Source organism: Embiotoca jacksoni, unplaced genomic scaffold (genome assembly GCF_022577435.1).
Source record: "Embiotoca jacksoni isolate LCO1_2020_lvr unplaced genomic scaffold, fEmbJac1.0.p SCAF_11, whole genome shotgun sequence".
NCBI classification, from domain to species: Eukaryota; Metazoa; Chordata; class Actinopteri; family Embiotocidae; genus Embiotoca; species Embiotoca jacksoni.
This window is the reverse complement of record NW_027185241.1, coordinates 14,790,002-14,931,659: the sequence shown is the minus strand read 5'-3', so window position 1 is coordinate 14,931,659 and position 141,658 is coordinate 14,790,002. Positions and strand designations below refer to the sequence as shown.

General features: G+C 40.9%; 9 protein-coding genes, 1 long non-coding RNA gene and 2 other non-coding genes across 18 annotated transcripts in view; 5 read left to right on the top strand and 7 right to left on the bottom strand.

Annotated features, from left to right (window-relative positions):
• sdha (succinate dehydrogenase complex, subunit A, flavoprotein (Fp)) overlaps positions 1-3,397 on the top strand; it is a 7,149-nt gene extending 3,752 nt beyond the window's left edge. The window contains exons 8-15 of the mRNA XM_069143310.1: positions 33-201; positions 350-545; positions 658-829; positions 1,136-1,254; positions 1,361-1,472; positions 1,616-1,746; positions 1,970-2,083; positions 2,279-3,397. Of these exons, the coding sequence (XP_068999411.1) occupies positions 33-201; positions 350-545; positions 658-829; positions 1,136-1,254; positions 1,361-1,472; positions 1,616-1,746; positions 1,970-2,083; positions 2,279-2,365 (1,100 nt within the window). The 3' untranslated portion in view covers positions 2,366-3,397. The remainder of the gene's footprint in view (positions 1-32; positions 202-349; positions 546-657; positions 830-1,135; positions 1,255-1,360; positions 1,473-1,615; positions 1,747-1,969; positions 2,084-2,278) is intronic.
• Positions 3,398-6,338: 2,941 nt separating this feature from the next.
• On the bottom strand, positions 6,339-20,500 carry LOC138194514 (proline-rich transmembrane protein 1). The gene is made up of 3 exons (XM_069143309.1): positions 20,186-20,500; positions 18,964-19,191; positions 6,339-7,432 (listed from the first exon to the last, which is right to left on the bottom strand). The coding sequence occupies exons 1-3, from the start codon at positions 20,330-20,332 to the stop codon at positions 7,283-7,285; spliced, it is 525 nt and encodes a 174-aa protein (XP_068999410.1). The 5' UTR covers positions 20,333-20,500; the 3' UTR covers positions 6,339-7,282.
• Positions 20,501-23,168: 2,668 nt separating this feature from the next.
• Positions 23,169-35,843, bottom strand: LOC138194513 (phospholemman-like). 2 transcript variants are annotated; one of them, XM_069143308.1, is made up of 8 exons: positions 35,753-35,843; positions 27,638-27,694; positions 26,678-26,710; positions 26,434-26,457; positions 25,703-25,777; positions 25,532-25,568; positions 25,327-25,370; positions 23,169-23,889 (listed from the first exon to the last, which is right to left on the bottom strand). In XM_069143308.1, the coding sequence occupies exons 2-8, from the start codon at positions 27,669-27,671 to the stop codon at positions 23,870-23,872; spliced, it is 267 nt and encodes an 88-aa protein (XP_068999409.1). In that variant the 5' UTR covers positions 27,672-27,694; positions 35,753-35,843; the 3' UTR covers positions 23,169-23,869. The 2 variants fall into 2 exon arrangements, with proteins under 2 accessions (XP_068999409.1, XP_068999408.1); XM_069143307.1 differs by having other exon boundaries at positions 35,757-35,842.
• A 9,352-nt stretch (positions 35,844-45,195) lies between these two features.
• Positions 45,196-46,134, bottom strand: LOC138192640 (uncharacterized). Its single transcript, XR_011177819.1, has 2 exons — positions 45,994-46,134; positions 45,196-45,899 (listed from the first exon to the last, which is right to left on the bottom strand). It is a non-coding gene; the product is annotated as an uncharacterized lncRNA (long non-coding RNA).
• A 5,635-nt stretch (positions 46,135-51,769) lies between these two features.
• Positions 51,770-55,949, top strand: cd22 (cd22 molecule). Its single transcript, XM_069140162.1, has 7 exons — positions 51,770-51,852; positions 53,239-53,583; positions 53,682-53,906; positions 54,212-54,499; positions 54,873-54,954; positions 55,070-55,103; positions 55,189-55,949. The coding sequence occupies exons 1-7, from the start codon at positions 51,816-51,818 to the stop codon at positions 55,222-55,224; spliced, it is 1,047 nt and encodes a 348-aa protein (XP_068996263.1). The 5' UTR covers positions 51,770-51,815; the 3' UTR covers positions 55,225-55,949.
• Positions 55,950-56,780: 831 nt separating this feature from the next.
• LOC138194512 (opioid-binding protein/cell adhesion molecule homolog) lies at positions 56,781-61,543 on the bottom strand. Of its 2 annotated transcripts, none has more exons than XM_069143305.1 (8): positions 61,297-61,543; positions 61,046-61,188; positions 60,768-60,850; positions 60,470-60,675; positions 58,885-59,148; positions 58,284-58,595; positions 57,876-57,978; positions 56,781-57,476 (listed from the first exon to the last, which is right to left on the bottom strand). In XM_069143305.1, exons 1-8 carry the CDS (start codon positions 61,349-61,351, stop codon positions 57,413-57,415), a joined length of 1,230 nt encoding a protein of 409 aa, XP_068999406.1. In that variant the 5' UTR covers positions 61,352-61,543; the 3' UTR covers positions 56,781-57,412. The 2 variants fall into 2 exon arrangements, with proteins under 2 accessions (XP_068999406.1, XP_068999407.1); XM_069143306.1 differs by having other exon boundaries at positions 57,876-57,975.
• Positions 61,544-62,084: 541 nt separating this feature from the next.
• hpn (hepsin) lies at positions 62,085-77,125 on the top strand. Of its 3 annotated transcripts, none has more exons than XM_069143303.1 (13): positions 62,085-62,440; positions 63,509-63,661; positions 70,126-70,233; positions 70,385-70,426; positions 70,653-70,782; positions 70,866-70,985; positions 71,155-71,195; positions 71,551-71,716; positions 72,097-72,287; positions 73,541-73,636; positions 73,738-73,880; positions 74,572-74,736; positions 75,257-77,125. In XM_069143303.1, exons 2-13 carry the CDS (start codon positions 63,625-63,627, stop codon positions 75,299-75,301), a joined length of 1,284 nt encoding a protein of 427 aa, XP_068999404.1. In that variant the 5' UTR covers positions 62,085-62,440; positions 63,509-63,624; the 3' UTR covers positions 75,302-77,125. The 3 variants fall into 3 exon arrangements, with proteins under 3 accessions (XP_068999404.1, XP_068999405.1, XP_068999403.1); XM_069143304.1 differs by having other exon boundaries at positions 63,505-63,661; positions 70,133-70,233; XM_069143302.1 differs by having other exon boundaries at positions 63,505-63,661.
• On the bottom strand, positions 77,022-83,977 carry LOC138194510 (B-cell receptor CD22-like). The gene is made up of 9 exons (XM_069143300.1): positions 83,695-83,977; positions 83,390-83,614; positions 81,668-81,946; positions 79,908-80,201; positions 79,642-79,723; positions 79,014-79,041; positions 78,615-78,740; positions 78,425-78,525; positions 77,022-77,593 (listed from the first exon to the last, which is right to left on the bottom strand). Exons 1-9 carry the CDS (start codon positions 83,966-83,968, stop codon positions 77,536-77,538), a joined length of 1,467 nt encoding a protein of 488 aa, XP_068999401.1. The 5' UTR covers positions 83,969-83,977; the 3' UTR covers positions 77,022-77,535.
• A 2,381-nt stretch (positions 83,978-86,358) lies between these two features.
• LOC138194509 (B-cell receptor CD22) lies at positions 86,359-97,211 on the bottom strand. 3 transcript variants are annotated; one of them, XM_069143297.1, is made up of 19 exons: positions 97,055-97,211; positions 96,885-96,950; positions 96,090-96,191; positions 95,532-95,643; positions 95,290-95,435; positions 95,060-95,180; positions 94,838-94,974; positions 93,976-94,098; positions 93,603-93,749; positions 92,738-92,843; positions 92,247-92,410; positions 91,966-92,115; positions 91,667-91,798; positions 89,681-89,762; positions 89,401-89,449; positions 89,133-89,219; positions 88,884-89,017; positions 88,484-88,602; positions 86,359-87,032 (listed from the first exon to the last, which is right to left on the bottom strand). In XM_069143297.1, the coding sequence occupies exons 2-18, from the start codon at positions 96,931-96,933 to the stop codon at positions 88,500-88,502; spliced, it is 1,944 nt and encodes a 647-aa protein (XP_068999398.1). In that variant the 5' UTR covers positions 96,934-96,950; positions 97,055-97,211; the 3' UTR covers positions 86,359-87,032; positions 88,484-88,499. The 3 variants fall into 3 exon arrangements, with proteins under 3 accessions (XP_068999398.1, XP_068999400.1, XP_068999399.1); XM_069143299.1 differs by having other exon boundaries at positions 91,978-92,115; XM_069143298.1 differs by having other exon boundaries at positions 96,090-96,188.
• A 16,034-nt stretch (positions 97,212-113,245) lies between these two features.
• trnas-gcu (transfer RNA serine (anticodon GCU)) lies at positions 113,246-113,327 on the top strand. The gene has a single exon. It is a non-coding gene; the product is annotated as a tRNA-Ser (tRNA).
• A 545-nt stretch (positions 113,328-113,872) lies between these two features.
• trnaa-agc (transfer RNA alanine (anticodon AGC)) lies at positions 113,873-113,945 on the bottom strand. The gene has a single exon. It is a non-coding gene; the product is annotated as a tRNA-Ala (tRNA).
• Positions 113,946-119,242: 5,297 nt separating this feature from the next.
• On the top strand, positions 119,243-132,623 carry LOC138192626 (basic helix-loop-helix transcription factor scleraxis-like). Its single transcript, XM_069140151.1, has 3 exons — positions 119,243-120,316; positions 120,685-120,901; positions 131,873-132,623. Exons 1-3 carry the CDS (start codon positions 119,868-119,870, stop codon positions 131,909-131,911), a joined length of 705 nt encoding a protein of 234 aa, XP_068996252.1. The 5' UTR covers positions 119,243-119,867; the 3' UTR covers positions 131,912-132,623.
• Positions 132,624-141,658: the final 9,035 nt, after the last annotated feature.

The following is a 141,658-nucleotide window of genomic DNA, read 5'->3' as shown; positions in this document are numbered from 1 at the left end:
CAAAAGTCCAATAAAGTTGTGAATCGTTCCAGGGATCTACGGAGCCGGTTGCCTGATCACAGAGGGTTGCCGTGGTGAAGGAGGGATCCTGATCAACAGTGAGGGAGAGCGCTTCATGGAGCGCTACGCCCCCAATGCCAAAGACCTGGCCTCTAGGGACGTGGTGTCACGTTCCATGACCATAGAGATCAGAGAAGGCAGGTATGGACAAAGCCTGTGTGTATGTGTACGTGTACGTGTATGTATATGTGTATATGTGTATATGTGTGATGCAACTGTTTGAGTTTCTTAAGAATGAAACGACCGAAGCAGCAGCTGCTGTTGTTATTATCCATCTTTACTCCTTCAGGGGTGTCGGCCCAGAGAAGGACCACGTTTACCTGCAGCTTCACCACCTGCCTCCTCAGCAGCTGGCCATGAGGCTGCCTGGCATCTCGGAGACGGCCATGATCTTTGCTGGGGTTGATGTCACCAAAGAGCCAATCCCTGTCCTGCCCACCGTCCACTACAACATGGGGGGAGTACCCACAAACTACAAGGGACAGGTACAGAATCAGTGCAACCGGACACATTGCTCACTCAGGCACGACTAACTTCTTCACTGTGAGCAATCCTACCGACAGAGTGGACACAATCTTGATGTTTTTCTCTCATCAGGCGATCATTCATACCAACGGCGCGGACAAGGTTGTGCCCGGACTGTATGCCTGTGGCGAGGCGGCCTGCGCCAGCGTCCACGGTGCGAACAGGCTGGGTGCCAACTCCCTGCTGGACCTGGTGGTGTTTGGAAGAGCCTGCGCGCTCACAATCGCCGAGGAGCACAAACCAGGTGAGCTCCTCTCTAACGAGTTTTACTAGACTTAAGATCGGTTAAGGTCTACGTACATTTCTTTTCTTTTTTTTTCTCAATGCAAAAACGTTTATCAATGAAAACAGATTCATTTCACGTTAATCGATTAAGAGAGATTTAGTTTATATTTGTAAAAATTGAAAAAAATCAGGCGGCGACATTTGAAATTGACACCTCTACTTTGTCGCCATTATCATGCTCGACCGACAGGATCATATGTGACGCCGGTGTTTTGGTTGATGTTGACTTCACTGCTGACACTGGTGATGTTGTTTTTCTCTCCAGGAGAGAAACTGTCTGCTCTGAAGCCGAGTGCAGGAGAGGAATCTGTGGCGAACCTGGATAAGCTGAGGTTTGCCAACGGAAACCTGAGAACCTCTGAAATCAGGCTCAACATGCAGAAGGTACAAACACATTGATGTTCAGATTATACCTGATTTTACAGTTTGCAAAAGGTTTTATGTTCCCAAACAAACTGATATTAACACATCTCCGTGTCTTTGCTTTCAGACAATGCAGGCTCATGCAGCAGTGTTTCGCACCGGCTCTGTTCTGAAAGAAGGATGTGACAAGATGGACGCCATCTACCAGACCCTGGATGACATCAAGACCTTTGACAGAGGTGCTTCATCACTTCTCTTGCCTTTTCTGTGTTCACTTACTTGTGTCTTTGTGCAAAAAGCTGCAATCGTATTACACTGTGACATAGAATACAGTTTATCCATTAAGAATATAAAGGGGATTTTTTTCCCTCCTCTTCTCCAGGTATTGTGTGGAACACCGACTTGGTGGAAACGCTGGAGCTGCAGAATCTGATGCTGAATGCCGTCCAGACCATTAACTCTGCTGAGCAGAGGAAGGAGAGCAGGGGAGCCCATGCCAGAGAAGACTTCAAGGTCAGTTTTATCATGGTTCATCCATTGTTGCTTTTCTTTTTCTTTCAGTCTTTTTCTTCCTGTTTTTCTCTGCTTACACGAACATTCTCGGTCAGTCTCACACTGGTCATTTGTTGTTTTCTGACTTGGTATTACGTGTTTGGTCTGCAGATAATTGCACACACAAGCAAATCTTAACTGCTCACTCTCCAGTCTGACGGTATTTCTCTCAATTATGTTCCAGGATCGTGTCGACGAGTACGACTACTCGAAGCCCCTGCAGGGTCAGGAGAAGACTCCCTACGATCAGCACTGGAGGAAACATACTCTGTCCTACGTCGACCCCAAGACTGGAAAGGTGTGTGTGTGTGTGTGTGTGTGTGTGTGTGTGTGTGTGTGTGTGTGTGTGTGTGTGTGTGTGTGTGTGTGTGTGTGTGTGCGCGTGCGGTGCTCACACCACGACTTTACACTGCTCTACGAACCATTATCAACTTTAAATGTCAGTATCATCACTGATGTCTGGTGCAACCTTTTTGTTTTTGACCAATCACAGGTGACCCTGGAGTACCGTCCTGTTATTGACAGCTCTCTGGATGAACAGGACTGCGCCCACGTTCCTCCTGCCATCCGCTCCTACTAAGAAGACCTCGTCCTGCCTCCCCCCACCCCCCTTCTCCCCTCCCCTCCTCTCACATTTACTGCACCCAATTACCCAATGTTCAGTTCACTAATACATTCAACTATTTAAGAAGATATGTTTTCTGTATTAGCGATGACATTTTGGGACAAATTTTGCTCTTTGTTGCACATTTGTATCCATTTCGAACTGTTAAATCCAATACTGTCTTGTCCACTTCACGTTTCGGTTCCTCTCCTTTGTGTGTGTTTTGCCCTGATTTAATGTCTTTGCAGTAGATGGAGTCCAACATGGTTCCTGTGGCCTCTCCGTGAATGAGCAGGTCTTGTGTGTGTATATATATCATAAGAAACTCAAGACAAGTGGGAGTCTGCCTCCAGCTGTTGAACAAAAGAAGGAAACAAGAGAATAGTTAAGGTATATTGCACCAGTTAAGCTTTGCTTTTTGTGATGACATCATACTCTTATTTCCTCGTCTTGAATTGTACTAAATGACTATTATTTTAACTTCTCTCCTATTGGCTGAGTGAGGAGATGATGGAAATTATTGTAGCTTGTCATGTTGTCGCCAGGCCACAGAGGGAAGTTTTTGGGTATGTAAATAGTACATAAATGAATATGGCGAGTTATACTGCATGTTAAAGTACGAGTTTGTCTTCTCACTCACTGTGGCCTTCAGTCTTACATAGTATTTACTGCTTATTACACTTCATGCGTGTGGTCTACCACATGGCTTGTGTTCAATGGACAATCGGCTGCTTGAGGTTTAGGTATCTGGAGTATCTCATGAAAAATGTTAACCAAATTAAGCAGCACGAATCTCTTCTCTGGTGTCTCAGCTGTGGCAACAAATGGCTTCTTGATACATTTTGGAGGACAAATTCACATGCTGTGCTTCTTGTACTGAATCGATGGAAGGGTGACTTAATTTATTTTCCTTTTTGCAACAAAAAAAAAGATAATTTTCTTCTGGTTTTGCCATTTGTACTTGTTTTCATACGTTCAATAAAATGTAGCCTACGCATGGAAACAAAAGCTCTTTGTTTGTCTTTGTGTAATGGTGGTTTAATAATTTTATGCAGTTCCAGTAAATCCTAAACTGGTGAAATGTAACAATGTTATGCATTCTTTGAACTTTCTCAGAGGTTTGTGCCCACGGCTACATACCGTAGATAGGCCGTATACACGAGACGCCACATTGGTTTCTGGAATGTACATCAACGCCGCAGCCATATTGGTCCGGGCAACTTACCCTACAATTTGTTTTACAAATTAAATTTTTCCTTAAGGTAAAACCTGTTCATAGTTTTATAAGTTGTTTTTTTCCCCCCCTTTGAATTTACAAATTCTAACATTTTTTTTATGTTCATTTATGTGTTTCATGTGAAGCACTGCATGTAATTTCTTGCTGTAAAGCACCTTGAGCTCGATTTGTTTTGTATAAAAGGTGCTACACAAAAAGGCAGTGCGTAGAGGGTTCAACTCTCACCTACTTCTCAGCTGCAGTGGCGGTGGCTAGACTGACAAACTGAGACAGAACAGAGGAGGTGTGATCACAAGGGTGTGAGTGACTCGATGTGGTCTTGATTCTTGCTCAGAGGTTCCGCATTTGTTGTTGCATCATGCTCGGTGCAGGCAGCAGAAACGTGTATGTCAGGAGTCTTGCAGTCAAAATGAACCTTTGCCACATTAATAGGAAACGCGTCAGAGAGCTTTTTCCCTCATTGTAACTCTCTGACAGGACTGTTTATTATCCACTAAAGGGCAGCAGAAGCACAGCCAGAAGTTCTGCTGCAGATTTACAATGTTTTAAATGGCTGCTCTCTTGTAATGGCTGCTCCTTATATTACTTCAGCATTGTTATGTGTTTTACACAATAACGAGCAGGCAGATGGTGGATGAGGTATTTCCTCTGTAGCTTCTGTTTCACCTTACTGGAAACTTTGCAGGGCAGGTCAATAATCATTAAACACAGACACAGCTCATTTTATAACCCTGCCAGCTATTAGAGGTTAGAACTGAAAAGGATAGAGTTAGCTGGCTCTCACAACTGCTCACAATTCAGTTAAAACAAATGAAAGGACTGGTCCGTGGGAAATAAAGGGAAAACAACACTTGGTTTACCTTTGCTGTGCTGAATCAGATGTTGGTTACTTTCTGCACCTGTAAGAGTTGGCACAAAGAACTGAAGTGGTGTCCAAATTAACAGCAGCAGATGGAAATGAGCACGGATGAAGAACATTTAGAACAAAATAAAGAACTTTGTTTCATTACTTGGAAAGTGAGCCTTTGATGAGTGGCTAACTACTGACTGCCACATGCCATTTATCATGAGATGTAACACACTATGACCTGAAAGAGTCTTTTTACAAGAGTACATTTTGTAAAAGTTATTTTCTCCTTTCAGTTATTTGTAATCGTCTCCCTTTTACTAGATTGATTTTCAACACAGCTCAGTGTATTGAGATTAAATATTTCTCAAACACAGAGGAAAGTATTATTTCCACACTTTGGTTCTTAACATACTCACACTTATCTCAAAACATGTGTGATGAAACAACTGCAAGCCTAGAGAGCGCTGCAGTTATGAGAGGGCTACAGGCAGCTTAATAAAAGTCAATGGTTCTTTTCCTGATGGCTTATGTTTAATTTCAACAACTATCAGTGTATCGGGTCTGTGCGGTCATAGCGTCTTGTTCCTTTGGTAAAGCAGTTTATTTAATCATCAGCAGGCTGTTTGTCATGTTTAGACAGCCCTTCCTGGACCATTTAGGGTTAAATAACAGATGCGGCTGTTATTAATGGCTTCCAGGGAGCTGATCCAGACCTGCACAGATTTTTTTACTCACAAAACAACTGCACTTTCACTAAAGCACTGACCTGGAGAGGGAAGGGGAAAATCATGTCCATCCTGTTGCATATTGTAGCATATAGCTCATTTGCGGCGCTTGTATTTAAATGAGCTTTAAACTAGATATGTGAAGTGCATCTAATTGTGTCCCATGAAACAAGAAAATAACTGTGTGCCAGTGGTCCAATCCCATGTCGGGTTTTGCAAAGGGAAATCCTAAGGGACAATAAGATGTTTTAGGGCAGAAGAAGGAGCAGATACAAAATGTTAGGGGATGAAAAGGAGTGAGAATGGAGTGAGAGAATTTCAACTGCAAAGGGCGAGGCAGAAGTATAAAGGAATCTGAGTGAGGTTATGGATATCTGGGATGGAAGCAGGAGAACAAGTAAAAAGAGGAAGTAGGTGGAGCTGAGGAAGCTGAGACAAAGCATTTACTGTAACAGCCTCGGAGTATGTACGGTAACTCAGAACCACTTACAAACATTCAGCCCTTGCACACCGTTCTCGACTCTTGGTGCTGCTGACATCTTAAAGTTTTTTCACGTGTCATGAAGTAAGAAACAGATTCTGTATTAAAACAAAAATTACTGAACTAGTTAAAATATGTTTATTCTGGAAATGCAAAGGGTTCTTGCAGCCTAAAACTAGTATGTCTGACTCCTGATCGGAAAAAAAAAAAAGAATAAATCTAGTTCTAAACAAAAGTATTTTTTAAATGTCAAGATCACTCGTCATCTGACGTGTGACTAAAATAACTACAAATACAAAATTATGAGGTTCTTGGAAAATTCTGTCGTAACTCAATGTAAGGCTAAATGTACTCACGCTAGCAGGAAGTACATGCATAAACACTGGCTGAAAAAAATTACATGTAATTACAGCTTGAGGAGTCCTATCGAAATATTTGGTTGATGACAGAAAGTGTTATACTTGTACCCTTTGGTTCACTGCTTGAGATTAACATATTGCGGCCATGACATTTTTGACAGATTCCAGTTCAGTTGCAAAATGATTTGTTTGCTTTGCAGCGGCAGGAGAAATGTTCTTGTGCACTGCAACAAACCTCATTAGGCGCTGGCTCTGGTCTGATAAAAATCCTCCAAATAAAGTAGACAGCACAGATAGTTTTTCTCTCAATAAACTTTATTTATAAAGAAATTTGGTATAGAGTAAAAGCTTTTGTCTTCAGCACTGGTTATGAAAAGAACATACAGACAATGCATGACAAAGAACAGGCAGAACATACAAGTATACAGGTTCAGCCACAGGTACAATACAGGTTCAGCCACAGCCACTGATTGGTTTTGTCAACAATAACGGCTCCATTGTTTCTACCTGACTGACAAAGAGGACTAGATCCCTATTCAGCGAGCACTTTCATATCAGAAACAATGGTGACTCACCTAATTTAATTTTTTACTTGTTAAGCTTGAGCTTAACAAAAGCCAAATCTCTACTGAGTATTTTTGAAGTATCCTTGGTTACGTTTTGAAGTGATAATTTATTTATGGTGTTAGTGCATAATTACAGCCAACAGTTATGTTGAGCAGGCAACAATATTTCACCTTTTGTATAGTCAGACAAATCTCGACTCTCAGGACTGAACAAAAGTTCACAATGAAGTCAGAATGACACCTGACATTTTAAAAAGTATTGATAATCATTTACTGTTTGAACATGAACAATAAATCTCTCTTTGTATAACATTTGATGCCTGCAATACCAAACTGAGGCTAAACTCTTCAGGCATCATGGATGAAAAAATATTTTACATGTCAAAAACGTACTAATGTATGATAACAGAAAGCGATAAAATGATGAAACATGAATCTTTGGTACGTTGTAATGGTTCCTCTCTACAAGAGCAACAGATTAAGAAGGCATTGTACATTCTCTTTACAATAGAGTCATCGACTGTTGATCATAAATTGAATAACTTTTCGAGGAATCAGGCGACTTCAGAGTTGCTAGTTTTCAATAGAAACTCACTCTAATGATCAGTAATGGTCCTGATATGGTCAGATTACCTGATGCAGAATGAGCATGGGGACAAAAATGTTGAAACGGATTTAGAACAGAGATGATACAACCGCTATGTAGACGATGGTGAGGATTACCCCCCCGATACCGAGTCCAAGAGCCACGTGGTTCAGCGTCCTGGCTGTCCTGCTGCTCCGCTCTGCTGTCATCTGGTCACCGACGTGGTTGGCTTCACGGGCCTGAAAGTTAAAAAAACAAAGTAAAAAAACATTGAAAGTCTTGGTTTGCTCTAAAGTACGTTTTAGTAGTTGTTACCTCTGTTGAATGTTTGGTTTGACCTTTGCTGTTGTACAGAGTTTGAAAGCAGAAATCTGTATTTAACTTTATCTGGAAAGTTTCCCTGTGCTAACCTAAAAAATAGTTGAAGGTTTTTTTTCCCCTTTATTGAACTTTATGAACATACACACATTCAGCTGGAGGCCATAAAATGGACATTGTTCAGATTCAAATGTAGAATAAGTAATTGTATATCCATTTAATTACATTAGATATACAAGAGTAAACAAATTAAATTATATTACATATATTTGTCATAATGTTTTTTTGTTTGTCATAAGGGTTTAAGAATAGTAAATTAATAGTAATACTATTTAATAGTAAATAGTAGAAATAGTGGAAATTCCGCCAGAAAAATCTCAAATACTTGAAAAGAACTTTGCATTTTGTATGTAAAAGTTAACAACTGCATGTATGAGTTGTAACTTCAGGGTTTGTTATTACACGTGAATGTAGTCACCTCATCTTTTGGCATATTTGTCATAGAATTTTCAGGCTTGTGTTAAATAAACCTTTCGGAGTCCTTCCAAAATGCAGATGAAGAAGGGCAATTACAAAATAAGAGCCACCAAAAGAGCATTTAATCAATTGATTTGGAAATTCCCAATCCCTAATCTTGTTCAAAACACAGAATTGGAAGGGCCATAACCACGCTTTGGGACAGATCACATCATCTGATTGTGAAGTCAAAAAGGTTTCTCTTTAGGTGAAATAATACAATAGTTTTGAAGTTCTTTGTAAAGAATGCACTTGAACATTAACATTTTGGGAGCCTAAACCTGTGGGTCTCAACCTGGGAGAAAAGCAACCAACCTGATTATCCTTAGAACCAAGTGACATTTCACTAATTTAAGTATAAGTGTGGGAATAGCTCTTATTACAGAAAACATATTCTTTGTGTTTAACAGGAACATGTTTATGTCCCTAAAGATGACCTTTAAATTGATCCTTTTAGTCAAGTTTTCCTTTTATATACTCTTCTTGTTGACGGCAATATTCCTGCTCCAAATTATTAGGGCTGCCCCTGACTAGAGATTCTCTTAGTTGACTTGCGGTCGTTAGTCCAAGACATTAGTCAACTAACATTAAGTCTACAACAATAAGTAAGAAGTAAATCCCTTATTTTCTCTCCTTTTATATCTGTTTTTGGTCTCCACCAACTCCTGATATGTCTGACTAAGGCTCTCCAGTAGTTCACTAACTGTGCCTGATTGTGGTTTGATGCTGCTATGGTAGCATTCAGTTGTTTTTTTCTCAGAAAAAATAAGTATTTTGTCCAGAATGTTTGTTGATCAGAGTGCTGACACTAAAATCTATCTGGGTTTAATATCTGGGATGAATAATTTTCACTGACATGTAAATGCTTGTTTATTTGACAAAGATTTTTGTGGGAGTGTCCTTCACTAGTGGACAATAAATATAAATAATAATAAATTTTGATTTTTTTTTTTTGATTTTATACACTTTATTAATCCCCGAGGGGAAATTTCTTCACTACAGCAGGGAGGAGCTGCTGCAGCAGGCTGCCACTAGCGCGGCGCCAGGTAACCTGACCTGAGGTGCATGTTTTTGGATGATGGGAGGAAGTCGGAGAAAATATGTTAAATATCTTACATAATATATATCAGGGGGAAACTTGGCTGGCTTGGAGGAATACCATGACTGAAAACCTCCACAATGAGGACATTAATACTGTTATGATTCCGTCCTTCAGTCATTCTTTTCAGTTTGGACAGTTTGTCTCTGTGTACAGTATACAGTATAACTCCCAGTCTCCCGGTACTCAGTGTCACATTGTAGTTTGTATCCCTCTTTGCTTGGGCCTCAGTTTTCCTACTTATGCAGTTTCTCCACCCTCCTCTTGTGTTGTGTTTGCCTGTTTTGGGCTTTGCTTGTTTTTTGGACTCTGCCTTTGCATACCCTGCATGCCTGTCTGGTATTTGTAATTTGACAAGCTCACTGAGTTTTTTGGCTTCTACCTTCTGACACTACTGTCATGCGTTTTGAGTTCTTTTTTGTGAGCAGGCAACAAATGCACTTAAAAATGCATTTTTTTTGTTGTAGAGTGGATGGAAAGGTTTTCAAAAACACACACGTGGCTGTCTTACTTCACAAACATAATAATGACAGTAGGCCTGGGAACTGAACTTTGATACTTTTATGTATGTATGTATGTATTTACTTTATTAATCCCCGAGGGGACATTTTATGGCAGTGATCGAATTGTATTGTATTGACAAATACCATTTGCTATAAAATTTCAATATGTAAACAATATTTCACACGCACAGGCTCTACTTGGGCGGCCCGCCCAGGCAGATGTAGTCACGTGGTGTCAACTTCAGTAAATCTTACATTTAAAAGTTTTATTTCACTCTTGTCCAACTAACTAATCTTTGGCCACACACCTGTAATGTTGTTGTGTTCTGCAGGGACTTAAGGCTTCTGCGTAGCTGCCTAGCTAGCGTCAACTGATAACTTGCATGTGAGGTGTTTAGGGGACATCTCTACATTGAAGCTACAGAAAATAACCTGGGTTACACTCTCCCCCACTAAACTGAATGAGTCCCTGCATGCATGTTGGTCACAGGCAGCGCCGCTCACCACCACAAGTACATTTTTCTCCTGTGAGAAACACTGCAATAAGTGCAGGATGTTTGTACCAAGATTTAATTATACTGATGATTGGCTGTTTAATGTTACACGTCATAGAGGCATAGAGGAAAAAAAGACTACCAAGGAACTAAAAGAGTAAAGATTTGTGTGTGTTTATCTCAATGTCGTGAGAAGGCAGCCTGCTAAATTAAAGCTGATCATGATTACCAACAGCTGTCTGGCTCGCATATCCTGTTCGGGAAACTGTGGCTCCATCCTCATGGCCATGCATCACTCACACAGGATAATGTCACAGAACAAATTTTTGAATGTGTTGGATTGTTATATTAGATAGTTACAGGAGAGAGAGACAGACGATGTGAGGGAGAAGGACCGAGGAGTTGAACCGGGGTCTCGGCTGCTGAGGACATGTTTGCCTTTCTATTAAGTACCCTAACACCTCAGGCTTCGGGTCGCCCCTCAAATTTAAATATAAGTCATTTAGACTAGTCGATGCTTTGGCTCAGTTTAACTGTACTCATTTAGCTTTGACCTTTGACCTAATCAGGGTTTTCAGTTTATTTCAGGAGGTGTGGTTGTGGTGATGGGTGAGAGATGGCAAGGGCAGTTATTTAACAAAAAAAACCCTATGCATTTTCACATAATTTTGGACTATTATCATGACAAAAAATTATAAAATGTCATGTGGGTCAACATGAAACTAGCCAGAAATGTTTCAGCACATAATGTCACCATAAAACAACTATTTTCACTCTTAGGTATTTTTCTATGAATTAAACTTTATGAATTATGAAGAAATTTCCCCTCGGGGATTAATAAAGTGTATAAAATAAAAAAAATAAACAAACAAATCAACTTGAAAGATTTTGCCAGATTTTGTGATCTTTGGACAGAGCCAGGGTAGCTGTCTACCCCACGTTTCATTTGGGTTTATTCCTTTGAGACTCTTTCTTCTCTCCCTCTTCCCCTTTTCTTTATTTATTAAATAAGGAAAGAGTACAAGGTTTCTCAACTTTTCCAATCATATTGAGTTACTGTCTCTGTCTATTACTCTGTTGCTCACTTGAGAAACGTTAAAAGCTCCTGATCACTAGAAAAAGAGCAGAGCTGATGACTTGGACGTGGCAAGCAATGACTTATAACATCAATAGTAGGAAGTTGACATAACCAGTTCTTCCATAACACCCAACTGCTGTGAATAAATGGAATGTTGAAACATCATTTGTGATGTTTAAACAGGATTAGACTGCCGAGTCAATACGGGCCAGCAATACGGATGAATCAGGTAAACATCCTGTTCATCAGCTGTAACGGATAAAAACCAGAGCCCTCAAAGTAAAACGATAGACAGAATTTCCAGTGAGCTTCAATCTAGATTTTTGATTTACTTGTACTTTCTTTTGGTTTCATCCCAGTTGTAACTTGAATTATACTGTAAAGGATTAAACTTGACTGTTTCCATGGGATCTGTTTCAATTTTATGCAGAAAACATACCCACACTTCTTTAGCACGTCCCACAGAGAAATTCATCACCCTGACACCCCCGCCCCCTCACTGTAGCTGGTATTTAGGGTGTTAATAGCCTAATAATAATAATTTAGAGTCTTTTTAATTAGCAGGGCAAGACGTTATAATTGATGTCACCCAAATCATCATATGTCTTGTAGACCGTTGCTATGTTCAGGTTGTGGAAATCCCCCAAAATCTCCTGATAAATAAGTCAGAAAATCTACACTCATAACTCCCTTAGTTTCACATTCCTCCATTAATATCACAAGGGAAGGACTTATGAAAGACTCCTTTCACGGCACAATAGTTTGCAGGAAAATTTCAGATGGAAAATCCCAGTTTTACATTTTTAGAAACGTGTCTACTCTACAAGGTGTGATTTTTGACACTTTTCTAACAACTACTGCGTAACTGTGCATTTTAAATATCAGCAGTTATTATCTTTATTAAGTTCAGGCACATGGCACAACTAGTGATTGTGTTAAGTGAACTTTTTTTTAAAATTTTATATAAATATAGGAATATAAAACTTAAATTAATGCTGCAACTCTTGAGACATTATTTCTTTTAAGTGACTACATCAAAACAAGCCACAATGAAGGTACAAATCACAGCATGTTATTTAAACTACTTCCATCACAGTTATAATGCAGATGAATCCAAAATATAAGATCGCCTGAAAACAGACAACTGCTGCAGGGACAGCGGAGCACTTTCTCCAAAAGACTCCTTCAGCTCCGCTGTCACAAGGACAGATACAGGAGATCATTCCTGCGGACCGCAATAAGACTGTACAATAACTCACCTCTGGCAAAATCCATCACACAACAATAACACTGTTGTCTGTGTTTCTTGGTTGTTTGTATATAATATATATAGATATATACTGTATATACTGTGCATTTTAGATTTAATATTTTTTTTACTGCTATTTTATTGCTTTTTATTATTCTATTATTATCTTATTGCTTCCTGTATGCTGCTGTAGTGAAAAAAAATTTGCCCTTGAGGATTAATAAAGTAACTACCTAACCTAACTTAACCTAACCCTAAGGTTGTAAGCAGTAATCACTTTCACTCAGTTCCAGGAAGTAAGAGTGAATTTAAAACTGTCGACTTCTCCCTTAACATCCATCATCACAACTGCACGAGTGTGTGTGGTCTTTTATTTCCGCTTTACATTAAATTAGCTGATATCTGATTACAGTCAGAGATACTCTATGCATATGTAAGTCAACTCTATACAGCCCCAAATCAGAAATTCAACACCTCTGTGGTTAGAGAATTGACTCCACAATTACAACAACAACCAGAGATAATGCTCTATATTATGCATCCATAATTATCTAATATTTTCTTTTGAGGCTTCCTGGGAAGTGTTGTGGATTTTCTTTCATAACTTAACAAAGACACACTGTTTTTACTCCTTGGAGAGAGTAGGGAGTTCGAGGCACAGCCTTAACATATCTGAAGGCCGTGGTTTCAGAGTGCAGGACAAAGCTTCTCTTTCTCAGACTATGCTTTTGAAACACACACACACACACACACACACACACACACACACACACACACACACACACACACACACACACACACACACACACACACACACACACACACACACACACACACTCTCTGCCGCTCCAACACAGGGCTATCTGATTGGTCTGATTCTAAGACACAGCTCGCAGGACATAATTACCGTTGCCAGGAAAACAGAGAAGCTTCCTCCTGTATTCCTGTACTATAGTGCAACTGCCGCCTCCCGGACAGTGTGAAAAGATAACAGTTTACATTACTCACGCTTTGAAGGTCAAAATGATCTTCTTATGTCTACCAATGTGTGTAACATATTACATAACCTGACAGAATCTGAGGTGCTTTCTTCCAAATGAATAATTCCAGTTTATTCAATTTACTATACTAATATAAAAATGTTATTTTTGACTTGGATTTTTAATGAATAATTTCTAAAATGCAAAAACAATTTTTTTTTTATAATGTAATTAGATCATTAGATCATTGAGAACTTCTAGAAAATTACAAAAATTAAGTGTTACCAAAAACATTGTCTTCAAGTTTATGGACTACAAATAGAAAGATTTGGTTCGGTGGGTGGTTTGGGGGTACTCACCTAAGCAAATTTTTACTTTTTTCTATTAGAAATATGCAATCTTACCTGATTTTTAAGCATTATTATTACCATATCTGTGTATAATTTGGAAAAACTAGAGCAAGCAATAACAATATCCCCCCCAACATAACTTTATATATATTTTTTTTATTCCTTCAGTTTAGATGGTGCCCAAAACAGTTTGGGTGCTGCAGCTGAGCCTTAAAATGGGATGAAAAAACCCTAAAAAAAAAGTTCTTTAACAGGAATTTCCAGAGTAGAAAACTAAACAAAAACAAAAATACTACTGAAGCCTCACAAAGGCATATCAAATTTACTAAAATGAAATGTAAAAAAAAAGTTTATACTGTAGTGTTTGTAAAGTCTGATCAGGTGAATCCACTGGTTGCAGAATTGTTCCTCGAATGTATCTTCACATCCTGCAGGCCAATATCATTTCTATTTCTCAGACCGATATTCTGGTACTTAAATTTGATTAAGCGCTGTTTAAAGACAGGCTCGGCTCTCCTGCTGCTGCCTGGTTGGCTGCCCTTCTGGTTTGTCCTCCAGTATCATGTCCTGCATGCTTTCTCTCTGTCATTGTGTCTATCTTGGCTTTGCTGATCTTCCTCCTCTTTCTGCATGAAATCAGACCTCGTGAAGAACAAAGGGTACGACAGAGCAGTGGACTGATACTTGTGAGAAAATCGCACAGAGCAAAACTGAATACAGCTGATGAAAGAAAGGATGGGAGAGATATCAAAAGTGAATGACTGAGTCTTCCTCGCTCACTCACAATCTCACCTCCTCACACCCTAGACAAACAGAAAGTCTCCCTAATCACTTCCTGGAACATTTCACGACACGTCACCAAATACCACAACCACTCACTTCACATTCACTTTCGCTTTCACTGTGTGGTTGGGTGTTTTTTTTAGGTCACCCACCAGCTTGAGCCTGGAACTTTCCACCGAGACAGCTCATTGTCAGCACAGGTGAGACACCAAATGTTAATTTGGAAATTAACATTTTCCGGGACGTTTTAGCCAAGTGAGGGAGCTGTAGGGGGGTTCTTACGGTTTGGTAAAATTTAAACCTCCAACACATAATGGAGATAAAAACATGGCATCTTGTTGCAGTTCGGCAGTTAGTCATATTGAGTGGGGGAAAATCCTGTTGAACAAATATTTACATTTCATGCAGTCACAACTTGGTGTTTATCCAAGTTTCTGCTGTGTCTTGAACTGTAATAAAGAATACGTGCATTACATTAGAAGAACATATGAGAGTCCTAAATAAAGTGTCTATCAAGACTTCCATTCAGCTAATATTTTATCTTTAGTGTGACAGACTGGCGGTTTGGTGTATAATATGGTAATCTAGGCTGATTACAACACCCCCATGCTGCAGAGTACTCCCTGACCAGTTCATATTTAACCAGTGAGCAACAGGTGTTTGTCTTCACGTTGCTCTCCAGGCTCAGGAGTTTAGCACATGGCTGTCTCCACTGGGACTTGGATCCCTAAAAATGGGATTCATGTAATAGTGACAAGCAATGCCGGGAAGTTTTAGAAGGCTGTTTTCAATCTGTCATCCAGCGCACACTTGCCAAATGGATTTATGTAATCAGCATGGAAATGATTAATTAATCATGTAAGAAGAAGAGGAAGAGGAGGAAATGATCTCATGTTGAAAATACGATGCCCGATAAAATACAACTCCAGCCTCCCAGTTAGAGTGTGGATGTTCATTCACTGTTAACAAGAGCTAAGCTGTGAGGGAATGTTTTGGGAAACAAAGGACTGTTTGATGATGCTGTCACAGAAGCAAGGAGTGTCTTGGAGCTAGAGAAACTGCGTCTGATTGCGACAAAAGCACTGCTTGTCTGGACACTCCTTACAAATGGCTCTTCAAGTCTCATCCTCGGTCCCACGGAAACGTACTCACATTTTCTCTCCATTAAAATCGACATCAGTCCCACAGAGACAGAGCTGACACACCTGGTGCAAAACATTCCAGTTCCATTGTCCAAGAATTGTTTTTTCTCTGCAGAAACATTTTAAAGGAAAGAACTTGAAATTGACATTTAGTCCGTTTGCTACAATGGGGTCGTTCAACGGATGCTTTCTCTTTATTTTACATCCTGCCTGAAATGACACACTGAGAATGTGAGACAGATTCCAGCAGCCAGCTCCAAATCTATCAACCTCTTCCTGTCGGTTATTTTTGCTCTATTCTGATAAAGAACACTCTGTTTGACATTTTCCAAAACCAAAAAACAATCCAAAAACGCTCAACTGTCTCCTTTTATCCTCTTTTTGTCTTTTGTCTCTTTCTTCTTCACTCCTAGTCTCCTAATCTTTTGTGTATCTTTTCTCTGCGTCAACACCAGTCCAGCTGTGGCTCCCAGGAAGCCCTGCTTATACACTTCAGACATCATTAACGCTGCCACACAACTGTTGTGCTGACTGCTTCCTGTATTTGGATTACTGCAGTCACACAAAATGGATTCTCTTAATGACTTTTTAGGCTAAAATGGCAGCTCACAATTCAGCTGTGTGGCTGAAAAAAAAAAAATCATGAAAAAAGTCTCCTGAATAAAGCTGCAGAAAAATCTGTGTTTAAGTGTTGCAGAGGTTCAGGAACAGTTCTACTGTTCGTCAAACCTCCTGAGCAACAAACTAAAGTGTCTAACTTTGATTTTTCCTTTCCGTGCTCTCCACACAATGATAACCTCGGGTCAGCGCTGTGACGCTGGTCAGATCAATGTTAGAGGCGTTGCTGTAAGAGATAAAACACATTTGCTTAATGTTTTTAGCCAAGCTAGGTAGTGTGTCTCGAGGCTGTCGGGCTTTGAACCACATCAGACTGAATTGAAATGTATGAACAACCTTAAGACAAATTGTAAAAACATTTTGGCACCACAGGATGAATCCTATTGACCTTGTGCACCTCCTCACTTTTCTTTAAGCGCCACCAGGACGTTCACAGTTTTGGCTTTGAATCGAATATCTAGATCACAACTGAATGGGTTACTAAAAAATATACTATATTGATATATTTAAGCGCAGCAGAATAAAACATATTCCACTTTTACTCTGGACTCCTATCAGGATCTTGTAGCCTCATTTACACCATCACAGGGTAACTTCATTAAAGCTCAGCCTTACTCTATTGTTTTCAAAATGTGATACACATAATGAAACAATTACCCAACACCCAACACACATCCTGCTAAAAAAATGTCCCCTTGGGGATTAATAAAGTAACTACCTACCTACCTAAAATCACAGGGGTTTTCCGGTGACTTTGGTATCTCTTCGAAGATAAATATCCATGGATATGTTCAGACGTCAAAGAAATAAAGCAGATCTTGGCCTCACAATTACGCGATTCTGACTTTTCCCCCCAGAATCCAGAGTAAACCAACGATTGTTCTCTTTCCATTCATGGTAACATTCAGAAACTGCTAGCAACTACGAATGCTAATAAAATGTAAGCAACAATTGGTCTCTGATTCGGCATATAACAGATACAACAGTGTTTGGGTGTACGTGCTGAACAGTAAGAAATGCAAAACGTCCCCCCTTAAAAGGAAGCTGGGCCGATCAACAGTGAAACGTGTCCACAAAGGGTTAATGTAAACCTAGAGTCGAGTTTGTTGGCATGATCTTACGTAACTTTCTAGATGCTGAACAATCAGGCTCTATTAAACAGTTAGCTATTGCTGCCCTTTGGAGCCTAAACGCTGTTACTGGAGAGCGCTTTCTCACCGGATGTACAGTATATAAAATGTTTGCATACTTTTGAACCCTCATGAATATTTATAATTTATTGTTGCAGAAACAAACAAAACCACATAAAGAAAATGAGCAAATCAAAAAAAGGTTCTCCTTTTAAGCTTTAAAAAAAACCAAAAAAACAATCCCCTTTTTTACGTGCAACTAAGACTCTTCTAGAATCACAGTCAGTTTTATGGACAAATAAATTTTATATTTACACTTTAATTAGTCTGAGCAGCAAGAAGGACGTCACACGAGGGTTTTTCCATTCTGAGGATTAAACACTAATCACATGGAAACAATCAACCAACAGCTTAACACTGGACCTTTTCCCTACAGCATACCACTCCAATGATTCAGTGGGAAAACAAACTCGTGAAATTTTTGATTTACCTCACAGAATAAAAATACAGGACTACTGATGAACTGAAGAATAAATCATGAAATGAGGTGATATTTAGCTTTCTCACACTTTAAAGGTTAAATGGCTCATTCAGATTCACAGTATTTCATTATGCTTCTTTTGTACCACTTGATACTGATGATTGGCAGATGAAATATTGTTTCGACCAACGGCAGTAAACGTGCTGTATTACTACTACTACCACTAATATACGTTACGAAAAGATTGACAGAAAATAAACTCTTAACCAACAGCATAAATAAATAAAGTCCCACGATCTCTTCAGTCAATTGAAAGCCTCCGTTACCAACGTGTCTGAGTTCAGACGACAGAGAGACAAAAGGGTTCAGGATAAACCTCTAAGCTAACATGACGTTCAAGACCACCTAACGTCTTCTTCATCTGTTTGCTGATGTCTTTATCCATCTTCCAAGACCTTTCATTCACTTCCTCAAACCTGCCACGCTGGCATTCAAATAACTTTGGCTGACCTTCTGCCATTATCTACAGGGGCTGGGAATGAAACTGAAGATCATGTTTTTACTGGCAGGCCTCATTGTTGGAGCCAAACTACTGATGTAGATATTCAGGTTTGACTGGATGCTGCCTGTTAGGATTTTCTGATTGTTTTGTCGTTGAGTCTGCAGCCTCTGATAAGAGGACAATCCCCAATCCCCCGTTCTACTACTGCAGTCTCTGTACTGTAGTTATTCATTCAGTGGCAGTAGCAGAGCTTTACTCCTTTTATTTTGAAATGACTTGGGTCATTGTGACTCTTCGGTCAGTGCATGTTTTTAGTTTTCAAAAGCTTATTGTGTTTTTCTTACAATAGTTTACAGATGTGTGGTGCCGGCTGCTTTTCTTCTCTTATTGGACATACTTTTGAAATGGGCTCTGAGCAGCTGCAGGATGGACTTAAATGACTTTGATCGGTGTTTGAGGGGGAAACTTGGCAAAGCTGCATCCATGGCAGTGCAAGGAGAATACGAAGAGTAGTTTATGAAACTCACTGAGATGGAGTAGATGAGGGCAGCGATTCCAAGCGGCAGGCAGCAGCACATCATGGTGAAGATGGAGTAGCCCAGGTAGTCGTTGACGGGGTTGGCCAGAGGGCCTCGGGTCACATACACTGTGGGCTGGACAGTGATGGGGCCCAGATGTGTTGGGTACTGCTGGCCCGTGGAATAAGACTGCTGTTCATATCCAGCAGCTGGATACTGGGGTGGATATCCAAAGCCCTGCAGGCAACACGTAGGAAGCACAATTCAAAAACATATTCAGCTTAAATGATACCAAATCTGGAGCAGGAGGGAGTTACTGTAAACTCGGAGGCGCAGAAATTAAACTTAAAATTTTCCATGAGTCCTCATTATGCAATAATACGATTTGGCAAAAGCAGGTCTGGACTTTGGACTGAGGAAGTGAAATTGAATTGAGCAATTCAGAGTGTGTTTACCTTCAAACTGTCATCCATCAAGTTTCCTGGTTTGATTTTTTTTCAACACAATTAGATCAGATACAATTACTGCTAATTTCATAGGTAAGTGGTGCAAAAAAAACCATTGAGACTTCATGTTAGTTTAAAGTTGGATATTTAGATACAAAAGTCTTATACAAATGCAGAAACTGTATTAATATGTATAAAACTGTATAATATATGCCGCGCTTGATCAAATATCATTAATTAAATTAATATGTCCAACTGATATTTTCCCCCCCCCATAATTGGCGAGGCAAGTTTATTTATATAGCACAATTTATACACTTTTAGAAATCCTTTAAGTTTACATTGTGAGCACAAGATCAGAGACCCAACAATTCCCCTCTTAGCAGCGCTTGGTGATAGAGAGGAAAAGCTGCCTTTCGACAGAAAGAAGCCTTGGACAGAACCAGACTCACTAACAGCGCAGTACTTACATTTTCCCTTCAACCCTTCCAGGACAAACAAGGCTAATCAGCTCAGTAAATGCAATACTAACATACAACAGGGCAGAAAATAGAAGTATTTTTTTTTTAAAAAAAGGGAATTTGCTCCTACATTATTGATACAAATAAAGAAATCTTTCTTTTGGAGGAAAGAGCATTCAAATGCGTCGACCTTATCTCGCTATGATATTTAGGAGGGGACAACAATTGAAAGCTGAACTGTGTCACATTTTATGCCATGAAATTATTATTATTATTATTATTTTTTTTCATTTAATTACATTTAGCTTTATTTGTGCTGTTTACCTGCTGCTGTGGCGGGTACGCCAAGCCGGGCTGCGGTAACCCCGGGCAGGGGTTGTCCTGGTAGGGCGGAGGGGGCGCCTGTCCCGCGGAGGACTTCTGATCAGCCCATCCCAGTGGAGGAGCGCTCGCGGACTTGTTGGGATCCATAAAGTATCAGATTTGTCTGTGCTGGGTTTTCACCTGAAAAATAAAATCTCCTTCGCCGACCTCTTCGCGTATTTTCCTCCGAAGTCTTCAATGAAAAGTTTTATCCCACCGACTCCGTCCCTGCTGAGAGATGAGGATCTGCACCAGCGCTGAAGCTCGAGATTGTTTTCATCAGTGTCAAGCGACGCAGGATCAAAAACAAACTTCCGGTCCGGGCTTTCAAATTAAAAGCACGGGAAACATGAACGGAGTTTTCTGGTCTACCTGAGGAGAAAAATATCAAGAATATAATGTACTTAACAACACCTTCCAGACTAAACAATGTTTCATATCTTCTCGCGTTCCCCCCTATATAAACCTTTATTTGTGCCTTGCTCTCATTTTACTCTGTGAACACAATGAGGAGCAAACCAGGCAAGTATGGAATCAAGATCTGGGCAGCATGTGATGCCAGGAGCAGCTATTCCTGTAATATGCAGGTCTACACGGGAAAACCTATTGATGAAAGGCCAGGAAAAACAACAACCGGGGCACGCGTGTTGTACAGGACATGACAAGGGGCATAATATCACATGTGATAACTTTTTTTTACGTCATATGCGCGGTCAGCAGCTGCTGAAACGAAAGCTCACCATGGTGGGGACTTAAATGCTACAAATGTGATGCCTATGTTTGCAAGGCACGCTCCGACCTAATTGCACAATGCCACTCTTGTGCATGAACACACACGCACACACAAACACACACACACACACACGCACACACACGCACACACACTGGTTTGACATCACCAGTATCATCTACTACAAGAGCCTGTGTTAGATGACTATTCATGTTGATGTTCTGTGAATTTGGTCTCTGTTTTGATTTTGATTGTTGTTGTTTTTTTTTTACAATAAATGTTAATTTAGCGATACATTTTCAGTGTCTATTCTTTGTATATTCACAGCAGTTATTCGTGTAAACCACGAGTCTGAGACATTGTTTACAGCTTAAAAAAAGGTGTTAAATAAAATGTGGTGATGATGAATGGTTTTTGTGTTAACATAAGAGCAGTTAAAACAGACCGGTCAAACTTGACCGGGAACACTAAAGTAAGGGGGGGAGAAACTAACACGACAGGAGGGTTAAAGGAAATTAATAAACGTACAACTCCAAAATAGCTTAACCACATTTTGAACATGTTATATCATATTATAGGTCCTAAATATTTCGGGCTTTTATATTTGACCGCCGAAACGTTGGATTTCCGGTTTTCTTCTGGCTATGAATAGCTGCCTTGATGCTGTCTCTAATTTGTCGTTACTATGAGCCAATAATAGAAAGAGGAGAGGCTTGACTTCTCACAATATCCAGACAGACGTCAAATGGAGAACAAAACCCATCATAAAAAAAACAAACACTGGAACTATTGTGGTCACTCTGGACAGGAGAGGGCTCTCACGTCAGCAATGAAACAGCACAGGTACTTTAAAAGGTAATACTCAGTGGTGGACAGTAACTACGGTAAGTATCATGCAGCTGCCGTGATTCTTCTCTTTGTGTATCTATACATCTCAATGGAGAAACAGCCTGCAGATGGCTTGAAGGCTGACTGGGTGGTTTGATGAGAGGGGAAATAGAAAAGGAAATACCTGAAATAAAAAATAAAAACATAACCCGAGAAAAGGAGACGCATACATTGAACAGTGTCCGCTAGATGGAGCCAAAGTCTTTTTGAAAGAGGAGAGGGCTCTCACGTCAGCAGGCAATGAAACAGCACAGGTACCTTAAATGGTAATACTCAGTGGTGGACAGTAACTACGGTAAGTACATTTACTTATTTACTAAATATGTACAATTTTGGAGATGCTTGCAAAGGACTTAAATATTTCCATTTAATGCGACTTTGTTTTTCCACTTTACTGCATTTCAGAAGGAACTATTGTACTTTCCACTTCAATACATTTATTTGACAGATTTAGTTACATTTCAGAGGAATATTTGACCCAATAGGAGCTTTTAAAATACATCGCACTGTTGGAGATGAAACCAGTAGTTTTCCAACCTGTTTGTCGTCTGACGTTTTACAAACAGCAGTGTGGCGTCGCGGTCACATTTCAGATGTCTCTCAGTTGTTAACAGCTTCACCAAATAGTGATTTTTCCCTCTAAACTTCTCACATGGTTTCATGTCAATAGTTGTTCAAATAATCCAACATCCCCCCAAAGATCTAAGATTAGAGAAAAAGTCCAGAAACTGCTAACATTTTGCTGCTGATACTTCTGTACTTTTGCTTAAATAGGATTTTTCATGCAGGACTTAATTGTAATGGATTATCTTTACATTGTTGTATTGGTAGTTAATTAAAGAATCCAAATACTTCCAGGACTGACACGATTTTTGTTTTAAACTCCTGCTATGTATGCTGCTCACTCTACTGCTACATTTTTAGTGCACTCAGGATTTAATAAAATATGCTTTATATTAATGTTGTTGTTTTAAAGCATTTTATTACAATTGAAACTGTGAAAGTCCCAAAACATGAATTGATTTATTGTGCCAGATTAGATCTCTCAGTTCCTTTCTCTGCTGAAACCCTAAAATTGGAGATTATAGGTTGCATACATTGTTAATCATTTTACACTCAGTCATGTTTACCAGTTTCCATCTTGGAAACAACATGAATCATCAACTATAATACTACAGAATTAGCTGACTATCCTCAGCACACTATTGTCGAGTAATCAAAACCCACTTCAAACCCTTGACCCCCCCCTCCAACACACACACACACACACACACACACACTAACATATGCACTCCAATGCTCAAAAGTAAAGTCCACAGGCCGTAGTTGTTTCAACAGTTATTTTATAGAAACATGACTCTGGGCAGTGCAACACTCCTCCATAAAGCCAAACATGGAAACAAGCAGATTCTCCTGAATCAACCAACACTATTTACTCATGACTATGTGGATTTCATACATTTGACATGAAAGCATAGAGTGTTAGGTTGGTCACAGTAAGCGACTAATATCTACATCAATGTTTACCTTACACAGCACAGACAACAGGACTAGTGAGACACAACCTACAGTATGTGGGCGGTTTTTTTGGGAACAGGTTTGTGTTACTATTGTATGAAGTCACTTTTAATTCAATCAGTGAAAACTATTAACACAAATACAATATACCAGCGAATGACCAGGCATTTCATTTCACTCAGATGGCTGATTTATATCAAGATGTATTATTCACTTCTCAGGACCAAAAAACGGATTGAAATGAAAGTAACAAAAGTGTACATGTGTCCAAGTGTGGAAGTGGAAGTGTGTGTGTGTGTGTGTGTGTGTGTGTGTGTGTGTGTGTGTGTCAAAGTGCAGGCTGCAGATCAGTCAGGAAGCTTCACGCCTCCCATCAGGCGCATGCGGACTACTTTCTGTCGATCTCTCTAAATTAACAACAAAAGCGTCTTGTCAGATGTCAGGAATCCCGCTGATGCTCCTCTGTGTCATCTGTTGGCTGCAGGTTTTTGGCGCCTCGTGGTCGACATCTAGCAGTTGCAGGCACGACCTGCACGCACACACGTACACACTTTTACTTCACGATATTTCTACATGACTTTTCTCCTAAATTTGTCAGTTGTGCAATGAGAATCAAACTGCACTTTTATTGTACATGCATAACATCCATAACAACATTTTTTTCCTTATATCAATATTTTTAATGCAATTTTTTTTTTTTTTTTTTTTTTTTTTTTTTACTTTTGCAAGTACCACGACTCACACTGTTAACTTTATTCCATTGTAGAAATAACTTGGATCTCGTGACAGTCATGAGAATATTTGGGGAAGTGGCTACTGAAGTGCGTAAGTCTTTAGTCTGAGTCTTTTACAAACGCTGAAATACCAACAGAATCATCACCGGAAATGAGGCACCATAGCAAAACTTCCACAAGCTGTCATGTAAGATTCATATTTCCTTTCAATATCTCATTCTCTGTATGTGGATAATGAGAAGAGAATGAAACACTGCTGCTCATTAAGTGAGAGAGAGAGAGCGAGAGAGAGAGAGAGTGTGTGTGTGTGTGTGCGCCCATGCAAGTGGAAACAGCCAATCAGTGCAGTGTGTCCTTGTGGGCTTCTGCTGAGTTGCTTACATGCCCCCCCCCCTCACTCTCACACACACACACACACACACACACACACACACACACACACACACACACCACCAGTATCATCTACTTCGAGAGCCTGTATTACAAACTGCATGTGAATGACGTGGGTGTCGTGTTTGAACCCAGCAGGGGATCTTTTGTAGCTACACCAATACATAAAGCAGCAAGATGGCCTCCCTCCTCTCCCCCGTCTCCCTCTCCTCTCCCTCGTCTCCCCCTCCTGGACACCCAGAGTCCCACCACCTGTTGAACAGCGAGGTTCATGGCGTCCGAGTGCAGCACTGCTCCATTCTGTGTCAGTATGCGTGTGTGACATGAGGCTGTTTACAGTGAAGCAGATGGACAGAGTAAATATAACTTTAGACCTCGGCAGGGTACCAAGTCGGTGATGAAATGTTGAATTATTTGAAAGGGGAGGAAGCCGTGTATCTCGCTGCACTCATGTCAGCATGCACAGACAGGATTGTCTTTTTTTTTTTTTTTTTCTTTGAAGAAATTATAAATCCCCGTGGAAAGACAGCTTTAGTTGTTTAAATAACAGTTGACCTCTAAAGTAGAAATTTTTGCTCTGGCTTTATCTGTGCTGATCTTTTCTGTTGACATTGAATTAAGCCAGTTTCCTTTATAGCTTAGAGGATGTTAGTCAAACTGAGTTACAGTCAAATGACCTTAAACCGGTGAATTCACTTTGTCTGAGGTTTCATGTCTTGAACTCGTCATAAACAAACTGTAGTCTTGGCAGCTGGGAGGTGGACTTGAGCTACTGGACCGGGATCATCTTTAGAGTCAGTTAATAAGGCAGAAAGGGTTTGTTTTGGTTGAATATACATTACCTTGGTCGTTGAGCATCTGCTGAGCATTGCTTCCTGTCCTCCTTCTGCAAAGAGAAGAGTGGAGGGAGTGAGAGAATAGAAAAGAAACGTCTTGCATATTGCGTCAATAATAAAATATTAAGTGTAAAATGTTAGTTTGTAGTTTCTGTTGCAGTTAGACAAACATCTTTTTAATGTTTTACTGATTAACGGATCACAAGATCACCTCTTGTCCTGGTTGAACTTGCACCTGCAGTGGCCACCTAGAAGAAGAGAAGAGGAGCTTAGTCTTTATGATGTTCAGTGTCTCTGGGCTCTGTTCAAGTCTGTTTATGACTACACACATGATGTGTGTGTGTGTGTGTGTGTGTGTGTGTGTGTGTGATTTGCATCTTACTGAAAAGGATGGTGATGCCGATGAGACAGAGGACAGCAGCTAGAATGAGGCCTCCAACACGCAGTCTGTGGTAGTCTGGACAAACAGTTCATGTTTACCATCAAGCAGCAGACACAAATACGTTTTCAGCTACAGCCTCAAAGATCTCTGTTGAATTCTTGTTCACGTCACCGGTGGCGATAAGCGGAAATGACTGCTGTGTTTTTGGACTTTCCTTTTCAGAGATGTAAACAGTGTCGCCTCTCTGACATCAGTCAGTTTGGAGTTAAAGCGCGAGTTGAGCAGCGAGACTGCTGTGTTGATGATGAACATCGCACCACTAACTTTGCTCCGCTTGTGATTTTTCACCAGAGTGATGCTTCAGTTCACTCCGCAAATGTAAAGGCTTTCATCAGTGGACCGCAGGCTCGGTCACCCACCGTGTTACCTCAGTCTGAGATAGATAGCGACTTAACAGATGTATTTTAATAAAATCTTCCAGATAATACATGCAGTCACTAAACATAAAGGCAAACTACCCGGTAATACAAAACAAAGAGGCGAGATGAAAAGCAATCAAACATCGAGTATTAAAAAGCGATCGACAACAAAAAAAAACGTTGACTATTTTGGCCAACAATATTCACAGTATATGTCAATTCTATTCTTCTTGTATATTTCACAGATAAAACAATAACTTCCGATGACTCAAATCATCTTAAATAGCAATAATAACAAATAAAGTGTATTACCAAAAGTAAAGGGGTCCTCCTCCGCTGTGGGAACAGAAATGAACAGTCAGTTTACTGATCGAACACACAAAGAAACAGCCACATGTACACCAGTGACATCACAAAGTAAACAGTACAAAGTGTGATGAGCACAAACAATGAACTAGTTACTGAGTATCGACATGCCGCACAATCACGTCAATACAATTTAAACATTACACTCAATCTAACTTCATGTAGAAACATATTACAGTGCTCCACTCACGCTTCTGTTCTTCTGCAAACACCAGGGACACAACTGCAAGAGGTCAGACACACAAACACACGTTACCACGGCGACCCAGAGCCTGAGGCGTCTCATGAGGGTCGGACAGAAAATAAAAACATCCTATTGCTGTTATTTCAGCTACTACACAGACATGCAACATCTAAACACGGTCAAACATTTCCTTGTATTGTTTTCACTGTTGGAGCTGAACTTTCTCTCCATCGTTTCACTGGTACTGTTGAAGAAAGAAAGGTAAAGAATTTTCTGGTGTGTGAAATCGGTGAAAACGGGAACTATCAGAGTCAGTGGATTAAACACCTTTTAAATCTCTTAGATCTTTGCCGTTTCTTTTTTTCCTTCACCTGAAGGAGCTCTGGAGGTTCTGAGCTTCACCTTTTGAGCGCCGCAATCGTCGGGCACTTCATTTACCGTCTCACTAACAGTGTCAGGAAATTTGATGTTTTACAGTATTTTTTGCTGCTTTTGTCTCAGACCTGCTGTCCGAAGCTTCAGACCAAACACAGGTGAGAGTTTTAGTTACGTACGTAACATTCATCATACCGTAACAGTAACGGTGTGACATCATTATGTCAACGAGTCAGAATACGGCCTTTGTCACGATATGTGACATTGGCAGTAATATGGGACATATCATCACAAAGAATAATAATAATAAAAAAAATCATATTAAACATTATTCAGATATACAACATAATATGTCACACCCCTAATCTTAAATCCTTAAGGTATACAAATTTGTGCAATGTGCTGATGGAAGAAGCCTTCAGCAGTTTCCTGAAGAGGAAGTAAAGCTAACAGGTCATGAGTGCTCAGTGATGCAACATTAATATAGAGACAAATTTCAAGACAAAATCTATTCAGTCAATGACGTCGCTCGTGTTGATTTTCTTTCTTTTGCTATGAACTGTGATTAAATGAAAAGACTTTAGGACTCACGTGTCATCAACACCAGAGCACAGATCTTTGACATCTTCAAGCTGGAGGCTGTTTTCACTGGAAGAAGAGTGGAAGCTTTAGAAACAACATTCAGTAAATAAGACATCAAAACTTCTATCAGCTGGCTGTGTGCTCCTTCATGTACACAGTTCATTCATTAACGAAGGGGAAATCAAACACATTTTACATGTGCATGCGTGTATGTATGTATGTGTGTGTGTGTGTGTGTGTATGCATGCATGCATGCATGCATGTATGTATGCGTGTGTGTGTGTATGTATGCGTGTGTATGTGTGTATGTATGTGTGTGTGTTAGTCACAGTGCTCTAAACTGGCTCATACCAGCCAATAAAGTCAACAGAGACGTGATGCAACGTTTCTGTGTTTTCTGAGAGGCACTAAAAGGACTTAAACACACAAACAAGCACTCCTCACTCTGAAGCACAGAAGAAATCTGATCAAACTCAAAGACACAAAGTGGTTTCTATCGCTCTTTTCTCTCACTCTCTCTTTTACACACACACTCTCACACACACACACACACACACACACACACACACACACACACACACACAGAGAAACTTGATCTAATGTTGATGTGCACAAAGTGCTCTGATGGAGCCTCAACAGAAGAATTAAATCTCTCCTGGTAACTGCATTACACCGCTGCCGGGTTACCCGATGTCACAACAGTCTAATTCCACCGTGCAGGATTTACCGTATGCACACATTTATGTACATGTAGTCACCCGCTGGGACTGTCCTCATTTGTGCGGCAAAGCTATTCCTGTCTAAAAAGGTTAATTTAATCGTACTTCCTCGAGTACATCCGTACATAGATAGAGAGCTTTGTGTTTCTTTTTAAAGTGCCATCACTCAGTGGAGATATTTTTATTTTCTAATACACAATTATTATTAAAAAACACAATAATTCCACAAATACCATGGTTAAGGAACAGATACATTTCCTGGTGTGTGCTGCCATGTTGAAGCAGCAGCAGCAGAGGCACCATGTCCACCGGGAGGGGACACCTTCAGTAACACGGCAGTCATTTTCCACTTACTGCACTTTTCCATTTTGGGTGCACCGTAGTGAGGAGCAAACACACCCGTGGCACTTTCAAATAGGCATTTACACAGAGTCACGTGTGAGAGGCATGTTTAAAAGTGCAACAATCATGGATGACTTTAAATTAAAGTTGGATTGACTGGCTGTTTTTCTAAGAGCTGATCTGAACACACCCTGAACTGTCACCTGCAGTGTGGGAGGAGACAGTCAAATGAGTTGAAGTGCACTCGCCGGAGACCGCAGATACAGCTCACACTTTACTGCTGCGTCTGTCTGACCTCACTGCTTTTTAGAAATGGAAAACATTTTCTCATCTTTATCTCCAGAATTTCTTCTTTGAAGGCGGCAGGAGCAACTGAAGGCCACACAAGTGAAAATAGTGACGTAGATTAAACTCTGTGACCGTGTATGTGTGATGATGAAAGACAGATTACGATATCCTTTTTTCGATACCAAAGAAAAAGAAAGTCCAATCACATTTCAGTCAGTTTAAAGGCAGAGAGCGTAACTCCGGTTGTTTCCTGCAGCTAGAGTTAACAGATATCCCCAAAACCCCTCATATGCAAGTTAGACACGACAATTTACCGATGTTCCCTGAACACCTCACATGTTATCAGTTGATGCTAACTAGCCGGCTGGGAAATTGTAATGAGCATTTTTAATATCGCTTTATTTATATTAAACAATCTAATCTACTAGTTTCAGTATCGTCAAGGATTTTTATGTGCGAGAGGAACCCAGAGTGACCTGATAAACTAGGAGATCACAATACAGGATGTCAGAAAACAACGTGCCTCGGCTGCTGGTATTTAGAGTTTGGCAGCAGGGGAGAAAGAGAAGAGCATTACGAGTGCTTCTCTCCAGGTTCCCCACGGCAACCAGAGGAGACGAGGGGGGAATGTGGAGCACGGGAAACAGGCCAACAACCACAAGAGAATGGGTTACCTCATAATAAAGACAGAGAGGAGAGAAGGAGGAGAAACAGAGGACAGAGACAGAAAACAGGAGAGAGACAGAAGGTGAGACGGTTGAAAGGTCAAGCAGAGGAGAGAGAGAGTAAGATGGGGACATGAGCGAGTGAGATGGGGACATGAGACATGAGAGAGTGAGATGGACATGAGGAAAGAGGGGCAGGTTTAGAGGGTAAAGAGACGGCTCCTTCCTGCTCCTATTTGTAGATCATATTGAAAAGCAAATGTTAGTGTAAGGTGGAGGCAGCAGGGGAGTACATGAAGGTACGTGTAGAGAAGACAGGAGTACATGAAGGTACGTGTAGAGAAGACACGAGTACATGAAGGTACGTGTAGAGAAGACAGGAGTACATGAAGGTACGTGTAGAGAAGACAGGAGTACATGAAGGTACGTGTAGAGAAGACACGAGTACATGAAGGTACGTGTAGAGAAGACACGAGTACATGAAGGTACGTGTAGAGAAGACATAAGTACATGAAGGTACATGCTTGTCATTATTACAGGAGAGAGAAAATCTGCTTTGACTCGGGAGCAAAAAACGATTTTATCAGCTGTTCAAGAGAAAGAAAAGCCAAACATCTGCTGACTCGGCACCTCACGTTCAATAATTAGGGATTTGTTTGCCGTTTCAGTTCATTATAAACATCAGTTTGAAGATGTCAGCTTTGGCTCTGAAACTGTGGCAACTACAGTTCACTCCTTTCTCACATTCAACAATAATAAAGGCATTAATCAATCACGTAAATAACGATCACATGCAGCTGTCACACAACGCTCACTATCTTTCACCGTTATGTAGTTTAGGGCTGAAATGAGCATTTATCACTATTGCTGATTAAATTATTGATTATTTTTGAACGTAATTGACATTCACATGTTGGTTTTGTCCTTTTAACAGTCCAACAACTCTGATGTTTTTATACAAAACCCAGAAAAGCAAGAAATCATCACGAGAAAAATAGATAGTTTGGTATTTTTTCTTAAAAACCATCAACAGTTACGGCTCAGTTATCGAACCGTTTCAGTTGCGATATAGTTTTATGCTACACACAACTTTATGACGAATATGTTCAACCAGCTGCTGATGATCCGTATTTAAAGGGCCGTTTGGTTTGTTTTGGCTCAAACTCCCCGCGGAGCTCCTTCTCCGCTCGGCCTGGTCCGGCATAAAGACGTTTCTGTTCTGGCTCCGTCACGCTCCTCCGCCTGTCTCCGACTATCCCTCGCTCTTTGTTTTCAGCTCTCGCAGCATCTCTCTTTTCCTTCCTGTCTCTGGGACTGTCTCTCGTTCGTTTGTCTCTCTCACTGTCTCTTCACACCCTTTGCCGTTTGTTTGAAACCACTGTTTCACAAAGCTCCCGTCTCCTCTCCGGCCTCTTTCGGCCTCTCCTCGACCGCTTCCCTTTCCCCGACACACTTCTGCACGTCCATGCTCTTCCACCCCTCTCCTCTCTATTGGTGAAGTCTTTTCCACTCATTTATTCCTTCCCATACAAACTCCCAAAGGCTCTCGAGGCCCGGAGTCACCTTCCCCTTTCAATCCCACTCTTCTTCTCCTTTCTTATCCGTCAGCCAGTCACTTGGTCAGAAACCCAACACTTATATCCTCAGTGGGCCTCAACAGCATTTTACCAGCAAGTTTAAACAAATCTAAATATTTAAACCTGAACTAACAAGTTTAAATTCGTGGAGAGTTTGTGACCCAAATTGTCCAGCAGATGAAGATGGAGGTTTTTATTTTATTTTATATGTGTTGAATAGACATGGGATTTGTTTCCTGACTGGTATCATTGGAGGAAAAATCACGAGGTGCTAAAAAAGCTCAGGGTTGGTCGTCTGTTGAATTTCAACACGGCATGTTTTTTTGGCACTCTGTATAGTTGTTGAGAAATTGATGAGTCAGTTAATTGTGAAAAATATGGACCGGTGTTTCCCAAAGCCTGCAACACAGCATAAAATGTCTCGTTTTGACCCCAACTAACAGTCCACAACCAAAAGGTATTCAGTTCATCATCATGGAGGACCGAAAGAACCAGAAAACATTCACATTTAAGAGGCTGGAATCAGACAATTTAAGCATACTTTCATTAAAAAATGATTCAAAACAATTTGTTGATTTATTGTTGCAGCTCTAACACACACACACACACACACACACACACACACACACACACACACACACACACACTTATGGTGGTATTTCAGGGTGTTTGTCCATAAACAGTCAAACTAAAGGTCCAAGAACAGGTTAGCTCACAGCAGTGAGTGTTTGCACTTACAGAAAAAAGACTGTTTCCTTGTTGTCCCTGCTTGTAGGTGACGACACTCACAGTGCAGACAATCCTGAGTAAACACAACCACACACATCCGAGCCCTTTGAATCTCTCTCAGTCTCTTTACACTATTTTCTACGAGCAAAGTTTGGTTTTCCAGTCTAACAACGCATTCAATCATTCTTAAAGCCGCGTATCGCCTTTAGAGTCACCGGGGGAACCGTCATCATATCGGTCTGTAGGATGACTTGTGTGTGCATGAAAAACAAACACAACACGTATGTATTCTACGCGGTGTGTTTGTATACGTACAAGTCTGCATATCAGAGGCTAGATTTCTGCTTCCAGTACTCTGTGTGTTGTTAAATGTGGTGTGTGCAGCATGTACGCATGTTTGACTGTTTCTATTTAGCCGACTCTCCCCCACCCACCTGTTTGAACGCTGGACATGGGTGTGTTTGTGTTCCTGTGCTGCACTACAAAGACAGCTGCCTATTCTCAGAGGCATTTTTTATTCCTAAATTAGAAGCCATGCATTCCAGCATGTACACACACACACAGAGAAAAGTCTCAGATGAAACAAAGTGAACAGTGTTGATCTGTGTCGTGCTCTGTGACAAGGAATTTGTTTTCACTCAGCTGAGACAGAGATGAACCTCCTTCTCTTTCACTCAGGAATTTGTAATTTTACAACCACAGTACAAGAAGTTTCTCTTGAACTGAATGCCCGGAAATGTAACCTCAAATGTATTCCTGAAATATGCAACAGCAGCCAGCTAAGTGATACTAAACAAAGATGATGTAAAGAGAAACAATTAAGCAACAGAGATAAAGGAAGTGACACGGGAGGGTGGGTCAATGGTGAATAAAGAGAAAGAGGGGTGAAAAAGGAGAGGAAAGTCAATAAAGTTTGTAAAAAAACAGAGAGTACAAGAGAGGGCGTGTATGAGGAAGAGGGGTGGCAGCCTCAGGGAACGAGGGAGGAAGGCAGGGAGAGGAGGGAGAGTGTGGTTGGGAAAGAGGAGGGACACGGAGACAGACAGAGGCCAAGAGGGAGGGGGACATACTGGAGCCGTGACTCACACATGGTAACCACAAGTCCAACAGGGAGAGACGAGCAACACAAGACATGCTCCTCTGAAGTTACAGGACCAAAAGGACAACAGCACATTTACATCATTCTTCTCAGCTTCCATCCAGAAATGATTAATAATTCAAGTGTTTACCAACAACTGCTCTGGCACACTTTGTATTAAACCTGAATATGTTCAGATTTTAATAATGAATTAAAAATGATTCGCCTTGCCTCTGCCGAGCCGAGTCAAAGCTTTGTGGTTGCATATGGAGAGCGCTGAAGGTCACGTCTGATATCAATTCATTGCCTCCTCGTTGAGGTTTCTAAATTTGTGAGTCACCAAAGCGATGTGAGGAAAGGTGAGAAGAAACAGCGCTTTGCGTTCCCCTCCTCCATCCTTTCAGACCGTTTCCAGAGTCGCTCCTCTTTTCTTTTTTTTTGTTAAAAGATCTGTGATCCTGTGAGGAGGTGACGACAAACAGCTAAGTCTGTCTCACACCCGATACAGACTCCATCTTTCACCTTCTCTATCTCTGACACTTCAACCTCCCTGTCCTCGCTTTTCTTTTCTTTCATGAAGTCTTGTGACTACATGAGTGGCGTTAACAGCCATTTTAAGAGCACGTTGTGTCCTCTCTCCTCATTGTCTCTGGACTGTTACATCAGGTCCTTCACTTTAACTATATTTCTCTTCCTCTTGTATTTGTCTGGTGAACCCACATGAGCCCTGATTCAGACTTTTTACAAACCACAACAGAGGAGTTTATCTGTTTGGAGAAAGTTGCAGAAAGCTTTCCGCAGCGCATGTTGGCTTTGGATCCAACAAATAAATTATAGTTGATCGAGAGGAATTTTGTCTGTAAAAAAGTTCTCTGATTCCAGCTTCTTAAATGTGAATATTTTCTGGTTTCTTTAGTCCTCCATGATAATAAACTATTGATAAAAACCTGTATCTTCTGGTTCTTTATCTGGACTAAACAAAACATTTTAGATGGCACATTCAGCTTTGGGAAACAGCTGTCGACATTTTTCACCATTTCCAAACATTAATCAAATAAGTGATGAATAAAAAAATAACCAACAGATGAATGGACAATGTCAATAATTGTTAATTGCAGCCCTTATTTGGAGCACGATTATAACAGGAGAGCCCTCTGTTCAAATCACAACATCTGGACTGTCAAATGATTTTAACTGTGTAAGGTTTGAATTCTTGTGCTTTATGACTGAAATCTTCCTCTTTAACCAGAACAGTGTGTATCTGCAACCATAGCTCGCAGATACACACTCCTCATGTAAAACAAAGATTGTTTAACTATGCGTGTGCCATATCGAATTGTTCACAATAAAAATTGTATACTTTTTTTTCAAAAAAATTCATATTGTGATAATGGAAATATTCTGACTTGCTCACGTCATACTGTGCAACTTACACACAGCAACAACAAGCATGGCTGAAAGAAACAACATTTATAGAGTCTGAATCTCTCTTTCTCTCTGCAACGCTGAAACGAATAATCAACAATTTGCAGTAGTTTGTCATATCCTCAAGAATATTTGTCATCAAAGAAATACTGTGGTATTATTTTAGAGCCATATCGTCGCCCGCTCCTAGTTTCAACCGTTTATGAGTCTCTATCCTCTGATATCAGTTATCTGTCCGTGGCCTTTTTCCGAACACCTTAGTATATATATAGGCTCCATTAATTACAGTTAAAAGTTTTAGTCAATTAGTTGATGAGCAATTTATTAATTAAATCACTTGACAAGATGCCTAATTCAACCACTGCAAATGCACTATTTTCCACATACTTTCATAAACATACTGTTAGTAGCTAATAAGCAGCTGATTGAGCCAACAATCCTCCTTGTCCTCCTTTCCTGTAGGCTGCAGAGCTAAATTTGACAACTCCTGTCCTTGTCCCGGTCTGTCCCGGTGGCACATAGCAGAGTGTTGCCACTACTGCTCTTATCAGGTGGCCTGTTCTCACACGCGCGCACGCGCACACACGCACGCGCGCGCGCAGCGTGCAGTAGTTTGACCGCATCAAAGATTCCCCAGTGGGATGTCTTCATTGACAGGATGTTGGGTCTTGAGGGTTAAAATGTCTCCCAACTGTTGATACATGGGACTGAATAAATTCGTATTCCTATTATTTTAATGCCAGGTCTATTTATTTATTTATTTTTGATCTAGGATAGTTCTAGGTTTTCCTCTCATATGGTGGGTTTAAACAAGGACCAAAAGGTGGAAACACAAAATAGCAGCCATTACGCACATCTGCGCCGTTGGGCGCGTCCCGTTCAGTTGGGAAGACATGAGCTAGATATTATACATGCGTATGTTTTTATTGTACTTTAAAAAAAAACAACAACAAACAAACCAAAAAAAACCAACCATGATGCACTTTTCTGTGGAAATATATCCCTTACTGATTATATTCGAGTCTTGAATAGTTTTAAATAACTGAACGAGCCAGTAACACAATAAGAAACACAGTGATTTTGCACGAGTTTTTCTTCGCAAACAAACTTGTTTAGAAAGTAAAAAGCCAGTTTAAAACGTGACAGTATGTTTGAAATTAGCCAAAGAAGAGCTTAAAACTATTTGACGTGACTGAGAAGTCACACTTCAGGCTTCATTAACAAATTTCCGCCGCGGAAGGAAACATTTTGAGGGACAAAGCTGTTTGAAACGTGAGCTAATTTCTTTGTTCAACACTCACCCACCTCTGGCACGTTGTTTCTCAGCAGCGACAAACACGAGGAAATGTCTCACGAGCGAGCGGACGGACACGCGAGTCAAGGAGCAGCAGCTTGTCTCAGCTCTGTGCGCCAACACCCCGCCTGCACCGCCGTGACACTCAACAGGTTGGCTCGGTTTTAGGGGAAAAAAATAGAAAGAAAAAAAAAAAAAAAGGGGGGGGGAGGCAGAGTTTTGAAAACGCTACAGCTTTGTTGCTGTGTCCTGATCCCGGGTCGGTTTCTGGCTGAGAGGATTGGAGGCGGATGGCGAGGAGCGGGGCGTGGAAGGCTGATCCAGAGTCAGCTCAAACGGAGAGGAGGAGAGGAGGATTAATTAATGTTTGCTTGTCGGGAACGAAGACGTCGAAGTTTGTCGGGATGGGCTGCGACACCTCGACTCTCTCATGGAAGTTACCGGACATGAGCAGTTAGAGGAACAACAAAACGACAACATCGCTGTCATAAAGATGGAGTGTAGTCACTTTATAGAAGCTATAATAAAGGAGCTTAAGGTAAACTGTTGGAGATCAATAGCTGCCCTTTTCAGTTACGGAGATCAACTAATTTATATAAAAATGATTCGATCTGCTGTATATAACTATGAAAAACAACGCTTAAATCTGAATTCTTCTTGTTTGGGATAATGACTTTTATTTTAAATTAGGATGTGCAACAGTTTGCAACAGGTTGTTATGTTTTCTCTAATTCTTTCAATAGTTTGAGCACATGGATGATTAAACTCTGCAGTTAAATCAGACAGCAAATCCTACAATATACAGGAGGAAATGAAGCTAACAAGGACATTGCAATCCCTATAATGCACCATCTCAGAAGCTATATGCGACATTATAGCAACAACTAAACTAAGCAGCAGATTTCAGACACGCTGTATATGTTGCACAGCTCCATGTGTACAGGCATACACATATTTGTCGAAATAGTTGACTTACATATCAGGACAGATCTGGACACACTGAATGCATTTTGAAAACACGAGGGCGGGGCTTCATTTATTTTTATCTCACTGCATCACAAGTCAATCTATGAGGCCATGCTGCTTCAAGTTGATGTCCAATTTCAACAGCACTTCATTTGAAAATAAAATCTTTGCACAGGTCTGTACACGAATAACCATCTGACCCGATGTGTTCGCTCTCAACCCCTCTCCACGCACCCGATCTCTCCTCCCCTCGCCTGTCAGCTCTTCCTCCTGGACGAAACCGGTTTGTCAGGAACGATATCAGATTTCACTGTTGTCATCTTCGCCTTTTCTAAAAGGTGAGAGAGGAGGGAGGAACGGCAGGTAACATGGCAGTGTGGGAAGAAAGAGATAAAGAGAGAATAAGAGGGAGTCACATGTTTAAATTTAGAAACACACAGCAATTATCAGGAGTTCAAAATGAATAAAAAAGCCTTACTTGTTGTTCCCGGAGCACCTGTTATCTGTGGAGACAAACGAGGAGGTGTTCAATCTCAGCTCAGCTACAGTAAACCACTTTTTCTCAGGTACACAGGCGTATTTTTCTGTGACTGCAACACTTACAAAGTACAACGCTGATACCTCCTGCCACCAACAAGCAGGCACAGATCAGGCCTCCGATTCGTAGCCTGTCATAGTCTGTTAGATAGTAATGGTGGAGGTCAATTCAAAAGAAAACATATCCAAAAATTAATAGGAGAATTATATATGATCTTGAAAGACAGATGCCTTAATTTTCAACAAATCACATTGGCATATTGGTAATCTGTTTTGTATATGTTTCAATAATCTGAGTGAATAAATACTGCACTATAATCGTGTTTGTTCTTGTGGGATAATAGACTGCAAATTGTAGATTGTAGGAAATAAGAGCACTTACTGTAAATAAATGGATCTGCAGACCCAACAACACGAGGAGACATAAGAAAAGAGACAAGCAAAATTAGTGACAAACTTTAAACAATCACATCACAAAGTGGCAGAGACTCACTTCAGTAAATTCAGCCCTAACGACTGGTGGCATGGCAACTAAAAACCTGGCTTTGTGATATATTATAACCAGTTGTTAATGTAAAAAGTGAACAAACTGAGGTTTTAAGGTTCTGTCTCATCTTTAATGATCTTCTGCAAACAGTTTCACACTCAAAAGTTTTGCCCAATGCTGCAGAAAATAAGCGTTTGTTGTGGAGAAGAAGAAGGTTTATTCACAAACCAGTTCCACATCAAACCAGTCTCATGACAAGATTAAGAGGAGGAAGAGTTTTGGCCTCACTTGCTTCAGTTTCCATGAAAAGGGTGAACAGCACTGCAAAAAAGTAAAACAGATAACATTTTAGAAAGTGGGATTTGTCCTGAAACAGCCAGTGGTCTCCTACTGTGCATAGTCGGCATTTTTAAAGAAATGAGAAATGATGGGATTTTTTCTCCTAAAACATGTTTTTATATTTGTACAGTGTCTGTTGTTACTTTTATTTACCTGCCATTACAGTCACAAGAGTGAGATGTCCCATCTTCAACACAGCTGAGCCAGATAGATAAACACAGAGAGATGATTGTGAGACATTTTTCCCATCACTTTTCCCCCATTTCTCACAAACATGCGCACACCCAGCGCACACTTCGCCCTCTCTCCTCAGGAGGAACGTCCTTGTGGTGCGAGAGGTCAGTGTTTCGCCGGCAGGGATGCATTCTGGGTGTTTGGAGAGTAAACAGTGGATCATTTTTTGTTATGGGGCGAAACCCAGCAGGTCTCCTGACAACTTTCCTTCAGCCCGCACTCAGCTACAGAAATCTTCGTTGCACCCGGTCAAACACTGTCATGTCAAAACCTGTGATGCTCTTTGTGACTTTATAAAGTTACGTCTCATGTAGTATTCACATGGAAGAAAAAAGCTTTTCAGAGATATAAACAAGATTTACAGTTTTAGTGAAATGCATTTCAGAGTAAATATATGTGCATCATCATAGTATAAGTGTTATTGTTAAAATGGCCATGCACCAATGTCAATTTGACCTTTGTATATTATTACAAAACAATTTTTGGAGGTCATTGCAGATAAACAAAAGCCAACAGTTTGTCCTTTAATCTTTTAAAAACACTCACTGTAGCTCATTATTTAGCACGTCATTCTCCTTTTGGCAAGTAAAATGACTTTTTAGCAACCTCCCTGTCACCTTGAACTGACATTGGACGCCCTGAGTTGGGAAACATTCGCAGCATTTGGGAAGTTTTGCATTTTTCCTCCCCTGTTTGCTCTGCTCCTCCTCGGCTTGACGTAGTTTGACTGCAAGTCAGCGGTTGGATTTTTAACAACCCTTTCTGCTATTGAAACCATGCATAGCAAATCATGGTGGACTTAGAAAAAGGCAAAAGACACCTTGTGCTTTTAAAGAATGTTTGTTATGTCTGGGAGGAAGATCAAATACCGGCTTTTAGATTTCAAAATGTTCAACATGCAAATTCTGGCAGAGAGTCACAGAGTGCACAAGTTTTTCAAGAAATGTTCATTAAATGCAAACAAAGATAATTCAGAAAGCTATGATCGTCATCACTTCTGTTACTTCCAGCGTGACTTGTTCTTAAACTACACTATCAGTTAGCATGACATCAGTCAAGGCCAACCAGGCCTTTGTCTTTCAAATGTCTGAGACGCCACTTCTCAGACAACACAACAGCAACACACAGAATGGAGCCGAGTTTTACGGAATCATTAGATTTCATTCCTTTTAGTTGTTGTTATTACAACTTTTACATTTCAGAGCCCTTAACATCTCACTGAGGTTCATTCATCATCCGCTCTATTCTTAACTGTGTTAACAAAGTCCCTGCTCCTGGACAGCTGTCTTCCAAACAGATAAATCAAAAGACAGGAATGCCAGACATAAGACCACTGTGGGTCATGTTGCTCATGTCATAAATATGCAAGTAAAGGAATAATTCAAAAATTGTGAAATATCAGCTATCATTGCAAAATTATTTGCTATTTGATTGTCTTTCATCAAAATCTCCTGTGATTTCAAAGCATTTGTTTTAGAAAAAAAATTTCATATGCCGCACACATTTCTGTCTGTCCTCGGTAGCCCAAACTGTGAATAACTAATAAATGAACCAAGTGACCTTGACCCCGACATCCTGACTCCCAACCTGCCTCGCTCCACCCTACTTGTGCTTACCTGAGCCGTCGGTTTAAGAGCAGAGTGTGAATGTTCCAGGACACTGCCAGGTTAAAAGCGTGTCTTTTCTATTTTACCTGAGTAAGTACGACCTGCTCCTCCTCTTTATTTGGGATATAAACATTTGTGTGTGCACGTGTCCAATGTGAATGTGAGATGGCTGCTGGGTATCGGAGGCCAGTGGTGATGTTATACCATAAACATCAACGTACGTGTGTGTGTGTGCATAGCAGTCAAAGCCCTTTGTAAATTGTCAGGCTGCAGTGTTGAAGTGTATGTGTAGAGTTGTATACACACTTCTTACAGTTTTAATCTAACACTAATTATCTTCACATTAATCTTTTGACATTAAATCGGCTTCCTGTGATTTACCACGAAGTCTGTTTTGATACAACAGTAAGCCTTTGCACCATGTTTAAACAACATATCAAAGTAGTAAAATCAGATTCATGTACTGCCTCTCTGCAAGACCAGAGGAGATAACAGTCAAGGAAATATCAAGAGTAAAAAACAGAGAATGATAAAATTAAATTTTGTCTCAATTCGGAGTGTGTTGTACAGTGGATTATTTCTCTCCTTTTTTCTTTTTATTTCTGCTCACATGCCATCCGCTCACTTTGTTGTTCTTCTGAGGCTCTGTCAGGTGTCCAGGTATCCCCCAGAGCTCCTCACCCTGCTGAGCACTGGGTTGGTCTGACGGTTGACAGGCGTTTTCCTTTGACTACACCTGGACAGGACGTAGAGATTTTTATTGTTTCCTCAGGACTCCTAACTTTTGATTTCATTTTAACTGATTTAATGCCCACACAGATAAACAGGTGAACATTACATCTGGTAATTGCCATTATGTTTCTGAACATCCCATAATATAGGCTACTGTATGTTGGTGTATATCTGTGTAGATTTGTTGGTGTGACCCCTACATTCAATACATGTGTGCAGATATATGCGCGTGCGTTGGGTCACAGTGGTGATGTGACTATTTATACCTTCTTCTTTCACACACTGAAAAAAGCCGAGGCACGTAACAGTCTCTTAACAAATGATAAGCACAGAGAGAGACACTCAAACAGATAGTTCAAAGTGAGTGTGTGATTGTGTGTGTGTGTGTGTGTGTGTGTGTGTGTGTGTGTGTGTGTGTGTGTGTGTGTGTGTGTGTGATAATACAGTAATTTAACAGCAGATAGAAGAACAGTTGGTGACAACAGAGCAGAGAGAATAAGACAACATTTACAGCAGCTTATACACTCACGTTGTATTACTTTACTAATTTCTCCCATAAAGACTGTGATCAGGTAGATTTTTTGTTAAAATTATAAATAAATACCTCAAACAGATTTTTTTAAACTTTATTTATATTAATTCCAAAAGGGGAAAAAGTGAGGAGCTCTAAAACTTCTCTGTTTCTGTGTGTCTGTCTAAAGTACCTGCATCATTGGAAGTGAGTTGAGTAAAGGTCACTTTGTTCCCTGACATGGTCTTTGATAGAATTAGAGGACCTGGAGAGCATAAAGAGGACACACAGCATATGTAGGATATGAGATGTTTCTATGTGCAAACATTGCTTTAGAAAATCACAATATTTAGTTCTGGCAGAGAGTTTTCCTCAGCAACACACCCTCTTGTCCACATTAACGAACTACAATGCAACATTAGTGTTTTACTATAAAGTATGATATAACCTATTGCTTTTCCTGAACCAGTGCGGGCAGGCAAACAAACTCCTGAGTGGAACGAAAGATTCAGCAGTGTTGTTTACTTCAATATAATCTGGCATTTCTGAATTTACCTATTTTTAAGGAAAGCTCATTTAAACTTCAGAACAAGAAACTCAATATCAGTCTCCCTTTTGCTTGGAGGATTTAAAGAGCTGCTCTCCACCATGGATGTGGAAAAGTAGAGGTCACTTGTAGGGCAGTTAAAGTGATTCTAAAAGTTGTAGAACTGATCATCTGTTTCACTACAAGTTTGCCTCAGTAGGATCCTTTTTTTTTTTATCCTTTAACTTAATTTGTAAAAAGTTTAACAGTTGTTTCCTCAGGTAGGTTTGATGTGGCAAGTTAGATTGTTGGATTGACATTGTTAAAGGTCATCTTGAGAACACACACTGAACAATGTAGGTTATCATTGGACACACACACACACACACACACACACACACACACACACACACACACACACACACACACACACACACACACACGCTCTCTGTTATGGTGGTATTTCAGGGTGTTTGTCCATAAACAGTAAAACTAAAGGTCCAAGAACAGGTTAGCTCACACAGCAGTGAGTAGAAGGAACTCAGTCAGTCAGCAGATAAAAATTTCTCCAACGACATCTGGAGAGATGTGACACAAATTAAACTTGCAGTTAAAGCAAATAAAGATAACAATATTCCCTCAAAACTACGTTATAATGTACAACATGATTTGCATGGGGAAACAGTCATTGTTATAATCTAGTCACTTGCCGAGTCATATTTGGAAACTCAAGAATGTAGAGCTGTGCCAGTTTCTGATCACATGACAAGTGTTGTGTATTTAGACAGAGTTACAAGTTTGGTCTTTTCTTCCAGCCAGAGCAAAGACCTGAGTCAGGAGCAAACATGACCTGGCTGACCCTGAAATACATCACATTATTTTCTCATTTCATGTTCTGTCATGGTAACACCAACGACTAACAGTTTTCATTGAGATTTGTAGAATACAAAGAAAAATCATGAAAGAGTGAACCGAGGAGTAGATGAGCAGCTGAATCAACACTTTGCTCCAAACCACCTCTATTGTATCAAATAAAAGACAAGGGAGAAATCTCTCCTGCTGTGTGTGCGTGTGTGTGTGTGTGTGTGTGTGTGTGTGTGTGTGTGTGTGTCTTCTCTCTCTGTCTGGCTGTCCGTGTTGCTCCATCAGGTGTCACAACACATAGTCAAAGAAGTGCAGACCACAGCCATAGTATTATATTGTGTAACGCTCTATTAATTGAATTCTGATATAAAATCCTAAAGATTGTGTGAGCAACTGTGTTTAGTAATATGAGCGGCATAAAAAAAAACATTATTTCTTTGAATTTAGGGAGATGAGTAAGAACATTAAAACGTCTTTAATACTTTAAAGATGCTGTAAAGTAGAAATTAAAATGAGTTTTAAGTTCATCACACCACAGACGTATGGGTTGTTAACTACCCATCCAAATTTGAATGAAAAAAAACACCGACAAGTTTGTTAAATTAGGCTTTGAAATAGTGAGAAAATCATCAGTCATCTCTGCTCTGAGACTGAGGGGGCGTGTCCTGAAGGAGCTGAAGCTCCGCCCACTCACTGGAAGGTGTTCAGTGTCCTGTAGGACAGTCCTGTGGCTGCAGTTCTTTTCCCCACTCAGCGGTCCGCCTGACATCCAACCTCTCGGTGACTTTATGCATGATGTCCCACTGGTCCTCTGTCTCTGGTGGACGGAGCAGCCTGCTTTATGAAAACACAATAGAATCAGAATTTATTTGTCCAATGAGTGAAACATACAGATGCAATCAAATCCAGCTTGTCCCCCTGAGCTGTAACACAGGAGTAAAACTGGACACCAGAGACAGCAGACAGTGAGTCTCCAACTACTTCTAACGTACCTGCATTACAATAGTGGAGATAATAAGAGCGGAGGAGTTGATTTAGTTCTGTAACGGCTGCAACATGAACAACGCTGCATCACATCACATCTATTCATTACGTCACATCAATTCAAACTTTGAACCTGCTCAGGTCGAGCCAACAGTCTTTCTCTTCCACTGATGTCCCTCCACCTCCTCCTCCTCCTCCTCCTCCTGCTCTCTGCAGCCTCCTCCACATGTATTTGGGCTCGTTTATCCGGACCGGTACCGGTACATGTAACCGAGAGGGTCGCACACCGGAGTACAAAAACAACAACCCTCATTAATCGGGAGGACTAGATCTCCTCTGGTCCATGTTCACCATCACCCCGACATGTAAAATACAGAGTTACATGTATTATAGTTCCTTATCGGAGCTCTATTGAGACGCATAAAACAATCCGCGGTTATCGGAGCATTTTCCTCTGAACTCTGCTACGAGCTCAATAGAAGCTACTTAGCACGTTAGCTCCCATTTCATGAAACTCGGATCGGCTTTGCGCTGCAGGAGAAGCGATGCGTCCGTGAACTCGGTCCGTCTCTGGTCCAAGTTGAAACTATCTGTCGTGAAATGGTCCCTGCAGACGTGGCTGTTGGTGTTAATCCTATGGTCTCCTTTAGCGAGACTCTTCACGAAATCAATCCACCTCTTTTTTCCTTTCTTCATCAGTAGGGAATTTAAACAGCGATGCAGCGCTGCTTTGGAGGTTCTTACTTCCAGGAAAGATTCCCTTGCGGGTGGAGGGAGACGTCCTGTAGCAGCTAGCTGATGTACAATAACAATCTGAGTAGCAGCTGAAGTCGAGTGGGATGACCTCTATGCAAATGAGCTCCAGGCTTTTATAGCATTTCACCGTGTGAGAGGAGGAGCCATGCTGAAGGTTATATAAACCAGCTGTGATCTGACGTAGATAGGTTGTTGTGACGTAGATAGGTTAGGTTTTTAGCCCCGCCTAAAGAAAACCTGAGCTGAAGACGGGTTAGAAACTGTTTAACGGTTTAACTCCACATTTCAGTGCGACAAACTTTAAAAGCTTTCCACATGCTTTCAGCAACTCATTTCACACGTATATAATGTACTGAGAAACAAATCTTGGAATTTGCTTTACAGCATCTTTAAGTAGATGATTTCGTAAACAGCATAAAGGCAGAAGGATAAAGGTCAACACCGTTAAAAGACTGGAGGTTTTGGTCAGGCATAGTACAAGCGGATATGTCATGTTTTCACCACCAGGGGGAAGCATAAGACATGTGGTCACACATGCTACATATTTTTCTTTGGTATCTACTCTCTGTCTTTCAGGTGCTGCTGTATAATACCATTAACACTTACACATATTGCATATTCAGAAAGTGTCTTCTTTCAGCCAGCCAGTTGAAGTAATTAATGTAACTCAAATATATGTGCATATAAACATAGACTGAATAATTGTTATGTCGTTGCAGGTATAATACACTTTTTTGAGTACCTTTTTGTGGACCTGAATACAACAAAAACCTACAAATGATTGAAAGTAGGTACACTATATGATGACCTAATGATACATACTGATTAAATGTATAATTGAGTGACATCAAATAAGATTGCACAGTGATTCAAACAGCATATCTAGAGGAAGGAAAATGACACAGAATTAAAGTTGACTCAGCTTTTGTTTTTACTTACATCACTTTAATTTGGTTGTAGGCTGCACACTTAGAGCAAGTGCCAATTTGCAAATGTATTTCATGCGCATGTGAGCAGACAGCAGGACAATAAGAAATTCTTAATGTAATGATATGAATATATAAACAAAATTTAAGGGAAAAATAGCGTGCATAAACAACAAACAACATAAACCAACAAATGACAACATAAATACATGTTGACATTTGGTGACTGTATAACCAAGAGCTACTTTAGCTTTGGACAATTTACTTAACAATGCAAATATGTACAAACACTTAGCGTGACATCAATGCGGCCTGTAACTCATTTCATTGGCTAAATCCAAAACAAAATTATACAATTGCAACATGTTCTGATGTTATTTTAGACTTTGTTATTTACAGTCGTTCTTTGGAGGTGAAACTAAGCGTCTTGTGGGCGTCACAGTAAGTCCTTCCCTCAAGTGGACAAACTGTGAAAGTGTAGTTACCTAACATTCAAACATTTTAGACATTATCCAGCTATCATGCCAGTCCGATTGGTTTAAAACTTAAAAATAGGAAAAGTTCAATCCTCTTCTGGACATAATTAATGCAGCAATATTATCATCTCTTACATAGTGTTGTCGTCATGTCTTCTTTTAGTCTTTTGTTACTATTGTGGCCATGTCATCTTCTGTTTCCTTCCCCCCTGAAAGCACAGTTATCATGTATTACTGATCAGTTCTCTATATTCAGTGTATTAATTCTGTCTTTTTACACCAGCGAATTGAGACACTACTCACTGAAGCATTTCTGGAGGGTCTCAGATCTTTGCAGCATGGCGAATGATAAACCAAACACCAACAGGATGCCGAAGAAACCCCCGATGACACATCCAATGAGAATGGCACTGCTGATGCCGTTATCTGAAGGACAGAGACGAGGTGAGGGCCTCCTTAAATGAATTAAACTAGCAACTTGTACAGTGAAAAGGCAGTTGTAGTATCATGTTGACAGGTAAGAACCACAAAAGTTGTGATTTTCAATTTCATTTTTGATTTTCGCAGCCAAATCCTAAAAAGACAATGAACTATTTTTGTAGACTTTGCGTGGGATTTTGGACAATCGTGTGATCCTTCTTGCCCTTCTGGCATGCTAACATGATGGCGAACATGGTAAACATTGTACCCCTCCAAGAAAGAGGTTCCCCTGAGGGTCCACACAGCCACCGACTCTCCTCTCTTCATGTCACAGCTTCCATAGAGAGCCTGAGGAGAGAGTCACAGCCAGGAAAAGAGTTCAGCAGTGAAGAAAGGTGAGAAAGAGAGAGCGAGACAAAATAATAGAAGCATAATGTGAGCTGGGACAGGTTCCAGCGCCCTGTGAGTCTGCACATGAATGGTGGTCAATATGTCAGCGAAGGCATTAGCATTTGGCAGAGCAACAAGTGGACATTGGTCATAGATTTAAGATATTAAATATTGTCTTCATACTTTACTGTCTTCATACTTTACTGAGCAAAACTCTAATAAGACTCAGCCCTGGCTGATGTGGAAACATGAGTTTAGTTTAAGAAATGACAAGTTTAGTTTCAATACTGCACGTCTGAGAAATGAAATGGGCAGAACTCCTGATCAAATCTAGTCTTGGATTTCTGGACCATCTTTAGTGATCAGCAAAACATTCAGTCCATACATGTGATACTTCTGTTAATCACCTGTACATTGGTATATGCCCTGTTTCCCCTTTTAGTTTACCGTTTGAGCTACTTTTAATTCCTCCTTTTGTTAATAACTTTGGTTTACCAATTACACCTGGTTTTATGTTGCCTCCTTCTTCCATCGGGTCGTAACACTTGTTCTAAGCCATAAACAAAGCCAGAGCCCGTAACCGTGCTTCAGGTCGCTGCTGGTTTAGCAGAAATATGATGCAAGATGGAAAAACTTCCAAGAGAAAGTAATGAGTAAGAAAACAACTGAATAAAAAGTCAGACGATGATCACCGCCTCACCTGGGGGATATCTTCCACAAAGCCCTGAGGGCAAGTGAGGCTGTAGTTGCCGTGGCTCCCGTAGAGGGTGAAGGTGAGGTTTGGAGATGCTTCAGGCACTCCACAGCGAAACACTGCAGATTCTCCCACTGCCACTGTGACATCAGCTGGACGTGTGCGGTAACTGAGAGCTGCAGGGTTCGAGGCTGAGGTGGTGGTGGTGTTTTGAGCTGGAGAAGGGAAAGGGTGGTGGTTGTATGTGTGAGAGATTGTGATAGGGAAGATGGAGTAAACGAAGGCAGAGAGAATAATTGAATAAAATCAAAACGCACAACATATACAATATACAGAATATATTCATAAATCACATATTCTGGTGAAAGATACTAAATAATTTCTCATTTGGTAGAACTGAAGTGGGATGCGGCTCATTATTAAAGAAAAGAAAAGAAACAAACAAACTGTTTCATGGTCAGATAATTGTTGAGTTGTTGTTATATAAATAGCAAATATCCACCCACCCTTGTCGTATATTGTCAGTTCCAAACTGAATGCTACCTGAGACCTTAAGCAAAGTGACTCACTCTAACATTTGAATAATATAAAGACTGGAAAACAGGCTTCTCCCTGCATGATTTTCTTGCAGGGCTGGAAAGATTGACAACAGATGAATGAGGAAGTTGTGATATAAAAATCCTTCAGTGCTAACATTATACTGAAAGTGTCTTTACAGACCTTTCTGCCTCCTGCAGTGATCCGTTTAACAATAATCATATAGTTCTCTATTCAAGCTAAGACTTCTCTATACACAACAACTTGTGGATGTCTTCAGTTTAGAATGTAATGTTTTCAAAGTAAATAAGTATTGGCTTTTATTTCGAAATCATGGATGTGGTTTGCTACCTGAGGAGGGTGTGCTCATTTGGAGCACAGCCAGAAACAACAAGAAGATATGTGAGTCCTTCCTCTTCTTCCTCATGTCTTCTTTGCTATTCTTCTCCACTCTAGCTCCAAACAGTGACTCTTATTCCATCAGTCAATCTGGAAAATTTGAACAACATAACTTTTTATACAACAATAAAGGAATTTAATAAACACAATAGTACACGAGATCTTGTGGGCAGCTAACCAGTCAAATTGTTATTTGATCTGAAGTGACATTACAGTGTGCAGCTGGTTTGTGTGGTTGAACGGTCAGTGTTATAAGGGAGATAGCAAACTAAGAGAATTGAGAAAGCACTCTTGTAGCAAATAAATCAAAGCAACAACCAACTGGATGAGAGTATTTTGACCAAGCAGTTTAGCAGCTCTAAAATTATATGATTTTACAAATAGTTTAATTGTGAAAATGCTTATTTGGTTATAGAACATTTTACTGATTTAAAGTTTCAGACTTGTACATCAGGAAGCATTGAAATTTACTCATATACAAGTCAAAATGTAACATTTCACATTTCAAGCTGGATACAACAGCAGTGTTATAAAAATAATACAAGTAAAACTGTATTGTATTTTATCCCCTCTATCATTATTTTTATATAAAATTGCCTTTTGTGCAATAAGTATTATGTCACACTGCCATTTAGACCATTCAAATGCCTCTCACGCTTTCATATATAAATATAGCTCACTCAATTTGTTTGCTGAACTTTTTGTCTACTTTCTGTGAAATGCAGATTTTTCAAATGAAATGAGTATTTCAGTTCTTTGTCCACAAATATCAGTTTGTCTTATTTTTAAAATATGAGATTTAGCGTACAATGGAACTGATCTGTCATACAAACCACAAAATGAAGTAGAAATTCCCCAGCAGATCTGCAGGCAGTTCCCTTAATTGTAGACTATGATGGTTCTCCGTAGAAAATAACTCCTATTTATTGTTCAAATTAACTTCTCAGATGTCTCAGCTTATCAGAGCTGAACTGTCCAAGTGTCCCTAAACAATGAGGAGACTTTCTCTGCTCACTGCTCCCTCCCCTTCTGTCTTTCAGCATCCTCCCTCTCTGACCAGACAGGAAGTTCAGACGAAGGCACCTGAAGGAAAATTAACATTCTGTAAAGATTTATAAACAGGTTGAGCAGGTACGGCCTGAGCCCAAAATAGCAGGCTGGAAAAAATGTTGGCTATGTTTATGCTGCCCTATTCACACACACACACGCACGCACGCACGCACACACACACACACACACACACACACACACACACACACACACACACACACATCTGTTCTCTTCCTCATTCATCCTCCTTTTTATTTACTTTCCATCTGTCAATCTTTGAGAATGAGATTTTTATACTTGGGTCAAAAGATTTTACTTTCAAATAAGTTCCTTCTGTCTGAAGGAACAATAGGTCGACCTGCTGCCTTCACAGCAGACTGAAGTTACATCTCTTTTTTCATCAAGTACTTGCCCTTTTTATATGAATGCTCTGTGCTATTTGGTGTTCGTGTTTAGTATTAGAGATTGAGAGTTTGGCTTCTGCTTGATTGTAAGAGTATACTTATGATTGCAGCGCTGTGAGACTCTACTCAGGTGCTAAATGCGAACAACAACATGCTAACATGCTCGCAATAACAATGCTGACACACTGATGTGCAACTTTGCAAAAACTATGTCGGACTCCGTAGTTTTCTCTGGACCCCTTCCTACCCGGACCAGTGATGATACGTTTAGCTGTACGTCTTCACTTCACCGCTGGTTGTCGAGGTGGTGTCCCACTAACAATGTGGGCTTCATTGACGATTGGAATACTTTCTGGGGAAAACCTGGTCTGATCCGGAGAGACGGCATCCATCCTACTTTGGATGGTGCAGCTCTTCTTTCTAGAAACATGGCTATGTCTCTTAACAGCCCTAAAACCTGACATCCCAGGGTTGAGGCCAGGACATCGGTCACTCACCCAAAAGGCTGCAGCAAGAGTACTGACGGGATTTCGCAAGAGAGATCATAGTTCTTCTGTTTTAGCTTCTCTTCACTGGTTTCCTGTTAAATCAAGAATAGAATTTAAAATTCTCTTGAGGACTTACAAAGACCTACATGACCAGGCTCAGTGATATCTTAGAGATCTTATAGAACCATATAATCCTAGCAGAGCACTTCGCTCTCAGTACGCTGGTCTACTTGTGGTTCCTAGAGTTTACAGAAGTAGAATAGGAGGCAGAGCTTCAGTTTTCAGGCTCCTCTCCTGTTGAACCAGCTCCCAGTTTGTTTTCGAGGGGCAGAAACCCTCTCTAGCTTTAAGATTAGACTCAAAACGTTCCTTTTTGATAAAGCCTACAGTTAGGGCTGGCTCAGGTAGACCTGAACCAACCCTTAATCATGCTGTTATAGGCCGAGGCTGCTGGGGGACCTTGTTACACGCTCAGCTTCTTTTCTTTCCTCCTACTCTTTAACTGACTCATACCTCACCATCTTTTTCTCTCCCATAGTTTCTTCTTATTATCTGTTGTCCCTCCATTCAGTTCCCTCACTTGCATAGTTTCTGTTCTTTCTTTTGCAGATGTCCCGTCGTGGAGCTGCATGTCTCTACCCTGCACTTGTCGTCTCCACCAACAGTTCTTCTCTTCTATCTCTATGCTGTCCTTTTCTCTCTCTGCTCTCCTCTCACCCCAACCGGTCGAGGCAGATGGCCGCCCACCTCTGAGCCTGGTTCTGTTGGAGGTTTTGTCCTGTTAAAGGGAGTTTTTCTTCCCTCTGTTGGAGGTTTTTCTCTCTTAAAGAGGAGTTTTTCCCTCCTAGCTTATGTGGGAATTGTTGAATTGTTGGGTTTCTCTGTTTAATGTTGTAAAGTTCCACTGTAAGGACTTTAATGTGTTAAGTGCAATTAAATAACCTGTGTTGTGATTTGGCGCTACATAAGTAAAATTGAATTGAATTGAATTGAATGTTTAGTAGTATTCGGCACATTGGCATGCTAACATTTGTAAAGTGCACTGGATGTCACAGTTAAACTTGGGAGTGATGGCAATGTAATAATCTTATTTAGTCTTGCAGGTCTGCAGGTCTACTTATGGAGATATTTAATACAAATGTCTACCTCATGTTGGCGTTGCCTGTGTTTATTAGCTATCTCTTAAATGGTGCATAATAAACATGATGATAATATTATTGTGTGCAGCAGAAATGATCTCGTTAGATCGTTAGTTTCAAGAATGCTTGGTATTATTGAGAAATGTGTCTTTTGCTTTGATTGAGAAAATTAATGCACATTTGAGTTTCCATAGAAGCAGGCCAGCAAAGATGATCATGATGAAACGCCAACCACAAGTTCCCCATTAACTATGCATGTTTTTCCTGCTAGTTTAACAAACTACTCAGTTGCCAAATATTTGCTTATTTTTTTTTATCTTTAAATTTTCGGCTCTTGTAAAACATCAGGTTATTGTGCTGACTCATCATGGGCCCCTGATCCCTCCCATCAACACACAGATGTAAATATTGGTATGCTTGTGTCAGAGCTTTAGTTTTCACTCGTCCTGAACATTTTTCAGAAGTGTGCACCGGTGGTGTGGTTTGTGAATTCCCCCCACTGAGCCATACTGTCCGCTCTCACATCCACTTTTGAACTATTAAGTCTGATCCAGAGTTCACAAAGCTTCCTTGAAAGTTTGAGTTTTGTGTTGATGTGGAGAAGATGATCGCAGTGCTGCTGCTCCTGATGATGAAGCAAGGTAAGGAGAAATTATTTTCTAATTTATGTTTTGAGATAAAATGCAAGATTGTGTTCGAACATTCTTTCTCTTAAATAAATTAAATTAACTCATCTGGGATAGTTTTATAGATGTCTAGTCATTATCAGTTTTATTCATATTGCAGAGTGAAATACTGTCCAAAATTAAACGAGATAAATGAGTTGGAGTATAATTTTATTTTGACGAGGTACTTTCCAGAAATTCAAATTTTTGCTACACAGACAACTTTTTTTTCAAAGTTTCAGTTTTGTAAGTTGGACCTCTGAGTTGCAAGAAAACAAAATGGTTGACATGCTCATCGGGGCTGAGCCATCCTCAGTCACTGCATCTGCATTTTTGCGATTTGCAAATCAACACTGAGTGGTTGTTGGTTGTTGGGAATTTCTGCCCTGAGTTATGATTCAAAGGCTGCATATAGTACCAGTATTTGGTGAGTGGAGCTTGTTCGGGCGAATAAAGTGTTATGAAAAAATATTGATTATATTATTGGATTGCCAATCAAGAAGCAAGGGTTTGAAACTAGGTCTTCCCAAGATAGTGTACAGGCTAACCATAACCCAGGCAATGTAAGGTAATTCTGTGAAATAGTAGACATTTATTTAAAATTTAAAGTCACACATCCAGAATGTTTTTATCAACACATTGCGTACATGGAGCTGCATCTGCTGCTGTAGGCCCTGCTCACTTTTTTACTCAAGAATGACAAAACTGTTGACTAAAGGTTCGCTGAACCATGTCTGTAAATTACGAATGAGAAAGGTTTTTAATTTCAATTGAATTTGCCCACAAAATTATGTAAAAATATAACCAGGAGTGACATTTTTGGATAGAACACTATAGCAATACCAGACAATCCCAAAATTGTGTCAAGAATGAGTTTCAGAGTCAATATGTCAATATAAAATTTTGGTATGTATACACATCCAGGGAGTTGCCCTAAAGGCTTTGGTTCCACGTTTAGCTCACAGTGACAAGTCTTGTGTTGCTACACATATGACAATTTTATATCTAGATCTTCTGAAGACAAAAGAGGGAAACGTGAAAAGGAGGCATTCACTTTCTTGTTAGATGCAGCCAATCATGTCACATTACATTATTTGACTGGTTCAAATTCAACTGGAAGATAGTCTTTTGTCTGTGTTTGGTGAAGTGAACCGGGGTGCTTCCCTCAGGTGGGTGTAACTTCAGGTCTGACTTGTGTGATGATGATTGGATTGGGTCGACGTGGCTTCGGGTCTGAGTTGTGCGGGCGTGCTTGGACGCCTTTATAATTGCTTGCAATTCTAGTTCTTCTTTGAATTCTGCTTATAAATCAATAAATCTAATGAAATGCATTACATGATATGTTTCATGTTCTGTTAACAGGAGCTGTAAGTACTGTTTGGTACGTGACTTTTGAAAACCCAAATCCTTGTGCTGTGAAGGGATCCTCGGTGGAGTTCAGGTGCTCATACAACTACCCGGATGAGGAAACTGTTCAACAAACCTCGTGGTCCAAGGGAGATTTAAAAGATGGCAACTGGATACGTGATAAGCTTTCGGTCCTCCCCTCATATAAAAATCGCACTAGATATCTCGGTGACCAGCAACACAACTGCAGCCTGGCACTTCATGACCTGCAGTACAATGACTCTGGATATTACTACTTCAGTTTCGACACGGACAGGTACGGACGGCGTAGTAAAAGATCCGTGTATCTGTCAGTCACAGGTAAAGTGATTCTATATTGAATGTTACTCTTTAGGTTTAATGTTTGCAGCTTTCTTAACATTACAGTCTTTGTGTATCTTTAACTGACTGATGTACAGAGCTGAGAGTCAGAGTGAACCCACGGAGAGTGAGAGCCGGAGACACTGTGACTCTTGAATGTAGGACTTCCTGTGAACTTTCCAGCACAGTTTGGCTCAAAGATGGACGTCATCCAGTGACAAAACCAGCGTTCCAGGCTCAGGAAGAGGATGCTGGGAACTATTCATGCGCTGTTAAAGGACAGGAGTCAGTGCAATCAGAGCCTGTGGCTCTGGATGTTTGGTGTAAGTACGCTGATGATGATGAATGATAGTAGATGCAGCTTTACAGGCTGCAGCGTTACTGATAAAGAGTTTGACTGGAACGAGTCTTTCTTAAGGTAAGTCTCACTTCTTACTGAAGTGTTTTGTTCTCTTCAAAGTAGCTCTTCAGCACTGTGTATGCTAAGCTAAGATAGCCTGCTGCTACTAGTAGCTTTGTATGAATCATATTTCCTGAAATGTTATATATATATTTTTTTTTTTTAAATGGTCAGAAATGCAGTCAATAATGTAATGTATACTTCAGTGACTGTTTTTTTTTAATACAGATTTTCCATTGAATGTGTCTGTCGAAGTGAGTCCTGTCGGCCTCCTGACGGTGGGCAGCAGTGTGACTCTGACCTGCAACAGCACCGTCGACCTTGCAGCCGACGACTACACCTGGTACAGGGAGGCTGTCTCCAGCTCCAGCTCCCTGCTCCAGGTGGGCTCAGGACGGGTGCTGTCTCTTCCCTCTGTAGAGGTGTCCCACACTGGACTCTACTTCTGCAAGGCCAGGAACCGTCTGAGAGGAAACAGCTCAGCTAAGGTGCTGCTGACTGTGGAAAAAGCAGACAGTAAGTATGCCAAAAAGAAGCTACAGCGTACATATAATAACCTGGATGATTTATAACTCACACAACTAGAATTATTGTTTTACTGTTGCAAATAGTCTGATTAAAAAGGATTTAAGAGGTGACTTTCACAACAACTAGAATTTTATTCATTAAGTGGGCAAATAAAAATCTGTATTTTAGTCCAAAACTTATTTTTAATATTGTTTAGAAAATACAAGAACTATTAACATTAAACAGCAACTGAATTTGAATATAAAAAAATTCTACAGTGTAACAGCAGAACATTTCTAACTACAGTTGTACAAGTATATTTGTGCATTAGAGGAACGTCTGAGATCCTGTTGGGTTTATTTCTCACACTGTTTTCTGCTAGTGAACCGTTTCATCCTCTTGGTTGGTATGGGAGTCAAAGGGATTATTTTGCTGTTGCTTCCAGTGGTTATTTTCTGCGCTTGGTAAGTTAAGTTATACAAAGCACTCTTAATTTTGCAGTAGTTGGCTCAGATTCATTTTATACCATGAAATGTTGCAGAGCTCGGTATGCAAACTTCTCTTATTTCATTGTTAAAGGAGGCGGTGGCGTAATTCTGCTGCAGACAGAGAGGTGAGGAGGATGACCCATTTCTGTACTTTGAAAAAAATAACAATAGTCTCTCACAAATGTCTAATGTTAGTCTGTTATGTTTCAGAAGCACAGCCATGTTTATGAAAACATCAGACGCTGAACCACCAATGAGTTAAAACAACTGCAAAAAAGGCAGGGTTATGAAGAAGGAGCGAAGCGAGAGGAGCCGGATGACCTTTTATTACAATAGACAGATGACTTGGCGCGTGGGTGCCAAGAATGTGTGTGGCGTGGCCTGTGTGCTGCCTGGAGCTCCACTGAGCTCAATGAAAACCAGCTGGAGTTGAGCCACATGTTTGCCAGTGTTAAAGCTCATTCCTTCTCATGGCTCTCTGTTACACTGGAGACAGAGTGGTCGGGGGCGGTAAGAAAACACGACTGATGTTTATTGCTTTGATTAAATATCTATAGCCTGGAGGGATGCTGGTCTGAAACCAGTTATTTCCAGTGGTGTGAATGCTTCTCTGCTGGCGGATCAACTGTCTTCAGGATCATTGCTGTTGAAGTGGGACATGCTGCCCCCTGGAGTTTAAGCTACACATGTACGCCCTGCTCTGGTAAACTTGTAAAGCCTTTGTCCACCAATTTATTAGAATTACTTACATTATTAATCTTCAAGTGTGGCCTTTTCTATGGCTGTTTAAGATTTATTTTATGCTATTCAGTGTTGTTATGGTAACAGAAACAGCACTGAAAGCTTGAATAAATGCAGGCTGCTGTAAGTGATGTATATATATATATATTTTTTTTGTAAGGGATATTGCCAAGATTTTTTAGCAAACTACTACCCTGATAATTGTTTCTATTGTTTCTATGTTATACATATTTTGGTATGCAATAAACTCAATCTTTCTAAATGAAGCTTATTTTGAACAGTTGTTGCAAAAAGATTTTCATTGCATCTTCACCCCTTCTTTCCTTTGCTAAAACCTCTCATAGAATAAATGTCAAATTATGAGTTTTAATGAAATTATTAGTTTAGTGAGCAGGGTGGCATCTCTAGCATTAGGATATGTGCATCAATAATTATCCAGAGAAACGCTAAAATTATACAGGAAATGCAACTTGAACTGATCTGCACATGTGCAAAACCCTCTCTTTAAATATAAAATTAATGAAGCACTACATTTAATCAGTGTTTAAAAATAGTGGATGTGTGCACCTCTTTAATCGCACTTTAATATGGAAAATCAGACAAAAGATAAGTCGTAAAAATAGACTAACAACATGAAGAGTTGATATCCAGTAAACAAGTGATCCTGGTGTCACTGTCCTCCTGGTTTTCATCCTTCCCAACTCCTCCTCCTGTTCTGGTCAGTGTCAGTTTCGAGCCTTATCGCTCCGAAGAGTTTACTCAAAAACACACAAACAGGATTCAAACAGCACTTAATTAGATCATTATGACATTATTTTGTCATCGTCATAATTCTCATCATCATCACTTACAGGCTTTATACAGTGCTTGGTGAACTTGAAGCTGTGTTGTTCAGGTCTAGTAAGAGTATCAGTGCTACTGGAACAACTCCGGATGTCGTCTGTGGTCTTCACATGCGATGAACCGTGGAAGATGTATTCAAATTCACATCTGTTGCTGCAACACTTCAACCAATTATAGCATAAAAAACTGAAATTTTTCTGTATTTAAACGGGATGACACAATTTTTATGTTCTTTTATTGTTGTAAGAAATAGTTTTTATTTTTCTTGTTCGATTCCCAACAGCAGTATTTAGCTTTTCCCACAGAGCAAATGTACCGAAACAAAAGGAACAAGTTATCAGCCACATGCCAACAGAACGAAAAAAAAAGTCTGTTTTTGTTTCACTTCTATGTATTTTAAAACTAAACTGTAACTCTGTCAATACCTGAGTTCATCTTGGCTCAGCTCAGTGCTTTGAAATCTGGAAAGTTGGGATTCAGTGTTGCATCCTGCTTTCTTGAATGTAAACTGATGTTTGATCTTCAATTTTTCACAACTGGCGTGAATTGGTTCAACAGTCTTGAAGATTCCTTCTTTTCTGTGCATTTCAGTCACTGTTTAAAGCAGGCATGATGGCAGGATGAAGAGCTCAGTAATTTCAAGACTTGTGTGATGCGGGCTTACTGGACAACAACATGTGTTAACGTAGCCACACAAAAATGATAGAAGACTGAGGAAAAAAATAGGGTGGCCAAGTCGTCCAATCATGAGTTATTAAATACATGTCATTTGAAAAATGATGTTTTTGGTGGGTGTAAAGTGTTATGGATGTGACTTTATACAGAGTTAAGACAGAGTCTCTCAGAGCCTTTAAGGTTCTCTAGCAGTTGTCTCAGTGAGAGCATACGACCGGTTGCTGGATGAATTCCGGTTCCTGAAAGCACACAAAAAAAAACAACGTAAATCCTTGAAAGTTAATTTAATTCAATTCTCTTATTACTTTTCTTGAAATATAATCACATATATATTAATGCATGAAACCAGACACTGTGGACATTACCCCAACCTTTTAAGACCAAATTATACTCCTTGGATGATTTAAATAGTCAGAGCAGCATCCAATGAATCCACCATACATTGTCTGTGATATTTTATTATTTGCAATGCTTGTTAAAAGCACTGAAGCAATGACTTTTTTTTTTATGAGTATTTTAATTTACACTGTGCACCAGTATGACTTTAGCAACTTTGATGATACATGAAGCAGAAACGCTGACAGCAGAAAAAGAAATGTGATAGTAGTGACTGATTGTGAGAGAAACAAAGACCTCACCTTGTCATGAGACAGGCTATTATGGCTATAATAGCCAATATGATTCCAATGGTGACTCCGATGAGCACCGCTCTGCTTCCTGTGGAGTCCGACGGGGTCTCTGCTGACAAATAGTGAGGTAGTGTTAATATGTGCAAAATAGATTATTGAACCTTTTTTGGTTTTACTTGATACTTGACAGTGGGGAGACAGACAGTGAATGTAAGGAGAAGAAAATATGACATGCAGCGAAAGGTCTCACGCAAGGACTAAACCCACAGTGCTGCAGTTACGTTTGTCTTGAATACACCATAAATTGTTCTTTTGTGATTTGGTTGCAAAGGATACTCAGATTTGTAACAGAAGATAAAGTCAAAGTCAACGTTTACACAATGTCCAATATGAATGCCAGACTATTTATGTACCCACCTCCGGAGCCTCTGAGGGTAACACTGTAAATCTGGGATCCATGTCTGTTGTGTGCCACACAGCAGTGCTGCCCGTATTCCTCAGCGGTGATGTTGGCACCGCTGAACGTCAGGCCTCTTCCTGTCGACGCGGCCACAATTTGTCTTCCTCGATAAAAGCTTCTGTCGGCTGTAGGCAGACATGCTGCATCCTGGTACCACGTGTACGTGTGCACGGGTGGGTTAGCGTCACTGCTGCAGGTCAGGGTCACAGGCAGCTCGTCCTGTAGCTCTGCAGCAGGCCAGACTGAGACAGCTGTGTTTCGAGGAGGGTCTAACCAGGAAGTACAACAAAGATCAGCCTTCAAGCCTTGTGAGTCTGTCAAAACTCTAATTGTAACCCGATTATCAGCTTTTAACCCAGTTAATAAACTGTGAAGGGAAGTTTCTTCATCCAGTGAAGACTCTCTTGAAAAACTCTGTGTTTAAATGCTTTATCAGCTGCACTTTGCTGAACTTATTCTAAAGTTTCCCTCTGCTTTTTGGAGTATACTAGAACAAATGGATTAATAAATGAGTGGATATTAACATATCTTGAAGACTGTAGATTTGTATATGCTTACATTGTACATCAGCGTCCAGCAGTGTTGAGTTCTGCACTTCATCTCCAGTCTGTATCTGACAGTAGTAGCTGCCGGATTCACCAGATGTTACTTCACTGATATTCCACACCTGTCCATGGTGTTTGAGGCTCGGGCTCGTGCTCTTGTACCATCTGAACTGGGCCTGCGGACCGGCTGCAGGACTGCAGCAGGCCAACCGTAGGGCTGCACCCTCAGTGATGTCTCTGGACGGATGACTCAACACGGTGACTGCACTGGAGGAGTCTGAAGAACACAAGAGTTTGGAAAGAGGAGAATTACATGTTAAATTTCTACTTTAGATATTCATTTTGACAAAATGCACCATTTGAAGTAAATATTTGTCTATATGACAGCAGGGAAAAATCATATACTAAGGACTTGGCTACAAATACTGAGATCATTTTAAGTTCAGGAATTTGTAGGTTAAGCTTCCGATTGCATAAAACTCTCTTTTTGAGGCCAAGGCTCCCAAACCCTCTCCACATTTCTAATATGTTATCCACATTTATTTTACCTGTTGCATTTTGTACTGTATCTAAATATAGATTGTGTTTCTCTGTGATGGTCTAAATTAAGCTATTTATTTTTCATCTACCCAACAAGAAATAAATTCTGGTAGGAAAATTGTTAAATGGTTATATTTAGTAATTTCTTTATCTTTGACTAAGAAATAATAACATTTAAGGATTCTGGACCTAAAAATTACATTTTAAAAATAGTACCGTCCCACCAGCAGTAATAACAAGGTGACTAGTTGACCACAAAATAGTAAATTCTGGCAAATTCTTTCACTGGTCTAACAGTAGAGTTAGTCTTATTATTTATTTTTTGCGAGTAACAGCTTCAAATTGTGTTCTGATTTGCTCGGCCTATGTCTCACCGTTTACTGTTCAGCTTTTTTGTGCTAATTTATTTGTTTTATCAGCCCTACTGGTTACCAGGATTTATTGGGGTCTTGTGAATTACGGGATGACACAGTTTAGAAACAGGGGAAAACACAAGAAAACAACAAGAGAATGACTGAACAGATGTTTCTCAATAATTATTGTTATTATTATTTAGGAATATCTTTGTGGTAGAACAATGCCACTTCCCACACTAATAAAAGTCTAGACACACAACATGACTCAACTTTTTAATCCCTTAAAATGGTCTAAATCCCATTTTTAAAGAGCAGTTACAGTTTGTCCTCACGTTAAACTGTGAGAGTAATTTGACTGCAGTTTGATTTAATCTGAAAAAATTTAACTGTAAAGAACAGTTTTATGCAAGGTCATGTATGAGCAGTCTGTGGTCAGTTCCGGTTCTGCTTCTCCTAAATAGCACAAGATGTCAAAGCAAAGGTTACACAAAGGAAGTGGTTACGGGTGCTGAAAGACCAGAAACTTTCTTAGTTTTCAGGTTTTTAGACAATAATACCAATTGCACAATCAGTGTTGTATATTTATAACTGAGAATTTACATCCACAAAAATATCTCCATTCATGCAAGAAGAAAACAGTCAGAGAGACATTTAAAGAAGAGTCTCATAAGAGACAGGTGGGATTTAGATTTTAATTCTCACCTGCCACCATGAGCTGTATGCCGCTCTGCTCTGGCATCTTGTCTGTCGGATGGCTGGTGATGACGTAGAACACGTAGGTTCCACTGTCCGACCGTCTCAGATCAGAAATCCTCAGAGAACAGTTCTTGGTTCCTGGCTGTCCCAGGTACTGCACCCTGTTCTGGTAGGTTAGATCTCCGAAGATGTGAGCGCTGTGGAACACGTATCTGACGCAGACAGATGGACAAAGACTTAAATACTAAACTCTTCTTGTGTGTGTGTGTGTGTGTGTGTGTGTGTGTGTTTCTGTGTCTTATACCTTGGTGTAATACACCGGCTGTCTTCGAGACACCACATCTCAGACAAAACTTTGAACTCCTGTCCTTCTTCACTTCTTCCACCCTAACAGAAGACAACAAAGAAAGTTGGCAGCTTGACTCTAGATGTTCAAACCACAACAAAAACATTGCATGCAAGCTTGGATTAATAGTTTTGATTGTGATTGCAGATTTTTGCAGGGGCAGAGAGAGTCTTACGATTAAAGACAAGCTGCAGGATATATTGTAACAGTCAACAATGCCTTCTTTATTAGCCTACCTGAGCAGTGGGTCGCCCCCCTCCCCTGGTTTCATTGGAGCTCTGGGGGTAGTCATAGGAACAGGGGAGAACTACTGAAGAACCAATCACAGCACAGATGGGACTGGAGGGGAGATGGACTGACCAATCACCAGCAAGAATACCTGGTGAGAAAGGATGAGTGCCCTACTGAGAACAGGTTACTACATTAAAACCATTTAAAACTTGATGTTTAATTACCTTGTGTACACCATGAATGCTGCTGTACTCACCGGTCAGAGAGAACATGAGCAGCAGCCAGCAGGTGTGTGCCAGGCCTTCACCCATTTTCTTATAGTCCTGCTGTCTGTTTTTGTTGTAGCCTCCTGACCTTTTAACCTAAATTATCTGCTTCCCTTCCTTTGCTTCACCTGTCCTCCTCCTCTCAGGCTTTGATGCGGTCCTTATTTTGTCTCTCCTGTGATGTTTGTGTGTCTCTTTCTCCTCAGCAAACACTTTTAAGTCAGATTGTTCAGCTTCCCTTTCTGACAACAAGGAACTAGGGCTATGACTGGGTTTTCATATCAGTAAAGGGAACTTATAAATGTGTGTGTGTGTGTGTGTGTGTGTGTGTGAGTGTGTGGTGTGTGAGTGTGTGGTGTGTGTGTATGTGTGAGTGTGTGTGTGTGGTGTGTGTGTATGTGTGCGTGTGTGTGTGTGTGTGTGTGTGTGTGTGTGTGTGTGTGTGTGTGTGTGTGTGTGAGTGTGTTAGGTGGCTGGGGGATCCAGTATTTCTTTGCTGACTCAGTGGTACGTCTACCTTACTGAGACTAATGGCTGGTTGACATCTTACCTAAGTGCCCCCTAAGTGTCTCTATCGGGTTGTGCGTTATTATTTGTGTCCTCTCCTGTAAGACGGTGTGTTCAGGTAGAACAGGCCTGCAGGGTCAGGCAGCTCTAACAGAGCCCTCGTGTCCACTCTGTCCACTGAGAGACGTGCGTTGACGTCACTCGCGCCCCTCTCGTGTGCGCAGCTGGCCGCTCACCCGACGACCACAGCGCAGAGCAGCGACCGACTCCAGAGAAACTTTCACTAACTTTGTCTCGGTCCAGTCCTCCAAATGTCCCTCTGTGTTCACTCAGAAGCGGCCGCTGGTGGTTTTGGTTGATAGAAACGGTCGAAGGAAACTTTGTGATATTTGTTTTTTTTTTTTCTTCTGTTTTTCTTTTGGGGTCAGTAACCTGTGAAGAGACGAGGAAAAAAAAAAAAGGATTTACTAAAAACTGGGATTTATCTATCTGTGGTGGCGTTGAAACAGTATTATCGCCTGTCTTCGTGGTAGAAGTTGTTTACGGGCTTAAAAGTAAGATTTTTGTTGTTGTTGTTGTTGTTTTAAGAGGAAAAGCCAGAGCTTCACCTGCAGCGAAGAAAGACAGGTGAGTCATTTTCTGGGAGGCGACTTAAAGAGTCCGATAAGATAGCAGGCTAATATTGGTCTCATTCAGGGATTATAACCATGCAAATGGTATTTGTGAAGCAGCCATCAGAAGTAAAATAGTCCAACTGTATCATTTGAATTATTTAAACATCATTTATCGTGGTGAACTTTTTTAATGCCCTTTGGTCTGTTGAACCCATTTAACCAGCTCTCTCCCACATCCTTCGTAGTCTAATTTAGTGAACATGCAAAAGTGATGCAAATATTATGAACATTTACTAAATTTATAGGCTTTTTAAATATCACAGCATTCACATCATAATATAACATTACATAGCAAACTAGGAAGAAAAATAACTAAAGTGAAGATTCACGTTAGCTTTTTTTTTTGTCACGGGTCTCATTTAACTTCATGTCCTGCTGTTTGCACAGCAGTGAAAACTGTGACAGGTTTTAATGAACCTGGTTATCAGCAGAAAAGCTTGTTTACATGTGATTATGATACAAATATTATGAAAAGCAGCTCAGTTAACATACAAAGTGATTTTTTTTTGATTTGGTGTTTGAGTTTTCAAGGAGACTTTACATTAGAGCTGCAATGAATAGTTGATTAATCAATTAGTTGATCAACAGAAAATTAATTATGAATAATAAATTTGTCATTTTTTAATGTAAAAAAAAAAAGAAGAAAAGGCTCAAATTCTCTGATTCCAGCTTCATAAATGTGAATATTGGCTGCACCTTTGACTTTTGGAAACACCAGTCAACATTTTTCACCATTTTCTGACATTTTAAAGCTCAAACGATCGAGTAATCAAGGAAATATTACCTCCATCCTTTCATTATCTATACCAGCTTTTTCCTGAGCAGGGTCAGGAGGGGCTGGAGTCTATCCCAGCTGAAGAGAAAGTAATAGATAAGGAAAATAATCCCTGTTTGCGTGACAGGATTCAGTCTTAATCATTTTTGTCTGTTTATGATTTAAAAATGTTTATTGTAGAAATATAGTATCAACTATTGTGTGGCATTTTTCTTACATGACCCCCAATATTTTATTGCCAGGCAGAAGGGAGTGTTGAGGGCTCAGACCACCTGCCCCGAGGAGTCAAAGACAGAAGGAAGGAAGGAAGAAAGGTCCCTCATCACTGTCTGCTGTTGCCCTCTGCAACTTATTGTGTACAGATGTACGCGGAGAAAGTCGTGACTGAAGGGAAGATGGGTGAGTGCACATATTACATACACACTTGTTTTTGCTCCCCTTCTCCCAGCTCCTCATTCACACACACACACACACACACACACACACACACACACACACACACATGCACAGACAAAAAAATGCTGTGCTGGTCATGCTTCAGCTCATGCTGCCTGTTTTCTGTATTTGGGAACAGACATCAGCCCATTTGACAGTTAAACATTAACTGATTTGCTCAAAGCTGCCTGGCTGTCTCTGATATTCACTGGATTTATTTTGGAGGTCTGTTCTTTCAACTTGGAAAACATGTACTTGGAATGGTTGTAATATTTTTCTCCTGCAGTAAGATCAAGCCCAAACCCAAAAAAAAATGTGATTGTGATGGTGATAACTGGAACCAGAATTGACCTTTACACTCAAGTACACTGGCTTGTCACACATTATACTGTATTTGTAGATATAACAACATCTGTCTTGGCAATCATAAACAAAAAGATCACTGTAACCACATTACTGTTATTATGAGGTTGTCCTTCCCTATTTCAACACATCCCCATTGGCATCAATGAGACCCAATATTAAAAGGAAACCAGAGAGTCCACATCCATCTTCCTGTTACTCGTTAGCTGAAATGCAGGGTGGTGTGCAAGTGTTTTTAAGTTTTATGGCTCCTAATGAGTTTACTGTGAGTTATATGATGCTGTTAAGGAAGGACAGATAGGATTACTTGCTGTACTTTACTGTTGCTAGAAAGCTCTTCTGTCATAGTGAACTATGATACTCTTCATGATGTTTACAGAAATGTGTTGACTACTCACGAACAAACCAGTCTTTCTTTGGAATTTATATTACAATGTTTTATCCCTGGATACAAATATTTGTGGAGACAGCAACTTTTACTACATAAATCTACAAGATAAAAGTACTATTGCTTACCTTACATCAGGGACAGATTAAGTGCCGGCACAAAGAAGCCAGAAGTCTCTCATCAAGTCTGCAGCTAGGAATCACCTCCACACCTTCTCGGCTGCTTCCATCAACACATCTTCTTCCTCACTGTGCCTTTGTTGTAATTGACTTTCTGTGCGCACAGTGAGCCAGACGTTTTGTTTGTATTTCTGTTGCTTGACAGAAAGGAGTCCACCCAGATGCAGTGGTTCAGGCTAACGCTTTGGTGTGTATAATTACAGGAGAAACACAGTCTTGCTTAGGAGTGGCACATATGGTGTGGCATTTTTGTTGTCTGAGCTAAGATTAGGTGGGATATTATCTACTTTCAGAAACAGCCCGTGCTTACCTGAATAGTGATACGCAACTACACCATCCATGTGTGAACATGTAGAGGCAGGTTTCAATATGCATCTTTCTAATCAGGCTTATCTTTACTGCTCAGTACAATCGTGTTTATTTGAACTTTTCCACCATGTCAACCCCTAAAAGTATGAGTCATGGCTTCTGCTGTGTCTTCATGTGTGTGTGTGTGTGTGTGTGTGTGAGGTCTCCCCTCTGCTTCTGTACTGTTGTCTTTGCTTGAACCCTCTCTGACAACGCCTAGGTTCACTTCGAGATACTCTGGGTATTTTCTTTAGTTTGTATTTTGAAAACCCTTTAAACCGTTTTCCTATTTTAACTGGAGTGGGTGTATGTTGAATCAGGCTCAGCCCTGTTTTTGATGGACCAGATACCCAAAAATCTGATCTTCCTGCTACAGAAAGTAGTTTTGAAATCTGTTTCCCAAAGTCCAAATGTCAGTGCCGCTGAGAGGGCCGAGGTTAATGCAGTGGATGCTGACAATGCAGTGAGGTGTGGAGTTGGTCAGGAGAACTAGAATATTAAAAGGTGGACATTATTGGCCAACTGTAATGATACTGGTGGTTAACTTTAAGCCAACAAAGTACCGTGCAACTGTGCTCACATGTCAACAGATCCATCGCTATGACAACAGGGCAAACTATCTGCTGTGGTCGAGCTTTAGCTGGGATTGTTTTGCTGAATAGCACTAAATGACTTACACTCACATTAAGAAGTGTTCCAGAGAGTTCTTGACAAACAACAATGACTTTTGAGAAGCCTTTTCTGTTTATAAAACCTGGGAAAGGTTTCTCTAAAGACTGTTACAGTGAACCACGAACACACTGAGAAACCCTTGAGAGTTCCTTAGATCAGCAGATAGAAGGTGGAAAGATCCTTCGGACAAAAGGTCACTGCCACTATTTCGTAGAAAATTTGGCTTTGGACAACAAAAAGTATATTTTATTTCATAATACAGGGAGTGGACAGCTGCACATTTCATCTGGTGCACAGCTGCTTCGTCTCAACCAAAACTAAGGTGCTACTGTGGGTAGGACGGAGGCGTAATCTTTGTAAAGTTAAGGGTATCGCTCACAACATCCCACACAGTGAGGAGTATTGTGTGACTCATGGATGGGGACAGAAATAACCCATAAAATGTATGTATTGTAGTGTTGGTCAGTCACATGGAAGAAGTGATGGGTCATTCTTACCTCCAATGTCAGCCCTGCCTACAACAGTGGCGACAAACTGTCCAGTCACACAATGTGGGCGCTCTAAATTTAGACTGCTGTGTGAAATGAAACTGAACACAGATGCATTGTAACACTTGTATTTAGTATTGCACCTTTTCGTTGAGCATAAATTAGGATTAAGTTTGTTTTTCCTATGAACTCACAGAATTAAACTTCATGTATTAGAGGACATTTTGCTTGTAGATCATGTTTCAAGCTGTCAAATTACTATTTATTTTTTTTAATTAACAGGTTGCAGCAGTGTGACCCTTCAGAGAAATATGTCAGAAATTATATAGGATAGTCATACATTACACGTCTAATTGCTAACATCACTTTGATAGAGTTAATGCCACCATGACAGAAAAATGGACATGAGTTTCTCACGTTTTCTACATGGGACACATGCGATCACATGTATAACACACGTTTATCACATGTTGCGACATACGATAACATGGGGAAAATATGTGGAAAAGTTTTCACATGGGAATCTACGTGGGCTTCACACATTACACCATGAAAATAATCCAACACCACTTGTTTGTGCACATAAACATGTATATGAGGACATCACAAGTGGGTGTTTTTTTTTCGCACGTGTGAAATTCACGATATTTTATGTAAGGGCAAAAACATTTAATTGAAACATAACATGAATCAATGTTTACATTGTGTGTGGGTTAGTGCTTAAAAAGCAGGTCTCTGCCAGCTCTCTTTTTTTCAACAAGATAAAATCATACATGTATTATTTTTTTTTAAATAATTACCAGCTTGTACTATTGAAGCGTACTCATCAGCACATAATACCACAGGGATCTAAGAAGAACCCTGACTCATAAAACACACACACACACACACACACACACACACACACACACACACACACACACACACACACACACACACACACACACACACACACACACACACAGAAGTAGGTGGTCTCAGGTAGAAGTAGACACAATAGAGTGTTTGTTCTGTCCGGCTATGTAATTGGGAAGAGAGCAGGAAAGGAAGAAGAAGGAAGGACTTGGGGAATGAGGGGGTTGGACAGCACCGGTGTAGGTGTGTGTCTGCTGGAGCTGAGGTGTGCAGGAAAGGTTGTGGTATTTCCAGAAAGACACTATCTGAAAGAACAAACACAAGCTTGGAATGTCAGTGGATGTCCGACATCAATCAATCATTGTGTTTACTACCTTTTGATTCTCTTTTCACCTGTATTCTGTCTGTATTTTCTCTCTTTCTGTCCTTTGGGTCCTCATTGTTAGTCACAATTTCAAAGAACAATTACACCATTATTATGCTGACTGGCTGTTTGGAGGGAAAGCCTGAGGAAGGGAGGGGAAAGAGAGACCAGGTATGGAAAGGGAGGAGGAGTGGACATGAGACACAAAGAGGAGGACAGAGGACAGAAAGAGATGAGGAGAGAAACAGAAAAGAAAAGGTCGTGAGTTTTCAAGAGAAGTACTGTCAGGTAGAAGCAGAGGGAGCTAGGAGATGTGAGCAGATAGCAGAGAAGGTGGTTAAGGTCAGTGGAGTAGCAGCTCTATACTACTATCATGTTTCTTGATAACAACATGCAGTGTTACTGGTTTTGTACAACACTGATTCCTTGTCATTCCTTGAGTTGTTTTCTTCAGCAGATCATAACACAGGAATTTACATATAAGCTGCAGAAACAGATTTTGACTCAGTAACTGTGCAGAATTATTTCTATTGTATCAACTGGGTCCAATAGTAAAACAATAAAAATGCCCCCTTACAAAGTGATGTTGGTACTATATTGTCACAAAACACCGTACCGATGAAGATTTAGATTTTTTTTTTTGGTCTGATGTCACAATTTCTTCCAAACATTTTAAAGGAATATTCTCTTAATTTGATTAATTTGCTTATTTGTCTTCCTCAACGAACTAGAAAGATATCGGAAAATTGTTGGAGGGAGAGAAAGGCAGGAAGGAAACTAGCCTCGTCGAATGTTTTCTCTGATTGGACAGCGAACGCTGTATGCGTACAGTATCTCCAGCTGTTTCCTGGCACAGAGATGGACAGTATTACTGTTACAGTCCTGACGGTCCACAGTACACAGCAGAGGGTTCATTTTGACCTGTTCAGCATTTTCTTCTTTCAATGATCAGTATTAATAAATATACTGTAAACAGACTAAATGATTTTAAAATGTATTAGCATTAACAGATACTTAAAAAAAACAATCTTCAACAAATGTCCTGAAAACCTGATTTTCTTGATCTTCTTCAGACATTTTAACGAGTCGTAGCTGGAAACTCACAAGTTATATTCATAACATAAAAAACGTAGCAGGTGCTGCGCTTTGGTCACGTCACGGCTCTCTGGCTTAAATGTAACTGTAACTGATAGATATTAGTTAATAGGTATTGGTAACACCTGCTTTTTCTGCTTTGAGAAATTACGTGTCCACCTTTTGAATTACTGTATTTCTTCATAAAAAAAAAAAAAAAAAGTGAAATGATGTTAATCTAATTCACGAGTATACAAACACAAGCTAAAAACACAAAAACAACTATAATCGTGTCTTCATTGAATACACCAACGCTTGTTTCGGTACCTGCAGACCAGAGTTGAACGTTCAGGAGGAAATGAGCCGTATTGTGTGGCTGCCTGGTATGAGTGGCTTTCTTTCGGTCATTTCACGCTCGCCTGCAGGCACCTGAGCAAACAAGTAGCCGCTTTACTCAACGCTAATTAGTCATGCGATATTCCATAATTTCCCACAACGCTCGACCCGACTTTAACCTGAGCAGAGATCATAAAGGTGTGCAGATTCCTTTCGTAATTTCTAGTAATATAGATCATCATGAGCAGCCAGGTTGGCTGATTTTATTCACTGGTGTCAGCGTGGTCGATGAGCACAGTAACTTTTCACTAGATGACGTAGTCAAGATTTACAGATTTAGGATGTGATTTAATGTGTCCGTTCAAAGAAGTGTAACCTTGGCCTCCTGCTTTTGTCTGCACTGTTGCTCTAACCTTGATGATGATGATGATGATGATGATGATGATGAAGATGAAGATGATGACCACGGGTCTGTGTAAACGGTTGATCGTGGAAAGTGCTGCCCTGAGTTTAATGACAGGAGATGTGCATTACAGACTGACCGTTCTCGTTTCTGAATGTTCATGTGAATTACAGCTGTTTTGAATATCTGCAATGAACAAATATGCATCAACTCTAGGGGTTAAGTTGACAAATTCCTCTCAGAGGATATCAGGGGCAGAGAGGGACAGACTGATAATAACATCTGTATGCCGTTGCGCACGCACGCACACACACACACACACACACACACACACACACACACACACACACACACACACACACACACACACACACACACACACACACTGTACATGCTGGACTGACATGGCACTATATCCCAGTTTAAGAGTTTGTTCTTGCCTTGTGGAGAAATGCTCGACTTTAGACTATTGATCTTATCAGTGTCATTTGTACTTTTCAGTTTGTGCCAGATAAATGTGCTGCATGCCTCCTCATATTGGGGCAGTGAGCTAAAACCAGTCGTTTCTCTGATGTTTGCTGTGGGGCGGTTTAAGAGTTCAAAAAAAGAGGCTAAATTAAACACTAGCAGTCTAAATATTTGTCACATTACTAGTAAAATGTCTGCATCCATAAAAATCCTCAACTACTCAGTTAACATTAGTTCACTTTTCAATATTTACTCTTTTGATTTATTTCATCACCTAAGTCTTCTCTTTAGCCAAGTGTGTTAGTTGGTATGTTGTATAAGGCCTGAGTGCTGCTGCACATGTGCACTAGCATGTGTATTTGCGTGTCTGCGTACATACTGTCAGATGAGTCTTATGAAAACGTATGCATGCGTGTGTGTGTGTGTGTGTGTGTGTGTGTGTGTGTGTGTGTGTGTGTGTGTGTGTGTGTGTGTGTGTGTGTGTTTGCAGGGAGCAGGGGCATCTCTCTGACCTGTGTGTTGACCCCCTGCCGGGTGATCGGTGTGTGTGTAACGCTGATGACTTTGGGAGCCATCGGAGCAGCCGTCTGGGCCGTAGGTCAGACTACACTGCTCTCACACAGACACACATTTTGCTCAGATATGTTTTAGGATGTTTATATTTACATACTACCAAAGTCTGTCATTGCTCTATTTGCTATCACAGATTAAATTGACCTGCATTTCTTTGTATTGTTATGCCTCTGTAGTCACATATTGCACAATGGAGGAAGACACGGGACTGTACAATGGTAAGTAAGAGGGGACATGCTGATGGTTTTAACTTCACGGAAGTAATCTTATACCAGATACCAAGTGTCGGTGTAGTAAACATCAGATTTAACTTCAAACTCACTGTAGTGTTTTTGTTTCTGGTGGAGCTGTAAGTTTTGATTATTATATTCAGAAAAAGCCTTACTGTATTTAAATGCCTTTGCAGCAGTGTGTGCTTTAAATGACGTGTAGGCTTCCCTGCAGTCCAGGTAAACTCCGCTGACCAGCGTCTCAGAGTCTTCAACTCCGCTCAGAAAAGGTGGCGTCAGGTGTGTTCCTCCTCAGCCAATGAGCTTCTAGCGAGCATCAGCTGTGAAGAAGTGGGATTTGTCAGGTGAGATGATTATAATTACTTATATTTTGATGTATTTTTGCAGCACGGGATGATGTAGGACTAATGTGTGTGTTTTGTTTCAGTGTGCTGAATTACTCGGTCACATCAGTGCCAGAGGCCAGTGGGGATGGTGGCGAGTTCTTCTGTGTCAGACAGGAAGAGCTCAGCTACGGCAAGAAAATCAAAGACTCGTTGTTCCCATGGTAACAAACACCTGCACCTGTCCACCACACTGTCCTCTCTGTAGCCCCTCCTGCCTCCTCTTTCACTAGTCTACTCGGTTAACACGGAGAAAAGCTGAACACTGACGTCAGTTTGGATGTTTTCTTTTGTCCGTGCGCCTGGTGTTAACTCTGTCTGTCTTTGTTTCAGTGACTGTGAGAGCAGGGAAGTTCTCACACTGTTGTGCCAAGGTAAGATCACCGATCTGCTCTCATTCTGCCTGACACACTGGCACACTTTATACGCTGATACCTTACACCCACCTCTCATCTTTGTCTGCACGCCGGCTTGTAATCCTCCCATACACCTTGTTATCTGTGTCTTATTCTTTCTGTCTAATGTTTTTCTACGGAGCCTGACGTCTTCTTCCCGCTTATCTCACGTTTGCTTATTAAGCTCTTTACTGCTTTGAGTCTTTAACGCACGTATTCTCATTTTTTTTCTTGTCTATAAATGTTTAAATCTTTCACTTCCAGTTTACACGAGTTTTGAACTTATCTTTCTGCCCCTCTTTGTCAATCTTTATCTCCTGTCTCTCCTCGGCAGACTGCGGCCGACGTAGTTTTGCAGCAGACCGTATAGTTGGTGGAGTGGATGCAAGGCAGGGCAGCTGGCCTTGGCAGGTCAGCCTGCAGTACGATGGCGTTCACCAGTGTGGAGGATCCATCATCACAAACCGCTGGATTGTTTCTGCAGCTCACTGCTTTCCAGAGTAAGTCACAGCTCTGGATTTTATAAAGGAAAAACTGACAGAATGGATTATTTTATAGGGAAAATCTGGTGTCATGTAAATTTCTCGCCATGTCTGTCTGTCCAAAATGCTTGCAGGTATATTTGAACGCATGCTTGTATGGATTTACTTCGATTTCGACATATTTCACCACTGTTTGTGTTTGTAGTTTGCACTAGGGAGCCAGAAAGAATCTAAATAACAGACTGTTGTGGTCTGAACACATCTTCTCCATGTGTGTGCAAGATGGTGTATGGGTGTGAATTTCTATGTTTGTGTGTGTGTTTGGAAAACTTAGGAGCCACAGATTGACTCGTCAATGAGTCATCACAGCGTCTTTGTTTTTGCTCCTCCCGTGCCAGGCGGTATCGTTTTGTTAACCGCTGGCGTGTGCTGCTGGGCTCCATCTACAATAAACCGGTCAACGCCAACGTGGCCGAAGTGAAAACCATCGTTTACCACAGCAGCTACCTGCCTTTTGTAGACGCTAACATTGATGACAACAGCAGGGACATCGCTGTTCTGGCCCTGACCCAACCTCTCACTTTCAATGGTAGGCCACATGCGGGCACAAGGACACACATATAAAGATGGTAAGAGAGGAAGAATGGCAAATACATGGTGTGACAGAGTCAGAGTCACTCATCATGGTAATGTGCCCAGTTTAGGTTTCTTGTTTCCTAAATTTCAGCCAGTAGGAAAAAAAACCCTCTTTTATCTAAAATGATTATATCGGGATTGAACAGGATGTAAACACTGACGGTCTCTCCTGGAATCTCAGGACTCCTTATTGAAACATCCACACAAAGCTGAAACACAAGAATTCCAGAAGATTGGGCCACAAATTACACCTTTTACCGAGATAATAAAACTATAAACAAAAAACGGAATGAGTTACAAGCCTTTTTTGGGGGGAGAAATGACAAATGTGTTTGTGCAAATATAAAGTATTTACTCTGATTAAGAAAGTTGGAAGGTGAATATAAAGGAGCAAACAACAGCATCACGTTTCTGAAATGAACATATGATTTACAGCAACCTTTATTATGTGATGATACTGTATAGTCAGGCAGTGAGTGTTGAGGTGATTACGTCAATGATGTCAGTTAATAAAGTTGGCAGATACTTATCAGATACAATGCAATGCATGTAGTCATGGTTCTGTGCTATAATGCAGTAGCGGTAAGACCAAGCATCGTTTCTGCAGGTCATGACTGACATCTAGTGTTTGGCATTTATGTCTACAAAAACAGCATGAAGTTTACTGGAGAAAAACAAATCTGTCCAGTCTGAGGTTGAATGACTGGTTTAGTGTGCTGCTCTTAAAAAACAACAAGAGCTTTTCATGACCTGCATTTGATTTATTTATCTCTGTGCTTTACTTTGTTTTTATTGATGGGGACGATATATCTCAGTCGGACAAACAGACTCAAATGCACAACAAAAGTTAAAACCGTTAACTTTCACTGAAGTTAACGCAGGCTAAAAAAAAACAACAGTCAGCAGGTAAGCTTGGTTCAGCATCAGACTGGCGAAAGTCCAAAAGCAGGAACAAAGGCTGTAAAGCCACAACGGGTCGGCACAATAGAGTATCTGGCTGGGAATGAATGAAAATGTGGTAAATACTGAAGTAGCTAATGAGGGAAGAGGTGAGTAAGAAGGTGTTTGGAATCAGGTGATTGGAGAGGAAAGATGTAAAATGACAGAACTGAATGAACTGTGACAAAATCATCTGTGTATGTACTGGTGGTGGTAGAAAGCATGTGTGTGTTTATAGTCTATTGATCCATATGTGTGTGTGTGTAGAGTACATCCAGCCTATTTGCCTGCCAGCATACGGTCAGAGACTGATCGATGGACAGATGGGAACAGTAACAGGCTGGGGAAACGTAGGCTACTACGGTGAGGCGACATTTTATCACAGTCGCACTGTGAAACCATGCTGAAAGTTATTTTGTTACATTTCTTGACTTTTTTTTTTGTTATTGTCATTGCTATCACAGGTCATCTAGCGGATGTTCTCCAGGAAGCAAATGTCCCCATCATCAGTGACGCTGTCTGCAATGCACCTGATTACTATGACAACCAGATCACCACCAGTATGTTCTGTGCTGGCTACGAGAAAGGAGGCACCGATGCCTGTCAGGTCAGAGAGCGCCTGTGTTTGTGCATTTTGGTGTATAAATACTGGTCCTGGCGTAATGTCCTCTCCATGTTTGTATCTATAATTGAGTCTATTATTTGATACGAATGTGTGTCCAATGCATACCTGCTTGTTCAATTCAATTCAATTCAACTTTATTTATATAGCGCCAAATCACAACATAGGTTATTTCATGGCACTTAACACATTAAAGTCCTTACAGTGGAACTTTACAACATTAAACAGAGAAACCCAACAATTCAACAATTCCCACATAAGCTAGGAGGGAAAAACTCCTCTTTAAGGGAGAAAAACCTCCAACAGAGGGAAGAAAAACTCCCTTTAACAGGAAGAAACCTCCGACAGAACCAGGCTCAGAGGTGGGCGGCCATCTGCCTCGACCGGTTGGGGTGAGAGGAGAGCAGAGAGAGAAAAGGACAGCATAGAGATACAAGAGAAGAACTGTTGGTGGAGACGACAAGCGCAGGGCAGAGACATGCAGCTCCACGACGGGACATCTGCAAAAGAAAGAAGAGAAACTATGCGAGCGAGGGAACTGAATGGAGACAACAGATAATAAGAAGCTTGTGTGATATATTCCTGCATTCCTAAGCACTTGATTTATTCTTTGTGCTGATGTTAAATGGGAAGTTAAATTGTGGGTGTGAGCTGCTATAATCCTCTGTGGTTTCAGGGGGACAGCGGCGGTCCTTTTGTGGGAGAGGACTGCCTGTCTAAGACCAGTCGGCATCGTCTGCTGGGAGTGGTGAGCTGGGGAACTGGCTGCGCTATGCCCAAGAAACCTGGAGTCTACACCAGAGTGTCCCGATTTCTGCCCTGGATATCTACAGCTATGAGGGTGAGAGCTCCGACACTTTGAACTGGATTCCACTCGCTGTATTACTTGTATTTCATTGTGTTGTATTGTATTCGTTGACTGCCAATAGTTTAAAAAAAAAATCAACAAACAAATACAATCAGACTGTATACATAAAATACTTATATTGAGTATTGAAAACAGTAGGGGGCGAGTTATTTTCTGCTCACCAAACATGTAGCTGCCAGGTTATACTTGCTGTAAAACGACGTGTTTGCACGATGACTGCTTCACGTATCCTCACTCTGTTTGGATTGTAATAATAACGTTCACGATGCAAATGGTTGTCAACGCGAACGCTTGGTTCAAAACCAAGTACAGTATGTCTTCGGCCTTATGAGAACTTAACTTCGCAGTTACAAACATCCTAAAGTGCCACAATTAATTGCAGAAGGAGATCAAATATTGTTGCATGTTGCAGGGGGACATTTTAGTCAGTTACATCATTCATTTCTTCTCTGCATCACATACAGTATAAAGTTCTACTTTCATCTCTCCCCAGAACTATCAAAACTCGCCAGGTGTTCACAAAATGGCCCGAACATGAGAACGCTGCTGCCGTGTTTCTACTTTTTCTACTCTTGGATGACAATATGGACAATAAGGTTCTGTAGGTGATACTGTGATCCTGCAGGCTGCTACAACAGGAGGGATGAAAGGCTGTGATCGTCCCCTCTTGTCATGGCCTCAGCATTTCCCGTCACTCTGCAGCATTTCACTGAGGATTTACACACTTCCTGTGCCTTGACCCATTATTAAATGTCTACCAATACTCCTTCATACAGTATACTCCCTGTATGTCTGCAGAGACTCAGACAGAGCACGTAAGAGAGTCAAAGTTTCAACTCAACAGCAAAGAGTTACTGTGAAGTAATGAGTATTGAGATTATTTTTCTCTGATGCCATTTTCCTCATTTATATTATATGATATTATATTATATTTCAACTGCATACAATAGACATTTTTCGCAGCAGACATTTTGACTTGTCATTGTAGGGCAAGCACAGTTGTATTAACGATGACTCACTTTCATTGAGTGTCCCAGTGAGCCATGACAGGGAACAAACGTGCACAAAAACAGGACTTCCACTAAGTGGAATACAGCTGTGATCAATACACCTGTGCTGCAATGTCACCATAATATACATGACAAATAACCAATGTTACTTACAGTCTGAGATAAACAATGATAAACAGCTGAGACTTGTAGCAGCTCAGGTCTATCTGAAGCTTTCTTCATGTAATCTCAACATTTGTATTTCAACTTTCTCCTCTTTATGTGGAGATTTTGTAAACTGTATTTTCTCCATGAGTCACTTTCTTGAGTGTGCCGACTGCACCACTCATTCATAATAATAATCATAATAATAATGGCACAGTCAGACATGCAGACAATTAGGGATCTAACATGGTTGTAATTTGTGAGTAATGCTAATTCATAAGTATAAAGACCAGTTGTGTGATATATGCCATGTCTTTTTATATGCAGTAACCTGACTTTTCTATGGAAATTAATTATTCATACAAGACACTGTATTTCTTTATGACCCAGTGAAAAATGATGCTGATATCCCAATCAGTGTTTTGTTGTTGTCTTGTAAATATTAGTCAATACCTTGTTTATGTAGATGTTTATTCGATACGTGTTGCAGATGTCTGACAGTTCCACAGGTCTACACCTACAATCATGTTGTCATAAGATACAAACCTGACAGACTTCACTGCCTCTACCTGTGATTTCAGATGTTAACAATGTCTCATCACATTAACTGGCACGTGTGTGTATATTGTATATATACTGTAAGTGATATTCCCCATATAGTCATATTTAACAGGAAGCACAACATAACAAAACACATATTTCAGCAATATTTTGAGTTTCAGATTATTATAAAGAGGATGCTGTACTTCTTTATATTTCTGCAAAACATTGAATTTACACATTAAAAGTGCTTTTTATGATGTTCAGAAACAAGGAAAAAATATTACAATGTGAACATCCAAATACATCATGAAAAATATAATGTAGATATCACTGCATCTGTTTAATGGGACCATAACTACTCTCTGCCAAATAAGTATGCAACACTTTCTGGAGCTGATCTTTAGCTCTCCACTAAACAGAGTAACTTAGTTTGAACAAGTGTGTTCAGTCACATGAGACTCACTCAAAAACTGTATGATTTATTTCAATTTGTTCAAAAAGTCCCGTACGACCCGCCACCAGTTCCCCTTTTAAAATAAAATCAACGTATGTATTCCATTTATAGCCATTATGTTGGTACAAGAGAAATGAATCTTGTAAAATGTGAGTTGTTGCATTGAGTATTGTATTGAAATAAAGTCTTAATTAAAAACAACTTGCCCACAGTCATTGTGTAACAATATCACTTTTTTATATTTAATGTAGAAACTGCAGTACAGAGCAATTATACAGTGTCTCAGACAAAACAGAAATAAATACAGACAGAGATGTGCTGTTGTAAAAAAAAATTCCCCATTAAACACTTTTTAAATAATTAGGGTAAAATGAAATACCTGCATTTAGTATCACCTCACTCAGCTGTGTTTCAGAAGGGTTAAACCTTTTAACAGCACAGTATTATCAATAAATATCAATGCACAGTTGAACTAATTGGTGTTTTGAGTCTTTAACACTTGTGAAAGCGAGTATATTTCGAGACTACTGCAAATGCACAAAGATCTCAGTTTAACCGCCCTGATACACTTTGAACTTTTCATAATTATTTTTAGATGAAGACGTGACAGGTTGATGAATCTCAGCTGGATTTAACCACCGTGGCGTAGATGACAGAGGCGTCGCTCTCTGCTTTGGACCTGAGGAGAAAATCAAGTGTGAATCAAACTGCCTGAGGTCTCATTCCTGTGATTACTGTTAATACTGTGACTGAATGTTGAAATATTTAAAAGTTAAATTAATAAATAACTGATAATACTATTACATTTGAATCCTTAGTCAATTGTATAATTTCTCAGTTTTATGAGGTTTTCAAAATGAATGCAAAGAAATACATACAATCAGTGTGATTGCATACAAAGTCAATGTAAATATATGAGTGATGCACATTTGCACTGACCCCAAATGATTTCACTTTATCGATTACTGTGACATTCTGTCTACAGCAATGGATATCAACATTTATTTCACTCTGCGAAAAGTAACTTGGTTACATTATTTTGTAACTTGGTTATTTGAGAGTCAGAGTAACTCGAGGCTAAACATATGAACGTGACTAACAGTGAGTGAATACAGAAGCACTGTGTCACAGTTTTGGTCTGTCTGCTTCACCTCTGTTTTGTTTTAGTATCACTCCCTCTGCCTGCCTGTGATCTGTTGCGTCTCGCTTGTCACTCCCTGAGTTACTCCCTGTGGCCACTAGATGTCCTCAGTCTGTCTATCTGTCTCTGTCCATGCCTTGGTCTCCTGCCTACCTCACCTGTTCCCTGTCTTCCTTTCTGCCCCACCTGGTGCTACTCTGTGATCAGTCACTCTGTGTATATATACACCTGCTGCACTTCTGCAGGATTAGAAAGCCAGATTCCTTGTGTCTAGTCTACTACTTGTTATGTCCTGTTGTGTGTTTGGATCCTTGAACATTTGAAGACTACAGAGATCTGATTAAATCCATGTTTGGACAGTAAACCTACCCGGAGTCTCTGCTGTTGGTTTTGTGATGTGGACCACTGGTGTTTCTGGGTTTGATGGTCACTGTGGAGTAGGTAACCTCATCTTCAGATGATCTGGAGGCCTGAGAGAAAGTAGAGGGGTCAATATCTTTTTTTGTTGTTGTTGAGAGTGGAGCTGTTGTGTTGAACAGTGTTTGAGCACAGTATTTACATGGTGGTGCACAGGTAGAGAAGAGGATGGACACATGTGGATGTTGGTGTAAATAGGGTCAGATGGATCTTCAGTGGCGGCAGAGCTTGATCCTTGTCCACAGGGCCTGAAGTCAAACATGGTGTGCTGGAAAGAGCACAACAAACGTCCTCATGTTTCCTTCCACGGGCCCTTTGGTTAATTGAAATTTCTGCTTTGCCTCAACTAAAATGTCTAATCTGGGGTTTAAATATTGTGGAACATCATGTAAAGTTAAAGTTAGACAGAAAAAAATTAACATCACAGAAGAACTAATGCAAGATATTTTTAAATCACTAACTGTGAACTTGAGTGGGATCTTTCAAATTTCCCCTAAAATCCTTGTCGCAGTTTTAAACAACTTAAGTTTGACATACGCACTTTTTTATCTGCATTGGTCCTCTTCTTCCTGTCAATACAACAAAAACTAGTTCAACAAATAAATATTGCAAAAAAAGATGAACGTTTCTCCACTCAGAACAGAGAACTAAGGGAAGGGTTTTTTTTTTTTTGCTCAATCCCGTTGTGTCACATTTTAGGGGAATTATGTAATAATGGCAACCATAGAAAGCTATGAACTGATTTTCAGTGCATTCATGTTTTCACCTTTTTTCTTTGCTGTGTCAGAGGTGAGCTGTCCAGAATCTATGAAAGTCTGTATGTCTATAAAATTTGTTATAACAATAATTACAATAATATTCATAATTCCCCTCGCTTACAACAGAACACAAAAACCAGTCATCACCATATTCACTATATTAATATACTGGACCCTGTGCTGTGTATAAAAACTGAGTAAGTGGTTTAAAGTGCTGACAGAATGGAAATGAAGATGACACACACAGGTCATGCTATTACTCAAGACAACATGAGATAAAACACATCAAAAATATTGAGCAACAGGAGATGCAGAGATGACGCAAACATGAACATATAAGTCAGCAGCGAACAGTAAAAACGATCTGAGTCATTCAGTCAGACTGACTCTCTCCCTCATTCACTGACTCACCAGAGCAGAAGCAGTGCTGCTATCACCAGAGTCACAAAAAGAAAGACTCCAACTCCAGCTAAGACTGGGAGGGGCTCGATGTCTGAGGAGAAACACATAGTCAGCTCAGAGTGGGAATATGTCACATGCTTTAAATAAGTTCAGTTAACTACAAATAAATAATAAAGGTGACATTTTACATGTCACACTAGATTAAGAAGTACTGAGGATTCGAGAAATATCCAGCAGTCTTTCTATAAAGTAGTAAATAGAAAAGGGGAACAAACCATGCTGCTTTTCCTGTATGGCCAGCAGCACCTCGGCTGATATGTTTTCCCCCATTCTGCTGCTGACGTGGCAGTGGTAGAGTCCAGCGTCGGACGCCTCCACAGAGGGAAGAGACAGCACCTGTCCTGAGCCCACCTGCAGGGAGCTGGAGCTGGAGCTGAGGGAGGCTGTCCTCCAGTACCAGGTGTATTTATCTGCTGCAGGGTTAGCGTCACTGCTGCAAGTCATATTCACCGTGCTGCCCTCAACAACATGTTGAAGATCCATCGAAACAGTAATGTTCATCGGGCTGTCTGAAAAAGTCACAACATTGTTGGTGTTAACAGATTTATTTCAAAATAACATCATTAAAAAAATGCTTGCAGCATAAAACTATTATTGACCGGCGACTCACAGCCTGCTTGTGAGATAAATCTGACGGGTCACAGGACTTCTAAAGATTTCCAACAAATGATTGAAACAATTATTTCCCTGTTTTACAAATTTGTTTTTATTTTATTTTATTTATTTTATTTTTTTTCTCAAATTATTTATACCTCAGTGACAGCGATAGCCACAGCATGAGGCGTTATGTTTTTGGATTGTTCTTCCATCTGTAGATCCTATTATTGTCAACTTGATACACAAAAACAGATTTGTTTAATTTTGGCACAAATGTTCACCTTGTCCTAAAGATGGACTGATTAGATATTGGTGGTCAAAAGTCAAAGGTCAGGGTCGCTGTGACCTCTCATCCATCCCGTCCGTCTCTCCCATTCTTGTGAAGGCATTATCTCTGGAACACTTTAAGGCAGTTTCTTCAAATTTGTCAAAAACGTTCACTTGGACTGAAGAATGAACTGATTTGAATTGGATCTTCAAAGGTCAAAGGTCACTGAGACCTCACAAAACAGATTTGTGGCCATAAGTCCATGATTCATAATTATGACAAAATGTCACATAATTGTCTAATTGGATGAATTGGTGAAGTGATAACATTTTATATCCAAAAGGTCAAAGGTCAACTTCACTCTGAAAACAAAATGTACATTTTATATTTGGTTGATTGCTGAATTGATGACATTAATCTTAGTTATCCACCTTGAAACTTTCCCGATTGTATTGATCTTCTTTGATAGAAATCACAGCGTCTTTGCAGCAAAATCCATATTTGAATCAGTGTCTTCACTACATGAATGTGAACAGCATTCACTCTACTAGTTGGCAGAATCGTGCTAATGTGAGGTGGTAAATCTAGTCTTCTCCCTAACACAGACAGTATTCAACTCTTTAGGCCTCTAAGACTCGTTCAAATGAAAGAATGACGACCGAGGCCACAAACTGGGATGATGGGTCACAGTTGCCTCTTCTGAAGAGGTCCAAGGAACTAGAGGGCCCTCAGACTCTATATACTTTATGCTCTTTTCGTCTCATTTTACTTAAAAATAAACAGTTTCTTCCAGAACTGATGTCCAACTTTTCACAGCATTTCATGAAGGATGTGTCTTTTAAATAATCAGGGATATCTTTTACAGCTCTCTTCTTTCCACTCTTATCAACATGATGAAGCCGCTCAATGCACCACACACGAACAGCTGTTCAACTGTATAAAGGTCAATAGGAGACAGTGAAACTGTGATTATGAATTTCCTATTTTCAATTTCCAGTAAACTGACGTTGTACTTTTCTTACAATCAAGGGTGAACTTTTGACTCCTCTCAGTTTCTGTAACAAATCAAAACACAGACATTTGAAGACAGATTTTTAAACTTATACTCACAATGGACATCGAGGTGGACCTCGGTCGAGTCAACCAAGTCGATGCCCCTCCAGTTGATGTTATTCCTGGCCTGACAGCGGTACCGTCCGCTGTGGCTGGGCTGGACGTCAGAGATGGTGTGGATCCGCCCTGAACTGAGAAACTGTCCGTCCGTATACAGGCTGTATCCACTTTGTGTCACAGGAGGGTTGGCGTCGCTGCTGCAGGTGAAAGTCACGGTGCTGCCTCTGATGATGTCGCCCGATGGACTCACTGACAGCGTCACATTCTTGGGAGCGTCTGTTTGAGATGAAAATAGAAGGTTTAGCCACATAAAGGACGACTACTACTCTGATTTTGCTACATGAAAAAAAAAAAATGCAATGTAGAAATACATTTCTAGTAATTTTTTTCCCTTTATTGGCAGACTTGGAAAAAGAAAAGCAAAAACAGAGAAAAGGAGAGTAAATGATAAAAGTGGGCTCCACTATAGAGTTGATTTTAAATGACAGTAGAGCCGTCGGCTGTTTTATGGAGTAAAACACAAATACTTTCCGCAGTTCTTGGTGTAGCTATCAGTTCTGTGTGTCTTTTAAATGCTGCAATTACAGTTTGTTAAACAATAGTTTCCAGTTCCCTATAAAGACGTGGACACATGTGTTAACTATTAATTGAAACAATGCTTCATTCCTCCTGAAAAGTGGTGAAATTAAAAGCTATTGTGTCATGTATATCTGTGGTCTTTGTTATGTCGCACAGTAAAGCAAAGAAAGAGTGAAGAGAAATGATTGCTTTGATTTCCCACCTTATAGCCCAAACTTGCAACTGTTTTAACTGATTTTATTGGCGCCTTGTCTGTGTATTATTATTTTATTTTGACCAGCTATTAAGCTTATTTAAGTCTTATATTTTATTGTTTTAATTCTGCCTATTTTGTTTTATTATGTTTAGCACATATTTTACTGATGTAATCTTTTTCTTTGTTAAATGTAATCTCATCATTGAAAATGAGGGTTACCCCCAATGTATTCCCGAGAATTAAATAAAGGTCGAATGAATGAATGAATGAATGAAGGTTATGCAACAAAATATTCGGTTTAGGGTTCCATCTTTGCCCGTGCCGTTTTTATTTGTTTTATTATCTAAAATATTCTGTTGAATCAAAACTTAAATTTGAATTGTATGAAATAATGAATAAACAATGATGGAGGAGAATTACTTTCATCAGTTATTTCAGAGACAATTGTGTGCTCTTCTGTTTTAATGGAAGGATACCAACAAATTTATCCACTTCTAAAAGGAATGTGATTCCATGGTTGGATAAAGAGCATCCCTCTCAGCACAGTTGCAGGTAAAATAGCTAAAGCTGCTATAACTGGGAGGAGAGATCTCTCAATATGTCTACTCTACCTGTAGACCTTTTACCAGCTCATTATTTTATTGAACCTGACAACAAAAGACCTTTCTCACTCTAAATTCAAAAGAAAAAAACTTGACACATTTGTCTAATTACAACTGAGTGGATTGGTCAAGTGAATCCAGGTGTTAAAGGTGATGAGTCATGTATTTCGTCAAATGAATCCACTGAGACTTTGAGGCTCTGAGAGAGGAAACACTAGAAAGCTGCATCCATGTAACAGTCAGACTTTATCACAACACAAGTGTAGATATTACAAAGTTAATCATGTCTGCAGTGAACATGCTCTATACAAGTGGAGCTTTGGAATATTCTGTGTTACTCACATTGAACATTCAGCGCCACGGAGGCAGATCTGACGGTCTCTTGTCCGAGGACAGCGCAGTGGTACCTCCCAGCATCCTCTCTCCTGGCCTGGAAGACTGGACGTGATACAGGTCGTCCATCTCTGAACCACACAACGTCTAGTCGATCACGACAACCTGACACACAGGTCAGGCTGACATTATCTCCCTCTGTCACAGTGCTCGGTTGCACAACAGCTGTCAGCTCTGACACAGAAACATAAACAAATTAATCTCCACAAAAAGCATTTTAAGTCATGAGAAATGTTCCAGTATTTTACCTTTACCTTTCACAGACAAATAAGCATATGTTTTGCTTCTCCATCTGTTGAATGTTGTCACAAAACTAAAAAAGTATGCTCCTTCATCAGTGAGTTGTACGTTATTGACCTCCAGATCACATTTCCCCCTTTTGTTGCCCACGTATTCAAAGTGGTCTGGGGCAGAAGAAGGATTACGAAGGGGAACCAGCTGCCAGCTGCCAGATGCATGCTGCTGGGCTTTAGACCAGCTGACTGAAGTGACAACATGACCGAAAGGGTAGTCGTACATGCACTTCATAAGTAATGATGTCCCTTTTAAAGCACACTGATTATTATCAAAAGTCACACCCCAGTCTCCACTCCACACACCTTTGGAGAAAAAAAAAAAAGATACAGTCAGCTAAATGTAGTTGTGTGTCTGTTTCTTAAATTATTTAGTTTCCCCATGGTTTTCCCATTTATTAAAATAAAATGTTTCCTTACCTGGCATTATAACCAGAATAATAAGAATCAAACTTTCCATTATTTAAATCCACCTGCAACATTGTAACGCACGACACAGGTTACTACATGACATGTGGGCAGGAGAAAGGAAGGATCACATCAAAGTAAAAGAAACAAATCGCCAGTGTATGAAAGTCAAAAGTACTCACCAGCTGAATCAAAGTGGCTCAGTGTTTCGTAGATTATGTGGGGATATATTTGTGGTGTGAAAAGCAGAAGTGAAAAGGTGTCCTCTCCTTGTGCTTCCTCTCATTATACCATCGCACATTCAGATTGCTGATTATGCAACGCCAAAAAGTTTCATACTGACAGCAGAATATGAGCAAACGCACATATATAGGATGTGGGGAAATAATATTTGGACAGTACAGGCAAAACAGTACAGGATGTTCAGTGTCCAGCAGCACACAGCTGTTGTCATGGAGCTCGAGCAACAACTGAGGGTGAAGTTTGATGGTAATTTATTTCTATGCAACATCTCTCAGCATCCATGGGAGCTGTTTATCTGCCCTAATGTTTCAGATTTGTGGCTATCAAACATTTACTGCAGTGGATAATAGTTGCATCCTTTACTCTACTGTATCTTTATTGTGGGACATGTAAAAGACCTCCACTGGATTTTTGGTGTTGCAGTTCCAAACAGGCTAAAGCAAACAGTGAGGGAAATAAAGCTGAAGGGTCAGGTTGGTTTTCTGTGGAGATTTTTTAAAATGACTTTAGCCAATAGATAAGGAACTGTAAATGACGGTCGGCCTTCAGTTTGTGGAGGAAGAGAAAGTCGTGGTACAAAACATGTGTGGGGTCAGAAAGAATTTAACCTTCTGAAGAGTGTGGACACTTTTAGGCATCTAAATTAACTGACAACATTGTGGACAGTCCACAGTGGAGTGCGTAGTAAGAGACTGATACCAGCAAATAATTAAAAAGGTAACACTACTCACTGTGAATCAGTAAGGAGCGGTGAGTGCAGTAAAATAGAGCTTTCTTCATGTTTTTTAACTTCAGAAGTATCACAGAAAGATTTTTCGTTACATTCATTAGGCTCACCAACCTGTTGATACTGTTTGTTTTGTGTTTATTTTTTTATTCAGGATCTCAGAAACAGCTGGTTGTCTGGTGACTGCTTGGCCTCTATTTTCGTCCACTGGGTGGAGTTAGTGGACCGTGAAACAGGAACTGCAGCCTGATTTTCAACCTTTTAAAAAGAGGATGGGATTTTATGAGACTGATTACGATGATCTTCAGATACTTCACTTTCATCCAATGTTTGTGTGTGTAGTTTGCATTTTAACACTGTGGTAACTCATTTTGATCTTTGAAGTTAAACGTGCACCAATGTGTCTTGTTTCTCAAAACTCCATTGTACAACGTATATCATGGACAACAGGGTTAATGCTTTAGTCAGGTTACTTGTTCAAACTGTGATATAACAGGCTGACACAGTATTTGGAGCTTTTTGTGCATGAACAAGAAGAACCAATTAACTGTCCCCTTTATCTTACTTCCCCCTTTCTTGTGCTCTGTTCTTAAAACTTAAAAAAAAAAAGATTATGAAAACAGAATGATTTTAACATCATTAAATGTTATAACTATGTTTTTTTTTTTAATTGTCTAATTTTAACTTTAACAGTTGAATTTAAAGCTCTAGTAACTGATTGTGGAGTTAAATGACATGTAATGCAAAAAAAAAAGATGATTATGATTTCAAGATTCAAGAGTTCTGGCAAAGAAATGTAAAATGTGCTGTGTCTTTGAGTGGTTCATTTCTTTTTCAGGTCTAACCAGCAGGTTTATCACTTTAAGGCCCATCAGTGATATTACAAAACTGCTAAAAGATCATGTCTGTGGTGTGAGATGGTATGATGGAGACATCATCAGTGTCACAACACATTCTTGAGCTGAGAGTGTAACTGGAAATTCTCAACTGTGCAGAGAAAACAGCGCAATCCACTGAAAACCTCACTTATAACCACACAGGATTATTAGAAATAATTAACTAATTAATCAATAAATAGATTAGGTCAATTCATGTGAGAGTAACTTCTCACTAATACATTAAAAAAAAATTCCCCTCGGGGATTAATAAAGTAACTACCTAACCTAACCTAACCTAACCTTAATTATAAGCAGGTAAAATAATATTTCACAATCATAGTAAATTAGAAAGAAAATGTGTAAAAGCAGTGGAAGTCACCTGTTTGGTTTTATTTTTCTTCAGTGTAACAAACTCCAACATGTAATCTGCATTACTTCTGATTTAGCTCACTCTACATAAAAATGGAAAGACTGATTTGGTGAAAGCAGGCGATATATAACTGAATAAACATCGCAGCATCAGCTGTCAGAACAAACCTGTTCGTTATTTACTGTAGAAGATTGTTGAATATCCATGTTTCAAACACTCAAACATCTTTTATACATGTCAAACTAATACGTCTTATATCACTTTGTAGTGGAGTCAGATATGTTTTCATACAAAGAGGATGCAAAGGCTAATGTAGCAACTGTGTCATCTGCTTATACACTGTTGGAAAAGTATGAACAACAAAAGCAGCACCAGATATATTGTAACTGCAAGCAAAGTGTCTCTGTGCTGATGTTCATGTTTTCCTCTACAGACTGTTTTAAGCACTGTCACTTCATCACACAGCATTAAAAAGAAAAGGGACGGAGATGCAGGACAGTTCAGGAGCCGGGTTCCCGAACAGGACCGCATGTTGCTTTCAGTGAGAATCCAAGATACCGCAGCCTGTCTGAACCAGAGCGATGTGCAGAGTTCACAGGGACAAGTTTCCTGTCCCACACAGAGATGGAAGCAAAGCGATGGGTCACATGAGGATTGCTGATGTGCTGCTCAGCTGAGGAAGACAGATGGGAAAGACAGAAGAATACATTAAAATATCAAGAACGGAAACATGAGTAACCTATACACCTGGTGTGACTGTTATCATCACACACCTGTCCCACATACAGTACATTGGCTGGTGGGGTGTAATGAGCCCGCTAGTAGGTTCAAGAGCCTGTTATCAATGACATACAGGACTATCAGACACCAGCAACAGGCGTACCGACCTTTATGCCATAGTAGCAATAACAAACATGTGGTTAATGTTTTGACACAGAAGCAGTTTATTAGGTTTACGCACCAAAACTACTTGTTTCGGTTTATTAAGAGATCATGGTTGAGGTTAAACTAGGTAAGATTATAGCTACATAAATTACATACGTACAGGGATGTCACGTGAGTTATACTATTTTCCATGAGTCAACTTATGTATGTAACTAAAAGTGAGTCAGCATTGACTTCTGTTTTCACACAGTACACTAACAGTGGGTCTTCTGGGTGAAAGTCCTGCGTTTGATCATCACACCGCTTCCGATCTCCTCAGTGTGCGTCCTTTGTCTGTGTTTATACTTCCTCACCTGACTTCCCTGTTTTCTCCCGTCAAGATTACTACAGCCACAAGAGGTTGCAATAACCCTCTGGCATACTGCAGTTTGTCTTAACATTGCAACAACCAAACCATGAAAACTCTGGTCATCAGATTCCACTTTGTAAGTCTTATTGTGACTCATTTTTGTCTTTCATTCATCTAAAACTTTTGTGGATTTTTGCAAAAACTCCCCCTTTACTGCTATATATAATACTACCACTACTACTAATAATAATAATAATAACTTTATTTATATAGCACCTTTAAAAACAGAGTTTACAAAGTGCTCTACAGAGAAGCAAAGCATAGTCAAACATAATGTCAATTAAGAAAACAGGAGGCAAAAAAGACCATACCATTAAGGTAATGAATACAACAAAACCAAACAAACAACCAAAACGAGCAAATGGAATAGAAAACAAACAAATAAATAAATGAATAAAATAAACAAACAAAAACAGGGGAACAAAAGAACTGCATAAAAGGACATAAAAGGACGACATCACTTAAAAGCAATTCTATAAAAAAAAATGTGTTTTAAGAAGTGATTTAAAAGAAGTTAATGATTCTGCAAGCCTTATCTCCTCAGGTAGGTCCTTCCAAAGTCGAGGGGCCCTAATGGCAAAAGCACGGTCACCCTTTGATTTAAGCCTCGACTTTGGAAAGGCCAGAAGGGCCCCGCCAGAGGATCTAAGGCTGCGAGTTCTGGGGCTAACATTTCAATAATGTAGCTCGTATGTAGGGGACTGCAGTATTGCATGGTGACAAATTTCTTGGTAATATTTATGAAGGGACCATTTTAAGCAACAAACCAGGATAACACTGTGCTGCTTGGGTTTTCGGATCACAGCACTGAGGGATGTAAGATATCGTACCTGACGGGCTGTTCCCTTAGTGGCGAGGCTGCGGCAGAAGACTGTAAACAACTTTGGAGGAATCCTTTGGTTTTTTATCACCACCCAGTGGCAGGTGGTGTACCTGCACATGATCTGAACTGAACCAACAGCAAACAGGAAACACGAGTTCATCAGCACATCAAAAACAGGTCTTATTTTAAAGTGCTTTTAAAACAGGGATAAAAGATGTGTCGTGTTCTCGTAAGCAGGAGGAGGTGTCAGAGATCAGAGAAGACATAGCAACAGTACAGTGACAGGGTGGTGAACAGCGCTGGACACAATCAATGCTGCCAAAGGAAAAATAGAAGAAAAAGAAAGACGAACAGTGACAAAGACAAAGAAAGGCTAATGAAGTAAGAGTGAGTATGATGAGTTGTACCTGGACAACTTGGAGTAGTGGATAGTGATGTATTTGGAAGCAGGGCTGTGACTTTCCACCCCTGTGATTGGTGGAGCATCCATTAAGGGAACAATGGAAGGATGGGAGCTGTCACTCAGGTCCTCTGGCTCCTCCTGCCCACACACACACACACACACACACACACACACACACAGACAGATACATCAAAAAGTAATATTGCTATTCTTCTCCATAGTTGTATCAACTTCACATTACTGAGCTTCTCACAGGTATGTCAGACATCTTGCCCTTCCTCACTGGGAAGGTCTGCTGGGCTGACTCATAGAACATGGTGTCAGCTGTCACTGATGGACGCTGGGGGTCACACACAAACAGAAACACACACACACACACACACACACACACACACACACACACACACACACACACACACACACAGGACAAAACAGAGAATTACAATCGCACATTGGATCAGTCTTAGAAGTATTAAAAGCCTGTTTTCTAATCAAAAATAATTACAAAAAGATTATTGTACCTTGTTTGCGTCCTCTACTGACTCTATGTCTACTCTGTGCATGTTCTTACTGTGAAGACAAAGACACAGGTTACCAAAACATGACCAAGTGACAACTTCTACCACAAAATAAACCATAAAAATGACTGACTGAAGAGCCACAATTCATAAACACTGACAGACATGAATTATTCTCTATTGCTCCTAAAACAGAAAAAAAACCTTTGTGATATAAAATACTTTTTAATTCTGTGGAGGAGTACAGAAATAGCAGTGGGTATAGCAGTGCACTTCCTGTCACCTGATCATAATGGCCACTGTGAGAGTGATGAGTCCAGCGGACACGCCCACTGCTGAAGCCAAGGCAATGACCTTTAGACGACCTGCCAGTGGAAGCATTACAAGGGTTATGAGCACGACTAGAGACATGAAGAAATAAGACCAGATGATGGAGGCATTTGAAAAAAACACAAGATGAACAAAAACAGAAGTGCAGTGAGCTAAAAAAGAACAGTGGACATAAAAATAGAAACAAAGTGATTAAAGAGGGAAAGAACGGTACGTCGACGAGCAGCCGTCTAGACTTGAGTCTTGTGTTTCCAGTTCTGATTTCCAAACCTAACTCCACTTCTTCATCTGTCTAGACTCAAATAGTAGTTTTCCACAGCACCTCATCACCTCCTGCTCTCCTCATACAGTGAAAGGGCTTTACATGACTCACCGTTACTCATAGAAAAACAGTCTGAAATCATAAGACCATAAACAATGAAGACCAGAGCCTGGACCACTGTGATAGTGACAGGGAGCTTTCATCACTCCGCATTTCAAACACACAGAAACCCATCCAAACATCCCCTGTGGTACAACCACAGATAAATACTCAAAGTTTGTTTTTTATTTAAAATTGTCAGAGATAATCAGAAACATAGATGTAAATGTGGAGCTGGAGGGTTTTAATAAGGAGTGATCCTCATCTCTTCGTCTAAAAGTGACAGTGGTGGCACGCTGACTCAGAAAAAAAGAGGAAAGTAATGGAACAACTCATGACAGCAAAACATGAGATGAACCAACACAGGCCTTCAGACTGAGTGTGACTGTGTGAAAAGTTAAGGGATCACCAAAACTACTGCAGTTCATCCTAAAGACAACATGTTTGTAAAAATCTTCATGACTATCCAATAGCAAACGAGACATTTGAGGTTAACAGAAGTCAATCTCTTTAAAGTGCTAAAGGGAAAGTCAGATTTATGCAGATTTTAATGCCAAATTTATTAAGATGTATCCCCTGAATATCTGGACAATATTTCATAACAACACCAGATATATTTTGAGATGTTGCAGTCTGGACTAAAGCGGTGGGCCGATCAAACAACATCTCCATCTCTGAAGACACACCGCGAGTGAGGATACAAATAAAAGCGGGAGTCTCCACTTTAATGGACAACAAATAGGCTTTCTTTTTATTTTGACGAAAACGAAAACTCAGTTGTGGAAATGAACTCCATCTACTCAAGTACCGATTACCAAGTACCAATTTTGAGATACATGTACTTTAATGATTATTTGTATTGGATGCTGCTTTATAGTTTCACTCCACCACATTTCAGAGAGAAATATTGTACTTTCGACTCTGCTACATTTATTTGACAGATATAGTAACTTTTTTAGATAAATATTTGACCTAATAGATAATATAAAAAGCTTTAAAAATACATCCCATTGTTAGAGAGAAAGCCAGCGGTTTACCACCTGTTTGTCTTCTGACGTCCTATCGTGTCATTTTAGATGTACATAAGTGGTTAACAGCTCCACCAAATAGTGGCTTTTCTCTCTCAACTTCTCACATGGTTTCATTTCAATAAATGTTCAAAGGATCTGATATCTCAGCTAAAAACAAAGACTAGAGGAAAAGTCTAATAACTGAAAACAGATTTGTGGATCAGAACTTAGTTTTTTTTTTTTCTTCAAGCTCTCAGTAATCATCTAACGACCTTGTCAGATTTATCTGCTGTCTCTGGATATAAAACTGAACGTAGAGTAGTTCAAATCAGCTGCTGACACACTGATGCTTCAGTATTAATAATCTAATGATGTTATACATGATGACACAGGAACCAAACCAGTACTTTTTAATAGTAAATTTTGCTTTTAATATTTAAGTACTAGATTTTTTTTTTAATGTCGTACTTGTACCTAAGTAAATGATCTGAGTAATTCTTTAATCACCTCAAGACAAATAAGAAGTCTAAAAAGACACAAAGGTGGCCGTGCATGAGTGCATCTGTACCTCTGACTCTCACGGTGAGGACCGGAGAGCTGTGGGCTCCGATTCGATTCCTGGCCTCACAGTAGTACTGACCGCTCTCACCGGGGCCGACCTCTGAGAAGGTGAAGACTGGACCGGACTTGCTGCCCCACGCTGCATGACAGAGGACAGAAATGAGATCTAGTAACTGTAATAGATACTGCAAGATGAATAGATAAGCAGAGGAAGAGAATGAAGATCCTCAACATTTCCCACAGAGACAGTGATTTGTGATTTCGTAAGGTTAACCTTGAGAGGAACCACATTTTTACGATGCTAACATTGTGCAGAACCTCCGTTCAGAGCTAAACGGTGCCACGTAAAGTTGTCCACTGCCGGGTTGGCCTGACTGCTGCAGGTCAGGGTCAAAGGTCGGCCAGCATCCACCACACTGGAGGGACGAGCCAGAACTGAAGTGTTCTTCGGAGGGTCTGCAGACAGGAAGAGAGATAAGGATGAAGAGAGTCTGACATAACTGTTTTAAAAAGACAAAGCACCATCAGATTCAATCCAGAAAACTCCCAAACATGTCACACACACTTTCATCACATTTCCTACTTACACAGCACCGTGAGTGTAGCAACAGGGGAGGTCTGGTATCCCAATCGGTTCGATGCTGTGCAGTAGTACTGACCAGTGTGGAGAGCACGCACAGATGGGAATGTCAGGTTCTGAAAAGAACCTTTCGCAATCACCTGGTCACCAAGGATACGATACCACGTATACCTGCAGGAGAGAGGGTGGAGATGATGATGATGATGATGATGGTGATGATGGTGATGATGATGAAAATAACTCATGGGACTGAGTAAAAATGCAATGATAGCACTAGGCTGGTTAGGTGAAACAGTTTTGTCAGTTTAAAAAGAAAGTGAAGAACGGTCAATATCTGAATTTAGATCATTTTAATATGATGAAAAATGAAAATGACAAAAGAATCATGTCAATGAAAAAACAGCAAACACACTTATTAATAACATGATCAGAACAAAATATGGGCTCAGTTCAACCTTCATATGTTTGATCTACATCTTCCTTGTTGAGCCATCGTACCTGCTGGCAGGAGGGTAGGCGTGGCTGACACAGCTCAGGTTCACATATGAGCCTTCTCTGATGTCTCCTCGAGGACTCAGCAGAACACGTGTGTTTTTTGGAGAGTCTAAACAGGCAGACCGAGAGAAAAACAGGAGCATCACTACAACAGTGTGTTATTTAACCCATCATGTCACATCTTCAAAACTTTAAAACAAGCTGATAATTTAACTAATTATCAAGCTAAGGCAAGAAATACGAAAAAGACATACCACAGATGGACCTTTTATTTTAAAGTATGGAGGAAAGTAAACATATAAGCAGAGCCATAGTCAAGAAAGTTTACTATTTTGCAACAAAGAATATACAATTTCCTATGCCTTTAATTTTAAGAATTCAGCAATGATTTTCATCACCATTATATTTTTTCAATTCATGTTTTTCAAATTATTTCTGACACTATTATCAAATTTATCACAATCAGCAAAATGTATTTTTTGTGACTGACTAATCAATTCGGCAACTAATCTTTTCAGCTCTGCTGCATTATTAGATTGATTATTAAAAAAGAAAAGCAAAACTATGAAAGAAATTAAACAAACAGAAGTCTGAGTTGAGTTTGCATCACTTCCTTTTGGATCCATAAGACAGAGTATTCCCTTTATAACTAGAGTTGTAAATAACATTGCTGCCTAATTGGTTTAACCCCGACTCCCCTCTGACAGATCTTCACAACTGGACTCAGAGTAAGATAAAGACATGAAACCAGACTAAAGAGCTACAAAGATTTTCTCCCTCAAAATTCAATTGTGATCTACTGTCTAAGTGTTTGACGTGGGGCTGACCCTCTTCCTGGGATACATTTGAAAATATGCATTAAGCTTACAGGTGACGTTGAGTAGAAGTGGTTTGGAGCGATCCGTTCCCAGTGAGTTACGTGCCACACAGAAATACTCTCCTCTGTCAGTGTATTTGAGGTGGGACAGGTGGAGCTGAGGCCTGAAGCTGTCTGGGATGCTGCCACTCTCCATGTCTGGAAAGAAGACAAAGAAATGAGCTGACTGTACACTTTGATTCCCAGAGACATGCATGCAAAGATTTACACACTGCACCCTCGAAAAAGTTCCAAATCCCAGCTAGTTTTTAATATAAATTATTAAAGGACCCTTAGAGGACATCGATCCACATCTCTCACCCAGCTGCTGAATGTGGACACTGAACATTCAGGGTAAAGTCCTTCATAACATACTGTCCTGTACCTTTGAACCATGCAAAGCTCTCGACGGGTGGAGCTGCATCGCTGCTGCAGGTCAGAGTGACGGAGGCGCCCTCTGACACCGGCCCTCCAGGAAACACTGCTATGGAAGAGGAGCGAGGACCGTCTACACACGAGGAGAGAGAGAAAATGGGGACTCAGGGAAGCGGGAGGTAAAGTAACATTTAAATGCAAATATGGGATAGACTTGTGGTCACAGTGACTTTGACCTTTGATCACCAAATCTATTCACTCCTCCTTTCTTGTGTCCAAGTAAACATTGATGACAAATTTGGATGAAAGTCCTGCAAGGAATTCTTGTGATACAGCGTTCACAACACCAGGATAGAGGTAAGAACACAGTGACCTTGACCTTTGACCCAAACACTTAAAAAGGAATTACTTAAATCCAAGTGAATGTTTGTGCCAAATTTCAAGAAATTCCCTCAAGGTAATCCTAAAATGATGCGTTCAGAAGAATGAACGCGAGGGACCAGAGGTCACAGTTATCTTGAGCTTTGACCCCAAAAAACAAATCTATTCATCCTTGAGTCCAAGTGAAGGTTTATAAGTTTGAAGTTCGAAGCATTTCATTACAAGAATGTTGATGTGCTGTGACATAAACATTGTTCACCTTTGGCATACTTAATTTTCTTTTATTATATCTTGAAGACAACTACCTTAAGCCCTTTTTAGAACATGCTTGTTCTCTGTACCACGGTTTTATGGCTCCGGGGTTTTATTTTCTAACAATAAAACACATTTGAGTAATATCTATATCCCACAGCCTAGATGCTAAAAGCATGTGATGGTGTTAAGACATGATAAGGGACTCTTTTATTGGCTGGATGTCTGTGGATACTTACGTCCCAGGGCCAGGGAGAGAGATGGTGACTGCACGTTCTGAGGTGGGATCGGTCGACAGCTGTAAGATCCAGCATGCTGCTGGTCAAAGCCGTTAATAATCATCCACTTCTCAAAGGAGCCGAGATTCAGTCCGTTCCTGTGTGCAGCATCACATCTCATCATTTCCAGTGTAAAAAACAGTAGTCATCATTTCCCTCTGAAAACAGATCAGACGTACACACCTGTAGAGTGCGAGGCTCCTCCCTGGAGCAGCACATCCTCGAGCCTGACAGCCTACAAACACAGTCTCTCCAAACCCAAACATGTTGGAGGGTCTGGCTGGATGCACCTGGACCTGGAGGTCTGACACACACAGACACACACAAAACCCTGGCTGGGTGAGTGGGACCATATCATACAGTCAGTGTCACAGCTGAGACCTCACAGCAGCTTCAGTTAATGTAAGACCGACCTGTTACATCCAGGGTGATGGTATCAGGGGATGTCCATCTCCCCAGTGGTTGGTCTGTCTCAAACCTGAAGTGATACTGGCCCGCATCACTCAGCTTCACGCCCCGAATCTGGACTGAACAGCTGGAGTAGCTGCCCCCGATATAGCTGCAATTTCAATTATTTCACTTCATTTCATATTTATGGAAACTTTCAAAACCATAATTTCAACTCAAGACATCCATCACATGTGGTTCCTCCCACCGTGTGCGTCCGCGGTATGACAGGCTGATCTGGTTGGGGTCGGTGTGGTGGGTGAACTCCCGGCGACCCTCAGCAGACACACGGAACCACATGACCCGTTTCACTGTGTGACCTGTGTGAGCAAAACTGCATGAAAATGCCTGCAAAATTATAATGTAAGGAGAACTGTAATGACTAAGACAGGAAACACATGTTGAGGAAAAATAAATAAAAAGAGGAAACATATGAGGATTTTACATTACATTTCATTTAGCTGACGCTTTTATCCAAAGCGACTTACAATGAGTGCATTTCAATCATGAGGGTACAAACCCAGAACAACAAGAATCAAGAAAATACAATTTCTTCAAGAAAACCAAACTACAAAGTTCTATCAGTAAGTGCCATTTTAAGCGCTACTAAAGTTCAACTATTCAAGGTAAAGTCGGAAGAGGATTTGCCTCTTAGAGCTAAGATCTATTGAGGCTTTATGAAAAAATTAAAACAAGATATACAATACCCAATAGAGGATTTGAAAATAAAATGCCAAAATAAAAGGTCTATATGTTACTTTCATACCTGATGGGTAGTCATACCGGCAGGGCAGAGTGACAGTAGTTCCTGCCCACACACAGATCTCCCTCCTGGAAAATGACACACTCCACCTGCTCTGAGTACCTGCTGGACATACAAACAGGCGTAAAGATGGGACAAAAACACACAAAAGTTTCACACATAAACAAATGTTTACATCTTTCCATGTGTTCTAATGTTTTCCTGTTTAGATTCATTCGCATCTGTTGTCTTTTACGTCCAGAAATTTAATGCCGTATTAAACAGGCTCATGTAGGTTTAGGGGAATATTCTTGGAAACTAAAAGAAATGTAAATTTCAACAACTCACAAGTAAAAAAAAAACCTTCAGTGTGACTCCTGAGAGGAAAACTTGTGAAACCACAGTTCTCCGAGCTCTGATCAGAGAGTGACACATGAAAGTGAAGCACTGTGAATGAGCCTTGATGTGCAGCCGAGGTGTCATCCTGCGCTGCTTATTGCCTGCCTGGCTGACTACCTTGCACAAAAGGCAATCAATACTTATAAATAAACCTGAGTGTAAAGGCAAGGGCACCTGGCTGCAGAACCTTTTGTTCATAATGAAGCCTATAAGTCAGTCATTTATTTTTTTTAAACCTGATTAACATCGTGTTACACCTTTATGATATAAAAATCTGTACAATGATACAAATGTCTAATACAGTATCTGACCTGTCATCCAATCAAATAATTCAAACTACTTTGCTCATTATCAATTCAGATTTGCTGCACATTATGAAAAGAAAAACCTTTCATGTGTATTTTGGCGTGTTTCTCTTACCTGGTAAAGCTGTAAGGATGGTGCCCAGAACTAACGCACCTGCCAACATCTCCGCTGACACGAGCTCTGTAATGTCACCGGAGAAGGAGAAAAGCACAACAAGACGGAGAGCTGAACATCACATTTATCAGGATAAAAACCATTCGCCTGGTTAAATGGGAAGTACTCACCTCTTAGAGTATCCACATTCAACTCAGCCGGTTAAACAGAGAGAGACATGCAGAGTGTGTGCGACCCCGACTGTGATGGAGAAGATCTCTACCGGCATAAGAGATGCATGGTGATCACAATCGGATGGTATGAGATGGGAGGAGGAGTGGAAGGGGCATAAGGAGGAGGATGAGGAGGAGGAAGTGCATCCTCCACCTTTTGAACTGTTTTTATTCTCTCTTTTCTTCCCACTTCTCCCTTTCAAACTGTATTTTAAGGTCACTGCTCTGATGACTGAAAATGTCACAGCCTTGTGATCATTTCACTTCCACACTTGTCTATTTTAACTGAACGAGGCAATTATTCTTACTACAAGTCACATGTCATTAACCTGTGTTAAATATGTAACACACATCATGACATCATGAAGAGTGACACACATGATAAAGAATCAGTCCAACATTTAAGGCAGCTATGTTTAAAAGTGTCTCAAGTATGAGGTCCTCATGGCCGAGGGGTTTAAATTCTGCATGAACTAAATCATCCCACTTCATTTTCCATCTTTCTCCTATCATCTCTTTATTGTTTGATATGTAATAAAGGTCAAAAATGGCCGAAACTGATAAAAAAAAAAAAAAAAAAACACTAAGTGTGAACTTTTCACATGTTGGTCCTTGATTGTGCATCATAGCCTCAGCAGTGTTCAACATGTTGGAAGATATGCTTAGTTCCTTTGTTGTCGAGTTAACTTTCATGTCTGTCCATTAAATATGAAGATGGGACGATGAAAGGCAATTTCACAGCTGCACTTCCTGTTGTTTCTGCTGGCGAGTGTACTTTAAAGCAATGTTCAGAAACAAACAGGCACCAAAGAGTTTTATTTTTGTGTTCACTATTCCATGAGTAGTTTGTCTAAATACTAAATGCTCCATTGTTGATAATTATTTCTATTTCCTGCCAAGTTTATCAGGGTATTTTAGTGAGAAAAAAAAAAGATGAAATGAAACTGATTAGAACATTGAGACTGAATCAAAAAAGTTGTTGGACACAAAACCAAAACAATGAGCTGAAAGGTGCTAAAATGCTCAGTGGAGCTGAGAAGAATGGCAGACTTGGGTGATTAATCTCTGTGTTACATCACACATAGTTATTTGACCCATTGTTCAGCTAAAAATATGGAATAGTGCAGCAGCTTCATCCTGAAGAAGTCCAGAATATTCAGTGAATAGATTTATTACTCGGTAAAGCGAGTAAGTCTTCACCCTACCCTGACATTGTCACAATATTGGTGCAAACTCTGACCATCATGACTGAGCCTTTGGTTCATTTGTGAAATGAAACCGGCCTGTTGGCGTGCATTAACATACATAAGTCAAGCAGCCGTAGACTCCGCAGCCCAGATGTCCTCTCATCCGTTGCTCTAATTGAGAATTGTTGGCACTGAAAGCTACCCACAGCCAGACGTTGGGAGGTTCGAGACCTCTCAGTCAACTGTGTCCACTTAGCCTGATGAGTCTAAATGACTTTAACATCCCTCCCTGCCACAACCTGGCCAATAGATGTCAGTTTAGCGTCATGACGTGGCCAATTGGCTACTTACCCCAGCTTTGACCCAGGAGGTAATGATGATGTACAGTTTAACATTTAAGTCAATCTTTATTCACAGGTCTTCAAGTAAAGAAAAGGAGAGGGAGTTAACTTAAAGATTTGAGAGATGATCTTGATCCACATCTGGAGACAAACGCTGACATTTTGCTTATTAGCCGCCTGATCATGAAGATGACAGGGGGACAACAGAAGGGATCTGTGCTGTCCGATTAGATCCGATTTAAAAGGTTTCAGGATCTGCAGGCCCAGTTCTGGTGGTCTTCACATAAAAACAAGAATATTAGTGGCTTTTTGATACAATATATATTCATGGAGGGTTGGGTTAATACATAGGACTCAATATGTTCCTCATTTGGCTCCTAAAAAATATAATTTTGTTCAAGAGGTCTGCATTGTGTTTAGTGGGAAAACTGAGCTCAACTTTAAACAGAAATCCTAATAGGGAACAGAGAGCTCATGGTTGGGAAAGTTACCTTCAGAATATAATCAAAATCTTCAGGATATGAGGTTAAGTGAACAATATATTCCAGTTCACAGATTGCTAGGTTGGATTATGAGTTGGGACCCAAAATGGGTCACAGGCTCTCCTCTAGTGGGTCTCCACATGACAGGAACTCTCACATGATTTAATGATGCTGGATCCCAGAGAAAAAAAAGTCATTTTGGTCCCTGGCTGAAAAGTTTTAAGAACCTACACAGATTTTTTTTCTCCCTCCTCCAAATACTGTCTGTATTATGTTGAAGATTGGTGGGCTTTGAGTTTAACCTGTAACCACAGAATGACTTCAAAAGGATCACGGCACACTAATAGGTCAAAGCCTGATGTAATCTTAATCGAAAACAGAGCGGACTAAACGAATGAAGAGAAACAGATGGATGGCGCTAGATTAAGTGTGACTGACCACAAACAGAGAGTGAAAGAGGGCGAGAGAGGGAAGAATGAGAAAGTTTGAAGGGAAAGGTAGGAGAGAAGGGAGGGGGGGGACAAACACATAATGAGGTAAGGTTGCTATGGTGGAAAGAAAGAAAGGAGAGACGGGCTGGAGTAAGAGAAGCAGAGAAAGTTGAGAGGAAAAGGAGGAAGAAAAGGAGGGAAAAGTTTCAAAGTAGATAAGTGTTAGGAGAAATGGAAAAAAAGTGTGAGCGGGAGCAATAGACAAAATGTATGACAGCGTATCCTGCCCTGACGGTAGAGAAGATATCCATCCACTGACCGCAGCCTCCAGGCCAGATGAAGTGTGACCGTCTGGTGGTCAAACTGGACCTGAAGATTTTCCGCTGTTGCAAAACACTTCCTGCCTGCTGTTTTCATGTAATGTGACCGCTCACAGTTTGCTCCCCTGCCATACTTTAAGCTGTACAATATGTTATTTCTGTGTTATTCCTTATGCCCACAGATTAGACTCTTGGCTCTCCAGGCCCTCCAAGCCTTGGACGAACTCCACATAAGCAAATAATGATTCGACTGTCCAACATGTGTTAGTCTTCATATTGAGTGGTGCTCTCTGCGGGGGGAAGTCTGGGCAAGAATGACGATGATCAGAGCTCCAATCATATCTGACAAGGTGATATGTTGTTCCTGTGCTGTCTTCTAGGAGCCCTACAAGATGACTTGATGAGCTGGATCTTTGCCAAGAGAATCACTGAACCAACGGGGAATAAAATAAAAGAAACAAAGAGAAACTGTGAGGCAGAGAGACTGAGTTTCCCCTTAGTTAAACTGATACATGTTATCAATAAAACACACGGTATTTAGTCACTTACACACTTGACTTTTACAAATAAGCCAAACCAAACACTTGGTGATTTCTTAAAACTTCTAAATCTTTGGAACTTATTGAAGCTCTATTAAATTTACCCTGGTTTTTGCTCATTCCTGTCCCATTCACAAACTCCACTGTGGGGTCGGATTTCTGCTCCCTCTCTGCCAGAGACCTGTCTGTGGCTGCTGCGGTATTCCACGCTGAATGAGTCATGTCTGGTGGTTATTATGGGCAGGCGTTTGGCTCCCCCCGACTCTCACCCCGTCTAGTGGCAGCAGACAAAATTACATCTTTTTTTGAGCCTCGTCCAGACAAGCTGACTAAGATCATGGTCTCATTTAACCAGGCAATGAGTAAAGTACACATTCTGGTCAGGGCTGTAAGAACACATTGCAGTTGTAACTTTATGTTAAGATGATTACATTCATTGAAGCTGATGAAGATGATGAAGAATGTGATACATCAGTATGAACTGACTTTTTTTTTTTTTAACAAATAGAAGCAGAGTAATTTTAACTCTGAAAATCTAAGTTAAAGCTATTATTGAAGTCTTGGAGCTTTACAAGTATTAATTACAGTAATTAATGGCTAATCAAAAGCAGAAGTCACACCCCATTTACACTTTGGTTAACTATTTACTTCCTGACATTGTTCAGTCTCCCGCCAACCTCTGTAACCACCTGTGCCTTACCTGTCACTCAGGTATATATAACGCTCTGCCGTCACACTTCCCAATAGCCAGATTGTCTTGTTGTTGTTGAAATTTCCAGCAATATCTTGTGTCTAGTTTGCATTTCCTCCTATTTGGTCTGTTTTTCGGATTTTGCCTTTACCTGTTTTTTGCCACCTCAGTTTGCCTCTCTGATTGTCGTTTTATATATTAACCTTGAGCAGAAAGTAAAGACCTGGATTTTAAATACTCTCCTACGTGCCCCCTACTCTCGAGTCCAATAACTGGGTGCCACGGGGTGCCTGTACTCTATGTCACTGAAGCCGTGCTAACATTAAATACGAGTGGAGATATACTGCTCGAGCTCCGAGAGGGATTTGTTCATTTATTGCTGATCAACACCGAAGATTAGACCTTTTTCTTTCCATTCTTACCATCAGCAGGTTTAACTGAGCTGGTTGAATGAAAATGTATTCATAAAAAAAAAAACATCCTCACGACTCTGTGACCTGCTATTTCATGTCAGTTAAGAAAAGATGCATAAAACCATCCATATTTACCCAGACTAACTTATCTTCACTTCTGACACAGAAGAAAAGTGAACAATAAGCATTTTGCTCTCTGAAAAGAAAAGTGATTGACACCACTCTCATGACTGTATGATACCATACATTCAGCCAGTTCACTTACCTTTGCATAAAGATTGAAAACTGGAGAAACAACCAGTTGGGCTCTGTCCAAGTGCAACAAAACACAACCAGCAGCACCTCTGCAGCTCACTAATTACATGTTACATCTTCTTACAGTTCAACTTTCTGGAGTCTCCTGATCCCCATTTTGGTGGCCGGGCAGGTAGTGCCCCACAGGGGGCGCCAGAGAGAGGCTTTCAGCTGCACCCCAGGGCTGTCAGTGACGCTCTGACCCCCCCCTCACCCCTCTCACCCCCCCCTCCCCCCCACAACAAACCACCTCGCTTTTTTTTTTATTTTTATTTTTTTTTATAATTTCGTATTTTTATATGTGGACACTATAATTCGAAGCTGACTAAATACATGATCAAACATATTATTTACACTTAAAAACATCAACAACACAAGAGCCGGGGGCAGCAGCGTTGAACCTTTGACCTCACTTCCACTTCCTGTTAGCTCGAGCGCAATATTTTTTTGCTGACTTTGCGTCAGCAAATTGTGTGTAAGATTAAGGTGTAGTTGCTGACCAGGACCAAGAAAACAACAACAACAACAACAACAACAATAACACGTGAGAGGCGGCAGCGTGTCGCACTGCCGGAAAATATCCGGAAGAAATAGAAGAAGGACCAAGAAAAGCAGGAGGACAAAGAAGGTGTCGCGGAGGATGCTAGCGTTGCTATACAACGTTTAGCACCCGTTGTCAGGAGAGGGCCTCGTCTCCATGGAAACTTATTTTGAACATTTACGTGAGTATTTTGTAAACACGGAGAGGACAGAGGCCTTGAATCCGTAACACGTGATGTTATGAAGACGTCTGATGGTAAGTCCGTGATTACTTTTATAAATTCACTGCGTTTTGGAGGGTTTGAGGTGCAAACTCGGTCTTTTTGCGATGCTGAGGCCGGAGGAGGAGGAAGGTGTGTTGTTGGACGTGAGGCCGGAGGAGGAAGGTGTGTTGTTGGACGTGAGGCCGGAGGAGGAAGGTGTGTTGTTGGACGTGAGGCCGGAGGAGGAAGGTGTGTTGTTGGACGTGAGGCCGGAGGAGGAAGGTGTGTTGTTGGACGTGAGGCCGGAGGAGGAGGAAGGTGTGTTGTTGGACGTGAGGCCGGAGGAGGAGGAAGGTGTGTTGTTGGACGTGAGGCCGGAGGAGGAAGGTGTGTTGTTGGACGTGAGGCCGGAGGAGGAAGGTGTGTTGTTGGACGTGAGGCCGGAGGAGGAAGGTGTGTTGTTGGACGTGAGGCCGGAGGAGGAGGAAGGTGTGTTGTTGGACGTGAGGCCGGAGGAGGAGGAAGGTGTGTTGTTGGACGTGAGGCCGGAGGAGGAGGAAGGTGTGTTGTTGGACGTGAGGCCGGAGGAGGAGGAAGGTGTGTTGTTGGACGAGAGGCCGGAGGAGGAGGAAGGTGTGTTGTTGGACGTGAGGCCGGAGGAGGAAGGTGTGTTGTTGGACGTGAGGCCGGAGGAGGAGGAAGGTGTGTTGTTGGACGAGAGGCCGGAGGAGGAGGAAGGTGTGTTGTTGGACGTGAGGCCGGAGGAGGAAGGTGTGTTGTTGGACGTGAGGCCGGAGGAGGAGGAAGGTGTGTTGTTGGACGTGAGGCCGGAGGAGGAGGAAGGTGTGTTGTTGGACGAGAGGCCGGAGGAGGAGGAAGGTGTGTTGTTGGACGTGAGGCCGGAGGAGGAGGAAGGTGTGTTGTTGGACGTGAGGCCGGAGGAGGAGGAAGGTGTGTTGTTGGACATGAGGCCGGAGGAGGAGGAAGGTGTGTTGTTGATTGATCGGTGCAGGTGTTGCAGTTATGAGTGTGTGATGGCTGAAATGTGCACACACCTGTCGCGTCCTTGCGCATTGTGTTCGGGCCATTTTCTCTGGCATCACTGACATGTTATATTCAGAGGTGTGTTTACGTCGGACGGCTGGTGAACCTCGAGCTGACCATCTATTCCTGTTGTGGTTCACACACATGTTATGTATCACACATATTATAACTAGCACAGTGGTAGGAGAGAGTCTGAAACCACCTAAACACCAGCAAAAGAAACTCTGGTCTAGATATCTAGAGATATCTAGATGTCTAGATATCTCTAGATCTCTAGATATCTAGATATATATGTCTCGGCCAGACACTGCAGTGGCAGCACCAGAGTTTCTTTTTACCAGAGTTTCTAGATCTAGATATCTAGATCTAGATATATAATATCTACACAGTGTCACAATGTGTCGTTTTTGTGTGGAACAAACCGGAAGTAACATGTTAATTAGCACCAGGCTCATAATCGTAGCTTCCTATACACACAGTGATATATTACTCTTCTCATTTAACTCTCAGCAAGAAAGTCAACAAACTGTTAAACCTTTCCTTTAATACTTCACCATAATAAGTGAATTATAACCAAAAACCAGATAGTGTTATATTGGCAGTAAACATTCAGAAATGTTGTAATTATATGATGTAGGTTTTTCTTTGTTTTGTTTGGGGAGTGTGTCGAACTGTTCCAGGCGGCTAAAATGAATTTGTAAACCAGGTGTTATATTGGAAAGTGTTCATACGCCCACACAGTGCAGCTCCGCACATACATTAAACTGTCTGTGGAAGTCCAAGGTTCACAGACAGAAGTTTGTGAACAAACCGTGTTCACTTCTATTGTCCACATTTTACCAGCTGACAATTATGACCTCAGTCTTGTAGTGGCAAAAACGTCCTGCTGAAAACCAAATGTCTCTGTTTGTCTCTCTCTCTCTGTCTCTCTCTCTGTCTCTCTAACTGTCTCTCTCTGTCTCTGTCTCTCTAACTGTCTCTCTCGGTCTCCTTCTCTCGCTGTCTCCCTCTCTGCCTCTGTCTGTCTCTCTTTCTGTCTTTCTCTCTGTCTCTCTCTCTCTCTCTCTCTCTCTCTCTCTTTTTGTGTGTTCAAATATGAGTTAAAGCCGTTTCCTGGTTGAGACTGAGAGAGAACATGTGTCTTCTTGTATGTGTATTTGAGAGAGACTGTGTGTGGGAGTCTGTGTGTGTGTGTGTGTCTCTCTCTGTGTGTGTGTGTGTGTGTGTGTGTGTACACGCGCGCCTGTGATAGTTTTACCATGTGCAGAGTCCCTGTATGGGACTGAATGAAGTCGGATATGAAGGAACCTGTCAGGTCTGGGCTACTGTCGGAAACCCTCCTACTACTATTACCTCCTCCTCTTCCTCTTCATCCATCGCTTTTAAATCTTAAGACTTTACAGGAGAACCAGGTTTTATATATATAAACTGTCACTGAGTTAGTCATTCAACATCAATCTCGTTTCTTTTTTTTTTTTATCTCTGAAAAGACCAGTGACTGTGAGTGTAACAGTAAGACATCAAGTGAATTTCAGATATAAAAATAAAAAGTTAATCCATGTGATGAGATGAGTTTTAGTTTTATAAGCTTTATCATTTTAAAAAGCACATTCTTATTAATATGATCAATAATGAATAATGTATCTAGTTTCAGTAGAAAGTAAGTTTTTTCTTCTGCAGGATCGGGGATGAACATTTTTTGCTTTTGTGAAGTCACAGATTTAAATTAAAATTACACAAAGCAAATGGGTCATACATAAATGTACTGTTGTAAGACATGTTAAAGAAAACAAAGTCTTCCCATTACTGTTCACTTGATCTGTCAGTTTGTTTTGTTGCTAAAACAAACTGTAATGAAAAAGTTTTCAACATTAGCACTTCGTTAAAGAAGGACTGCTTCACAATGAAGCTGGTGAGTACAAGGTTATAATAATGTGGTTGAAAAACAGCAATTTTACTGAACTACTGAATGGCTTTTTAGCAATTAGCATTTTTCATTTGAACCAAATTAGCTTTAAACACCCACTAAAAGCTTTTGCAACTATTCTTTAGGGTTTTATTTGATGTAAAGTTTATTTTCTGGTGAAGGCCGTCCAGGCTGCGCTTTCAGAACATTATCACTACCACAAAATTAACTCTCTGGATAAACAATAATTAAACTGTCCTCACATTAAAAACATATTATGTCGAAGAGAAGTTGATTTAAGTATATAGTAACTTTTGAAGTTGTAGGTCATTGTCATGAGAGCTGTCAAATATTTAATACAAAATCATTTCTCTCCTAAATTGTCAGAAATGTTACTTTAGTGACTTAAAACAGTTTGGAAAGCCAAAATACCTAAAAATAGAGTCCAAACTTTGGGGTGGTAGAGAGGGGGAGCCATCAGATTTGTCTGGTGTCCAGTCCCACCCTGGCAGCCCTTTTGGCTACGCCCCTGGTTTCACGTCTTCCACATGGCTCAGGCTCAGTCCAGGACTTTCCTGCGATCCCAACCCCAATCCTAACCTTAACCCACACCCTATAATTAGTTTTTTTGGAGGGAAAACGGTCCACACAAGTAATTTTCTGGTAATTGACTGCAAGAGTTTAAATGGTCACAGACACGTACACACACATGCAGCCTGCATGCACACGCACACATAAACACAGTTCCTCATATACACAGTGGTTGTGTGCAGCTGCGGCGTGTGTGATAATGAGACAATCCTTGGAGGGACTCATCTGGACGACGTTATATCATCTCCCTGGAAACACTCCACTGCTCTAAAATAGGAGTGTTTGCTCCCAGTCAGCTGCAGCATGATGTCATCCAATATAATTTCTACAATCAGGGGGGAGGGGAGGGGGGAAGATTATTTGGTGACATGTGACTGTGCAAAGAACAGTGGTTTGGAGATTCTTGTGGTGCAGACTAATTTAGAGCTGTGTCTGCAGCTAATGTTTGTTTAAACAGAGACTTGCCATAAACAGAAATACTTGTCTTAACTCAAACACCTGCCTCCTGTTTCTGGAGGGAATTAACAGGTAAAAAAAAACAAACAGAAAAAAAACTTTGTTTTGAACAAGCACATTAATTATCAGACTATTTACTAGCTTCAGTTTCATTATCAAATAAGAAGCATATAAAAGTATTACATACTTTATACAGTACAAGAAGTACCTCAGTCTGGTATTTCACAGGGTCTTCCAGGTGTTCCACGTTTCTAATGAGTTTCACTGAACTACTGACTTCATAGCAGTCACTAGGTGTCCCCCCCTGCTGTGGCTTGTATTACTAACCCCACATCTGGACCGGGGGAGTTTTACAGTACATTTACAGTTTTACAGTAGAACCATATGCAGGCAGAATAGGTATAATTGCACACATCTCTGAGAGCACTTTAATAAAAGATCATCATTTTGACTCACGTCTAGTTTTTATTTTTCCTTTTTTTTCTTTTTTTGTCTGGTCAGTTAAAATGTTGCTTTGCATGTTTAAAGGTCTGTGCTGTATCGAACCAATCGATTGTTTTTGGCTGAGAGGATGTGAATCCATATGAATGTGAGTGTAACCGCGTCACTCTCGCCTCAGAAGAGCCTCAGATTGGTGGAGTCTGGCCTGTTTCCCGAGCAATGGCTTTATTAAAGGGTGTGTGTGTGTGTGTGTGTGTGTGTGTGTGTGTGTGTGTGTGTGTGTGTGTGTGTGCGCGTGTGCGTGTGTGCGTGTGTGTGTGTGTGTGTGTGTGTGGTTTACTAGAGGGTTGTGGTGGTTCTCAGGGGACAGCCCTCTCCAGCTGCCGCTTTACAAGACCGTAACATCAAACACACACACACACACACTTTTAACACAAGGGTTTGACTTCACACATCCCTCGTTTCAACCCTCAGCCTCCCTTAACAAGTTCATCAAATGAACTCTTGTCATTTCTTCCATTCCTGACATGCCACTGATCTTTCCTCTCACACCTCGTCCAACCTGAAGTATAATGAAATGCCGACACAGTAAAAGATTTCTTAATTCAAACGCTCCGTTGCTGTTTTCTCTATTGATTACATGCAGTGCAATACTCCAGTGTTGATGACGAGTCCGACACAAGAGTGTCAACAGGCTGCTGAAGTGCTCTTCAGCAAGACAGAAAAATCCTTCAGTATCAGCTCAACAGGTGTAGCTCTGCTGGTGACCGTGACCTCTGACCTGCCTGGAGCAGGACAAGCAAAAGGTTTCCCTTCAACCCCCTGCTGCCCAATAATTTGAGTGATACTTTTAAAGCAGGATTATTTTTCACTCTTCAAGGTCCTGCTCTGTGAAAGTTGCTCGACTGCTGCTCCACAGTAGAAGCGCCATAAAATTCAGAATGAAGTATGAAATGTTTGTACTTGACCTGACATAAAACTGCTTTTGGACTTTATATTTATTTGCGTTACACGTCCATGTCAACTTTTCCAAAGTAAAACTTCTGAAGGAAATCTGAAAAGAAGTTTAAAAAAAAACAGTGCAGTGGAAAACTGTCAGTGTTGACTGAGAGTAACTTGTTACATCGATAGAGTGCATTTATCTATTCAGAAAATAATGGTACAAGTACACGTCTAGTAAGGTACCATAATAAAAACCCATATTTACCACATTTGAAGTACTTTAGGTAGTTTATATGTTTGAATTTGTACTTGGAAATTACCATTGACTCATACAAAAAAAAAAAAAAGACTTTACTGTGTCGTAATTCTGTAGCTTGTAACACTTCTAAATATGTTTCAGAGCAGATAACGTTGACTTTCGTTTCCCTGATGTTGTATTTTAGTTAGCTGCTGCAACTGAAACCTCACAGTGACAACAGTCTTCTCATCAAACTCCAGAAAAGAGAGCCACGACTATCCCAGACTGTTACTTTATTGACCTTCACTTCATCACCTCTGTGGTCGGAGATGTGACGAGACCACAGGCAAATTAGGTGTAACAATTTTATATTCTTTTGGAGACCTACTGTACTTCGTGATTTCAGCAGGTGTATTCTTACATATAAACCTTGACCATATACGACTATACCCTCCAGCAAGCATGTCCTGTTTCCCATTTAAATAATGCTAAATTAATGACACTGTTTTTCTATGGACTGTGTCTCAGTTTCTCTCCTTTTCAAAGCCCATTGTGGAAACTGCTTGTAGTTTTGTCTCTTGGTGGTAAGTTTCTGCCAGTAGACTCCTAACCACCCCCGTACCCCTGTTTCAGTCTTTTGCACTTGGAGCTCCCCCTGATTTGTTTCCCCCTCACTGTCTTTCAGTGATGTGAGCTGCCTGGCATTTGAGGCAGCCAGTCATTACACTATGGAACGTATCGAGGCCAAGCAGAGCCCGAAGAGTTTGGAAAACTATAGTGTGTAAGGTTTTATTTATTGGTACCTTTTAGTCGATACCCATTTATCATAACCGACCCTCTTAACATAAATGATTTGATTCTTTACAAAGTTTTATCTCGGTGAGCTCAAGCTGCTGCATTGAAGAGTGGTTCTGGAAATGATTGGAGTCACCCGGCAGAGCAGGACAGCCTGGCTCAGCTCATATAACCAGAGGGAAAACACAAAGTCCCGGGAAAAAAAAACATGAGTGGTAGGCAGAGATGGTGGCACATGGGAGGAGAAGAAAAAGTGAGTGAGAAAGCGATTGAGAGACTTTAAGAGGAAGTTAAAAATACAGAGAGAGAGAGGTGAGGTGGTGAGTGAGTCAGGTGGTCAAATCGCTCCTGCCACCTCATTAGTGGTGATGACATCACAGCTGATTTCTCTTTTAGTCCGCTACTACTGCTCCAGCGCTCCTCTGTTAACAGAGAGCTGCTACTGGCCCGAGTCTTTAACGGCAGAGTCTGGGGAGCTGCTTTTATGTCGTCAATAACTCAGAGCGAGTAAAAAGGAGGCTGGACCTGATTGGAGAGGCCTTTTTTGAGCTGAGTAATCACAGCGTCGATTCTTTAATATGAGATTTACTTGCCTTTCATGAATGGACTGCAGAGCTGCTGCAGATGCCGGTCTTCCTCTGATTTAGTTGAAACAAAGCCTTTAACAGTTTCCCTTGAGGATACAGCTCATGTTAATGCCTACAGAGACATTTTAAAGTTGTTTATACAGCAACCAAGCAAATATCTCATAGGTGACCAGTCGTGCTTCCAAACTGGCTCCCACTTAACTCCAGACAATCCTTTTACCTTCGTTAAGTGAGTCTGTTCATTTTCTGTGTGCAGCATTAATTCAACAGGAAACAAAAGCCTAATAGAGTTTAGAGACCTGCTCACGGTCTGATTGACTGCAGAGAAGAACAGTTTTGTATTTTATATCCATGACATGAAGCAGAGCTTTCACCTACACTGAAATTAAACACTGAGGGTAAGAGAGTGTGGAGAGTGGTCCGACTGTAACCAAGCTTAGTTTGCGCATAATTGATGAAATATTTTACTTTGAGATACACATGATTACAACATTAAACTGAAGACAAGAGTATCATCAATTCAGGCTTCAATATCTCGGGAAGGTGAAAATCTCCAGAAAGATTCATGGATTCTGGCTCCATAAACTGCCATCCAACTTCTCTCATGAAATACAAAGTCAATATATTTTTTCCACAAATCTTTATGGTGCTGTTAGCTAAAGTTCCTCCTGATTAGTTTTCTGGCAGTCAATCTGAAAATAATCCCACCATTAATTAGATGTTCGGCCTCAAAAAGTGGTATGCTTGGGGGTGTGTCTGATTGACAGGCCTGTGGTGCTCCTCCCCAGCTTGTACAAATATGGTCATTTCTAGCTCCAAATTGCTCCAAACTAGCAAGATGGCGATGCCCAAAATCCAAACTCAAGGCCTCGTAACAGTGGTTTACAAACCGATGGTGGAAGTCACTGTTGGTTTGCGCTTGGTCTTGCTCCAGAGTGCACAGCCTCCATAGCGATGAGTCGGCTACACCATAGGTAACGTGCACCCAATGTCGGGGCTATAGTGGCTGCAGAGAACCTCATGGAATCACTTTTGATTCCGTATGTTATGTATAATAACCAATTATCATTAAAGGAGTGACACAATGACCACGTAAAAAGTAAAAAGCCCAACTTTCCCCCCAGATCCACACTGTCCCAGGCAAAAGGCTTGACGTGTTGTAGCTCCAGCAAACCAAACCAGAACAGAAAAAAAGGCAATTGATCAAACACGTAAAAGTTGTTTTAGACATTAGTGTGCTTCTGATTTCAATCCCTCAGTAAAAAAGTGACTACTTAATGCTTTCCTGACTCTTGATATGGACTGAAGGTGAGAGGGCCTTAAGCCATGCACTTCGACCTCCATCGTCCCAGTGGTGCAGATCAGTGGCCACAAACTGTTGGTGGACTCAGTGCAGGTGTGAATTTGTGTAATTGTTTTATTCCAAAACGAAGAGCATCTGCAACTAAAACCCTTCGAGGTTAAACGGCTATTTGGACAAAATGCAGAAATGAAGCAAATTCAAAATGAACACCAGATAATGGATTGGAAACAGACGTTCATCCCTCAAAGTGTCTTTTATTGCCCCACTGAGTTCACTAATGCTGCGAGATTCACACAAACTGGACGAGGCGCGCTCGTACTGGAGGCCTCCGAGGTATGACGACAGCCTTCAGATGCACTCAGACAAACGAGATAAAAGCCACTCAGACTTTTAATTTCCCAGCATTTGTTTCATTGTTTTACAGCGTTCTGAGGGATGTCAAATCAAACAATAGCTTTTTACTATGTGCTTGAACCCAGTGCACCGCAAGCGTGTTTGTGAGAAACTCTATCATAAAACGGGATATGAACGGAAAAAACTAAGAGAGCGAGCACGATTCAACTGATGTCTTCCAGTTGTGTGACCTCTCTTTCCTTCTCCCTCTTTTTTCTGTCTCTCTGCCTCTCTCGGTTTAATAAGGCCAGCTGTAGAGTCTGGCTCTCTTGGGAAACACAGTAGAGTGTGGCTGGCGCTGAAGCTGAATGAGGCTGAAATTGGGGCTAGTGGTGGTGGTGGTGGTGGTGTGGGGGCGAGGAGAGGGGGTGCAAGTTGGGGGGCGAGCACTTCCGACCATTTTCCCCGTGCAATACACCATGCAGTCTGGAGCGCTGGCAGGCTGCCACCAACCCTCTCCCCTCCTTCGCTTCCTTCCTCTCTATCCTACTTTTCTTCCTTGTGCTGCTTTCCACCATCCCTTCTTCTTTTCCTCCTTTTCCTATTCTTCTTCCTGCTGTCGTTCTTTCTGTGCTCCCTGCTGTGGAAAGCAGACAATTACTTTTGGTAATGACACACTCCAGACGTCTGCTCAGTGGCACCATAACAAGTCCAGAAACTCTTCCTCTCTCCACTCTTTCTGTCACTTTCGGCGGAGGCCACAAACAATCATCCAAAGGCTGCGATAAATAGCTCATCTCCTTGGAGTGTCTCTCCCCTGCTAGATGGCTGCTCTCTGGTACCACGTCGGGTCCGGACCTGCTTCTGAATTTTGACAGGTCCCTGACCCGCGCCAGAGTGGTTCAGCTGGGTTGGGACTGTGTGTCTGTGTGATTGTAAATGTGTACGTTGTGTGTGTGTGTGTGTGTGTGTGTGTGTGTGTGTGTGTGTGTGTGTGTGTGTGTGAGGTTGGACCCAGCTCAGTTGGTGGGTGTTTTTCATCAGACTAATGAATAATACGTCTGAGCTGAGAGAAGAGTATCAAGCGAGAAGAGAAGAGGAGGAGAAAGGATGGGGGAGAAGAGGGGAGGGGTAATGACTATCAGATGGTGCTCTACTACTGTGCTTGCTGCCACCACTACTGCTGCTGTGTCTTTGAAAGTTCAGTGTGTAGCATTCAGGGGGATCTATTGGCAGAAAATAGAATATCATTTTCATAATTAGATTTTCTTCAGGGTAGAATCAGCTGAAACAAAATGTTGTTGTTTTTGTGTTATTGTTTTTGTAACCTTTAAATGAGCCCTTCATATCTACTGCACATAGGGAGTGAGTCCGCTTCCTCCGAGCGTGCCATGTTGCACCGCCATGATTCTCCAGTAGACCGCAAGACACAAACAAAACACAAATTTTGTGATCACCGTAGATTCTCCCGCATGTTTAGAAAGGTTGTCTAATACAGTTATACAATTTGCAAACTTCCCTTTAGATTCCACTAAATCCTACTCACTGCTCTTATAAAGGAAAATACATGTTATATTGTGGGTATATGTGATTATTATTCTAACTGGTGACGTGTCCAAGTTGTACCCTTCCTTCGCCTAAAAGTCTGGATAGGCTCCAGCCACCTGTGACCCTGTTCCGGATAAAGCCTTATAAATAATGGATGGATGGATTATTATTCTCTTGAGCTGTGAAATCCCCATCCTGAAAAGAAACAGCTCATTCCCAAAGCTAGAAGCGAGAGAGCTAAATGTCTCGTCACATGGTGTCTCACAAGCCCATTATCGCCTGGCACTGCAGTTCCCCTCTTAACAACACTTTAACATCCAGAGCCCAATCTATGTCGCTGCACCAGCAACAGCGTAGCCTGAGGATATGTACATGCGTATGTTTGTGAACTCGATATCTCATCAACGCCTTGAGGGAATTTCTTCAAATTTGGCACAAACAAGGATGAATTGATTAGATTATGGGGTTCAAAGAACAAGGTTAGGGTTAGATCATCAGTCTGCTGTGTATGAGTGTGTTTCCCAGACGAGGTGGCCGAGTGGTTAAGGCGATGGACTGCTAATCCATTGTGCTCTGCACGCGTGGGTTCGAATCCCATCCTCGTCGATTAACTCTTATATTTATTGCTCGTGGTGGAAGCGATGCTCAGAGATCCTTCAGAGATTTAGCTCAATTAAACTGTAAACTGTGTGTTCACTTTGGCCCACTGAAGTCTACCGAACTTATTGACAATTTAATGAAACCAGTTTGAGATGACATTTGCGGTGACATTATTGTGTTGGAAGGAGGAATTAAAAGATGGTACTCAGTGGCCACAGAGGGGTGGAAATGGTCAGCAAATACACTCTGATAGGGGGTGAAATTTAAAACCATCATTGACTGGTGGCCCAAGGTGTAGCAACAAAGCATTATTGGTACAAGGCAGGTTGGTTACAAAGACTCATGGTATTGATGCCAAATACTGACCCACCATCTGCAGCCTCAGACGAAATGGAAATTCATCAGAGCAGATGGGTTAGAAATTTTACTGAATGGCAATTTTTGTATTGGACTGCTGTTTGACAAAGAGTATTTCATTCGGGTCATCGAGCTGGTGCACCAAAGTCGGCCTCAACAATCAACAGACTGAAGTCTCTTGGAGACTAAAGTATTGGAGAATGAGGGCATCGATCCCTCTACCTCTCGCATGCTAAGCGAGCGCTCTACCATTTGAGCTAATTCCCCTGTCTGCAGCTTTGAAGTGTAGCCACATCTCAATCCTCCTCCTCCCATCCCCCCATGTTTCTATTTTAAAACGGGACCTGATATTTCCAGAGACTGTTGTGAGATCACAACCCTTCTGAAGAGCGTTGCAACACAAGGTGGCCGAGTGGTTCAGGTGTTAGACTGGTATTCCATTGTGCTCTGCACACGTGTGGTCGTGATTATTGGTGGTGTCAGCATGCCGACAGTTCTGTCATTGATTCAGCTCAATGGAAGTCTAACTGTGCCTTTAACTTGTTAATAAATTAGTCACAGAGAACTTTAAAAAATCACTCAGGTGGTTCATATTTAAGACGCATTCAATGGAAAAGTAGTTTGTTATTCCATTCCAATATCTTCCGCTTATCTGGAATCGGGTCGCGGCGGCAGCAGACCGAGCAACTTGGCCCAGACTTCTCTCCCTGGCAACATTTTCTAGCTCATCCTGGGGGATCCCGAGGCGTTCCCAGGCCAGCTGGGAGATATAATCCCTCCAGCGTGTCCTGGGTCCTCCCCGGGGTCTCCTGCCAGTTGGGCGTGCCCGGAAAACCCCCAGAGGGAGGCGCCCAGGAGGCATCCTGATCAGATGCCCGAACCACCTCAGCTGACTCCTTTCGACACAAAGGAGTTGCGCCTCAACTCCGAGTTCCTTCCTGATGTCTGAACTCCTTACCCGATCTCTAAGGCTGAGCCCGGCCACCCTACGGAGGAAACTCATTTCAACCGCTTGTAGCCGCAATCTTGTTCTTTCGGTCACGACCCAGAGCTCGTGACCATCGGAACGTAGATCAGCCGATAAATCAAAAGCTTTGCCTTTAGACTCAAAACGGTCCGGTGCAGCGCCTGTTGTACTGCTGCCGCCACCCCGATCCGCCTGTCGATCTCTCGCTCCATCCTCCCCTCACTCGTGAACAAGACGGCGAGGTACGTAAACTCCCTCGCTGGGGGCAGCCACTCTGTCCCCACCTGGAGGGAGCGGTCCACCGGTTTCCGGCAGAGCACCGTGGCCTCAGATTTGAAGGCGCTAACGCTCATCCCCGCCGCTTCACACTCGACTGCAAACTGCCCCAAAGCATAAGCTTTGCCCGGGAGGCTGAGTAGTGTGATACCCCGATAGATGGAGCACTCTCTCCGGTCCCCCTTTAGGAAAATGGCAACCACCACCCCGGTCTGCCAGTTCATGGATACTGTTCCCAACTTCCGTGCTGCATTGAAGAGGCGTGTCAGCCAAGACAGCCCAACAATGTCCAGCATCTCAGGGCGGATCTCATCCACCCCCGGCGCCTTTCCAGCGAGGAGCTTTTTGACTACCTCAGAGACCTCCACTAGAGATATGAGTGAGATGTTACGGCCAACCCGTGACTAACGACGAAACACCATTCGGGTTCAGATCGGGCAGGCCGTTCCTCTCAATCACCCCCCTCCCAGGTTTCTCCGTTGTTGCCCACATGAGCATTGATTTTCAGCTGTGGAGTGGAGACAAGATGAAGTTATGACTGAAAGGATTTGTTCTGTACTATGTTTTGTTCAGATCTAAGTCTAAAGAAGGTTTACTAAGTCGATACCTAGTACATGGCTGGATCGTATATAAAGAGCTTCAGGGCTTTTAATTTGAAACAGACACAGGAAGTCGTGGCATTTGGCCAACCAAACGTGTAAAATGACCACTTAGTCAGTGTTAGGAATTCACATTGATAAGGATAGCGCCACTGTTGTGTTATATACAAATATAACGGATATCATGACATATAGTATGTTCGGGTAAACCTACAATATTAACTCGGCAAAAATTAAACAAGCCACTAGGTCATCACCCACAAACCTCGATTAATTAATTAACCATCGTTAGAGCTGGCGCATACATTGAGTTCAACAAAAGCTGAATAAAAAAGTCTCATGAAAAATCCAACAGTGTCTTCATCATCAGCAAACTTATGTTCATGTCCATTGCAAAAATAATATATCCCGTATTTGTGCAGCTTTGTTATGTTGTTGATTCTTTAAACTTTACATTGTACATTTTGTCCATTTTTGATCTAATTTTTACGTACAACTTGTAAAATAGTTTCTCAAATAACCTGCAATTGACAGCCAGCTCTCAAACAAGGGGCACATTCAACATCATTATGTAAAATCCAGAGTGTGTGTTGTGAACTTAAGTCAACATTTTCATGTAGTTATATGTAAATGTTGCCATTATAGGGCTGTAATGTAGCTCTTTCCTTTTCATTCAACATTCTTCTGTCAAAATCAGACGTGCGATTATAAAAAGACTCATAGTCCACGTTATACCCAGTCAAATGTGTTGTGGCCTGCGGGCAGTGATTCAGAGAAATGGGATACTGTGTTAGACCAGCCACACACTCCTGGGAGATGCAAATCAGAAGAAGATCATGCTAATGCATGTAATGATGGACCACAGCGAGTGGAGCTGGTTTAAAAATACACCTCCACAGACAGTCAAAACTATACAGTTAGTTTAAACATTAATCAAGGTTTGTGGGTGATGACCTAGTGGCTTGTTTAATTTTTGCCGAGTTAATATTGTAGGTTTACCCAAACATACTATATGTCATGATATCCGTTATATTTGTATATAACACAACAGTGGCGCTATCCTTATCAATGTGAATTCCTAACACTGACTAAGTGGTCATTATACACGTTTGGTTGGCCAAATGCCACGACTTCCTGTGTCTGTTTCAAATTAAAAGCCCTGAAGCTCTTTATATACGATCCAGCCATGTACTAGGTATCGACTTAGTAAACCTTCTTTAGACTTAGATCTGAACAAAACATCGTACAGAACAAATCCTTTCAGTCATAACTTCATCTTGACTACAGTCCACAGCTGAAAATCATCATCACATGTTTTTGGTAGATTAGAATAAATTCTAAAACTGCACAGATTTAAACATGCACTGACCTTTAGTTGCATGGCCCACCCCCACATATCCTGTCTGTCTCCACTATCAATTTATAACACATATGCCAAATAAATATTTAGAAACAGATCCAAAATGTACTCGGAACCAAAACCCCACTGTTTACCACATTTTGTCACAGTTTTCTCCTTTGCAAGAGCAACGAGCTGTTGGATTGTGTTGCAGCGTCGGCTTTTGAAAGACAAAGTTTGGTTTCACCGAGTGGTTTTGTTATTTTCCGTCCACTTTCATTTAGGTTTTCATTATTTGCAAATCTTACATAACTATAACAGTATATTCGTGGCAGTTGAATCTGTAGCCCTGAGTGAGGTGAGGCCCCATCCAGTGACCGGATGTGTCCAATGAGACCTGAAGGAGAATGGAAAAAGTGTTGTAGCACAAACTGTAAAATTTAAAGACCTTTTTCTTGCTGGTTTCCACTACAGTCTTCGTCCACACAAGTTATGCAGTTGAAGAATATTCATTTATTTCAGAATTTTGAAGGATATTTATGAGGAATATGTGTTTCCAGTGTCGCAGTTTGAACACTGCAAAGTGGTGCAGTATGAACTATAAATGACCAGAACTGCCTTGTTTGACTGCATTTGTAAGAGAGGCACTGAATGCCAAAGCCTGATGTTTTTCTGTTTTCTTTATCTACATTACATGATGAAGGAAGAGCAGATTTGACCCACATTACAGTGTTTAGACAGAGCCTACCCATCCCTGTGCTTTCTTCATACTTACTGTTTCGAGCACTTCCTGTATGTGCTGTAATCAACCGCTGCAACCAACATTGGCTTCTGTTCGTTCACTTCATACCACAGCATAAACACCACGACTGAGATTGAAGGGTAGGGATAGATACAGAGCAGAGGGAGAGAGAAATATGGATAGAAGAGGAAAAAAGACAGAGAAATCACAAGTGATGAATGCTGACTGTAACATTGTGTAACTCTGACAGATTATTCATTGTGCTATTAGTTTTCAGCAGCAGCTTATCGTTGCCAATCTACACAAAAGAGGCATACCAGCAATGGCAGTTGGGTTTAGGGTTTTCAGTAAGGTACCACTGAGGATTATAGAGCTCATAGTTGAGTTTTACATAGGTTGTCAACCTTAAACCACTGTACATTTAAAGTAGGAAGCACAATTTAAAGGTCACTGAGGAGGTTGAGTTAAGTTGCACAATCATGGCCAATAAAATCCCGAAGACTTTAAGTAGGAAAAGCAGATCAGAGTTTGAAACCATTATGTCTTGCCATACATGCATAGATAGAGCTTTTTTTTTTTTTTTTTTTTTAATTCTGTCTGTCACTAGTTTACTCCCTCTCTTGTCTTTCTTCTCTCCTCTGTCTTTGCTCTTTTTACCGTCTCTTCTAATTTTTTTCTCTTCCTTCAGAAGAAGACAGATTGTTAAAGGGAGTGTAAGTGAGTAAAGTAGCAGCTCCCCTATCCATGAACCTCGCCTTCATCACCAAAACACTCCACCCTAAAAATCCCAATCCCTTGAGGGTAAACTACGTGCAGGCCCTCTAGTGTCACAGCTCGGGCAGATAAAAGGCTTCGGCCATGGCTGAATAAACCCAATTCCCTGCTTCATCCACGAGCTCAGCCTGACCTGTCAGCTTCCAGCTCTGCAGCTGCAGACCGCAGGGAAAGAAAGGGGACGCAAACTCTTACTTCACTTAAGCTTCACAGCTTATTCCTATTAAGGAAGCGGTTGAACAAAACGTTAATTTTTGTCCCAGTTTTACCTCTCGCTGGTAGCCTGTTCTGTCAGGTAAACGGCAGACAATAGGAAAAATCACTGAGCTCTGTAAAACGTAAAAACTTGAAGGAGAAAGCTTTTTTTTGGAAGCACAATTGATCCATGTGAGAACATGAAAACAAAATATCACAGAGGAAATTCCTTTAAATAATTTGATCAAAGTATTTGTTATGCAAAGAACTGGCCTCTGACATAGTTAAACAACTGAGTTCACACAGTTTGGTCAGATTTTTGCAGAAAAACAAGACTAAACCTTGAAATGGATTAATTTTCCAAGATCCTCCTTTGTTATTGCTGTCAGACGACAGAATTTGACCTGTCATTTTGATAGGAATGTGAGTTTCAGAGGGCTCTGCGGGTGATGCAAATTGTATTTTAGGGTGGATTTCCTCTGGAACACATCAGCGTGCAGCCAAAACAAACTCCTGCTGATGGTTAGCCTCTTGCCTCCGGTCTCTCTGGCCTGCTTCTAGACTGCAGCCGAGGGACCCTGAGTGCTCAGAGGGAGGAGCAGGGCAGTCCTTCGGCCCTCCCACTGGCTATAAGACCAGAGACAGACGGAAACACTCAGACTGCAGGCACACGTGGAGCGGAGAGGCAGAGGGAGGGAGAAAGACGGAGACAGAGACCAATAGAGACCAAGAGACACTGAAGCTGCTGGCAGAGTAGTTTTTGGTAGTTTGGCTTTTGGGATTGAAACAGACAAATACAGAAACAAAGAATTAAGTCCAGAGAAGTAAAGAAAAAGAGGGCAACATGTCTTCATAAATTTTCTTTTATTCCAAAGGAATAACTGAAGGAGAAAACAGATCTTTGGGATGTGAAGCGTTTTTGTGAAAACCAGGAGAGAAAAACAAGGACCCCGATCCTGCAGCTACCTGAGACACAGCAGCTCTGAGGTCAAGTTGTTTTCACCATTGCTTTGGGATCAACTTGCTGATGCTTCACTATCAGTAAAGGGAAGTTATAAACCCTGCTTAATTTAGATTTAAAAGGGAAACATCTGATTTACATGGCTGAATAATTTTTGTAAAGAAGAGAAGTTTCGGGTAAACAACACTGGTGGACACCTTCAGTTGGCAACCGCAACAAACTTTGTTCAGCTGCTTCTGATAACAAACATTATCAGCTGAACCTCAGCGTCTAGCACCTGGTCTTAAGGAGGTCTCCACAGGACTGACCAGCAGCTGTCACATTGTCGCCGTGAAGATGACATTTGCCATGCTGCGCACGGCGCCTCCCGCAGGCCGCTTCTTGTACGGCGACATCGCCCTCCTCTCTGAAGACGATGATGAGAACGGCAGCGAGGGGTCGGGCTCCGAGGATCGCTCCGCCAACTCCTCCAACTCTGCTGCCTTCCGCCTGTCCTCCTCGTCCCCATCTGCCTTTCACATCAAGGTGAACAGGAAGAGGAAGCTGTGCGGGGGAGGCGGGGGCGGAGGGATCGGCGTAGGCGTAGGCGTAGGCTTAGGCTTAGGCTTAGGCGTAGGCGTAGATGTAGGAGACATGGCGGGGAGGCTGGGCCCCCCGGGCTCATCTCCCCCCGGGGAGGGTCGCCAGAGGAACGCAGCCAACGCACGGGAGAGAGATCGCACCAATTCTGTCAACACAGCATTCACAGCGCTGCGCACACTCATCCCCACCGAGCCTGCAGACAGGTACAGAGCTGCATTACTCACACTGATGCACACATGACACGCAATGATTTCCATCTGGGAGCTAAGCTCTGGACAACGCACTCAGTTCATCACTATTTTATTCTTTTTGGACCTTCTATCTAAAACTGACTTTTTATTTGTTATTATGAGTTGAGTTCGCACATAATAGTTTTGTTGGATATAAAGTTTGCCTGAAGGAAGTGCTAACTCCAAACTTAAATCGGGCAAAACATTTAACATCCATGTCTATGTGTTCTGTAAGCTGTAATGTTGTACCTTACTGTATTTTTAAATACTGTATAAATTGTAATTCCACTTTTAAAACATTTCGCTCTTAATTAATGCCACAAATGTTTTGATATTTACAGGAAGTTGTCCAAGATCGAGACACTACGCTTGGCCAGCAGCTACATAAGCCACCTGGGGAACGTGTTGCTCCTGGGTGAAGGGCTTCACGACGGACAGCCGTGCCACGCCCCCTCACCTCCGTTCTTCCACGTCAGCTCCTCCCCCAACCGAGGATCGGACCAATCAGCTCAGCCCAAGCACATCTGTACTTTCTGCCTCAGCAACCAGAGGAAAATGGTGAGCAAAAAGTTAAAGTAGCAGTAATTTTGAGAAATCAAACAGTGTATGCAGTAAGTCCTCTCACAAAACAGGCAATCAACACATTCTTTTAAAAGGAAATATGAAAAAAATTTAAAAGAAATGTACACGCAGAGAGTTTTTCCCAGAATAATAAACAGTAAATAACATCGAAAAACAAGCGGTTCATACACAGTGTTTGGTGCTTTAGGTTTAGTTTGGTGTTTAAAGCTGACCTGAGATCAGTGACTGTGCCTGTAAGCCTGATTGGCCCCGAGGGACTTTAAAAGCAGAACCTCTTTTAAAGTCCTCTTCTGGGGTGAAGGACTGCGTATTATTGTACCGTTGGGGGTTAGTTTTACTCGAGCAGGTGGCTTGAAAGTTCACGGTGGTTTCTGAAAATCGTTGAATATTACAGTCCACAGAAGTGATTGTTTTTCTGTCAGAGGAGCTCAGAGAGAGCTGAGCACGGCCGTTGTTTCTAACCCTGTCTATGGAGCTTATTTTTTTCTTTCTCCTTTTTAAAATATGAATTTAAAGTTTACAAGGGTATTTAGGCAGCGAGAGAGATTTATGACCGGGAGCCCATGAAATCCATCCAAAACCATGTGTATAATTTCAAGAATGTATTGACGTCAGTCTGAATATGAGAAGGTTTTAATCATAACTGCTGAAGAAATGACCTGAGATACACATGCTGGTAACTGGCAATTACTCTGTTCATCCGAAACACAGTCATAACACAAAATACCGGTACCGGTTTGAAAAATGCAGCAGTTTGGGAAAACAGATCATATTTAAATATATTTTGTGCCATGACAAAGTCACAACCATCTTAATTCTTATTTCAGTGACACTTTTTTCACCCTTCCTCCACTTGATCTACACCTTAACACAGGTAGAGACGGGGTGAACGCCACCCGGTGGGCGTTCCTGCTCATGTTTGATTGATTCGCCACAGGAAATTGACATAATCAAGAACACTCTCCCATAAAAAAAAAGTCATCGGCCTGATGAGAAATAACAGGGGATGAAGAATTGACATCAGCTGAGTGAAATCAAATATATGTGACCCCGGCTCAGATTTTGACAAACACCACAGGAGATGATAGAGAGGTGACGTCCACTCAACTTTCCCCCTCTAACCTATAGCTGCTGCCCATTTAGCAGGATTTATGGGTAAGGAGCTGACATCTGGCAGACTCCCCCGTTACCCCAGCAGTGTGTGAAAGCTAATACCCTCCTCAGTGTCTAAACCCAGAGACCCTTTAGCTGGGGGATAACCTGAGTCTCAGCAGTGTGAGTCTCCCCCCTCCCGCCTCCCCTCTGAACTTCTGCGAGTGAAAGCCTAGACGTCCTCGGTGTCTCAACCCAGACGCCCTCAGCTGGGAGATAACCAGTCTGAAACCTGTCTGGTTCTGTCCCCTCTGTCTTCGTTTCTCTTTGCTTCTCTCTCTCCTTCTTCATTTTTATTCTCATCCTCCTTCATCCTCACACTCATTTCATTTGGTTTCACTCTGCCCTCCTCAACTCGTGCCCCCCTGCGACCTCTGTTCATATCGATCAGCCTGGTGGAGGTCGGAGCTGTCAGTAGGAGCTGTGTAATACTATCTACTGCTGTCAACTCACCGCTGCACACTCAGGACCGACCTGTAAATGCATGCTGGGCAGAAAACAATGTGGAAACTTTCTCATGTCAAAACACTCAAACACAGACACTTTGACTAAGTCTGTGTTACTTACTGTCAGTCACATTCTGCTGTTTCCCATTAGATCAATGAAGAGTCTCCCTATGCTCTCGTGTGTGTTGTGAATTATACCAAACGTACTCGGCGTGGTGCACTGATGAGGTGAGCACACGTGAAAGTCATTGTCTCTTAATTATCCCTCGGTTGACTTTCCCAAACGTTAAATTTTATTAAGATTTGTGCAAAAGGAGCGAAAAGTCTGTCTCAAAAAAATGCAGGTACATTTAGAGCAACTTTTATGTTTGACAAAAAAAATATAAACTCTTCAAAGGTCCAGTTAAAGGAAAGTTAATTAGCTTTTTGAATTCCTCTTGAACCGCTGACATGGAAAATAAAAGGTTTGTGTTGAGCTTGATATTTACGATGATCTAAACCCATGAACAAGAGCCAAACCAACAATGTGATAGTACTTCACCGTGTCTTTTAAATGCAGCACCAAAACTAGCCATTACTGGCAGTTCAAATTGGATCTCTACTGTTGCAGCTGTAAAACAATCGATTCATTGTGGATAAATTAAATAAAAGTCATCACAATCCCCATGAAATGACTCATCGCACCAGCAGGATTTGATCCACTATAATTTGGGCTAACCTTTGGAAAGTTTTGAAGAGCTGCAGGTTATCCACATTCAAGTTAGGATGAAGCTAAACCAGAAGTTAGCCAGCTCAGCTGGCAGAAGTCTCTGGCCATAGAGCGCAAGTTTCATTAGATAGATGGATAGATACTTTATTGATCCTTACAGGAAATTGTTTTGAAACGGCAGCTACTCACAACACAACCACCAGAGACACCAACATTGAACATACACATCTTAAAACTAAGTACAAAATGCTCAAATAAATCCATAATGATGGAAGCTGCTGCTCAGTGCATCAGGGCGACTCAGTGATATTTTTTTTTTGACAGTGGAATTAAATATTGAACTTTGGATACAAGCACACTACTTGTTAGTGGGATTGATTCATTGTTGGTTTTGGTCTTTAATGGGATTAATTGTTAGGAAAATACAGAAAATCTCCACCACTTACCGTCTCTGTTCCTCCTCCCTCTACATTGAGACATGCAGAGCAGTAGACTTTATAATAAGAAGTGAACATTGATGATAAATGGTGAAAGACGTGTCACAGTTTGAGAGCTCCTGTCTCCTCTTTGAACCTGTTGTAAACTTGCTAAATGAACTGGACGTTCTTACCTTGAAAGTTCCTTTAAGAAACAAAAATTAAGTTTGTGCAGGTTCACCTGGCATAGAAATGGTTAACTGTGATTGGCAGGACCTGAAAACATTTCACTTTCCCTGGAAAAGTGGCTGTAGTGCGTTTAAGTGGGCTAAAGGGCAGAATCAGAGCTGGTGATTACAAAGAGGAAACGATTGTGGAGGTAAAATGAGACTTTGTGTCCTGAGTGTGCTCTTTGTATGTTTTTATGGTCATTGAGGTTCATCACAGCTGTCAGGTCTGCTTAGAGCAGCCGCTTCAGTTACACTCATTTCCAATGGAGGAGAGGGTGAAAGTGAGAAAAGTATACGGTCATTTCCTCTTATTATGTGCGTGTACAATATAACCGTTTCAAAACAAACAGTCTTGTTAGTAATGACTACTGCTCACAGAGTGCTAAACCAGTGCAGGTTACATATTCGGGCGGATAGTGATGTGATTTCATGATCTGTGGCTTCGTGCTCATGTTTTAGAGAGCTTTAAAATGGGTTTCATACAAGTGAAGGATTTATTATTTATTATTTGTTATCTTCTTGTTCTAGGAGGGGGATTTTTCAACTCAAATAGAAAATGATTAAATACATCTTATTGTCGCTGTATTTTGAAAATCTTGTATCGCCAAGCGTCAACTTTTCAAGAGCGCAAAAGAACAGGCCTGTTGTCAAAACATTTTCAGCTCATCCAACAGCTTTTTAAATGTTTCTTCAGCTAAAGAATCATTTTCTTAACCCTCGAATAAACTCTTCATCCTTCATTTATCTGAAAAATTCCAAACTCACTATGAATTTGGAGATAAGCAGTTGCCTTAGGACAGGTATACATTGTTTCTACTGTGGAGAGGTTCAGAGGCTTGTCAGGAAAAAAAATCTCATCTCCGTGTAACCTAAAGCCCTAAACGTAAGGTTTTTTTTTCTCGTGGGGCATTTTGAAGAGCTTTTTATTCTGGTGATCACAAAACAAATTCTATTCCTCTGCACTAAATGCTTTTTACTGAGTGGGACTACGTTTTGTCAGGTACAGCCACGTACTGAGGGACATTCGTACTCGGTATCTTTTGATCAAAGGCCAAGCCATTCTTGAATCATTCAAATATATCATGATAAAATGTGACTTCTCAAAAGCCGTGTGGGGTGGAGCAGCAGCAGCAGTCTGGCGTGGACATACTGGAGCGCAGCCTTTGCATACGGGTGCCTTTGATAGTTGCAGTAAAAAAAAGGGTAACACTCCTGATGTGGCTACATCTGTAAATGAGATGTACAGGGCTGAGGATGGAGGACGGAGGTGAGCTGAGCGCTGTTTAAATCCCTGGGCTGTCTGGTTGATTGATGCAGATATCCTGTGCAAGGCCTCTCTCCCTCTGCTGTCAGTGTAACTGTCAGGTGCCTGCACTCAACATATAACACGAATACTGCACAACTTAGGCTTTTTTTTTAATCATCGGGGCTTTATTATATTCAGTCTGTACCTGGAAGAGGTCACCTGTAATGACCTTGAAATCTGCCGTCTTGATTGCCTACAGTTACATTTAATTATATATTTATTTGTGCTGTCGAAGAAGTACGACTGCAGCGTGACTAAATAATGTTGAGATGGTGTTTATTCAGTAATTTTCTGATACGTCACGTTTTAAATGTGCTAATCTGTCTGCTTCTGTCTGTAGGCCCCAGCGCAATTTTACAGCTTCTTCCGCAACTGTGGCTTATTTCTTTTGGCCCGATGCAGCGAGAGGGTCAATTCATTTCAATGGCAAGCGTAAACAGAGATGGCAGCTCACCTGCCAATAACAGCAATCATGCAGAACTTTTTCCTTTTAAGCTGGATGTGACACATCCAAACATTTTCCAATATTTGAATTTTTAAAGCGTCTCGTTTGATGAATGAAAAGAAGCCTCGTGTTTGGAAACAAAATAAAAAAAATCGGGCCGAAATATAACTACCGTGGTGCTTATGGTGTGGTTGCTGTAAATGGAGCATTGCTTCTTTTGAAATGGTTAAATTTAGATGAGTTTGTGAGCAATTTATGGCACAGCCCAGAGTTAATTTTGACTTGACAGATATATTTGGAATTTTTTTTTTAAATTAAAATGAAATGTATAAATTAACCAAAAACAGCAAACATATCAAAAGCTATATACTGTTGTTAACAGCATAAACAGTTTTAATTTACATCAAGGCTGCTGTAAAACTTTTATGTGATGATTTTAGTGGGTGGATGGAAACAGTGGCAGTGAAACTTCTCTGGAGACAGACTTGTGTTTGTCTGTTTGTGTGTGTGAGAGCAACTTAATGTTACGTGTGTGTATTTGTGTGTAAGAGGGACACAGATAGTGAAGATTTGTATGCGTTTTTGTGTAAGATGGATGTGAGTGTACGTACACGTATACAGTAGACTTTCACAGACACACACACACACACACACACCCACACACTGGCTGGCTCTCTGTGTCTGGAAGTCATTGGCAGTACAGAGCAGAGCAACAAATGAGCTAATTGTTCTGTAAATGATTTATCCTCTGCTGAGGCTGTGCAGCCAGTGTTTAATTCAGCTGCTGCTATTAGAAACACATTGACGTTGGGCTTTGATGGTGATGTTAAAGGAGCCTGGAAACCGCTCTCTGTGAAACGCCCTCCCTGCTTACACTCACACCCACACAAATGACACATAGACACACATGTGGACACGCACTCGCACCACACTCAGAGACTTTTATCAAAAGCATTTCATTTTACCTCTTCGGGTTTTTTCTCGTCGCTGCAACCAGACGGCCGTTCACCGCTTCTTTCTAGACAGCCCTAAAAAAAAATAAAAAAATAAAAAAAAAACCCTCATATGATCACTTAGTTAAGGAGCTCTGGATCACGACTGTGCTTTCAACACTTTCTGAACTAATGGTGTGCAGGAAGTTGTGGAAACAGGGAGAAAGAGAGAGAGAGAAATAGCCAGCGACTCAGCGGGATAATCAACTTAGCTATTTATCCTGCACTTTGGACAGTTGGTTTTCGACCGTGCTGAAACTACACTTTGCTTCTTTATAGAGATCAAATGAACCGTGCACCTAAAGAGAGCTTAAATGCATGCATGGGACATGTGCAGGCCGCACTAATGACTGCGGTTTTTACAGTTATTTGGATATTAGTCTGTTTTCACTGGAAAAAGCATTACGTCACTTTTGTGAACGTTAACGTTTCAAGGTCATAGATGAAGACTAAATTACCCTCAATTGCTGATAATGCCGGTGTTGACTCTGAGTTAATGTTTTGTGTCTCATGAGCAGCAGCTTTGCCTGTTTGCTTCTCATTTCGAGCTATGCTAATGAGGTGCATCGAAGGCAGCTGATATACCGCAGGCAATATTTTAATATATTCTTACCCACGTTCGGGGGTGTGTGTGTGTGTGTGTGTGTGTGTAAGCCTGGCTTTGTGTGGGACTGTGGACCTGTTCAGCCCAGATGGAAGCAGTTAAACCCTAATTTAACACAGACAGAAGAAGTCGGGTCAGATAACTAACAAAATCTATTAGCAAAACTATCATTCTGTTGTCATTTGGCCTCCGGGGAGAGGGCTGCTCACCGAGCAAATTAAAACAAAACTACAGAAAGCTGAGCCGGCCAGAAAGATCTACAACACAGAGAGAGGCAAAGATTGGCAGTTTGAATTGTGTATATCTACAGAAGCTAATGACATATTGGCTGTTTCAGAGTGGACATCTTTGCAGTGATGATAAAGCGATGGTTAGTGCAAAATGTAGTAGGATGAAGTCATGCGAGACCGATGAAAATGAAGTCGGGATTGTTCTGGAGTCATTATAGCAGATTAATAAAACGTGGGAATGATTAAATACATGTGTGGCTGCCTGGTGTGAGATGCATCTGATTAGGCAATCTCACATTGATCAAGTCTCTTTCAGAAGCCGTCAGGATGCTTATTAGGGGCGCACAGTGAACATGACGTTGCGATGTGTCCAAGCCACATAATGGCCGACTGTGGCTCATTCGCTGCGTTCGTTAGCGTAGTTTAAATGTCTTAATGTGTTATTTATTAATCGATGGTCATGTATGAGGGTAATTGCAGCTTCTATAAGCCACTGGAGGCACTGACGCACACTCGCATACTTTCACTCGATAAACTAAAGGAATATTAGCCGTTTTCATTTCATGGTTAAATACCATTCTCCTTATACGATCGCGGGCCGGTACCCAAGTGGAATTATTTTTTCCAACCAGTCATTCCTGTCCTCATGCGGCCAGGACCTAAATTAGATGTTTGTATTTGACAGAACAGCTTAACACAGGAAAAAAAAAAGAGAAAAAAGTGCACGGAAAATCCTCAGTTATAGGTAAAGGAACAGCCGGGTTGATTTTCAGAAAAACAATATTAGAGCTCGAGTTTGAAGACTTGATAAGATGTCGTGAAGAATATGTTTACTGTCTTCATATTACGGTTAAGGGAGTCTATGTTTGCCTTGATAGTGCAATAATATTGTTCCAGTGTGGTAATATCATCATATCGTATCTAAAGTAAACATCGTCAGGTAATCATATTAGTGTCGGACAAATCGCCCCTCTGGGAATTCACTGGTATGTCTGTGTGTGTGTGTGTTTGGAAAGAGAGAAGAGAGAGCAGAGATGTCATCCAGCCATGCCCTATTAGTCTTCAGGAGATTGTTTTGACTACCAGGCCGGCCTGAAAGCCCCCACCACCCCCCTGTTTTGACTGAACCAGTCCCACTCCAGCTAAACCACCTTCACCAGCCACAGCTGTGCTTCCTAAACCGGAGCACGTGGGCTGGCTCTTACTGATCCCATTGTAATTTGATGTAATTTGCTAAATCATCCAGTTTTCACGCACAGGTTTCTAAGTGAAATTTGTCATGTTTCTCTAACCTGCCTCAAGTACTTTTCCGTGCACTGATAAATACCTACAGTTTTCCACAGTGCTTTCCAACAAACACCAGAGTGGCTGGCTGCGCTGTTGTCGTCCAGCTCGATAGTTTGAGTTGGGAGCAAGCACAATAACCGCAATGCAGTAGTGAGGTCGAAGATTTCCAGGCTGGGTGTGAAACTTTTCCTCACAAATGAAGAGAAATTTGGACGCAGACATTATATCGTGTCAGATGGCAAAAAATTACAAACAATTTTGGACAGCCTTTTTGTTTCAGTCTTTCATGATGGTTGCAAGTTTTAAGTTATGGGGTTCTTCATTGCAACCCTCTCGACTATGTTTTTAAAGTAATTGCTGTCGGAAGTAGATTTACTGGCCTGAACAACTTTACGAAGAAAATGCAGCGATTAACCTCCGTGAGGAATTTGTTGGGAGGTGATAGGAGGTGATAGGAGGTGATAAGAGGTGAGAGGAGGTGATAGGAGGTGAGAGGAGGCGATAGGAGGTGATAGGATCATACAGGGTGCAGCAGCTGGCTGTGGACGCAGTTATTTGTGTCCTACGCTCTGTGTATGATGAAGTTCAGGCAACACAAACACTTCGTTAAGGTTTGGAAAAGACCAAGGTTACGGTCAAATGTTAAATAAACACTGCACTTAATGGCTTTACTCTCACCATGTTTAACGACGTTTGTAAAACATAATGCAGACAGCATCGTCGTAGTTTTCGCCAAAAACCTTTTTGGTGTCGTAAATGAGTAAATTAGATCAGTGTGATTTAGAGGAGACAAGTTGCAGCACACATTATAACTTCAACTAGAAAATTCCTATAATGGTCGACACTACGTGATGGACTCTATGGTGAATAGTGAAGGATTTTGGACGCAGCATTGGCCTAAAAAAACATGAAAAAAAACACTCAATAAGGATGAAATATTTGGCTCAGAAACTGATAAAACCTGACATTTACTGTTTGATGTTGTTTCAGAATTATGTTATGCTAGAAGGATATTGTTGTAAAGACCACATAATCTACATTTAATTACTTCTGGAAATAGGAACTAAATGATGCGGTTTGCTCATACTTTTGCACTCACAGACTACTTGGTAATAGTTCATGTCCAGTGATGGTAACGATTCAATTACAATCTAATAATGATCCAACTCCGTCCAGCTGGAGGAGGGATCGACTATAATAGTTTCTGTGTCTCCTCATCTTCCCCTCAATCAGTGGGAGGATCGATTCCTGTCCAAAATCCTATGATCTCATTCTCTCATTACCACCTGATACTCTTCCAAACACCTACCCACCTTTGTTGATGTCAGTCAAGCGGATTTTTCCAAACACCTACACCTTGTGCTCCGTCTGACAGGAAATGTGTAACAGGTGTTCGGCTGATGAGAGGAAGGCGAGGGCGGCAGCAGAGAGGATCAGTTGAGATGATATGAGGGGGAGAGAGAAGTCAGCACAGGACAGGAATGCCTTTAATTTAGCCTAAACTCTGGTGAGAAAGTGTTTTGTTTTTTTTACATGTTTTTCAGTGAAAGGCAACCAGAAATGAAGTTCACTTCAGATCATTTGTCAGCTATGAGTTAATCTTTGAAACGTCAGCGCTGAAAAGTATTGACCAAGGCAGAGATGATGTGTGTTGCATATCACTCAATGGTGTGTTCAACAAAGTCCCTTGACTGTTGCTTGAAAAGCCAGTGGTGGATGGCCTGAGAAGTGAGCAGAGAAGAGGTTAGGTGAAGAGGGAAAAAGTGATGTTATTTTCCTGGCCAGATAGAGAAAGTCTCCTCACCAGCCAGGAAATCAAGGCTTCTCGCCTCTGATATCTCAGATAAATGAGAAGCATATCGTGGTGCTCTGCTGTCATAAATCAGCTCAGGATGTCACTCCAACAGAATTAAAGAAACGCTAATTGCTCTCTGCAACAACAACAACTAATGTTGCGTGCTGCTGTACAGACTGTGTTTATGTGAGTTTACTGCTAAGGCTGATTTACTTTCTCAATAACTGGAAGCAGAGTACATTCAAAACCACTTTAATTCACTGTGTCAGTGATGGCAGTAAAACAGTATCTACTGCATTCCCATAATGGGTGCTACTCTTTTTTTTTTTTTAAACCCGTTTTCATCACAGCTGGTTTTTAACAGCCTCTTGGTGTCACATACAGGCAAAGGTCCCTCAGGTTTAGTCACCTAAAACTACATGGTTAGGGTCGGGCAAAGATCATGGTTTGGGTTGAAATAATACATTTTACATAAGTACCGTACAGACATTATGTTTGTTAAATTACTTAAGAAATTCACACCGACGTTTTCTTTCTCCCGGACTCGCACACGTAGCTCTCAACTGTTTCTTCACCTCAGCTCCTCCCTATGTGGACGTTGTCACACTTGGTGACACGACTCCGTGACATGACCTCCCTCTTTGACCCAGATGGTCACAGTGCGAAGGCCAAATGGCGCTTAGTGTGTATCACACTGACACCAGTTGCTTTAACAAAACAACAGCATTTGATGCCCTGGGAATGAGAGTGTAATTTTATGACTCTATAGTGAAGGGTTTACATCAAGTGCAGCAGTTTTATTTCCTTGTTAAAAAATATTTGAAGAGCGTAATGGTTGAAAACTTGCTGTGCCCCTTAAGGAGCTTTACAAAGCAATGTGCTTATCAGTTTAAATAAAGTATATATAAATGCAAAGTAAAGTACATGTGTTCTACTTTAGAGTTTATGAAACTAGAAAAAGCTTCTGACATGTCTTAAATGACCTAATTTTATTTGTCACAGTCAAACTTCTTATCTTCCAGTTACATCTGAGGACCAAACCCTATATTGTTGCTGCATTTAATGTGAAACTACATACAGCAGCCAGCTAACTTAGCTTAGCATAAAAACTGGAATCAGGGGGAAAACAGCTAGCCTGGCCCGGTGGAAAAAGGAACAAAATCTAGTTGTTTCCAGTGTTCCTGCTAAGCCAAGCTGTCTCCAGCTTCATTTGTACCGTGTCAGTCCTCCTGTCTGATTCTGGACAAGAGAGTAAAATCCAAAGTGTTTCTTCAAATCGATGTCGGTGTTAAATCCCTGATCATTTGAGACGTTGTTTTTTTTTTTCTCTTGCAGAACAAAGACAGAGACAGGAAGACGGCCATCAGAAGCTAACAATGAGGACCCGAACCACACGGACAAAACGCTCACCACGTTGACAGTGCCTTTAGTGATTTTTACTGCAACTTGAAGACGAACCAGACTTGTGATGCATGTCAAAGACTTTCGAAGGACTTCTATGGCACTTCCTGGACTTTTCAAGGAACTTTTGATTACTTTTTGTATCACTTTACAAGAACTTTTTTTTTTTTTTTTTTTTTTTCTTACATTTTTACCGTTTTTAGAAGTTCAAAAGTACTCGCAAAGTACTCACATTTCTGTCAAGACCATCAAGAACACGTATAAGAGACTTTTTCCTGAATTGTTTAGTGACTCTTTGCTTAGAGATCTAAAGACCTTATGGCACATGATCAGAAAACACACACAACACCCACACATTTGTATTCATCAAGAGCTGTGTGTTATTAATGTGTAAACTGAAATATAAATGTATATTTATGTGACATTATATAATGAAACAATGTTATTTAACAGGCATATGGCATTTTTTGTGCATTGTTTTTAAGGTATAAACATTGACTATTGACAGTTTATGGCATCCTAAAAAGTGCTGGAACTTATTGGTTATTTCTAACAATCATTTCAGAAAGTGGGAAATAACTCAAGATGACCAATAAATTGTTTGTATATCTGGAAGTAGATTTTATTTACATGTTGTTGGTGTTTTCAGCAGATTGTACTCTCAAATCGTGTCCTACTTCATGCCAGCTCCAACCAATAAACAATATAAAGGTTTCCACTGTGCAGCTACAGACATATTCTAACACAAAATGGTTGTTTAATATACTTTAACTTTGAAGAGGTGTTTCGTCTTTCACCAACGAAGCACCACACTAAGCTTTAAGCGAGCATAATTAATGCTTATACCTTTGTCTCACTCTCTTTCTTTCTCACGTGCATCCTCTCATTTGTTTTCTTTCTTCTTATCTGGAGGACTGGAGTTTTAGTCAGTGTGCTGTTGTGCTGACCAGAGATCAGAGCAGACAGAGACGAAAAGGTTTAGAAGATGAGGCCGACAAAGGTTTAAAGAGCAGAGGAAAGGGCGAGGAGAAGGGAGAGAGAGCGGAAAAAACCCAGCAAAATTGAATCTGCAGGTACGGCTGCTTGGACATCTGCCTTTGTCCCTTCGCTGTCCTCTTCTTTACCTTTCCACATGCTTGTTCTCTCCTCTCCTCCTCTGCTCTTCCTCTCTTTTCCCTGGAGTGCCACTGGCCAGACTCTGGTTGGTGATGGCTTTCCAGTGTGTTTAGGCACACAGTGCTTACTTTCTCCTTACCTTTTCTGTCTGTCTATCTGTTGATCCATCCATTCATCTTCTTTTTTTCTTATATTTTCTACTGTCCTATCTACTTTTTTCTCACTCTGTCTCACCTTCATCACTTTCATTCAGCATCTCTTCCACTCTCTAAGTCTGTCCGAAGCCTTGATGGGAAATGATCCGGGCATTAGCAGCCTGGAATGCCGCCCTTCCTTTTTTTTAAGCGCATTGTCATATTGCCTTTTTTTTTTTTTTTTTTTTGCTCCTCTGCCTACTTTTCTCTTCCCCAATGCCATGAGCTCTGATATACCTTCTTTAAGGCTTTTTCCTATAGTTCATAATCACTTGTTTAAATAGAGATACAGTAGATATAGACAGACACTGCAAATACATTCCCAAGGAAAACCAAAAGTTGTGGCTACCTTAAAGTGTTCTTAGTGTGATCTTGCCTCAGGAGTATTAGCAATCTGTTAATGTGCCTGGTGTCCTGGTTCATTTTAACACCACATAACAGCAGTGTTTCTCAAGCCATTTTCCGCCATTAAGTGAAATGTAAATGAGCCGTTCTTTTAATGGAGGCGAACCGCTGTGCTCCACTGGTGTGCTTTTCCCAAATAATTTTTTAGCAGCGCTAACAAGCTGTTTCTGAAACTGAGGTGCCAATTATGAAGCTTTTTCCTACAATGTGACAAGTGGCTGGTGAAAAAAAACAACCAACAAAAATTCAAATGTCACATTGCGTTGCCAAAAGACAGTTTTTAGTGGAAACGGTGCTGAAAAACAAAGCTGATTTATTGCGTGTGTCATCTCACAAACACCCCAAAACTATAAACAGCACTGAACACTTGCAGGTGTTTTTTTTGAGTTAATATGTCCTCAGAGAGATGTCATCTAGAGGACACTCACGTTAATGAAATAATTCACAAAGGTGACGAAGGGGAAAGGTGTAAATTGAAATTTATGACTACAATGAATGATATAGGTTCAAAATTTATAGTATGCCTCAAGAAGTCTTTCAGAAAGCAAAAGTTTAATTCATAATCTAAACTAGAAATAGCTGCAAAATCCACTGGAGAATCGCTTATACCAGAGACAAAATGCAGTTCTGATGTTTCATGCCTGAAGTGCCCTTAAACTCAAGGGCCGGAGCTTTCCTAAAAAAAAATGTAGCACAGAGAAACAAAATACAAAATCTCAGGACACAGTCTGTATAAACGGTCCCTGCTGCTCGCTGGTTCCTGAGACAAAGATTTGAAAAGCGCCATGCGACTTGTTTAAAAGAACCTCGTCCTATTATGAGCCGATGAAACGTAGATAATCTTACTGCTGAGATTTTTTTTTTTTTTTTTTTAAAAGGAAGCAATAGCTTTTTAAAAAAGCGCTGTGTGTCTAGTGTGTCCTAATGACTTCTGGTCCAGTTAGTCTGAGAGTCTGATCTCTCTAGCAGGCCGTCTGTCTGAGCAGTGGAGAGGGGGAAAAAGGAACCGGTTCCTCCCACACAGACCAGATCAGGTTCCCCCTGTACGCCTACACACAATTTAACACACACACGCAGATGACCATTTACACACTTGTGTGCAGATGAACTTACATATGCACAAATAGATGGACGCACTGTATGAATGGGTGTGCACACGCTCGCATGCGCACACTCTTGCTAAGCAGGAAGATCTGTGATATAGCTTAGCTGTCTAATGATCTCTGTGTTTCACATTGATGAAACAGATCAGCTGAGAGGGCAAACTGCTGTGCCGTATTTTAGTGGGCGGTTTTGGATCAAGGTGAACCGGAGGTTGGAAGATCGACTGGTTCTTATTATCAATATAACGGTCTGACGAGGATGCCCCCATGGAAATCTGGCGTGTGAATACCGATAGCTGAAGTAATAAAAAGCAGCTTTTGTCCCAGCGTTTGTGCGGTTTTAGTTGGCACCGATGCCAGAGGGCTGTGGGAAGCAGCCTGAAGACGATTTAGATAAATTGGATTTAGTGGGAATATGACTGATATCTGGCAGAACACAGTGACGGCTTAGGTATGGAAAAAAACTAACTAGAGATGTGTTTATTTATAATCCCTGTTTAAAGAAAAAGATACCACAGTGTTGTGAGCTACAGGCTGTCTGTCTTATGTTCTGGCTCCCATCTGATGCCTTCCTCAGCTTGGAAGTCAAATTTCTTATGACAACTTACAACTAGTTTGTTCGATTAACAAACAGTGACCCTACATGACCTACTTAGTGTCAAAGTTTTAGTTTAAAAATGTATTTTAAAAAGGTTGCGGTATTATGAAGTAAAACAAAATTGCAAGAAAACAAGTTGTGGATTTTTCAGGCCACTTTGGTTCAGTACAGCAACCTCCAAACATAATATTGATTCGTGAAAAAATGGTCAATATGATTTGCACTTGGCAAACAACTGTCAATTTAACACCCAGCACACACTGAGGAATATTCATTGTTGAGTTTCTGGCCACCCAACAAATATAAATCCAATATTAAAACTCACGTTAGCTCAGTTTTTTTTTACCATCTCCTGAGAAAAATATTCTGAAACTGCTGAATTCTCCGCTATGTGCAGCAGCTAGTTGCTAACTTGGACTGTTGTGAGTTGTACAACCAAAACAATGAGCTTCAAGATGCTAACATGGTTAAATGAGGGGACCTCTGGGTGACTCATCTCACAACTCACAAAATCCTCTGAGCCACTAGTGTTAATACAGTATGTGTGTAAAAATACTGATAAAAGCAGCTCTTTACGTGAACAGTCACATATGGAATTATTAACACATGTATCTCTAATAAGTGTCTGGCTTTATAGAGTATCGGCCTCAGCTCTACCCTGGGAAGTAGGAAACTGAACATAGAGGTTGGAATTCACAAATCAACCATCACAGTTTTAAGTACTTTCACAAAAAATAATTGTCTGGACAGGCTCTCAGACCTTCTGTCAAAAACATAAACAAGTTATTTCTACATTTCTCAACTGTCATAACATGAGAATCAGTGAAGGAGACAGAAGCACTTCCTGTTTTTTTTTCCAATTCATCCATGTTTTCACGCTCTGATGGTACCCGGCTGAATAAGGTCTATTAATTAAAGATGGATAGGTAGCAGTGCTTTTCCTGAAGCATGACCTCCTGTTGACATTGGAGCAGAAGTTTCCTCTGGTGTCCTCTTCTGCTCCGCGGGCCTGTTGGCCAACTTCCTGCCTCCACTCGGACTGTCTCAATAAAACATAAAGAACAAAGATATAAAAACGTGGAGGAAAGAGCGAAATGCACCTTTAGGAACATTAGTCTTTCTGACCCAACTGGGACGCGAGCTACGCAAACACACACACACACACACACACACCCGCGCGTACACACACACTAACAAACACACAGTCTTGCGCGGCAGGAGGCTAACTGCTCCAAGTGGGAGCTGTGCTGCTGAGGGCCGGATGAAAGGAAACACTAAAACTACAACGAGGGAAAGACAGGTGGCCAGTTTGGCAGCTCCACACACTCACGCACACACTCTGACACACGCATACACACCAACACACGTATGTACACAAACTCCTTCCTCCTCAAACCCCCTGTTGTGCACACCTGTGAAAGTGCCAAATCCTGGCCTCGTTCAGCTCTCCAGGTTTCTCCTCTCCTCTCCTCTCCTCTCCTCTCCTCTCCTTCTCCTTCTCCTCCTTCTCCTCCTCTCCTTTTTCTCCCCCCCACAATGAATCTCTCTCCCTCTTTCTCTCTCCGACAGGTCCTCCGCATAAACATTCCTCTTGCAGCCCAGCTCACCTTTAATTGGTTGTTAAAAAGACATTTCCTGCTGAAGAGGATACCACCGTGGAAGCCTCTCGGACCGCATGCGAGTGTGTTTTCCCTCCGACAAGCAGAAGGTGAGTAACGGGTCCAAATGTGTATCACTGTTGGTGTTTATTACTGCAAGACCACCGAGTGCATTGCTTGTGCAGTCATCCATCATGTTCAGTCACCTGATCCCACATGACCACAAAAACACTTGAAAATGAGAGCAGAACATTGCACTGGAAAAACATAGACGTTTATGTTACGTTAGAAAATTATGAGGAGAATCAACTTAACTCAACTCAACAAAACACTGCAATTCCTCATCATCTGCAAAGTTGCGTTGCTTAATGTTTTGTCTCCGGAAAATATCCTGATTTTAAAAGGCCAGGGCTGAGTCCCAGATAGCATCCTTTCCTAAGTACACTCACATGTAGTACTCTTAAGCATTAGTATTCTTATCGTGTCGTTCCTGAAGTTTGACAAAATAGCGTTGTCTCAAATCGCAACCTGCCGTTCGGGACTTAGCGGAAATAACAAATCTGTAGCTTTAATAATTTGATCCAGAAATGAGCATGTTTGTTTCCGTGCCCTCTGTTTAATAATAAACACGCTGATGGCTTCTGTCCAGCAGCAGTATAGTGGTACGAAGTGAAAAATCAACACTTTTGTACGGTGTTTACTCAATTTGAACCTTCTTTATATCAGCGGTCCCTTTCATTCTGCTTCGTAGCCACCAGTGAGTTGACCGTCGAGTGTTGACCGTGTCTGGTGTTTCGTACTCATCATTTGCGAACAGCAGAGTTGTTTCACTCAGATTGTCTCGTCAGGCACCTTTTTGTTTACTGAAGCTTGTGGTTAAAGCTGGGAGACATATCAATATTATATCGATATCGTGACATGAGACTAGATTTAGTTTTCGATTTTGAACATGGTAATATCGTGATATTGTACGTGTTGTCTTTTCCTGTTTTTTCAAGGCTGCGTTACAGTAAACTGATGCCATTTTCTGAACTTACCAGACTGTTCGAGCTGTTCTATTATTTAACTTTGTCCACTTAGTCATAACATCCACATTACTGTTTATTTTTTAACAATAATCTCTCTGTGTTCATATTTTGTGAAAGCCCCAAGAGTCATCCTTACAATAGCGTCGCATAATGGGTTTTGATTTATCAAAAATATCGGGATATTTGATTTTGTCCATATCACCCAGCTCTTCTTGTGGTTGAGGGAGTTAAGTCGAGCTGTCCAGAGCCACTAATTGTCTCCTCGTTGTGTTCCTTCCCTGATATTCCTCTGTTTCCCCTCCTTTTTTTAAAGTACCGTCACAGTGACCGTCTAGACTTAGTCTAGTATTAATGTCTGTCTGGAAAATATGCTTGTATGAGCAAAGAGAAAATGACCAAGAGGCCAAAATGACAAAGTTCAAAAGAAAGCTTTTTTTTTGTAGCCTTTATAACTTCTCATTTAATAAATTGTGTTTCAATTTTTGTATTATTATTAGAGTTGTGAGGAAACACATGGCTCAGGAGCAAAACAGACACTATAGAAAGAAAAAGAAAGAACCCCCCGGCTGACTCAATGCCCCTCTGATCTACACACTAAAACATAAATGAACGTCTTATAAGTGAACTGGAACAAACAAAAACTGGAAACAAATAAGAGTATATGAGTTTGTTAGCTGTAATTAATCCATACAGACACCGCTTTGTTTAAATAATATCATATCCTCAGATTCTCAGGATTTGGTTTATAGTTAAAAGTTCTTATTAAATGGGTTTGACATCAAAAACATTCATCACATGGAGGTGACACGTCTGAAAATCCTTTATAAAGAGTTTAGAGTAATGCTGTTTGTTGAACAGCGTTGAACAGGTCCAATAGAGTATTTCACAGGTCAGTTGACGTGGTTACACCTAATTCCTCTTCCTAAGCTTCCTGTGTATCCTCTAAGATGTTGTTTTGACATTTTGAAAGCCATTGCCAAAGTAAAAAATGCATTCATTCAATTTTATTCCCAACATAAAACACTGATCAAGTTCATCTGTTTTGGCTGTGAAAAAACTGAGACGATTTCACAGCTTAAAAAAAATTAATTGAGGACAATTTTTCTTTCAGTTTTCTCCCTCAGTTGTTGAAATGGTGTAAAAGTTCCTCCCAGATGTTCCTCCATGTGAGAAATGTATTATCTGAGGTAGATGTGGAAATGACGATTTTGATGAGGTACGTAGTAAAAAGGATCATGTAAAATTGTGAAAAGTTGTTATAACCTGTTTCCAGTTTTGAATGGGGCTGTGAATAATAGGATTACCTTTATGTAATATGTTTAGCAGATTGTGAATAGGGTAAAAAAAAAAAAAAAATCCTCTTTGTTCTATCAATCAGCCATTAATAAAACCTTGAATGATTCAGATTATTTTTTTTATTGATTTATTATGTTTCTCGTAAAAGATTCAGAAAAAAGCAAATAAGCAAACATTAGCATGACATATTAAACTAAGATTGTGAACAAGGTAAACAGCATACCTACCCTGACTGCAGACTCTGTGGGATGTTAAATCTGAAAGACACTAGCAGTGTCAGCAAGTGAGATCAAAGACTGAGCCATGCAACATACTTAGTGTTTTTATCTTTTTGTATTGTTTTTGATGTTAGGACAACAATCAGTTAAAGGTCCTTTAGGGTGACAGTGGAAAGAATATTAAACTGGCACGACAGTGCTGAGGAAACTGGAAATGACAGAATAATAAGTGCTAGTCACATTACAGGCCAACAATAAATTGCTTAAATATAATTTTTCATAACGGGGATATTGCTCTCTGCCATGCTGTTGCTATGGTTTCACTTGAACAAACCTGACATGGAGTCCCATGGGATTATGTTAGTACAGAGCTAAACCAGAGCCTGGCCAGGTACAGTGGGTACGGAAAGTATTCAGACCCCTTTCAATTTTTCACTCTTTGTTTCATTGCAGCCATTTGCTAAAATCAAAAAAGTTCATTTTATTTCTCATTAATGTACACTCAGCACCCCATCTTGACAGAAAAAAACTGAAATGTAGAAATTTGTGCAAATTTATTAAAAAAGAAAAACTGAAATATCACATGGTCATAAGTATTCAGACCCTTTGCTGTGACACTCATATTTAACTCACATGCTGTCCATTTCTTCTGATCCTCCTTGAGATGGTTCTACTCCTTCATTGGAGTCCAACTGTGTTTAATTAAACTGATTGGACTTGATTAGGAAAGGCACACACCTGTCTATATAAGACCTTACAGCTCACAGTGCATGTCAGAGCAAATGAGAATCATGAGGTCGAAGGAACTGTCCAAAGAGCTCAGAGACAGAATTGTGGCAAGGCACAGATCTGGCCAAGGTTACAAAATAATTTCTGCAGCACTCAAGGTTCCTAAGAGCACAGTGGCCTCCATAATCCTTAAATGGAAGAAGTTTGGGACGACCAGAACTCTTCCTAGACCTGGCCGTCCAGCCAAACTAAGCAATCGTGGGAGAAGAGCCTTGGTGAGAGAGGTAAAGAAGAACCCAAAGATCACTGTGGCTGAGCTCCAGAGATGCACTAGGGAGATGGGAGAAAGTTCCACAAAGTCAACTATCACTGCAGCCCTCCACCAGTCGGGGCTTTATGGCAGAGTGGCCCGACGGAAGCCTCTCCTCAGTGCAAGACATATGAAAGCCCGCATACAGTTTGTCAAAAAACACATGAAGGACTCCCAGACTATGAGAAATAAGATTCTCTGGTCTGATGAGACCAAGATTGAACTTTTTGGCGTTAATTCTAAGCGGTATGTGTGGAGAAAACCAGGCACTGCTCATCACCTGCCCAATACAATCCCAACAGTGAAACATGGTGGTGACAGCATCATGTTATGTTTTTTTTTTTCAGCTGCAGGGACAGGACGACTGGTTGCAATTGAAGGAAAGATGAATGCGGCCAAGTACAGAGATATCCTGGAAGAAAACCTCTTCCAGAGTGCTCTGGACCTCAGACTGGGCCGAAGGTTCACCTTCCAACAAGACAATGACCCTAAGCACACAGCTAAAATAACAAAGGAGTGGCTTCGGAACAACTCTGTGACCATTCTTGACTGGCCCAGCCAGAGCCCTGACCTAAACCCAATTGAGCATCTCTGGAGAGACCTGAAAATGGCTGTCCACCAACGTTCACCATCCAACCTGACGGAACTGGAGAGGATCTGCAAGGAAGAATGGCAGAGGATCCCCAAATCCAGGTGTGAAAAGCTTGTTGCATCATTCCCAAGAAGACTCATGGCTGTACTAGCTCAAAAGAGTGCTTCTACTCAATACTGAGCAAAGGGTCTGAATACTTATGACCATGTGATATTTCAGTTTTTCTTTTTTAATAAATTTGCACAAATTTCTACATTTCTGTTTTTTTCTGTCAAGATGGGGTGCTGAGTGTACATTAATGAGAAATAAAATGAACTTTTTTGATTTTAGCAAATGGCTGCAATGAAACAAAGAGTGAAAAATTGAAAGGGGTCTGAATACTTTCCGTACCCACAGTACAGCTGAATAATGAACTAATTGGAAAGTAAATTGATCTGCAGATTCATGCCCTGATCAATTAATCAATCAATCCCATTTTTCGAAACACTGCCAAAAGTGTAAAATAGAAAGCAGTATTATTCCAATGTATTTTA

What these genes read in the sequence shown, in the direction of transcription:
- LOC138194512 (XM_069143305.1), bottom strand. Translation starts at nt 61,351, where the DNA reads ATGGGTGAAGGCCTGGCACACACCTGCTGGCTGCTGCTCATGTTCTCT. An exon ending in CATACAGCTCATGGTGGCAG is followed by an intron (nt 59,149 to 60,469) that starts GTGAGAATTAAA and finishes TGTGTTCTTCAG; the next exon opens with ACTCCTCCAGTGCAGTCACC. An exon ending in GCTGGACGCTGATGTACAAT is followed by an intron (nt 58,596 to 58,884) that starts GTAAGCATATAC and finishes CTTCCTGGTTAG; the next exon opens with ACCCTCCTCGAAACACAGCT.
- LOC138194509 (XM_069143297.1), bottom strand. Translation starts at nt 96,933, where the DNA reads ATGTTGGCAGGTGCGTTAGTTCTGGGCACCATCCTTACAGCTTTACCA. An exon ending in TCTCTCCCTGGCCCTGGGAC is followed by an intron (nt 94,099 to 94,837) that starts GTAAGTATCCAC and finishes CCTCGTGTGTAG; the next exon opens with ACGGTCCTCGCTCCTCTTCC. An exon ending in ACAGTGGCCATTATGATCAG is followed by an intron (nt 89,450 to 89,680) that starts GTGACAGGAAGT and finishes TTGTCTTCACAG; the next exon opens with TAAGAACATGCACAGAGTAG.
- hpn (XM_069143303.1), top strand. Translation starts at nt 63,625, where the DNA reads ATGTACGCGGAGAAAGTCGTGACTGAAGGGAAGATGG. An exon ending in AGACACGGGACTGTACAATG is followed by an intron (nt 70,427 to 70,652) that starts GTAAGTAAGAGG and finishes GCTTCCCTGCAG; the next exon opens with TCCAGGTAAACTCCGCTGAC. An exon ending in GAAGAAGTGGGATTTGTCAG is followed by an intron (nt 70,783 to 70,865) that starts GTGAGATGATTA and finishes GTTTTGTTTCAG; the next exon opens with TGTGCTGAATTACTCGGTCA.
- LOC138192626 (XM_069140151.1), top strand. Translation starts at nt 119,868, where the DNA reads ATGACATTTGCCATGCTGCGCACGGCGCCTCCCGCAGGCCGCTTCTTG. An exon ending in CCCACCGAGCCTGCAGACAG is followed by an intron (nt 120,317 to 120,684) that starts GTACAGAGCTGC and finishes TGATATTTACAG; the next exon opens with GAAGTTGTCCAAGATCGAGA. An exon ending in TCAGCAACCAGAGGAAAATG is followed by an intron (nt 120,902 to 131,872) that starts GTGAGCAAAAAG and finishes TTTCTCTTGCAG; the next exon opens with AACAAAGACAGAGACAGGAA.
- cd22 (XM_069140162.1), top strand. Translation starts at nt 51,816, where the DNA reads ATGATCGCAGTGCTGCTGCTCCTGATGATGAAGCAAG. An exon ending in CGTGTATCTGTCAGTCACAG is followed by an intron (nt 53,584 to 53,681) that starts GTAAAGTGATTC and finishes ACTGATGTACAG; the next exon opens with AGCTGAGAGTCAGAGTGAAC. An exon ending in GTGGTTATTTTCTGCGCTTG is followed by an intron (nt 54,955 to 55,069) that starts GTAAGTTAAGTT and finishes TCATTGTTAAAG; the next exon opens with GAGGCGGTGGCGTAATTCTG.
- LOC138194514 (XM_069143309.1), bottom strand. Translation starts at nt 20,332, where the DNA reads ATGGATCCCAACAAGTCCGCGAGCGCTCCTCCACTGGGATGGGCTGAT. An exon ending in CGTACCCGCCACAGCAGCAG is followed by an intron (nt 19,192 to 20,185) that starts GTAAACAGCACA and finishes TGTTGCCTGCAG; the next exon opens with GGCTTTGGATATCCACCCCA. An exon ending in CCCTCATCTACTCCATCTCA is followed by an intron (nt 7,433 to 18,963) that starts GTGAGTTTCATA and finishes TTTAACTTTCAG; the next exon opens with GCCCGTGAAGCCAACCACGT.
- LOC138194513 (XM_069143308.1), bottom strand. Translation starts at nt 27,671, where the DNA reads ATGTCAAAGATCTGTGCTCTGGTGTTGATGACAC. An exon ending in GTTTGCAGAAGAACAGAAGC is followed by an intron (nt 26,458 to 26,677) that starts GTGAGTGGAGCA and finishes CTGTTCCCACAG; the next exon opens with CGGAGGAGGACCCCTTTACT. An exon ending in GCAGATGCTCAACGACCAAG is followed by an intron (nt 23,890 to 25,326) that starts GTAATGTATATT and finishes GTGTGCGTGCAG; the next exon opens with GTCGTGCCTGCAACTGCTAG.
- LOC138194510 (XM_069143300.1), bottom strand. Translation starts at nt 83,968, where the DNA reads ATGAAGTGCATGTACGACTACCCTTTCGGTCATGTTGTCACTTCAGTC. An exon ending in GGTCCACCTCGATGTCCATT is followed by an intron (nt 80,202 to 81,667) that starts GTGAGTATAAGT and finishes TGACTTTTTCAG; the next exon opens with ACAGCCCGATGAACATTACT. An exon ending in CTCTACCTGTGCACCACCAT is followed by an intron (nt 78,526 to 78,614) that starts GTAAATACTGTG and finishes ACTTTCTCTCAG; the next exon opens with GCCTCCAGATCATCTGAAGA.